At 38.2% G+C, this 121,896-nt stretch overlaps 3 long non-coding RNA genes across 7 annotated transcripts; all 3 read right to left on the reverse strand.

Annotated features, from left to right (window-relative positions):
* Positions 1–23,071: 23,071 nt before the first annotated feature.
* LOC147648368 (uncharacterized) lies at positions 23,072–26,515 on the reverse strand. Its single transcript, XR_015280099.1, has 3 exons — positions 26,281–26,515; positions 26,024–26,088; positions 23,072–23,107 (listed from the first exon to the last, which is right to left on the reverse strand). It is a non-coding gene; the product is annotated as an uncharacterized LOC147648368 (long non-coding RNA).
* A 15,336-nt stretch (positions 26,516–41,851) lies between these two features.
* Positions 41,852–48,848, reverse strand: LOC147648369 (uncharacterized). Its single transcript, XR_015280105.1, has 2 exons — positions 45,593–48,848; positions 41,852–45,477 (listed from the first exon to the last, which is right to left on the reverse strand). It is a non-coding gene; the product is annotated as an uncharacterized LOC147648369 (long non-coding RNA).
* Positions 48,849–62,337: 13,489 nt separating this feature from the next.
* Positions 62,338–117,763, reverse strand: LOC111941764 (uncharacterized). 5 transcript variants are annotated; one of them, XR_015280101.1, is made up of 9 exons: positions 117,664–117,763; positions 116,470–116,573; positions 89,452–89,545; positions 89,165–89,352; positions 85,662–85,727; positions 85,003–85,073; positions 83,144–83,419; positions 69,800–70,034; positions 62,338–66,452 (listed from the first exon to the last, which is right to left on the reverse strand). It is a non-coding gene; the product is annotated as an uncharacterized LOC111941764 (long non-coding RNA). The 5 variants fall into 5 exon arrangements; XR_015280100.1 differs by having other exon boundaries at positions 85,658–85,727; XR_015280102.1 differs by lacking the exon at positions 89,165–89,352 and having other exon boundaries at positions 85,658–85,727.
* Positions 117,764–121,896: the final 4,133 nt, after the last annotated feature.

Here is a 121,896-nt window from a genome sequence, read left to right on the forward strand (position 1 = left end):
ACTAACAAAATCAGAGCAGGATAATGAGACTTGAAATAAAATTAAAAACCCACCCCTACCTCCTTCTTGGGCTCTACCTCCTCCCTCCATTGGCACAGAGAACCTAGGAATAGGGGTCAGTTCATCACGCATTTCTGCCCCTGCTCAGGAAGAAGAGTCTTTTCCTCACTCCAGCATGGGGTCTCTCCCACAGGAGACAATTCTCCATTAAATTCTCCAGTGTGAGTCCACAGAAACAGTTCTCCACAAACTGCTCCAGTGTGAGTCCCCTACAGGGTCACAGGTCCTGCCAGGAGATCTGTTCCAGTCTGGGCTCCTCTTTCCACAGCTCTGCAGGTCCCTGCCAGGAGCCTGTTCCAGCACTGGCACCAGCCCCTGGGCCTCCCAAGAGGTCACAGCCTCCTCTCAGGCATCCACCTGCTCCAGCCTGGGGCTCCTCCATGGGCTGTGGGTGAATCTCTGCATCCCCACGGACCTCCATGGCTGCAGGGCACAGCTGCTTCAGCAGGGGCTGCACCAGGGGCTGCAGGGGAATCTCAGCTCCAGTGCCTGGAGCACCTCCTGTCTCTCCTTCTGCACTGACCTGCCTGTCTGCAGGGCTGTTCCTCTCACATATTCTCACTTCACTCTTGTCTGTCCACAATGATATCTATGCAAAAATTTTTCATCCTTAACTATGTTATCACAGAAATACTAACACAATTTCTGATTGCCTTGGCCTTGTCCAGCAGCAGGTCTGTCCTGGAGCTGGCTAGCATTGGCTGTGCCAGACACAGAGGCAGCTTCTGGCAGCTTCCCACAGAAGACACCCCTTTAGCCCCTGCTATCAAAACCTGGTGGCACAAACCCAATACAGGAAAAACAGGTGAAAAGCTAGATGTCCTTTCCCTGCTCTTTGCTGCTTCAAAGAGAAAATAAATAGGTAAATAAACTATACACCTCAAATATCAGTACCCAAAGTACAGGTAACCCAGTGTGAAGACAAAAATTAACAAGCATAAACTTAAGACCTACATCTAACTGTCAGGTTATTCTAGATGCTCAGTGAAGGACTCTATAGAAAGAGTTTCTTCTCCATGGATATAATATATTAAAATTAATTTTCAAGACATCAGTATATTCATATCAAAAAACACAACTTTGCAAAGATGTTTTCACCTTAGGCAAATTGCATTAATTACTGCTAGTGACTCAGGTGTCCTATACATATAGACCTTATTTTGCTAGTAAAATCTAGCACATTGATAGTTCAAGTAAATATTTGTATGTCTCTGCAGAGCATGTTCTGACCATTCTTCCTCAGTTAGATATCCATATGAACGCTGGGTAGTGCATGTGGTTCAGGCATCCAACTGCGTGAACATCCTTGCCACCGACAGAAACAGAATTTACTCAGGCAGAAAAAGTGCTGCAGGGAAAAATTTTTCATGGGAATCATATCTTCACTCTCAAATTTGAGCTGTGGCAGTAAAATTTATTCAGTTAGAGATTCTTCATACTGGAGAGCCTTCCTTAACCATAATAACTTGCCTAGAGGATTATGGACCTCCATAATAATTCACTGCACCAAAACTCTCCAGTGATAGATAACTTTTGACTTTCTGTTCCAGGTAGATACATATTTCAAACACAAAGTGGGGAAGAATGCCAAAACAGCAAAGTGGCCCATGCTAAAGTACCCTTGAAGACAATGGTAAGCCTGAGAATGTATTGCCACAGCAGAGGCTTTTCTGTATAAAAAACACATCTATTTCTTTTCAGGATAAATTACAAGGTATGCCAAGACCATTTGTAGACTACTGTGGTCTAGTGATCTCAGATTTCCTCCACAGGTTAGGTCTGTTAGTAATTTTAACTCATTATAAGCTAAGCAACCATGAAATTACTTCAATGGATAAACGGTTCAAGAGCTGTGGTTATTGCTCCATGGACAGCTTTCCAACGGATCTACTGGTCTTGAGCAAAGCAGTGTTCTCTCCTGGCCAATACCTTGTGTCTCGGTGTTTCTGAAAACAGAAGCTTTTCATTAGCAGCTCGATCCCACTCCATCACAGTAACGCATCATGCTGCTCCTGGTAGGAATTTGCATAATTTTTTTAAGTTCTGACTGAGCAGCAAGAAAGTTTCTCCTCCAACTGCAGCTACGTAGCATGTAACAACACATGCATGGCAGGTGGCAAATCCACATTTCTTAGGATATGCAAAAAACCTTCCCCAAAGGCAGAAATTTTCTGCTGTGTATAGAAAATCGTGGTTAGATTTGTACTGTCACTTCCAAATCTCTACACTAAAGTGAAACGTAGCTGTTCATGCCCATTTAGGAACACTCTCATCATGTCTAAATGTAGAAACTGAAGTGATCACCTTAGATAAAACTAGTAATAAATAATTGGCTTAAAATAATTATGTAAAAGATGCTACAAAACTAGAGAAAGAGAAGCATTCGTTCAAAAGCAGGTTTTTGCAGAGCTGCACACAAGAATACACAGAGTGCCCTGCAGCTTCACAGGCTTAATAATATCTGCCATTTGTAAAGGATAACTATTTTACATTATGACCACTAAAGACCTCCTAACAGCAAAATTTACAGGCTGAATAATCAGTGTGTTAATTTCAATTACCTTTTCCACATGAGACTTTTGTGTTACCAAGAAAAATGTTCATTCTTAGAGGATGAGTAGATAATTTGACAGGAATGACAGGATATAAAGAAACAGCTTCTTTTTTTTTTTTTTTGTCAGAATGACATTTTACTGAGCAGGAGGTTAGAGAACATTAATTATTCGCTTAATTGTTTTGAAAAGACAAGCATTAAAAGTAGGACCTTTCATTGACACTTTGCTGCAGTGGTACATTAATTATTGCTGAATTGCAATGGGTCTTCTGTGGGAACACCAGACATTTTCATTAATGCCAGAAAAGTTTACCATGGTCACAAATTTCATAGCAAATGCCTAATACTAAATTAAAGAACTATTTGGCTCTTGGTTTGATATGTCCAGAAATCGAAATAGAATTTTTCTCTGTGAAATATTTTTTGCATTTAAAAATTAGTATTTCTCACAGTCCAAGAAGCTGGCAGAATTTAATTAAAGAAACATACTGAAAAAAGAGAAATAGAGAACTTTGATACAGCAGAAGAGGTCTTTTTTCTGTCAGTTATTTTTCTTCTAAGTTTTCACAACAGCTTTTGCAAAATTCAGTTGTTCAGTCCAGGAAAGTCACGGAACAATTCTTGAATAAAAAAATATCCTGCCGGAGATCACACTGCATTGATTCAACCTGAAGGCAAGGGTGCTGAAAAGTAAAACATGACAATGTGAGATGCAAAGAGATAATGTGGCAAAGGTGTGTCCATTCCTGTAGCAAACTTATTTGGGGTTTGATCCTGGTTTTATCCTTCCGACATTATTTAGCTCTTTCTGCTCTTAATCAGCCACATCGGACTTGCCAGATTGCCAGAATAAAGAGGTTGCTCTGTCATTGTTGCTGGGGAAATGAAGTGTCTACAAATAATGCAGAACCTTCTTTAGGAAAATCTTCTCAAAAAAAAAAATAGTCTGGGAAAATCTTGGTATCAATGTAAACATTGATGAAACATTTTAATTTCTCAGTTTTTTAAGCTTGTGAAGGGTCCTGAAAGTATGACACAATTCACCAATGTCCTCTCCTGCTCATTAGCATGCTTTCTCTAAGGCCTACTGTTTGCATCCTAATGTAGCAATAAGGATAATCTCTCCCCTTAGAGAATACTCATCCAGTTGGAAGAAGAGATTTTGGGGTGTACCCTTAAAGCACAGAGGACACATTACTCACCTCTAAATACAGTATCAGCTATTTGGTCTGGTGCTTCTAAACAACACCCACAACAGGGCAGGCAGTCTTCACAAGGACTTAGGCCAGTAAAAACTCTAGTCTCAAGTCAGCAACTCCCTTCATGGTATTTAGTCAGGGACTTGTTTCACAAACAGGTGTTCGGCAGGATGAGTTTGGATGGGCTACTCTAGAGTGCTGGCCAAAAGGAAGAAAAAAAAATCACAGGAGTAACCACAGCACCTTCTGAACTCCTGAAACAATTGCACACTTTAATTTTGCATTTCTCATACCTTACAAATCTCTTCAGAGGACATGTATTCCACCCGCATTTTTATTCTGTTAAGCTTTCAGATGCTTTCCTTACAGCATGATTTTCTTTTTCCCCAGACAGCAGTACCACACTGCAAAGCCATGTCAAAGTGGACAACTCTGCAGAGAGCAGATCGTCCCCATAGAGACACTGAAGTGCTCTTAATGCCTGCTTTGAAAACCTCCTTTTGAAGCACAGTTTTTCTCTTTGGCAAACACATTTTCTTCTCCAAGGCATAGCACAGAAACCAGGATGAGTAGCCCATCTAAACAGTCTTCGAATGTTAATGAATTTTATTTGAATGAATTATTAATGAACAATTACATGTCTTGACACAGTAATGAAGAATATTTGTGCTGAGATTCCAACTTATCACAACCTGAAGAAGAACAGCAGAAGGTAACCCATGATGTCTGTGAGCAGCTTAGCCCTTGATTGGGCTTCTTTGTACTGCAGAGCAGCTGTGGCACAAGAGGAGGTTGGCAGAGGTGCCTGGGACAGAGTAACAAGGCTCCGCAGCAACGAGGCTGCCAGATCACATTCTTCCAGACAGCTGACCTCCCTCTCTACTCCAAAATAGCCACAAATTCTCTATTTCTGTATGCAGAGAACCAATTCTTAAATCACATCTTAAGGCTCTAATTTACAAGTGACATAATCTGAATTCCACTTCAGCTGTGAATCAACCAATATTTTCCTGAATGTTCCACTTGTATGTAAATGGCCCTCAGGTAAAAGGGCAGATTATTTTTAATTCTCCCCAGAATTAAAGAAATTGGCCCTTATCCATGTTTATTGCTACACATGGTCTAGTTTTCTTCTAGATAAATGCCTACTAAAAAGCAAAAAGGCATTTTTCAGTAGATGTCTGTTCCCTTTGTTTCCAGAGAAGAGAAATTTAGCTACATAGTTTTTTGCACAAACCCTTTCTGTGACCGAGAAATCAACAGCAGTCATTTATATGTCAATAGATCAAAGCTGCTGTTGGCACTGACATCAATAATTTCTTGGGTACAATCAACATAATGCATCAAGGTTATATAGTTGGTATCCAAACTTTAATCCTTGAGGGTCCAAAAGTTCATAATTTAACCAGAAAGTCTGCCACACAAATACCAGCCTATCACTTCAGTCTCAAGTAATGCCTAACTATTCTCTTGTTCTTTGCTACTTCTCTCATTTTCCTTAATTTTTTTCTTTCAAAGTGGCTACTGAAAACCCAAGCAGAGCTGCCTCTGCTGCCATAAGAAGGCTTTCTTATTTCTAGTGCAAAACCTCAGGGAACTATGTAAATTTTTTATTATTATTTCCATTCCTGTGTTAAGAATGTAGCATAACAGTAACCTTCACTGACAAGTAGAATGTCTTTTTGTAGGATAAAATTTTGGAGTGGACGATCAAAAATACTCATTTAACTTTTATTTCGGTTTTCTAAATATAGGAGTGCAACTGCTTTCAAGATGTCCTCAACATATTCAAAAAATAATTTATGACTCATTAAAAGACATAGATATCGATATAGATATAGATACAGATAGATGTGAAATACATTCTCAGCTGTCAGCATGTTAAACTGGAAAAATCCCATCATGGGAAAAGAAAGCATGGGATAAGGAATCATGAAAAAAAAAAGAAAGACTAAACTCTGTCTAGTCAGTCTTCTTAAACTGAGAGAGCAAGCCTGACCCTAGAAGAGACACAAAAGCAATGGAACAACACAGCTAGAGAAATGATGGCATTAAAAGTCCCCCAAGTCCGTTCAGAATTTTGGCCATCTGTAATGGCCAAAAAACCCCAAAGAATAATGAGGTAACTCTGAGAAGTAGTTATCCCCTGGCTTGTGCTATTCTGCCAGTATCAATGATTTGTTAGAGTCGCCACCAAGGAACATATGCACGTTTTATCCATTTTCTTTCAGCTTTATAAGCCATATGTTATTCCTCAAATAAACAAATTGTTATAGTTAAACTAAGGCATCTAGACACAGCACTAGCTAGCTGTACACAGACATCTCAGCACTGGCTTTGAGGATGATTAAGCCATGAAATCCTTCTCTCAGGAAGGACAGATTGTGAGATTTGACCTTCCTTTTTGCTTTTCCATTACTGTAAGTACTGACTGGATTTAGGCTAAGGAATAAACTGGGTTACAAAGAGGAGAGATATCATTCCCCAGATAACTACTTCTGCAGCAACTGGTTTATGAAAAAGGTTTCAATGAAGTGAGAATTTCTCCCTTTGAAGCAAGTAGAAGCAGCCATTATGGTTACTGCTGTTATCACACGGATCACTTTACCTTTAGTGAATATGGCTGCCCACAGATTTCTCCAATCTTAATAATCCAGAACAATTGCTGGCTGACCAGCATATTGCAGGTGGTCATGGATGTGCAATGCCCTCCTGTCCTGCTTACCTGCTACTCTCACTCTGTCCTAATGGCACTGCTTCTAGCACACATCAGGCCCTAGAACAGCCTGGGTTAGTCAAAATCAGAGCAAAATCTGAGCTGAATGATCATGTGTCTAACCTAGTATTACTGTTTACTTGTTTTGCAGATTCAGCTAAAATGTGCTTTGCAAGTCAGCACAGCTGTGCATTTTACACACCTAGTGCACAGTGCTGAAATATCTTGCATCAGCTTTATGCTAGCAGCATTACCATATATACCTACATAGCACAGTCATTATTGAAACACAAAAGCATTATCATTTCCCAAAGCGACTTTCTCCCACACATTTAAAAGAAAAGTACAGTTTTGCATTTTTTACTGGCTGCTTGCTTAATCTTTCCAAGTGTTTATCCAGACACACCCATTTGTTACCTCACCTTTAAACCACCTCACAGCTCTCACACTAGTCAACAAACACTTCTTCACAGATTATAAATGCTCTGAAATAGATGTCACTTTGAGATTGATACTCTGTTGCCATGGCTAGGAGACGTAGAAAAGCTTCAAGCATTTCCAGACATAATATGACATAATATGAGCCTTGTTGTATGCAATCAGAAATGTTTCTTTATAATTGTGTCACAAGCAAAATCTTCCTCTGGCTGTTTTAGGTAAATTTATTGTTAATTTTTTATTTACATAAGTAGTTTTAGTTTACTTATAATTATATGTGGGAGTCAGTTTTATAAATAATCCCTCTTTCAATTAGTATCAAGATCTAAATTTCCTACTAAAGTAATTTAGAGTGATTTTGTGGTCTGTCCCAGTAAATAACCAACATGCAGCCCTTCTAACTTTAATGTTAGTCAAAATGCCAGGGCATGGGGTAGTTTCTACAAAAGAGACTTCTGAGTGTTTGCTTTTTTCCTCTCTAAATAAACCCAGTAAATCCCCAGATATAAGAGTTGTTGGAGCAAGGCAAAAGTGAGAAGGATCTCCTAAATAATACTAAGTCTATCAAGCTTGAATTTTGCATCACTTCTGCTGCAGAGCTATACTTATGTCTTTAAAAGGACTAAACAGGAATCAAAATGTGGCTTTCTCTCAGTACCCAGAGAAAGTTCAGCCTGGGGCAGTCCTAAAATTTCACACTGGAAGCAGCGAACTAGAAATCTAATCTTAAAACAATACTTTAATTAACTGGACATGCAAGGGACAGAGAAAAAATTAATTATTAAGGCTGGATACATGACAGCATCCAATTTATTATCTTAGGCATGAAGACTGAACTGGCCCCAGCTAGTCAGACCATGGTGCTAGTAATGTCAAGGTTGTGATTTTGATCATTGTATGGGCCATACACTTAAGAGTCAGAATCAATGATCCATTTGGGTCACTGCTATCTCAGAATATTCTGTGATTCCATGACTCACTGACACTGTGTAGAATGAGCTGGAGCTCAGGTCTGGCCCAAGCACCAAAGGAGACATAGACTCTAATGGTGAGAAGAAAAATGAAACTGGGCCTGGTTCAAAACCTTTACTTTCTTCAAAGCTCCCTAACTCACATATCAGGCTCAGTAACTAACATATTGTTTGTCTGCTGTCTCTGTGGTAAAGCATTCTCTGCAGGAACTGTAGGATGAATGAATTCCGTCCCAGGACAGGAGTCATGCAAATATGTCTGCAAGTCACTGGACATAGAAGTGCTTTAGAGGAGAAAGTAAGAGAACAAATCAGCTGGTTTAAACTCTGAAGCCTCTCTTGGTGCATAAAGATGGTCAGCAGGCCTCTTGGCAAAGCCAGTTTTGAGGAGTGTTCAGCTCTTGGAGGCTGCCCAGGGCTTAAGGTGGTGTCAGATGGTCCATACTGTCTAGTGAGCACTTGCAGAACAATTTCTAAGCAACATCAGGAGAGCTGAGTTTTTTTCAACTGCCCCCAAATGTCAGATAAAAAAATCAGTATCTTTCTTAGCACTTTTCTTTACACTTCTGATTCCAGAAACAAAAACTTTTGTGTCCTATATTGAGTCTGACTGAGGTAAAGTTCACAGCCCTCACAGTGCTGTGCTTTGCATTGGTAGCTGGCAGGGTGCTGATAACACACCAGTGCTTTGGCTACTGCCGAGCAGTCCTGTCCCTCTGACATTCTGCCACCCCAAGGGGCTGGGAGGGGATAGGATCTTGGGAGGGGACACAAAGCTGACCCAAATTAGTCAAAGGGATATTCCACACCATATGATATCAGCACATATAAAGAGAGAGAGAGAGAGAGAGAGGAGGAAGGGGTGGGCATCCTTGAGTTCTCAATGTTTGCCTTCCAAAGGAACCAGGATGTGTTCTGAAGCCCCGCTTCCCAGGAATTATCTGAACATCGCTGCCGATGGGAAGTAAGAGATTGACTTTTTTTTTTCCTCTTTAGCTCATGCCCACACAGATCTCTGTTTATTGCTTTCTTTTTAGGGGTGGAATATGTTGGCTTGGCACAGCCTGCTTTTTGGTAGGGGGAGCCTACCATGGCAGTGGTTTCTGTGAGCAGCTGCTAGAAGCTTCCACCATGTCCATCAGAGCCAATGGCTGATGGCTCTGAAGATGGACATGCCAAAACTGGGCCAATTAGAGACGTTGGTAATGCTTCTGTGATAACATATTTAAGAAGAAAATTAAAACGGAGTGGGGCACATGCAGCGTTTTTCTTCCAGTCAGAGAAGAGGAGGTGAGAACATGTGAGATACCAAGGTCAGTGGAGCAGGAGGGGCTCCAGGCACTGGAGCTGAGGTTCCCCTGCAGCCCCTGGTGCGGCCCATGGTGAAGCAGCTGTGCCCTGCAGCCCCTGGGGATCCACGGGGGATGCAGAGATCCACCCACAGCCCATGGGGAGGTGTCCATGCCGGAGCAGGTGGATGCCTGGAGGAGGCTGTGGTCCAGTGGGAGACCTGGAGGAGAGAGGGCCCTGCTTCCAGGCTGGAGCAGCCTGTCCTTGGAGGGTGGCACCCTGTGAGAAGAGAGACATGTCACAGCAATTTTGGGAGACTGCTGCTAGTGAGATTTGGAGCCACACGAGAGAAGTCACAGAGAACTGTCTCCTGTGGGAAGGGACCCCATGGCCTCACAGGGCAAGGACTCCTCTCCCAGAGCAGTGGAAGGAAACCTGAGGTGATGAACTGACCAAAACACCATGCTCTGCCTCCCTGAGCTGTGGGTGGGAAGGAGGGAGGGGCTGGGGGGAAAAAAGAGTGGTTTTAAGGGCTTATTTTATTTCTCATTATCCTCCGATAATTCTGTTAGGGATAAATTCACTTTGCAACTTTAAGTTTAGCCTGTTTTGGCCTTGGAGTGTCTCAGTCCTTATCTCAACTCAAGAACCCTTCATTAATTGTTTTTCTCTCCTCTGCTCAGCTTGGCAGGGGAGAGTAAGTGAGTAAATGACTTTTGTGGGTGCCTGGCATTTGACCAGTGTCAAGCCAGAACAGCTACAAATCTAATCTCTACAGTAACCTGCGGAAACTTTAAGTCATCAAACTCACCAAACCATTTATCTTGCCTCTTTGCCAGTTAGCATGCTGGAAACATGATTCAATTCCCATCAAAGTTAGTAGGAAGACTTCACAGTTGGCTCTCATGCTATTTAACAATAGTTCTATAATTTCAGGATTGGATTCCTAGCATTTCATGCTTATCAGCAGTACCTTGCTAACAGAAGAAATAACCGTCCTTCTTGTTGTGAAAGCTACTGCCCATTATAAGTTACTGAAAGTAGCCTTGAAAATCAGCTAAAGCACACATGCAAGCTCTTTTGGCCAAGTTAAAAAATGCTTTTCCTTTAGACATCTTTCTCTTACACTTGAAAGAATCAGAAAATTTGTCCAGACATAAATATATAGGAAAGGAACCCTTAAACGTTTGGCTTGGGGAAACTAGTTCAGTTAAAAAATACCAAGAAAATGTATCAAATGGGTGCAGAATAGAAAGGGCTGAAATCCCTCTGATGTATGGAAGTGTAGTTATGTAGGAGACAGGCATTTTGTAGGCTGAGTTTCTCTCAGAGAGCAGTGTTAGCTGCTATATTTAAAGAAGTATAATACTGACAATGAAAATGGATTTACATGTAGCTGCACTTCAGAAACCACTAAGGACACATACAAGGAGGGCAATACAGTACCGTGAATGTGTGTGCCAAGATTTTTTAAAAAATAAAAAATAAAAAATTGAAAAATCACATACAGTGAGCTTTAAAAACTGAGTTTGCCTAAGTTCATTACATAACCAGCTAATACAACTGTATGCCACAAACTGAGATCTAATGTTGTAGAATCCTGTTTACTCAGGGCTTGGATCTAATGAATTCTTGCTGCCTCCATGTGCTCATGGCTTGCTAATCATCCTCTCCACAGGCAGAGGAAAGCTATCCCTTTTCTGGATAAATCTAACAAATCCCCTGTGGGATGCTTTTTACCACTATTTTAACAAAGTCTCTTTAATGTGACAGATGCAACTTGAAGCTTCTTTCATGTTGGTGTTTTAGTTTCCTGTTCCACAATCTAATAGGTGGAAATTTGATGAAATAAGCTGAGAAGCACAAACTGAATCTTTGAACCTACAGTGATGAACAGTTTCAAAGCTTTTCACAAAGCACACACCTGGGGTATGAGATTAAGATCTTCTTTTGTAGTTCATTCCTACTTCCATACATCAATTCCTCCTAATCATGCAGTATGTACATGAAATGTAACTTGCTGAGTCCTGTTAAAGCAGATATGAATAACATAAAGAGTCTTTTAAAGGACAGAGAAAATGTAGTCCAAAGGCAAGTGTGAAAAATCCATGTAGCACATGGCAGGTTCATTGGGGAACTAAATCAGAAAATTATCAAGCATTCTTTTTAATTTATCACAGGTGGGAAAAAAGGCTTTATTCTTTTGCACAAACATTTGGAAGAATACTCAAACCAAGGTTCTTTATTGAAAGAGTAGAGATGCAGCAGGCCCACTCCTACTCAAGCATGAATAGCTCTAAAAACAGACCTCCATAAATCATTCCTGTTGCTTGACAAAAATGTATTCCTGTCCTGGAAATTGATGCAAAAATCCAATTGATTTCTTTCTGTGAGAAGGAAAGAAGTGTGAGTTTTCATTTTCCCCATGGAAAGGAAAAACAGTTGGTTAACTTCAGATGTCAGCAGATTTAATGGGAAATGAACAATATATGCTGTAAGAACATATCAGATTGCAACTTCTTTTAAGCAGATCTGAAGTCTTCAGAAGATTAGTGTTTGCTATATTCTTGTATGACTGGAAAAACCACTGGACATAGCTTGTGAAAGCTAACAGTGTTTTATTAATGAAATAGCAAAGTAAAATTTGTTCTTCTCAGCAGGTGAAGACAAAGAATAAGTACTTCCAGGAAGACTGAGAATTTTGTACAGACTCAAGAACACATCCAAACAAATTCCAAAATAAGGATGACCAATTCACAGAATCATGGAATCATGAGATAACAGCCTAAAGACTAAAATTCTAGTGGTGATAAACCTGGAGATGAACAATAGGAACTGTTTTCTATATAGGAACTGTTTTCTATAGGCTTTTAGTGAAATAACTCAGGCATTCTATAACCACATACCTGTCTAATAAAATGCTGTCATTGCTGGCTACAGATCAGAAATCTTGTACTTAACTTACAAGTCCTCAGGATTGAGGATGGCCAGTCTTCTTCCAGCAAGTTTGCTGTTTTATTTTACTTTCCTCATACAGTACAGCCATGACATTAGGCAAGCAGAAGTAATAAATCCTTATTTTCAATAAAATATGAAATTTCTGGCTCTAGGAATATACTTATATACATATATATATATGTGTGTGTATATATATATATATATATATATATATATATATATATATATATATACACACACATATGCAGGACAGCAAATCTGCATGAGCCCCTTGCTTACTTTTTCCTGTGACAATATCAGACATCCTGGCTTTTAGGCAATGCTGTCTCCAGCAAGAAAAGACAATGCCAAAGGCTCTGAATTTGGCAGGAGTCAGTGTTAGATTGATAGCCTCACTCAGCAGTATTAGTCTTCACTTTTCAAAGTATCCAAGGCTTTTCTTACTCTTCTCCTTCTCCTTTAAGAACCCTCTCTGCACCTCTTCCACCTAAATCTCGCATCATCACAGCAATGGTAAAGTTGTGTACACATAATTGACAATACTTTTGTGTGCCTGACTTTTCTCTTTGGAACAAAATACTTCCCTGATCTAAAAAGACACTTACAATTATGTTTAGGAAACTAAATTGTGTTTATGTATTTCTTGAATTCTGTTTTAATAGTAACATAACTTCTAAGTCTGAAACATCAAGATTAACTTACAGGTTGCCATGACAACACATTCCCCAGACAGATTCAGTTAAGTATAGGGGAGAACTCAGGAGAACAAAGAACAATCTGTAGATAATTCCCTTAATTCCAAACCAAAACAACCTGTTCCTGGATTATTTTGCCTGCATAGTCCTGAATTTAGTAGCAGTTAAACCACTCAGTTGAGTTACATCAGCTTCCACTTCTATTGTTTATTACATAGCACCTTTATTTGCAAGCCCAAACACAGCACCACAGCCTAATTTTGCCTGTTCTTTGGACTTCCCTATTTTTCCATCTGGCATATTCTATATTTGTTATAGTACACTATCATTAAACTTCTGTGGGAAGCGGGTTCTAGGTTATACCCTGTAAAAAAACAGTTTCACCTTTATTTTAATTGGACAATAACATGTAGAGTGAATATGCCCTGCAAATGTGCTGATAACTTAATGGGGTTTTCAGCCAATCATTGTGGACTATACACAATGTGTGTGTAATAGGTAGAGTAGTGAGTAGAGAAAAAGAAGCAGAAGCTGTGTGTTCTATATTCCATTTAAATTATGTTAGATAACTGATATTTAAATAGAAGCAGTTTTAGTATAAAAGAGTCCTCAGCAGCTTGCTGAAGCATTGATTGGAAGTCTAGCAGATTCACACGAAATACACTGCTACAGCAAATGATGGCATACATGCTGTCTTACAGATCTAGATCCACCTTCTTTACAGTATATGCACAAGACAAACACTTAACCTTTTCTCTTTGCTGATTAAGTTGCAGTGTTTGAACTGTTACTTTCCAGGGCAATTATACTTGTCATGAGGACAATCAGGCCATGAACTTAATTATATCTTATTATTTAGGTTTTTCCCTCCTATATCGCCTTCCTGGTTTTCCTGAACACAAGATTCTCAAAATACCAGGCAAAACCATGGAAGTAGAAGCAAAGCAAATAAACAAGTTTGGAGGAAACTGTAGAATACAATGCTGATTATTAAATTACATTTTTACTAATTATTGTATTTATTACAATATATAATATATATGACAATATATAATAATATATATGATAATATATAAGTTAATACAAATTACATTGTCTTATTTATTTAATTATTATTAAACACATTGATTATTAAAATTTTCCTTGTGCCCAGCAGAAACCACACCAACAGTGTTAACTAAGAAGTAATCTTTTGTCCTACCAGGCCATACACATCCCCAAAACTTGGGGATGGTTTTTTGCTCTCTTCTTCACAAATTCTAATCCTAAACAGGGGCAATTAAAAAAGTACCCAGGAAAGAATGCAGGAGAGTATCCAGGAGACTGTTATAATCCATCACTCCACTACTACTTCTTTTTGATTTTTATACAGAACTGAGAGCTGCCAGGGACCAGCGGATTCATTTCTAGAAGGCCTTTTGTCCAATATCTGCACAACCTGGAACTGTCATTAACCAACAAGATTGCTCTCCTGTGTTTCAGCATATTTAGAGTATAGATAGCACACAACATAATTTTTTCCCTCAGAGGCCATGCTGGAATGCACTGGACATGCACTTCTATTGCTTGCTTATTGTCATCTAAATGTTTTGTCCTTAACTTGCCTAAATGTTGAAATATTATTAATATCTGTATGAAGCCCAAAATTACTTTTATGTGTAGATATATCAGTTTAGTGAAGTAATGATCTGAATACATGTAATTTGTGTTTAACGTGTTTTCAGAATTTACTAACAAAGTCAGAGCGACATATTCAAGCTACAGAATCCAATTTAACATTGTAGACATGTCATCTTTTATAAAGTTGTCAAACAATAGCTATCAAATAGCTAACCAAGTTCACTATCCTCTCTGATAGGCTCTTTAAATGCTTGATTATTCTGCTAGAGATTTGCTTCTTATTTTAATATTGAAATTGTCAAATTTCAGCTTCTAGCCACTGAATCCCATTATTCCTTTGTTTTATAAGCTCCCTAATATCCCTTTTCTGCATTACTACAAGTCAACTCTCAGTTTCCTTTGATAATAAGAATTAACTGAGCTTCTCAGGCCTGTTTTCCTGTCTTAGACCTATAATAGTTCAGTTAAAACTTCACACTATAATCCTTCTCTTTAGTCATCCTAATTTTGGATTTTCATCTCTGCTCTCTTCTTCAGCCTCAGATGTATGTCAAAGACAGGGCTAGGGCACCTCTCCTATGAAAAAAGGCTGCAAGAGAAGGGGTTGTTCAGCCTGGAGACAGAAGGCTCCAGGAGGACCCAAAGCAGTTTTCTAGTGCTTAAGGAGCCCATAAGAAAGATGGAAAGGGACTTTTTACAAAACCAGGACAGACAGCAAGTAAGATATCTCTCTTATGGAAGAATCCAAGGGAAGCTCATCCTCTTGATGAGTCTGCAGTTCTTTCTAGTATGTTTGTCATCACCTTTAAACGATCAGCAGCTGACTACTTTGAACAAAATCCCCACCTAGGACAGCTGTATTCCCTAATAGCAGAAAATTGCTTCTCAGCAGAGGAGCATCATTCATCACATTTCCTCTATAAAACTGGCAACTAAAGATGTGCTTTCATACATATAACCTGATCCTCAGACTAAATGTACTGCACATTTTTCAAATGCTCAATTCATGTGCCCTCCTCTAAGGAGTCTCCTATGCACATTTTTATTGTGAAGTATTCAACTTTTAAATTTTTCCTTCCAAATTACTGGGGGGTTTATTTTAACAATTCTATTTGCCTTTGAACATAAGCTGTTTCTAACAACTGGATGTATTGTTCTGTAAACTGGTGGCCTTTTCAGTTTCAACTATACCACAGTGAAAGGATAGCTAACAGAACTTGTTTGAGACATGCATTTCTGTTCAGCCAAATTCTGCACTTACTAAAGTCCTAAACTAAGCTTAGATATCTAGCTAAATTGTTAATAGAAAGAAGTAATAAATCTAAGTAAGCAAGACTGCATGAGAGAACACAGCTCACAGCTGACAGAGATTTCACACAATGAAGAAGCAAGCTACATATATTTCAGTCAGCTAGAATTTATAGAGGCCTTTGCTTTTTGTTCATGAAGATTTGAGACCATGGAATTTCACTCAAGGTTGTTGAACTTCCACATCACTACAAAATACTGTTAGTTTATCCACTAGGTGATCTAAATTTCCTTTTCTCATTTTAGCACGAACGGAGTTTTAACACAGATCAGAAATTTGGCAGGTATGCACCAGCCCTGGCATACTTTAAAAATACTTCTTGCACTTTATCAACACATGGTGTTTTCAGACACTACTTCAACAAAGATAGTCATGACTTAAGAGAGGAATGCACTACATATTGTGTTCACAAATGGTAGTAAGAGGCAGCTATAAAACTGCAAACAAGACTTCCTCTGGAATTTTTTTTAGAAACTGAAGTTTAGCAAAATTGAAGGAAGGAGCTGGTCTTCCAAACGCCAAGGCACAGCTTAAAAGAAGCTGGGAAAAAATGCTTTGACTACATACCTTTAAAATACTGTTTTGAAAAAAAAAAAAGGTATAGCCAGACATTACACATAAAATTATTACGTAATAATTCCCAGAAACAGAAAGCTGTTCTGGAACACAGCAGTTCAAAAACATAATGAATAATGATGAAGAGCTGAACATACACTCACACTACAAAAATCAAACAACACCAACTTCTCAAAAATCTGTATACTAGCTATATTTATACTGTAAACCACATGTGAAATGTGTATGGTCTGTGAAAGTCACAGCCATCTTAAATCAAGTTCTATCACTTTCATTTCATTCTTTGGTGTTAGTAATTCCACAGAAAGATTTACGTGGCGGAAATCTTGTTTTTGTAGGACTTAATTATTATTTTTGCGCAAAGAAATGGAACAGGCTTTTAAAAATTGTTTTAAGACACTCCTGAACATGGTCTCCCCATCAGCCTTTATTACACAATCTGAGTTCTGAGAAGATTTAGTTAAAGAGCATTGGCATAAAAGAGAACTTTGTTCTCATTTATATCAGTCTCCAGTAGGCAGCCTAATCCAGATGGTATAAATACAAATGAAATAATAGAATAAAGTGAGCAGAGCACAAAATTTATGGGGTGGAGAGAAAGGGGTTGGGGATGGGGGGAAATCACAGTATCAGTTCATTCTATTGAATATGATACTAATGGTATTCAGGATAAACTTATAACAGTGATAAACTTATGACAGTGGGGCATAAAAGTAGCCTGTGATTATTTGAAACAGCTACATGCTTCCTTGTTTTTCTTTGCTGACTGTTAATGGTGGGGAGTACAACATATAATAGTACATATTGTACTTGTACAATTGTACAATTGTATTGTACTTGTATGTATTGTACATAGTACAACACATAATGTATTGGGCATACATTAACCTATGTCTTATTTTACGATTGCAGTTCCGGGGTTCTAGTGTACAGGAGGAAAAGTAACCCAGTGGTTTGGTGGATTCCAGAGGGAGAGGTTCAGTTGAATACCTATACCAATACCAACATCACAATGAAATACACGCATAAAGCAGAAAACATGCAACCCCATACAATAACATACACTCCAATCCTGAACCTTACAACACCATCCAAGACAGTACCATGCCTATACTCATGGAATACATACCCCATGAGTCACTGCACACAGAATGAAACACCTTGCAGTCCAATAAATAACAGGCAATGCCATTCACACAACACAATTGCATACGCACCATACAGACACAAAATGCAGTGCAACACATGGTATGTGCAATATAATACAACCGCATACCACGCATTACAATGCAATATGTGCAGCACATACATACAAATAGTATCATGCCATACAATACAAATACTGAGAATTCCAAATGCAGTACAAAATACCACCCAATCCATTAGGATATGACACACAGAAGACGAAGAAACTGAGACAATAAATACCACAGAACGCACAGTCCAATATGAAATACAACCTATTAGCATACATACTGTGTGGGATATATTTGATGTATTTTAAAAAATTAAAGTATTTTATTGCATATTGCAATATTGCATGATTTGCATGGAATTTGTTTTATGCAGCCCTGAAAGCTAGAATATTAAATGTCTGTATAGCAATCAGAAAGTACAAAAACATAATAATGATCCTACACAAGAAATACAAAGATGGTAAAATGTCAGGAAAATAATAGATTCTAAAATACAAAAGAAATGTTCTGAATGTCAAGTCTGAACCTCTCCTGATACAATTTTGAACCATTTCCACACTGTGTTACTGGGAAGACTCAGGAAAGTACAGATCTGTTAGTCTAACCTCAGTGCCTGGAAAAATTATAAAGATTGTACTGTGTGCTTCTAGCAGACAGAAAATTCAATCATCAGGCACAGTCAGCATGAGTTCACAAAGGAAAAGCCCTTTCTCACTAATCTGGGATAAGGCCATCTGCCTTGTGGGTAAAGGGACAGGGGTGGACATGGCATTTCTAGATTTTTGTAATTCCTTTGATAGTGCTCCTTACAGCATCTTTCTGGATGAGTTGCCCATCTGTGAGATGATCATGTGCAAGTTATGCTAGACGAGGTGCTGGCCTATGACATTTGGAAGCACGTCCTTACCAAGAGTGTATGGTCAAAAACTGAACATTCATCCTGGTGAGGTGGTTGATACCCCATGCTGGAGAGTACCTTAAAAAGAGGCATTTGGACAATGCCCTTCACAATGACCCTTAACTTTTGATCAACCCCAGGCACATATTCTCTTGAACTGTATGTATTTTACAGTGTTTCATATTCTATTTTGTGCAACAGTTTATTTGGTATTGTAATGCATGTTGTCTCAATTTGTCTTCTATTTTGTATTATGCTGCATGTTGGATGTGCTGTATGGTATTGTTTATATCACATTGTACAGTGTTGACTACACATTGATTGGATGTGACTTATGGATACATGTATTGTATTGGGTTTTTTTTTTCATACTGCATTCTGTTTTTCCTGTTGTGTTGAATGTACTGTATTTTTACATATTTTCCACTGTATTTTGCATATAGTGTTGTAGATCCTTTTGCATTGTGTACAGTAATCCTGTGTCATATAACATTTGTTGTATGATTTCTTTCACTCTATTCTATGTTTTTTATTTATTATATAGCTTATACTGTACTGTCATTGGTATTGTACTGTAGTATTGTTCAGTGTTTTGTATTGTAGCACACCCCCCATCACAGCCCTGGCACCATGCAGCATCACACACAGCAGGGTCACACATGCAGCACCTCTTGGGAACCACCACTGCTCAGCACAGGCGACCAGCTGGCTGGTCCTGCTTCTGTTCCAGATCTATGCAACAGCACATTGCTAGTGTCCAACACCCTCTGCCCCTGTCAACTCCAACAAAAACCTTTCCATGGTGGGTGTGGGTGTTTGTGTGTGTCTGTGTCTGTGTGTGTCTGTGTGTATGGAAAGCTTTCCAGTTATGTTATTTGTAAAGTACTGTGTTTTGGGATGCCTTGTATTCAGTATTGTAAAGACCGGCATTTCCTCTATGGTACAGTATCATAAAATCATAGGATGGTTTGAGTTGGAAGGGACCTTAAAGATCATGTATTTCCAAACACCCTGCTGTGGGCTTTCACTAGGCCAGGTTGATCAAAGCCCTGTCTAACCCAGCCTTGAACACTGCAAGGAATGGGGCATCCACAGCTACTCTAGAAAACTGCTGCCAGTGCCTCTCTGACCTCACAGTAAAGAATTTCTTCCTAATACCTCCTGTAAACTGACTCTCATTTTAAAACCATCCCACCTCATCCTATTACTTCATGCCCTTGAAAGAAGTCCCTCTCTGTTTTCCTTCAGGTACTGGAATGCTGCACTTAGGTCACACCAAATCCTCCTTTCCAGGCTGAGAAACCCCAGTTTCTCAACCCTTCCTCACAGGAGAGGTGCTCCATCCCTCTCATCAAGGTAGTGGCTTCCTCCGCCTCACTCCAACAGCTCCATGTCCTTCCTGTGCTGGTACCCCAGTGCTGGATGCAGGGTTCCAGGTGGGCTCTCACCAGAGCAGAGCAGAGGGACAGAATCCCCTCCCTCCCCTGCTGCCCACGCTGCTCTGGATGCAGCCCAGGACACGTTTGGCTCTCTGGGCTGGGAGTGCCCATGGCTGGGTCATGTCCAGCCTCTCACCCACCAGCACCCCCAGGGCCTTCTCACAGGGCTGCTTTTGACCTGCTCATCCCCAGCCTGTGCTGATACCAGGGTTTGCCCTGACCCAGATGCAGGCCCTTGAACCTGGTCTTGTCAAATATAGTATTTTTAGTACTTGTTGTCCAGTACACACTGCATGCATCATGGGTATTAATTTTGTTGCTGATGTTACATGTATTGCATTGTGTTCCATATATTTTAATGCACTGTGTTCTATATTTTTTTATTGTTTTTTGTACTGTGTTATACTTTGGGTTGTATTGAACACCTTACTGTGCATCCCATGTGTGCAGAATTATATGTACTGTACTGTATGTTGTGTTTCATGGTATGTAACAGTATCCATTCTATTGTATAAACATACCACTTTATCCATTCTATGATGTTTACTGATCACTCATTCAGGGCTGTTCATATAGTTTTGTGTATGGTTCTGTTTTCTTTTGATATATGTAGTTATTATATTTTAGGATTGTACTCTAGGTATTATATTTAATATATTGTGCTTGTTGTATTCTATAGTTTGTGTTGCTTGCTTGCTATTACCTGTATTGTATTCTATGGTATGTGTAGCGACACAGAGAGGGATTTGAACAGGTCAGAAACAAGGTCCAAGCATGAGGATTGAGGAAAGCATTTTATTTCCAGGCAAATTTCTTATAACTAGTTATGTCTTAAACCGAGTCCTGATTCAAAATGAAGGTATCTATTTAATATACTATTTAATATTTAATATTTATAAATACTTAGTATTAAGTATTTAATTGGCTGTATAATTTAACTTTCAATCCAAGAAAGCTTTTCACTTTTCATTCCAGGGTAATAGCAGCAGTTTTTAACCTCCACTAGACAGCTGGCCAGCACTTCCAATGGACATCAAAAGCAAAGCACAACACTCATTCCTGCAACTTACTCAAAATTATAACAAAACTAAGGGAGAACAGCCTCAGGAAGGTACTCCTACACTGTCAGTACTTATTACCCAGGCTGTCCTAGGCTTTCACTGCTTGCTCAGTGAAAAGTTCTACCTTACTAGAAAGTTTTTGCATAAATCAGTAAGGAGGGACCCATCTGCAGACCAGTTCCAGGAATACCAGCACAGCACAGGTTGACACTAAATGTATCAAAATAAATAAATGTCTGAATTGTATCCCAGCTGAATGCTGTGAAGGAAGATCAGAAGTCAGTTGTTTCTTTTAATCCATTCTTTGGTATAAGTAGTGATGAACTGAATTTTGCTTTAATATCAGCCGTCTGTGTCACATATATTCTAACCTGATTAAATATAATTGACTTGGGTCCTGATTTGATTATTTTATCTCCAGAGTTATTTATGCAACTGAAGTAAATTTCATATTTGATTCAGTTAAAGTTAATAAAAGATGTACAACAACATAAAAGGCTTAATATTTTGCAAATTTAAAGACATAACCTTGATATGCCATAACACTAATATTTAATACTCTACTATTTGTTATTGTTCCATTCCATTGAATGGCAGGATTTAAAGTATCACTAGCTATTTTAATTTTCTTCTGTAAAACAAAATGTCAGTGGATTGAAAATATTAAGAAGTATTTTATCTCAGAAGGTTTTTTTTACAGAAGTCTTTTATTCATCTTTTCCAAGACAGCCTCTTCTACAAAAGAAAACCACACAGACTCATCACTCTGAAGTGGTCAGTCCAATGAGCAACTCTGGCACCAGAGATAACTTATTCTCTGGTGCATTCTTTGCAAACATCATTAGTATTTGTGGGTTTCAGCATCACAAGAAATATATTGTGGTGTTTATCAGAATGTTAGGAGTAAGTAGACAATTCAGCTTGCCAAATTTTACCATACTGAATTTTGACATGTAAATCCATAGCTGATGTGCCTACCATAATACAGAGATTTGACTCTGTTAAACTGAGCTATTGAAACCACTTTTTCTTTTTTTTTTTTAAATTGATGAGTAATTTAGAGAGCTGAAAAAAAATTTCTACATAATTCAAGTAATCTGGCTGGCACCATTTTGATAGTTATATTCATCTGAGACCATCTCAACACTTGGATGCCTATTCAGTAGTTTTGAGAGTTGTGTCACATGCTGGCCAATCTCAAGTAGAAGTGAACATATAAGAACACTAGAAGCTGTAGTGTGTGAAACTTCATTTGTCTAGCTTTAGGGCTGATTACATCTCTAATAAGATTCAAAAGCAGGTTTTGGGAAGATCTCTAGCTAGGTTCCTACTGCATGCCCCACCAAAGATTTTAAAACTTGGTCTGTTAGCAAAGCTTACCTTGTAGATGTACTACAACTGACTGAATTTACTCAGCCAGACCAGATTTTAACTGTGAGCCAGTTTTAGATACTAAAACCAGACAGAACAAAATTGCTGACAGCTAACACATAAGCATATGCTTTCCATTCATGTGAACAGGTGACAGCTGATTCTGTACCTGGTATCAGAAATGCAAATTCAGGAACTTTAATGCAATTTTAATGGATGCCTTTGAACAATCAGAAAATTCTATTTTACATTGAATTTAATTATATCTCTTCTCAGATAGGGTTGGGAGTTTGCAGTTAGACAGCAAAGCATGAGAATGAGCAAGAGCTGCACCAGGAGGAATTTGTCTGCGGTATCTTTGGCTGAGAATCACGCATGGCAAAAAAGAAGTGAGTGATCAGTACAGCTTAATTGCTCTCAATACATAGAATCTTCCTAGCCAGATGATAGTTGTTGAACTTCTGAACCTGTCTCTCATTTATCAACAGGCAAAGAGTCAAGCACCAATTTTTCTGGATTATGTCTCAGTTTAGATACTTCACTCACCAAAGAAGATATGACAGCAGCTGCTAGCTAGCTATTAACAAGAGCAAGTCTGGGCCTACTTCTCTGCTACACTGAAAGCAGTAGAGATAAAAAGAGTAAATGCTAAAATAAATCAGCTCTTGGAAGAAAATGAATGAAAGCAATACATGCCACACCAACTCTTCTCACCAATATGGAAGTCCTTGGGCCCAACCATTCATCTGTGTCCTCCTGAAAGAAACAGGAGCGAACAGATACTAGAGCAACAGAGTACAGTGGGGGTGCAGCACTTAACCAGAGAGCCTAACAGGACTCTGTTTCTCACTCATGTCAGAGAAGTCATGAGAAAAGTTTAGATTTCCTCATCCATTTGTGCCAGCCACCTGCAGAGCACCAGAGAAGACACTTTCACCCTTCTCTTTTGTGCCCAGCTGCTTGTGTAACATGTAAGTAGCCCCACATAGGCTGTATATTGTTCCCACATCCAATTATAGTCCCATATTGGTATCAATGTCATCTCAGTTTTCAATTGTAAACTCAGATTAGCCGAAGTCCTCTATCTTGATGCTTGTCATTTGATTGGGATGACTGAAGAAATACATTCCATTATACTAAAAAGGAGCTTTGTGAGTGAAAGCCTGTTAGAATCAGAATTAAACTTCATTAATAAGATCCAATATAGGAAGGTAGCTGTGTTGTGAAACAAACAATTTCCCCTTTCCTCAACTCAGAAAGAAAAATCAGCTGAAAATTGTCTCTGCCGTCTACTGAAATTGGAAATGCTGAAGTTCCTACATAAGGAAATACGAATAACAGACCTCACAAACTCTCCTGATTAAAGCTTGTGTAAAGTGCCCGTTCCACCCAGTCTCCCTGCTGTGCAGGTATTACTAATGTCTGAATCACCAAAATCCTGTTGGAGAAGGGACAAAATGAGTGATCTGCTACTGGATTGTGTAAGGGTACACTGTCTGCCTCTGGGCATAGAAAGGGCATAGCTTGCAGGAGGGAGAAGGCAAAAATGTTCATAACTGCTCTTCACTGCAAGCAAAAATAATCTCTTGTGTTTTACAAGAAATTGGCAAGCAATAGAGGATGGACCCAAGGAATTAAATGACTGCACTTCCATGGGGAAGGTCCCAGGGCCTCATTACCCAAAGGAAGAAGCTCTTAATAAAGAATGTGTACTTGGATGATGTTCTAGAGACAGAGTCCAGAAATATTTACTTCAGTTCCAACTTTTTTGGACACTCTCAAGAAAGACAATAGCATATGATATTAGCCAACATGAAAACTATTACAATAAAGGAAAAAGTGCTGCAGAAATGTGACAGTCATGCAAATTACTTAAGAATAGGAAAGATGAATAGGCTACAAGCTAGCTGAGAGAAACAGCACTAATGAAGTTTTACCCATGATGTCTGGCTTTCCCTTGAGATTTAATTTCAGCAAAAGCCCAAAAACAACAGCACGACCAGCATCAGTAATTAAATGTTATATATTTAAGACACTCAGATTTCTTTAACAATTTCAAAGTTCCCTGCACTTTCACAGCCTGACTTCAAGCCTCATCAAGCTTACAGCAGATTTCAATTTCTATGAAATTGCTAGTAGAAATGTACTGCCCAGACTTCTTCCAGCTGAGCTTCCAGCTGAGCCTGGTACCCAGCTGAGAGTCAGGGTGTCTCTGCATCCAAAAGGGAGTGATGCTTCTCCCCAAGGCATGAACAAGGGAGAGGGATGTAGATGAAATGCTGAGTGCCAGGAGGAACTGCATCCAGGCATTCATGACCGTCAGGCATTGGAGAGCAGCTTGCCAGCACTGGGAGTGGGAGTAAACATCCCTGGAACTGCAGAGTGTGAACCATTGCCTCTGGCAATAGGTTCTTGCCAACCCTCTTCACTGTGAGGCAAGTTTACCTGGGAGCCAAACTACACCCTGCCCTCTGTCTGGTTCCTTCTCATAATCAGAGGAGCTTTAACAGTGCTCAGAGATGTTCACACCAAGGTATCACAACTGTGCAGCAAAAATTAAAAGACATGCAAAGAGTGAAAGCATGTGGGTTTTTGCCCCTCATGTTGTTTCTAGCACAGGCTCTATTAGCTTGCCACCTGAGGTTTTTGCTCCGTTACCAAGCACTGGAGCCAGACCACAGCACAGATTCCATCCTCCTCATGATGGTAAGGGATAAAGAGAAGCAGGAGAAGTTCTCAGACACTTAGTCCTTTCTAAATATAGAGTCCATTTCCCAAGGGAAATGAAAGGCAAATAAAAACAATAGTCAAAGCTCATGAAACAAGTTCTTGATTTGCCATACAGCTCATATTTTCATGCGCTCCTACTCATGTGTGCTTTGGGAGGCAATACCAAGCAGAGGACTAGAAACCAAAGGCAAGGGCTGAACAGTACCTGATGGACTAAGGCTAGCAGAAAAAAAAACCTTTCTAGAAAAGGTTTAGCATGTTCACTTCTACTTTCAGAGGAATTCTGTCAGAGAAGGATTCATATCATATTTATAAATAACCCCAGATTCTGCTTTCCATTTGTCCTGAACAGCACAGACCACCCCCAAGACAAAATTTTTCTGTGTTTAACTATTACTTGGGAGCCAAATTCTGAAATCTTAACTCATACTATCTCTCAGATTTACTTTTAGGCATGAGCAACACCTACAGTTTAGAGCAGCCAACTTCCTGCATTAGAGTATTTATATTCCTGTAAAAATATTCCTTTCCTATAAGAAAGAAAGAGGGAGAGGAACAGAGAGAGAGAGAGAGAGAAAGAAAGAAAGAAAGAAAGATTAATTTTCTTCGATGAAGACAGAAAAAAGGTGAAAGATTAGAAGAGCCTGTGCTAATGATAAAGGCTGAAAAGGTAAATTAGAGCTCCAAACACTGACTAGGTTCCCTGTGCAACTCTGGTTTAGGTTAGGAGACAAGAGGATTTTGCTGCACTCTGAAGGTGACAGAGGCTCCTGAAAGGGAACTAGTTTTTCATAAAGTAAAGAGATTTGCTAACTAACAGAAGTTGCCCAGTCCAGACAGAAAACATCATTTCCTGAACTGCCGTCTCAAAGAACAAATCTGGCACAAGAAGTTTCCACTGCTTTTCTCTGGAGACTTGTCCACAACTTCACTGAACTGTACCTTGAATTCTTTCTCACAGAAGCCAACTGGAAGTGGTGCTTAGCTGAGGAACAGTGTTCAGAAGCCTGAGTTCAGATAAAGGATGAAGCAAACTGGTGTCAAAATTGTAGGCTTTGACCAGGACATGGTGTTAGACTAAACATATTAAAAGCAGAGTAAGAGCACCAGGACCACATCACTAAAAGAATTAATGTAAGGAATAACTCCTTTCTTTCTAAAAATATCCAAATATTTGTATCACAAAACTTTAAACTGACTTTGTGACTCAGGCTGGCATCACACAAATGGTGCCCTAAGACATACAAAGGAAGGACTGATAATATTATACTGCTGACATTTATGATTCTGTTTTAACAATGTCCACCAAAACAAAACAAAGCAGAACCCTTAGGCAAAACAGAATGTAGAGCTTGTGTTAAATAAATGTATAAACATATCACGTGGGGCTACACATGCTCTGGCAAACAGCACAGGCCAAGGAAATGCCCAGCATTTGTGAAGCAGCACAGCTGTAAAGGATTATGGCACTGTGTTACAGGGTATGCAACACCACCACGTGGACAAAGGCAATGGCAACAACACTCACTGTGAGGTCAGAGGAACTTTTCCAGCAGCCTGCAAGCAAATCAATTCATGAAAGTCCAACTGACTGCAGGAAGCTGTGGAAATGTCATGCCAGAAATACTGGTAATAGTACTAAGGAGGAGCTACGGAAATAGCAGTGAAAGCTAGAGCCAAGCTACATGAAACTAAGGATATGAATTGAAAAAAACATAAACCCAAGTACATTGCAATCTGTTCTAACACCCTCTGGACACACGCTAGTAGTTGGAAAGCTGTTCATATGATTTTTCAAACCATACATGTTTTTGTTTATTACTGCTCTTTGCTTGAGAAGGAGTAGGTATTTGACCTTCTCAAAAGGTGCCACAGGAAACAGGTGGCACCAGGTTTGTGTTGAGGGGGTGAGGGCAGATGGGGTGTGCTGTGTTACAATGAGCTATCCAGCTGAACCCTGTATGGTGAATAAAAACCTCTCTGGCTCCAGGTGGTTATTGAAAAACATACAGCTCTCTTCAGCCATGCCTGAGGAGTGCAAAGGAAACACAAAAGAAATACAGGGTGCTACTCCTAATTAATGAAGGAGACAGAGAATGTATTCATAGGGATGAATCTGGATTTCCCTGAAGATTCAAACAACCTCTGCAGGCCAACCCAGTTCTCGCAAAAACATTTATGTTCCATCTCTGGTGATCCACACAAACAGCAGTGGTTACCTTCAGGGTAATAAACTCAGGGAATAACTCAGATATGCTACCAAGGTATTCTTGCATTTAGGAACTAGGAAGAGGAATATGAAGGACCTCTTTCACCTGCAGGTAAGACAGATTGCTATCCTAGCTGCAATACATCTAGGAGAATCACAGTGTAAAACTGAAAATTTCATAGGCCACCTGGATTTCAGCTTTTGCAATTCACAGTTTCCATGTCCACTGCTTTAAAAAAATAATTAAGAAAGCCATAAAAGAGATAGAACTACCTAACTGATATTTTCCTGTTCAAACTATTTCCTAATAATTATATAGGAATAACGTTTTCTTCTTTGCCTATTAAGTGATTAATTTTCTAGAGATGCTTTATGCATTAGTGTGTCACAATTATCCCTGCATTTGTTGTTGTCCAACAACCATTTTAACTTACAGGGGAATAGTCAATCCCCCTTTTCCCTCTTCCCCATATTAGCAAGTTTCCATTTTCCACTTAGAAATATTTTTGAAGTAGCAGCCATAAAAGAAACAAAACAACTGGTACCTTTTAAACTTAAAATGTCCAGCTAATACAATATTCTCCGGAGTGCTTCAGTTCTGTGGTTTTGAATGCCTTTCACATAGCAGAGATTAGTTACTGGACAGCGACTCACCAAGACACTTGGCTACAATGTGTTGGATTTTGTAATGGGAAGGGGGGAAGAACACATAATGTGAACTCTTTTGCTTTTTTCTTTGGCTTTATGCAATGACCCTCATTCTACAACATTTCACATATTCTGGTGTCTTTAAATGGGAGAACTATATCTTATGCTGAATCATCACAGTCAGGTATCAAAACTTTGTGGGATGAGCTTAAAAATGAACAATTTTCTGTAAAATAAGTTATGCAAAGAAGGTCATACCTGAAGAGCTAATGGCTCTCTATGTCCATTGCATACACCCAGACACACACACAAAATGTTCACCCTCTTGGCTCATACATAGAATTCTCTGTGAGGGGGATAACTGTAGGGAAATGAGGGATGCTCACAATCTCTGTGCCACACAGATGCTCCAAAAGATCACACTCGATATTGGCCTGTTTTTGGCACTGGTGAGACAGGCGCCTCCTCACTTCCTGTCTGTCCAGCTCTCACTGTAGTCATTTACACATAAGCCAAGGCTGCACAGAGAGGTAAGGCGTGTTTAGCCCTTGCACTAGGACATGTTTTCAATTCTTCATTTTTGCACACATTTCTTGTGGGCCTCCAGCAGTGCCAAGTGTGGGGAAAGCACAGGTAGTAATCAATAACTGCTCTACATGAAAATAAACTTGTTCTTTTCAGTCCCACTTAGCAACAGCACAGAATGACACTGCTGCAAGCTTTCTCCCTTCCAGTGACCCTCTGATTTGCTAGGGACAAAGAGAATTTATGCCTTAATTTTTCTATATTTAAGGTTCCTATATAAACAGTAAAGAAGCAGCCCCCAAGAAATTTTTCCCTTTCCATTGTATTTATCTAAGAAATAAAAAACTGCCAGTGCAACACCACCATTTCTCCAGAGAAGAAATTAACTGCCCAGGGTTACTTCAGTTAATAGTAGCAAAGCAGAACCCCATCTTTAATTCAGTCAGGAAATCTGATGAAGGAAGACTTGCAAGGGCTGTCTCCTACCCCACCAATATCCATTTAATGTACACATATGTGCACATTTGTATTATTCATGGCTTTCTGGTGTTTTTAAGTGATTTTTCTTTGGTCTGAAGACAAATTTTTCCTTCTGCATATAAAATTCCCCAGCAGAGCTGTTATGACTAAGATCATGGGTTAAAATCTGTGGCCCATGCAAATATGCAAATAGTTTACAATCCACTTACATGTAAAGATTCCCAGTGGAGCGTTTCCCTGTCAGAGGCAAATATCTGAACAACACGAGAGACCTACATTTATGTCTGTTTCCTCTTGCTTTAAGGGATGTTAGGCAACTTGAAGAAAATAGGAAGAGGCAATCATGAGTCTCCACTAACACAGGACCCTTTGAGGACCATTTGTTATTTGCTCTAAGGACCACAGAAGCTGAGACCTAGAAAGCCAGGCTTGGTCTGTGATACAACTAGTCAAAAATTTGCCAATAAAATTGAGGTTTTAGAGGCTTTTTGAAACAAAACAAAACTGGTTTGGGCATTTTTTATTAATTTGTAGTGCCCAGAAGAAGAGCTTCACAGTAGATATACAACAGGCACATCAATCCATATGTGTCTGTCCAAATTATTTATTTTTTTGCTAGGTTACTTTGTTCTGCAGAGCTGCTGTAACATGGAAATAGGGCTTTACTGCTGCTTGTCATCCACTTGCAGACACAGGGTGGTAAATGCATCCTGGCAGGCAAACCAAGCAGCAGGCTGCATGAACAGAACCGAAGTATACACTTACTATAAAGTACAAACTTGATCCAAAATGCCCGTTAGCATAAAGCCAAGATAAAGCCTAAAGTTCCCTTCAGTCTTGGCAAAGACTTGAAAGCTGATGAGTAGTCCTACAATTTAAAGCATTTGCATTCCTGTTCCAATGTCCCTGGCTCAGGGCAGATGACAGAGCCAGAAGTCACAATGAGCTGAGGATTGTCAAAAAAAATGGAAAGACAGAATTTCTACATGAATCGTCTCAGGGAAGTGGCAGTGCCTGAAGCTCCAGACTTTACCAAGGTTACTGTGGAACCAGGAATCATTAAATGTACTAAATGACTGTCTTTACAGATGCAAGCTGCTGACAAAACACAGAAATTCGTCAAGCTCTTGTAAGACTTATATCTGGGTAAACATCTCTTGAAGAGGCGTAAGCTCAAGTGTTTATCCTTGAAACTACAGCATGCCCTGGAATAAATTGCACATGTAATGGGGCCACTGTCTTCAACTTTCAGCATCAATGTTTAACCTGCTCTGCAGGTACAGCAGAAGACATAAAGCAGTGCTGACATAAAAGCCCTCAGAACCAGTGAGCCTTTACTTATTTAACAGTTTTTACACCCTGAGAGAGCTTAGGTCTACACTGAATAAGTGACTGCATCTTAAAGACCTATCTTCAATGAATAGGTGTCAGTTCAAGATCTATTGTTAATTAATACCAATTACAGACATGTCCCTCTCCTTGGTCTACTTTAGAAAAAAATCTGGCTGTTGAAGAAACACAGCACCCCGTGCCCAGCAGCTTAGAAAAATGACCGCAAATATTTTAAGAGACTGTGTCCAGAGCACACACATTACTGCAGAAGACATCAGTGCAGCACAGTGCTTGGGAAGAAACAGCTAAAGCCATCTTCATGGAAAAAGATTCATAGTGCAATTTGTGGTTGGGCAGACACTTTGCATATGGCCTAGGACAAGATGACATATATTCACAGAGGACTTTCTCAAGGATTAAGATCAGAGTTCAAAATTTCTCAAACTTCCAGCTATACAAGGTGGTCCTTAATTTATTATTTTCTTACAATTTCTTACTTGAACTTACATAAACCCTCAGAAATTAGCAAGCATATTAAATAAGTATTAGATATTAACTGAGCAAATTATGAACTTCAAATTACCTGGAAGCGTGATACAATGTTCTTATTCTTATAATGTCCAGATTTGTGCTACTTTGCACTCTGTGCTTTTAATGGTTTATATAAGATCCAGTTCTTCCCATTACGAACCTTGTGCTGAAATCCCTTGCTGCAGTGCCCCCCAAAAAAGGAATGTTGGCAAATTAAGTAAAATGAAATATTGATTTTATTACTTTGCCACAAACCAAGTCATCTGACATGGGCCAAATCTAGGCTCCAGGAAGGCAATTGGTCTACTATACAGTAATTACTGAGGGGCATCAAACAGGCCCACCACCTACTTTGATACCAAAGGGTGGGGCAGGCTGTCTAGTCCTATGAAAGGGAGGATATTTCTGTCTCCTGAGAGCAGCAGACTCATTATACAGAGCTGATCATCTGCTTGCTCATCCTAAAACACCTGTGATGGGTGGCTGTCTCTGTTGGGTTCCCAGCTGGCTCTGCACCACAAGGAAGTCTAGAGGTGGATCAAAGCAGGGCACACTTTGCAGCTGCACTCTCTAACACATAGGCACTTCTGCTAGAAAGCACACATTAAAAACCAAAACCAAACATAATTGGCTTCATTGTAGGGATTCCTCAGTGCTAGCAAATGCTATCATAGACTAAAGTGAAAAAGAGATTTAAAAAGAAAGTTGTTAAACTCATCACACTATTGTAAGCAAAAATAAGCATCTCCAAGTACTACCTGCTTGAAGCCCATAACTGACTGGAGATGGCAGGTTTATTTAATTACAGAGTTCTTTCCATACTGTGCTTGTGATCCTTTTCTCATTGATTTTGGTGGGCATTCTTCTATTAAATGTAGGGGTACAAGAGCAGGTGACTGAAGAGAAAACTGCTTGAGATATGGAATGCTGGTTTAGCACAGTAGTAAATAACTCCTGTAGTGTAAAGGAGTTACTGTTTCCTTTAAGTTTGACGGTTGTTCAGATTTTTGCACAGGCTTGTACTTTTTTAATATTCACTTCTCTTATCTCTGAGAGCTTTACTGAAAAGTAAATTTTAATAGTCAAATGAGAGACTTTAAAAAAAAAAAAAAAAAATACATTCCAAAACTGACAGATCTGCAGATTTCTAACAGCATGTTCCTGGTTAATGAAGTAGGAAATGACAAATGACTAGCCATGACTGTGCTGGATATACTTTTGCCTTTGACCTTGAGAAGGACTTTTCCAGCTATAGCAGTAAAGTAGGGGCCTCTTACATGTGGCACAGAGCAACACACTCCACAGAGAAGGGGCTGTCTTTTCTACTGAAGCTAATGTAACTCATACACGAGTGAAATTATTTTTCCATACCAACAATGGCTAAATGGATCTTGCAGATCTATTTTGAAAACTGACTCCTCCAAGATCTGATTGCAAATAATGAATGCCCCCAACAATAAGGTTGTAATGTCAGTTTAAGCACAAGCAAAGATGACTTGGATAGCCAAATAGACTCCAAGTAAAATACACCACAGATCTCCCTCCTTCTCTTGTGCCTATTCAGTGTGGCATTTTCCTTTCACCTCCTTGGAAAGTCTGGCTTAAAAGGAGTAGGAGGTATTTTACCTGTGTGGCCTCTATACCTCAAAGACAGAAAATGTGTGGGAAAGAGGAGATGAACTCCCCATCTTGATAGTCAGGGCTTTGAGATTTGGAGGTTTTAGTCATTTTCTGAAAGTTGCAGCTGGGGTGGCTGACTGAGACTGGCAGCATGAGCAGGTTCACAAAGGAATCTGTCATGGCTCTGTAAGTCCATAAAGAGGTGTTACAGGAAACAGACAGGGATGTAACTTTTCACATCCCTAACTGAACAACAGTGGATGGCTGGGGAAGATGAAGGCAAGGAAGCATGGAAAGAGGTAAGACTTCCACACTTCAAGGAGCCACAGACAGTGTTCTGATTAATCACCTCCTGCCTCCTTATAGAAGAGCACAGTGAAAGGTGCAAATAACAGTTCCAGTGAGAGTGGCAGTGGTGCTGTCTTAGGAGTGGGGTAAATAAACGTAAATGAGAGACACACACTGTGCTCCTGCCCCAGAAACACACTATTCCATCCAAGACTGGGTCCTTGCTGAAGGGGATCATGCACATATCCCCCAACTGTGTCCTCAGGGATGCAGAGGCAGGCCAGACAAAAACAGGGGTATAAATTCCCCTCACCATGAAGAAGCCAGAATTTTGGTTTTCAGTGCTATTCCTTTAGCAATTCTTTTCAGTGGCAGATGTTCTAGGATATAATGAAAGAGGTCCACTGCTTGCATCTCCATCTGCTTGCGTCACCATCTTACATGTACTAAAAGAAGGCCTGGGGAGGGCATTCTGCAGCTGCAAAACCAAATTTTTTGCACAGGAGGGAAGGCTGGTATCAGAAACAGAAAAATCCACTTTGCCTGATCTATTGGCATGCCTTGAAGTAACTCAAGGCATCTGCTGTGAAGTCTTGGTGAGTGTATTCAGAGGATAAGAAGAACTCATATAGTTTTTGAATAATTTGTCAAAAACCTGCCAGGAAAATTTCAGACATATTTTTGAATTTTTCATCCCTTTTGACTTTCCTACAAACCACATTAAGAATACATACAGTCTTCCCCTTAGGTGCCATAGATGGATGTTTAAACCCTTTAACTATTACTGGCCTGAGGAAGTTTACAGCTACAGTACTTCTGTCCATATAGGAGCCCAGATCTAATTTCCTGGTACACAACTGACAGTCCTGGACAGCACAATTGCAGACAAGTTAATTAGATTGGCTCTCATCCATTGTTTCATGAGATAATTTTGACCAGCAATAGATTCTATAAAAGCTGTAAAAATCTGCCTAAAAGTTCCTTTTTCTATGGTGAACACTCAGTGCTTGTACACTGCCCATGGATAGAAGTGGCACAGGATTAGAGAAGGTTCAAATATAGCAGCTCAATCACACCTGAATTTGTTGACACTGGAATACATAAATTTGATTCATTGACCCCCAGGAATAATGGCCACTTCCTAGTATTTTTTTACCTTGTCACTCTGGGTGATTAATCACATTCAGGACTTTATTCAAACTGCTCCTTTAAAATTCACTTAATTCTGTTAAAAAATGGGAGAAAAACATACTCATCTCCCTTGCCTTGACATGTTTGGGCACATATGTGGAACATGACAGGGATGTTAGATGACAAACAAAAATAAAGAAATTCAAGTTCTAAAGTAATTTTTTCTGGTTTCACAGCCATGACTTTCCCTCTGTTAAATGTGATTGTGTATTTCACAGTGAAGGAGAGGCTCCTATCATTTCTAGGGCTGTACTTTTCATCTATATCTAAGAGAAACCAAACTGCACATAATGTGCACATTCATACAATCAGACCACAGTCCAATTTCATTGCTCAGAAATTCTGGGTGCTTATCCATCTGCATGTCTTTCCTTCCAGGCCTATGCAGAGATACTTGAGGCATGTCACAATCATAGATGTCTCCTTTGCATTGACACTGGCAACTTTCAATGAAGGGTACTCTTAAAACACAGGAACAAGATTTGATTTTGACAATATGCCAGTAAGTCCAGTTAGAGCCTTTATGTCATTAGTCTGGGGTTTTTTGTTGTTGTTTCTATATTTACCCCCTTCTAAAAGTAATTATTTTCTTGACTTTTATTACTGGTATGTCTCTAAAGTGTCCTGCAGTCCCCAAAACCATAAGCCATAAATTAGCAAGTTAATCTCAATGGCTATTTCTAAAGACACCAAGGTATGCAAAGAAATTGAGATGACAAAGAGAGCTTCTCTTTGAGCTCTTAGATTAATGGAGATTTACATAAGATTCCTTACAGCAAGAAAAGTTCACCAAGCTTTAGCCAGTCAATGACCTCTAGTAGGAAGATAGTACATTATCTTACCACTCAGTATCTATGATGACAACTACATGCCCTACCAAAAGAAATGTTATGTTGCAATGGTGCTCAGAAGTGCTAAAGCATAGCATAGACCAAGAAGATACTGTCTGTCACAGTGTGTTTTTACTGCTTCCTAACACTTCTAATTCTCTTGGCTGTTGACTTAGTATCTCCAAAAATATGTGGTCCCATAAAATGCCTTTTTTACCATAATACAACAGTGATTTCTGAACACTGACCGTGGTCACCTTTGTTTTGTAGGAAAGCTCCACTGTACTATGGTGGCTGAACAAGTTCAACTCAGAGGAGTGAAAGTTCTGTTTCATCTCTCTCATACATAATTCTCTACTAAAGTTACTATTAACTGCAACAAGTCCAGCACTGATCAGTACTACTGCAGTCACTATGCCACATCATGCCTTCTTTCACAAGTAAACAACCAGCAAGGTTAAATTTTCATTTAGCAATTTCAACTTAATTTTTTCGCACTACTTCTAATGTTTTGTCTCTCAATGAATACCAAACATTTGGAGGAGTTGTAAAACATACTTGAATAAATCAGGATTTATTTGGTCACTTTCTAAAAGATAAGATTATTTTCCTAGTTCAGGAAAAAGATAAATTAAAAAGTTTAGATATTTATATTTAAATAATGTAAATTGGACCATTTAATGGTAATAGCTACAGACACTTGTTGGGATGTTAAAGAATTATCTTTCTTTCATGATGCTACTAAATTGTTGCCCCTCTTATGCATAAATGAAGTTTGCACAGCCAACAGTTTAAATTAAAATGCACCATTTTTAAACCCATAGATGATATAAGGTTAGCTTTCTTTAGGAGGACATTCTATAGAACAACACAGATAAGCTGCATAAAGCATTTCTGCCAAAAAGATGGGATTTTTTCCCATAAACTTAAAAATACTTTTAATTCCTGAAAAAGCCTGTCTACTCTTAAAACAGAATTTTTTGTATTTCCACACACACCACCAACAGCTTGTGAAGCAGTAATTTGAGCTCCTCCCTTTACCAGTTTGTTTCACCCTTCAGCTCCTAGGTCTCTCCAGGACCTAGAAAAGTGAGTCACACTTTGTAGTACCAATTCATCTACACAGTCTGTCAAAAATGAGACCCATTCACATCTGGTAATTTTGTCTTAGTTTCCTTAATGTAAATATATGCCAGTGAATTGACTGAGGCTGTCAAAAAATTTCGTAAGGGTCACCACTTGAATCAGATAGTCACCATGTCACTGATGAGATTATAGATTTAAAATAGGTAACTGATTATTACAGCTCCCCATGACTACCCAGTCCCAAACAAGCCCACAACTAGCACTCAAGAAATTTTTTACCTAAGTATCTTAAAAATTAGTCTCAGTCAGCTCTTCACTGATTCAACTTCCTATAATATTTTGAAGAAGATATGGGTATAAATTAATTCAGGCATTGCAGTCAAACTAAACACTGAGTGGTATCAGCACACATACAAAACAACATTGAAGCATCTATAAGTTATCAAGTCAGTATTTTATACTAGTTCACAGAATATCAGGGAACTTCTCTCATTTGCAGACATTTTTTTCTGGCATGAAAACAACCAGAATGTAGGCCAGAAGCACATCCTCTAGAAAGATCTTAACATTATAGAAATCTACAGATTACAGTGCAAGGAAAATAGTATTAAAATGCAGTAGCTTTCCCCTTTACTTCTAGTATTTCCAAATAAATAAGAAGGCCATGGAAAAGTCTAGTACCCTTTATTTGTATGATAGCAACTGGATTGCCAATCAAGCACCAGATATTCACCTGTAATGAAGATGCAAGATGTACTGCTGTATTTTACAAAATGTGTTTCTCTCTATCTTTCCCAGACAGCACACACAGCTCTTTAATGAAGTATTGTGGGTAGAACAGAGACACATCTGCTTTTATAACATCAAATTTGGCTTCCTGTTTAAGCTTTCTTATACTTTTCTGGAGAATCTTTTCATCCATAATGAAGCTGTGTGTATTTTGCTGCACTGTGTCAAGAGAAAATTACTTAGACCAAACAAGTTTATACTAATGAGCCACAGAAGGCAAATACAACAGCATCAGTTATTTCATGAAAAAGAGTAATTCTGCCTTCTCATGTCTGCAGGCAGAGAGATGTGAAGTAGTAATCCCTAGAGAACATTAAAATTTTATTTCTGATATTTAAAAAAATCTTCAAAGATTGTACCATAAGGGAGGACATAATTGTACAGAAAATGACCCACATATCCGTATTTCAATATGGGGGGTAGTTCAGCCCCAATATATATGGGATTTTCTGACTTCTCAGTAAAGAAAAGAAAAGGCTGTAGTGTTACTTATTTTGTCATCATTCTTTTACATTTCTGCCTTCTGTACCCTCAGGTAAGTTCCTCCTCCTTGCAATTCTCCCTCATCAACTTCAAAGCTGGAAATAAAAATATAAGAAAATTGCTGTCACTAACAACTAGAACATACCAAAGATGACAAAAGAGAACCCTAAATCAAAAGAAAAACATGTGAGTGCAGCAGAAAGAGCAAGCACTGTGTGTTGGTACGAAGCTTTAACAAAGGGATCAGGAAGTCCCAGTACAGTGGCCTGCTCCAGACAGAAGGCAAGCTCACTTGTGCTCTGAACATCTCTCATGTCTACCACAATCAGATGTCTGTCTTGTAATATCCTGCGAAATCTGAGTTCTTCAAATAGTTGAGACTAGGGAGACACAGCTACTCATTAGAGACTAGACCTAGTCCCAAGCATAATGGTGCAGGCTGTTTTTTTGGTCAAGACCACTAAAATAATAAATCTCTCTCACACTGGGAGGGTTTGAGTTTTTCCTAGAGAAAGGTTATTTTCTAGAAAACAAGGTGTACAGTAATTTCCCAGTTCTTGCTTGAATCTTCTCTTTTACAGGATACTTTACCTAAAAACAACCTATGTCTATAAATTGGAAATTGGCATGGTCCCATGGGCAATGCCAGATGAGATGCTGGCACTGGAAGAAAATCACTGTTCAGATGAATGATTCACTCAGGTTGTATATAGTATCTTGACAGTAGTGGCTAATAAGCAGCAAAGGAGTATATTAGGAATTGAATGCTATATCCATGAAAGCAAATAATCTCATCTCCTTTTAACATATGTTGGGTCAGATGCAAATGCACTCTACATCAGTGAGGGTTTGTTGTGTGTTAAAGGTCATGCAGATTTCTACCCTATAGAAATTAAAATGGGCATTATTAATGTGGTACAGACATTAGTTAGATGGTTGGCACAAAAAATGTGTTTGGGAGAGAGCCTCTGAAAGCACTCACGAAAACTGTGGAACCACTACCAGAAGATTGTCTATCAAATTAGACCACTGTTTGCAATATAATGGCTTGTTTGCAATATAATTACCAGATACTTATCAAAAAGAGAATTAGCCAGCCAAAATCTAATCCTAGACAGAAAAAAGTGTAAAGTGTATCGAGTGTAAAGCATTCTTCAGGAGTTTATTAACTATTCACCGCTATTCACTGGAAGGCGTTCTTTTCTAATCAAGTTCTTATTTGGAAAATCTCACCATCTGAATAGGTCTACATCCAAGATCAAGGCTTTACCTTTGCTAAAGGCAATGGAATAGCTGTTAAATGAAATCTAAAATGCAAAAAAAAAATCCTTTTTCTTATTATTCTAAGCTAGATTTAATCTTTCTTGTTCAAAGTGATTTGAAATAACCTACTGAAAAGCAAATAAAAGGCATACTCAAAAGCAAACAGAAGGTTCCATCTCTAAGGAGATAAAAACTATCTTGATAAAATTCTTGTTTGTCATAATCCATTTATAGCATCTTATATACTGAGGAAATATATATTAAGTATTTGTAGGTCTTTTAAATATATTTTAGGGCTGCTGCCTTTAGCTCTCAATCTGCCTTTCAGAAATACAGATTAATTTGCAATATTCCTTGCTCCATCTCAAAATTCGCATTTTCCTGTGGCTCACACATAAGTGTATTAGTATCAGGTCATTATCACTCCTCACTAGCAGTTTAACTATGGAGCTGTGGAAAAAGAAAGAAACTACTGAACTAATCATTACATCACTGTAGTGGTTTAACTGGTGAAACCACCACAATCAGGGATAGAAAATCATCACAGAAGTTTACTCCAGAAGCCCTAGTCATAATTGTACAGACATATTCAAAGTAATGGAGCTGCATGGATGTCACTTTGAAGGATGTTTCATCTCCCAACATACCTGTGCAAGTTACATAAAGTGACTCTATCACCCAGTATTAGAGCAAAGCAAGTCCATTCACATCAACACAACAAAGCACAGTGTGGTGTCAAAGTACCTCTCTCTAAACAATTAACCCAACCATTTCAGCCTTCTTGGCTGAGTCTTGACTATAAAAGCTACCAAGGACAAAGAAAGCATTTGGCTATATTCAAAGAAAGTGACTAGGTAGGACAGTAAAAAATAAGTAACAGCCCTTATCTTTTCACCTACATAGCAAATCACAGAGATGAGGTTTTCTAGACAGAGCAATATTTGCTGAGATCTGAAACAAATAATCACGTAGGTTAGCTTGGAGACAGTGAGAGTGTCATTTTAATTTGTACCAAGACAAAAAATCAACAAAATGCACCAGATCAGGTGACAAGAAGACAAACACACAAAAGAGATACAGACAGGGATGATGGATCCTAGGTGAATAAAACAAAATAGAACAAGGAAATAAATGGGCTTAGACAACTACAGCAAAAGCAGTTGCACATTTTAACTTCACTATGACAATCTGGTCATAAGCCAAGGACAGCCACTCTCACCCTCTGAACAGCCAAAACTGGTATGACTATATACTGAACATGTTATTTTTCCCATTCTTACAAGACTCAGCACCAGTTCAGCTATATATATTTGCCATGTAGCTGGTTGTAGAAATGCCATGAACAAGTTCTGAACTGCACATTAACAGGAGACAATAAAATTAAAGAGCACTACTGCTATTACTGGAGAGCCAATTTTGAGCTCTAAGTTTAGCTAGCTTGCAAGATAGCTGGCACGATTAAGCAATAGTTGATACATAATGCAGGATCATAATTCTGGCATCCATTAATCAAAGGCCTTATGGCCTTAATTTAAAATTCCTTAAAATCAGTAAGATAAAAGAAAAATATCAAAATATAAAACAAGCAAAAAAATAGACTAGAAAAAACCTTAGTGAAGTTGAATCAGCTTTGATTTACTAGTTGACTTTTTTGATTTGGGTTTGGTCCGTAACGTCTGGGCATGTGTTTTGAAGAATCAAAGACAATGCTGTGTGAAGGACCATAAAGACCTCAGGATCAAGTGCAAGGATGTCAGATCACCAGCCTTACACAGCACCCTGCCACAGCCATCTCTTTACCATATTGCATCTCCTTGCCTTTCTTACAAAGCTGAACTGCAGGGAAGTGATAGGAACTAGTCAGGAAATAACATTCTCCCCTAACCAGAGCCCAGAGCAGTAAAGGCAGTTTTGGAAGCAGAACAAATTGCCACTCTACACAGGTTTTTGGAATATTCCCCTTCCACTTATCTCCAGGCTCACTGCTCTAGTGCAGTCTCTGTGCTGTCATGATGCTGTGCTCATTGATCTTGGATAAGCCCGCTAGTGAGACCAGACTGCAAGTTTGGTATGGAAACAATTGGGAATCTTACCCCTAAACCCAGACCTCTTTTAAACTTTTTCCTGCAGTGCAGGTGAGCTTATTTTGCATAAGTGTCTGTTGTTTAAGCTAAAGATAAACTCGGTGAGCAAATGCTGACATGCAGAAAGTAGTATTTAACACTTGAAAGGACATTAGGAAGAGTAAATTAGACTGGGAGAGGTCAGACCAATGCATAAGAATTACAGGTAATCCTGTAAGGAATTACAAGGAAATTTACTCATGCAAAATTTTGGTGATGGCAGAAATTACAAGTCCCACTGATAACACACAAATGTATTAGTTTCCTTTTTCTAATTCACATAACCATCTCCTGCCTCCAAGAAACCTGGATATAACTTGGCTTATAAGGACTGAGTAGTAATGCACTTAAGAATCCTTAACTGCTGAAATCCCTGCACTTGACAGGCAGGATAATCTCAGCTGAAACATCCCTCTATTACAGCATGTACAGAAAAAACACATTTCCAGCAAAAAAGCATGTGCATAACTTTTTTTTTCCCCTTTTTTTGTCAAATAAAAAATTGAGGAAAGTATAGTAAATTAAAACAAGCATAATCTGGCAGATATCAAACAGGCTTTTTAAATGCAATTTGGGATTTTTTTTCTTTTTTACAAAAACTGCATTGTTTTGATTTAGAAACTAAAATGAAAGATTTATTTCACTTAGAAAAGTGGCACAAAAAATCAGCAAAGACCAGATGAATTCTTGAAATCTTTAGATATTGTCACATCCATCTCTTGTCAGTGTAGTCTCTGATAAGACATGTTTCTATTATACATGCAATACCGAAGCGTGTAATTTCACCTTCTTACTTTCACCCACACAGCACCACACAGCTGCTGAAGTCCCTTAACAGTTAAGGTATGGCCAAAAACGTTTATTGACACCCATTTAAAGAAAAAAAAAAGTACGTGCTACCATTCCTACCCTGAATTTGGAGTTAAAGCTGTGATTTTTGACAAATTGCATAAGCACCCTGTAGTGACTTTATAATCCCATTAGGAAAAGGTCTGTCTGTGGAATGGGTTAATATATCCATTTCTTTGTCAGGCACAGCTAACAAAATGCTTCATCAGAAGTGGTTAAGCAAACTCTCCAGCAGAATATCCAGACACTGGGTTTCAGGATACTTCTCTCATGGAAGATATCCTACTTACCACACATTGCATAATGACAAAATAGAAGTATTTAATGAACCATAAGATATTATCAAATTATATCATTAGTGTCTACATGTGGATTCAATTGCAGCATAAGCTCTGTCAGTAGAAGTCAGCTGTCACACAAGAAGTAGTATCAGTGTAGCTACAGCATGTCCTCACTTGGTCAAGGGAAAACAAAAGAGAAGACCAGACAAATTGAAAGGTTTAAATAATGGGCAGGAAAAGGCTTTTAGAGAAGGTATGACATTTATTTTTAAGCAGATAGGTTTAAGCAGTATCTGAATCTAAAGAAACTAAATTATCCTCCACAGTTATTCAAATTAATTTGAGTTATATCCAGTGGTTAGTTATAGACAGCAAGTCCTGTAGAACTAATGCATAGACTTATGTATAAAGTCAGAAAATTACTTTGCTATCTGAACTATTTCTTGATTATGTGTGTACTTTCCATTTCCAATTTAATTATACTCCATTTTTTTCTAGCAGCATTTTTGTTGTTCAGCAGCAGTGGCCAGAAAATACAAACCAGATATGGCTCACAGAAAGAAGCAGCTCCATCTCTTAGTAAAACATGGATTGTGGGGGTGGAGATATTTAAGAATTTTCTTTTTAATTAATTTTACATCCAAACTTCCAGGGGCATGGCAGAGCATCTGGTAATAAAAATTGAATTCAAGAACTGAATGCAGAAAACTGGCAAAGTGTTCTCTTTGAGAACATGAAAGCTGTGGAGAAAATTAATTTATAATTGCATTTGAATGCACATAAAATTTGTTGATTAAATTCAAGAATAGAACTTGATAGTTAGAAGACAAAACCCTGGAGTTTAACCTCAAATACAAAATAACATTACAATCTGTACACAGGATACAACAATACAGCAATAACAGTTTTTTACTGTTTTTTTTTTTTCTACAGCAGTCACTCTTATTTATGTAAAAATATGTAAGCACGATGAATCAGCAGCATTTAACGGCACAGAGTTCAGATCTACAGAGCTTCACTTTGAAGAACAAAAAATATTCAGTTTTGAGATGCAAAAGTTCAACAGCAACATCAAATTCTATAGCCCTCCAGACAAAGTCAAGCGTATTTTTAGAAGATTTCTGAAGCAGTGAAGAATTAAAATAACTTTCAGCACCCAGTTTGAACTTAGTACAATTTATTTTGAGACATAAAAATAAAATAAAAAATAATGCTTTTAAGGGTCTAAATATAGAATGCTTACTCCAGATGGAATATCAGCATGAAAAAAACAATAGCTTGTATAAGCCTTCAAGGACAAAACAAAACAAAACAAAACAAAACAAACAAAATAATCCTGGGAGTTTGTTATTGACTTTCAGTAATTTATTTTTTTTTTATACATTGACCAAGAAGCAAATAGGTCCACACAGAGACTTACACCAAAGGAGATATATTTGCCAGAATTCAGTTTTTCTCATTTCAGCCCGTTTTGATACTTAGACCATTTTAAGGTTCATTCAGTCAATTAAAATACACTGAAATCAAATATCAGCTCTTAAAACCAAATGAGAAAATGTCTATGCTGACTTGCTGAGTTTTCTCCTCTAGTTTAAGATTATGCATTTAATGAAATTAGCTTAAATATGTGTATCCCTACACTGATGTCTTCCTCTCTCTTTTGCTTTTTATAGTGATGGAGCATACCAGCTTGGTTTGTATATTTGTCTAAAATTCTCAAAACATATTCCTTTAAAAACAAATTATTTTTACAGTAAGTATAGTGTAATTTTCTGTAATTCTGTTGGCTTGGAGATCAGGTAGATTTTTCTAAGAAGTAAATTAATGAGAAAAAGTCCAACTTTTTTCTCATTCTGGATGACTGCATTTTGCAATCATCCAAAATGCAGAAAAATGCAGCAGCAGCACCTTCAAGTGAGCCCTTCCAGTCGCTGGACTTTTAACTTGACAAAGAAGCAGTTGTCCTCTATGTAATTAAATCTTCTGGATTGAAACCATAACTATAGAGACACTCAGCTGTGATATTTGATGGTGAAGAAGGAAATGTAAAGGAGCCTCATGCACTACTTCTGTTTCCTCCATCACAGCAACTCCAGGCAGCAAAGATCAGCACTTGGAGGAAGCTAGGGGGAGCTGGCTGATATTGTCCAGGGCTGATGCTTATTCAGAAAAACTACAGACAACTACCACATGAGGCCAGAGTGAAGTCACACCAATATACTCCTTTAGGCTGTGTCCAGTGAATTAAGAAAACACTTCATCCAGAAAACACTTCATCCTGGTTCCTGCCTTCAAGGATCCCTGTGGCTCCTTCATGGTTGCATCAGGATCATTCCAAGGACACAAAAGGGCAACAAGTAGGTTTGCTATGAAAGCACAGCAGCAGACCCAGCTTTTATGAGCATGTCTTTAAAAGATAACAGGTCAAATAAAATTTTCAGTGAAATAGGTGCTTAATTCAAAGGCTTAGGGAAATAATCATAGAAGGGTGAGGAAACTGTGAAAATCTGACAAGAAGGACAAGAAGGAGCTCTTTAAAACACAATGGTATTTGCCCAAAGGCCAGTGGCAGGGAGGTGCTGAGTGCCATAGCCCCTAACAACTTCTAACATTTCATTCTGGAATGAAAAGGTCACATTCGGATTTGGATCAGACATAAGAATTTAAACCCTCACTGTCTACTGTTGGAGCCTGATAATGTCCTCTTCACCAACATTTCATTTCCGTATTATTTTGAATAGTAAAAGCAAAAGTCTGAAATAAACTGTAAAAAACAAAGGAAGTAAAAAACAAGGGTGTGCTAACTTAACACTGCATGGTTAATGCATTTCTTTTTCCAGTACTATATATCATTTCAAGCTATACAACAAAAGTCACCGAGTAATAAAACAAGTTATAATAGATTGCTAAGCACCACAGGAACTAGAACATAAGCTAACTGGAGCAGCAAAGTAGGGTATGAAATTCTAAAACACATTTACTTGCCCTCTGACTAGACAGACATAAGATGTGCTTTTGATGTTTAACATTATTATTACCATAAAGGGTTCAAACATTTGAATGTTCTCCTCTTCTTATTCTTTTACAATAAATTAACAAAGATCTGGGGAAAATAAAACAGGAAAAGAAAAACCTATTTTTCAATCTGTTTTTGGGACTTGTCTTCCACTTTTAATTATTCTCTTCATTTCCATAGAACTTAGCTTTGTCCTCAAACAACAGAAAATACAATCAGCAGAAAGCAGTGCCATTAGAGACCTGATCTTCCCTCCAGCCTCATTTACCTTCACTGATGCCATGATTCCCACTTGGTAAACTACTGAGGTACATGCCTAACTTACTCCTCTGAGTATCTCTGTTTTGACATACTGACATACTTTGGGGTATGATATCTGTTAGTGTATTACCTAAGCAGAGCCTAGAAGGCTTTGTCCAAAACAAGCTCCAAGAGCCAAAACCATGAAAATTAGGTGCAATTTCCATAACAGGAGACCTCTTAAGTCAGGAGTAAACAAAGTGCAGTAGAAGAAACACTTCATTCAGTTGTTTCTGATTCTGCTGGCAGGAAAAAAAATGAAAGATTGCATGCAAAATTCAATGACTCTCTGTGGAAAATATCACATAAAGCAAACCTTGCTTGATGTTAGACGTGCAACAAACATAAGAATATACTATCCTATCTCTCACAATTTTAAGGAACTCATCAGTAGTTTGGAGGAAGTTTTCAAAATTCATTTTGTTCAGAATTTTGCTTACCTTATGTATTTTCAATATTACTGTTCACCCCTCTTTACTGACATACATTTTCATTACTTCAAAGCAAGCACTATAAACAGTTCAGCAGATCCTCGGGACTTACATCAGCAATCTTAAGGAAAGAAGAATGACAAGAAGAGGAGGCATATGGGTCAGGAGAAGAAAATTTTTCCAAATTAGTATTTCTCTAACTTCCCACCATTTGCTTCATCCACAGCTCCACTTACCTACATTTTGAACAGTGGTGATTCTTATGCACATGATTATTCTCTACCTAGTAAAGCCCTTCTTCTTTCTTCTTTTTTCCTTTTTCTATTTTTTTTTTCTTTCTTTTTGTCTCAATTTCTTCCTTTATTGAAACAAAATAAAAGGAAGGATATAAGAAAGAAGCAGAAGCACACACATCCAGCTAAAGACACTTTTCAGAAAATTGAGGGCAATATGCTGGCTGCACCTTACGTAGTGTCAGTCGTAAAAACTTCAAAAGCACAGAGTCTTCTCCAGAATGAAAGGATAAGGAGGTACAAAAAGGTCAGTATTAACTATCTTTTTTTTGTGCTATTTATGGGCACATAGAAATGCTTTAAATATAGGGCTTTGCCATACACTTCAGGATAATTGAAAAAGTGAGTTTTTGCCAAAACACAGTGAAATTGTTGAACATAAGGCAATGTATTTTGGGAAAGAATTCTTTAAAAAAGATAAAAGTAATACCATGAAGTTAGATTCCTCTCATGTCCTGGTTTTCTCCTGTGATGCTCTGAGCATTCTCCACTTCAGGAGTACCAGTGAACGGTAAATACATATAAATACATAAATTAAAAATGGAACTACTAGAGCAGTCTGTGATTTGGTTTCAAACAGCAAAATCTTTCGATGCAGAAAGAAAAAGGATCTGTAGCCTTTCAAGTACTTGACAATGTAAAATTCAATTATCAAAATTATATGTCATTCAGAAATTAAACTACATTTTGCTATTTTTATAGACTACAAGAAAATAAGTCCTCTGTTTGAGTTCAGTTGACACACTTCATAACAAATTAATGAATCTTCTTTATTCATACCTAAAAGCTTCTCCCTTTTTTCACTGTTACTATGTAGAACCTGAATCCCCCACCACATATAAAGCTGGCATAGCCCTCTCTGACATCTATCCCAGCAGGGAGCGCAAAGGTTCTGGCTAAGTCAAGCTGTGCTACCTTGCAGCATGCTCAGCTAGATGACATGGTCTGCCTGGCACTAGGGCAGCACTACAGTATCTCTTCATTGTGAGACTGAAAATACCCTCCTCACACAGCTATCACATGCAAAAAGTGTCCAGGCATACCTTGTCGTGTAACACCTCCCCTTGTTGTATAAGCCTCCTCTGTATTTAAAAAGATCTTGCACAGAATTCTGGCAGTGGGTTTTATGGAAGCTTGAGACTCACTGCAGAATTCTGTAACTCATACCAGGTCCTTAAAAGTCCCACAAAATGCCTGTGTCTGTTTTTAAACCTGGTCACTGTTGCCCTCTCCAGAGAAGATGCACAGCTTCTGGCTTGCTTGAAGACTCTGGAACAGGGGTAGCAGGACTGAAAGCAACTAACCCAGTCTGTTAATGTTTTCTCCTTTGCTCAGAAACACCTGGAACAATAACACCAGCTGGACAAATACAAGAGCTTCACCATAATGTCATTGTGGAAAGCCAGCCCACAAAGAGATAAATACTCTAGATAAATACAGAGACCAAGAATCTCAGAAGAATGTCAAATTAGGAGATTAAAGGAAAGAAAAGCTGGAAAGGAGGCATAACCACTGATATTTTCTGCTGTTAAATTCAAAATCAAGATGAGTTTTATCCTAATTTAAACTTGATAGAAAGTAAACACCCCCAGAATATAATTCTGTATGGGTACCATACTGGGGGACATCAATTGCTATTTTAACCTGTCAGGCAACAAAGATGAGAACTTCTGAATTTGCTCCCATGAAAAAGTTAGATGTTGAAAGCCGAGAAAGTATCTTGCACAAGAGAAGGAAAACAGCTGGGGAAAAATCCGGGGGAACAGTATTTGCTTCATGAAAATAACCTTTGACTTCCCTAACAAACATGAAGTGCAGGAAAAACAGTGTGGCAAAGCCACAGAACTCGATTCCAACATCGATTTTGAATGCGTTTTTGTGTTTTCAAAGATTGCTTACCATACTGATACAAATTTGACATAGTGATGGATGGCTACAGAGGCAAGTAGTCAAGTGAAGTATGGTGGTTAGAAAAAGTGGCTTGAGCCTCTTTTCTCTTAGGTTCTGCTAGTGACTTTTCAGGTGATACTGGGTATAAATCATTTAGCCTCTCAGTGTTTCATGTTCTTTGTCAATGAACTGAAGACAAATTTTATATGAAAAGTACAAGAGCTTAACATCACTATCATCAATTTTCAGCCTTAACAGCTTTGAAAGCCATAGATGCTGGACAGTAAGTTCAAGTATAACTCAGAACAGCAGAATTTCAATATGCTATGCAAGACACTTAGATATTTGTCAGAAGGGCTTTAATGTTAAGACAATGATAAAGATGCATAGCACACTCCTATGGTACTGCCAAATGATGCTTTGGTCATTTTCAAAGTCAGGATAAAATAAATACAGTATTTTTTTTTTTAAATTACAACATTTTAAAATCAAAACAATTGCAATGCTACACTTTACCTTACTTTCTTAAGCACCATAAGAAGCAGATTGGTACATTTTCTCCTGAGAATTGGGAGGTTTTGGTCACAGATTAATACTTAAAATTAATTAATCTCATTTTCACAACTAATTTAAATATTAGCTATATTCAAATCCTCGGCTAGCAAATGCAGCAGCACAAAGTATAGGTATTTATTTTTTTTAAATTAAACAAATTATCTGCTGGCCATGAAACTCATGTCCCTGTGTTTCTAACTCCAGTATAATACTCAATGAGAGAATTTAAAGAAAACTTATGGGCTTTGGATAAGGCTTTGCACTTGTGGAAAACAAACACTAAGTTTGCCCGCTCTAAGTACAATCAGACTTGTGCTAGCTACAACTGCAACAGAGCAAAGAGCAAAAGGATTGCAGTCAGTGTCAATTAAATCAAAAGTGATTGATTAAAGGCTAAAACAATTAGAAAAACTGTGCAGTAGACTTGAAAGGAAAGTAGCCCCTCTACCAGCATAATCTTCAGCTCCTGAATTTCTTCACACATGCAAATTGCTTCTTGATTATAAATGAAGCTTTTCATCTATAGGGATAAATGAACATTATAGCCAGATTTACTTTCTGTGGTTCTAAGATTTTTTTTCTCTGAAGTATCCCAAAATTTGCTTTTATATGCAACTTAGAATAAAGGAAAAGTGTGGTGGGGAAAAAAGCTTGAAGGAAACAGAAAAAATTGAAAGGTCTGCAGAGAGAAGAGTATTGATCTCGCTTCCAGTGCAGCCATGGAAAAACTTCTCCTATTCCCTCTTTAAAATTGGATCAAGCCCAAGGACTGACTGAAACTAAAAGAATGTTCCTATCTGAAGTACTTTCATGGTAAACAGAACCAGCTTTATCATCCAAACCACCTCTCAACCATGTCTAGGACCTCTGAATTCCAATGACTGAATAGTTCACCACATCAGAGGATTACTAACATTTAAAACATTTAACATTTAAAAAAATCATGTTTTCTCCCTGGCATACCAGGAGCCACCTTATTTCCCATGGGAAGTAAGGAAGCACTTCACCCAAATCATGCCTGTTGCCAATCCCAGAGATTCAGTTTGCCTTCTGACAGGGACTTAATCTGTCCTGATAAAATGGGAAGGCACTCAGAAGACATTCTGGACACTGTCTAAAATTATGGTCATTTTCTTTTATTGTTAATGTACGCAATAATCCCTAAATACATTTTTAAATTTGAAGGCTGTATTGAATTTGTCAGGCCCTGAGCACATGTTTACTACTAAGTGCTTGCTAATCCACTTTACTTTGAGTCCCTCAGTAGCAACTAACACAACTCAGGCTGAGATTTACATGTACTCTTTATTTCTATGGCTTTTTTGAGCAAATTCTTCATGGTTTTTAAAAAGCAGCCATATGACACCAGAGCAACATAATGGCTATGTGTTACGTGCTGGTCACGGATTGGGAGACAGAAACCACCACTCGAGTCCTCTTGATCATCAGACAAAACAGCTGCTTTTATTGTTCGGAACCTACTTGCATAGTCGGTTCAAAACTCCCAGGTCTAGAGAATTCATTGGTTGAGGTTTCAGTACCACTCAGCTCCTTGACCAGTGATATACCTGCTTTTTGGATTGAACATGACTGGCTGAAGTTCCTGACTGGGTCTGAATCCAGATCATCTGTGCCCCATCCAGGGACTTCTTTTACTTCTAAGCTGGTTAAATCTGGGAGTCTGATATGGTCAAATTTATTTGGCAGCTATAAGCTAGCTGTCATGGCGACAGCTATGCACGCCCAAGCAGTAGGAAAATATTTCTTATGTCATCTCAGTCCCTCCACTGATTTCCAGGCCTATGAATATGCAGAAGCTGTGACACGTATTACAGCTACTAGCACTGTTAACAGTGGAGTTAGGATTATCTGAGCAGGATTGTATTACAAAGAATAAATAGAAGACTACAAACAATAATTCCACCATCCCTCTTTCCTAATGTGGCATTCTGACATTTTTCCCAGTGTATTCTCACTGATTCTCACTGTAGCATTGCATGTTTGTGCTTTATCTCAATGAAGTAATAATGTTGCCTATAGTAAGCATAGGTATTTATTTTCTGTAAAGAAAAGAATGGATGACATGACTCTTTCTTTAAAAAGATCTGACTACATTAACTCAGGAATTTGAAAACCTACATATATACTGATATACCCAACTTTTCACTGAAAACTCATTATGACATCACTAGTTAAATATTTGGACTTTTAGTTTGGCATTACAGATGTCCAAGCAGTGTTTAAATAACAATTCTGAGACAGAAAAATTATCCTAAGTAAAAATAGCTGTAGTGGTACTTTTTTGTCTGCACCCAAACTTGAATATTTCTAGCTCTAAACTAACCTCCTTAAAATGCATATTATGTTTTACTAGGTTTTGAAAAATTCCACCTACTGAGTAATGCCTAAAGCTCATGCAGCACCTCATCAGTTGAATTCTTTTCTGACACAAATGCTGAGCAGGTCCACAAAACCACCGGACAACAAATCACTTCTTACTTCATTTTGGTTTTTAGTGTAGGCTTAGGGTAATGTTCATTATTCCATTATACACAGTATATTTATATTGTGCTGTATATTTCTTTTACTGTTTGTTCTTCCTCTTTATAGAGTTTATAACTTTGTTTATTTACAAGAACATATAAAAAAAACCTAATATGATTTCCTTTTAATCCTATTTTCTAATGCTTCAGAAGAGCATGAAAAAAATGAGAAGACATCTGAGACACCAGCTCTGTCTCACAACAGTACACAAAGCAATCTGGAAAATTCCGGTGTACAATAAATATGTTTCACACAATTGAACATTTGCGTTTTCTCAAAAGGAAAGGAAATGATCAGCTTACAACTTGGTTTTCCCTCTTGTATTTTCTTTCCGAAACCAAATGACAATGCTGGGTGGCAGAGGTCTTTCTTGAAGAACAGGGTTTTGCCATATATGTATTAATAAAGGTATCCACTCCTTACAGAGGTTTCCTATACACATACCCAATCCCTGATGATACTGAATGCTACAGGACTTAGCTTCATTGTGTTGGCTCAGACAGATAGGAAACAGCAGAATCAACCCTGAACCTCTTTCTGACATCACTCTTAGAACAATACAGGAGACACAGAGAAAGTATGAAGTCAGAAAAGAGTAAGAAGAGGACCTTTACATTTTTGACCACTGATATGAATTATTTTCCTTTAAATATTGAGACTGCAGAAAAAAACTGAAGAAAGTGTAAAGAAAGACCAGTTCTGCTTTACAGAAGTAGAGCTGTGGACATAGGCAAAGGAAATAAGAGACTTTTCATTTCCTGGCCTTCCTAGCATTAGGAAGTATCATATTACACAGATCACAACAAGGTTCATCCAGAAAGTTAATTCTGGTGTGGGTAAAATACCTTTATTTTTTAAAAGAACAAATAATAGCAGCAGGGGGCATTGAGCTAAAGCAGAAAATAAGAGCTTGCCTTGCCGTGCCCTGCCTTGCCTTGCCAGCGTTATCCCAGGGCTACAGCACAAGATCCACAGCAGCAGTACAGAAAGACTTCAAACACCCTTGGAATCCAAATTGAGCCCTCTTGCTTCATCTTCTTTTAAATCCATGAGTAAATAGAAAAGTATACAAAACATCCAGAGATTCCTGCATAAAGAAACACAAAACTCAACAGAAGCAGGACTTGATTGTTGTGATTCCAGCTCAGGATATTTTGTGATTCTTTAAAATGGACTTGCAGCTGAAATAGAAAATTGAGTGAGGAAAGAACCAAGACAGCCCCAGGACTCTGAACATTTCTTCATTGACCACGCAGGCACAATCTCTGAACAGGGGCAGTGCAAGGAAGTATAAAACCAGAACAGGTTTTGTGTGCTTTCCTCTGCTGGCAGCCAATCTGAGAGGTTTACAGTGGACAGCAAGGAACTGTACCACATATGTATACTACAGCAAAAACAGAAGATCCCACAGCATAGGGCAGATTTCTTGTGGGGCTACACCTCGTGGTCTTCCTCTGTTCCCCTCAAATCTATTTGCCACATGGGTCCAGACTTTAAAACAGACACCATCACATCTGAAAGATGTTTCATTTCAGTTTGAAGGTAGCTTGTAGAAAGGGTGTATTTTCCTAGACTTGAGGGAGTATGTCCATCTTAGGAAGCAATTAACTGATACTTTGATTCACACTATCCCTGACTGATTTTCAGAATAAATACCAGTGGAGCCTGCATTCCTATCGCTGCAGAACACAGTGCTGAAGATCAGGAATAACACATGCAGCAATGCTAAGGAGAGGGAACTATATATGTAATCCAAATCATATAGATCCTATAAGGCTCCAGCTTTTAAAACAAATACTGAGGAGGTTAAGAACACCCATCTTCTCAAACTCAGTTTATTTTAATCCTGCTGGAGTTAATATTTTTGCTCTACAGCTTACTAAGCGTACCATTTCAAACCGCTCATCCAAACACTCTCATGGATTTCCTGACCTCCGTGAATTGTCCAAAGGAGTCCTTCCTGTGAATTCTCAGCTGCTTGCTGCTGTGCAGGCTCCTGCAAAGCCTAAGAACTGGACAGGTAACATTACTGCAATCAAAGAGGAAGTAATCTCCCTTGCTAACAGTGCGCTGCCATAGTGCTCTCAACAACGAAGTACTTGGAAGAATGCTAGAACAATCTGGTTTCTTTCCTGTCAAAAAGGCTTTCTAAATCTAGGCATCATTCGAGGATGACATTCTGAGACTTGCCTGCATTAAGAGCAAATTTTCTCTCTGCATTACTCCTTTTCCAAAATGTGAGTTCTGTCCCAGACTGTTGGCAAGCATTTTCTAGAGCTGAGGCCTAGGTGACTTACTCAGGGATATACAGAAAAGTACCACAGAGCACTGCCAGTTTTTTAACCCCTAGGATAGACCTGTTCTGCTTCAACATCAGGAAACAATTCTTTTACTAACACAAAGAATTTGCCATTTTAAACAGGAAGAAAACTTATTCTCGCTTTATTCTCAGATCCACAACAGTTTACCAATGAATATTTATTATACTACCATTTTGCTGTATGACAACAGCTGGCAACACACCTCTTTTAAGAACTGCTGTACATTGCTTTGAGGCAAGAAGTTCTGCCTGAAGGTCTTTCAAGGCTTTGTTTAAAAAAATTAAAAGGCAGTTCTACCACTAAAATTTCACAAGAATTAAGAGCCAAAAATTTATTTCAGTAAACAAATAAGTAATTCCAAGAAAGAGGAGAGCTCAAAATTACCATGCTTTTTATCTACTGCCTTACATTTACACAGCAGCCTACAGGGACCCACTTTGCAAGACATAACTTACTTTCTTGCCATCTCGTCTCATTTTCTTCTGATGTGAATTTTTTCTCTGCCTGGGGAGTGTTCAGCACTCCGCAAAAGGCTCTGCAACATCTGCTGTGATTCTTTATAATTACATTTACTTGTGCTGATATTTTAGATCTAACTCTTTAGGTTTGGACTGAAAGCTGGAGGTCAGTTCTTGCCATTTTTAATTATTTCCTTTCATGAAAGATAAAGGAAGACATGTCCCTCTGATTTTATCATTACTGACAAATCTTTCCTCAGCCCTTTCTTTGTTCTTAATATTTTGCACATTCTTAAATGATCCTGAATTGTTTGTGCTGGCAGACTTGCACAAACACACACACAAACCCCCACACAGACACCTCAGAGATAAGATCTCTCTGAATCTTAGCTTCAGACATTTTAAACTACACTTCACAGGCTTTGCTTTTAATATTTAATTCGCCTGGAAATCATTAATGTCCTAAACCAAGAATTTTTACTGGTTAAAGTAATAAGTGTTCTAAGTTTCTGCTGTAAAAATGTCTAGACAAAAGTCCTGGGTGATAAATCACACAGAAGAAGGTCTCTGTTTGTTTTAAATTACCATTGTATGTGTTTCTTATGCTTCACCAAGTATGACTTTTAACTTATTACGAAATATCCCCCAAAAACTACACATTTAGAATTATTTAGCTATGATTATATAATACATCTTAATTCACTGGAAAGTGCTCAGCTGGGAAATATTCTTACATAATGCATGTAATAGAAACCCTAAGTGAACAGCATGGACTATGACTGAACAGTAGTGGTAATTCTGGTTGGAGATGAAGTCAGATGATCCAGCCATGCTGAAATTGCCTAACTCACCTTTGTGCCACCATGCACCTGTCTGGGAGCTGCTGTGGGAGCTATGTCTACATACAGTTTACAGGGACTGAAGACAGCGTGGAGAATAGCTGGATATAGAAAAGGGATAAAGGATTTGGGAGTGCCACAACACATATGAGCACCAACATAAACCCAGAGATACTGAGATGGGTATATGAAAGCAAGGCAGGTTGCTACACGCAAGCCCTTGAACAAATGGTCAAAGAAAAATGACAGTCTGTATTTACATGTTTTTGATGTGATCAGATAATAATTAGGATGAGTTTCAGCTCAGAATTCAAGTCCTTGGTACTTCAAGGCTTTGGTACTAAATTTATATTTGGTACAAATGTACATGGTCCATAGTTACATATTTAATGTACATTTCTGTTTTCAAACACTGTACCAGTGCCCATACAACTGAAAGGCCAGAGCTCAAGCAACAGATTCCTGTTTTAAAACAGCAGGCCATTTTCAGGTGTTTTGATGCATTTAAGAACGCATTGAGCTGCACAGGCTATTCAGCTGACACCACAGAAGAGCTCCTTAATGTGCTCAGGTGTGCCCAGCCCTCAAAGGGTACCATCACCAAGGCATCTAATGATCCTCCAAAGAAGAAGCAGAGGCTGCAAACAAATGTGATTTGATGAGCAAACAACTGGTTTTGACAGGGAACCACTGAAGGAGCAGCACAAGCACTATGTAAACATGCTGGGATTTACCCACCACCAGGTAAGAGCCCTGCTGTGTGCCAACCGTAACATTCATTAAAGATGGAAAGAAAAAGGATATGACAAAGGACATCGTTGGGCAGATTAAATTATCCAGAGGCAAATAATAGAGTTGACTGCCTATGATGCCTGTAACTACCAGCTGACATCCATGATGTGCATATCCACAGCTAACACTACACTATCTGTTTAGGTTGAGATGCATTTGAGAGAGAGGAAATGTCCAAGTTGCCCAAAAGCTCATCTTCATTAACTCAATGTAACCATCCCGACTTTGAAATTGCTGACTATTCTCCCAGTGTTACTGATGACATGATTAGTGATCTAAGGGCAAGTGTCACAGTGCATGGATCTCATGGGGATAACAGAGACATATATAATGGCAAGAGATGGTATTTATGATACACATAGGACCATTAATTTCCAGTGATCTTTCAAAAAACCCCAGTTGTTTTGACAGTAAGTATCTCAGAGTTTTCCTCTCCTTTCCTGCGGAAGTAGGCATTTGAAAACTTTTTTGCAGACTGACTACTTTCTCTTGGATTAGTTAAACACTTTATTGAACATTTGACTTTTCACAGTCAACTTGTCAGATGATACTAATTTTTCTTTTAAATCATTTACATATAACCAAGATTAAAAATATTTTGTATTTTAAAAATTGCAAAGAAAGATAAAGTAGAAACAGTGTTGGATCTGCTACTAATTTTATACCAATAATTTAATACAAATAATTTAACCACTGAGGAATTACAAAGGAACCCAGTCAAGGTTAAGAGGAAATACAAAGCTCAGTTTGACATTTCATGTCTGACTGATGTGTTAATCCTATACAGTAACTATTCCATAACCTTTCTTAAAAATTCGACTTTCCTTGGAATTTTTAAATACAGTTTAAATACCTTTTAAAATTATATTTCTCTTTGAAAAGTGTCATCATTTAGGAATGGTACTCCCCAGTTTAGTTCTCCCACTGAGATTTTTCAAACCACACTGCTAATCTCTCTTGCCTCCTTCTACCGCTTCAATTCCCACCCTGGCACAGGTGGCCAGAAAGGAGAATTGGAGGAACAAAAGGTGAAGATCATGACATGAGATAAGAACAATTTGCTGGAAACAGCAATGGGATATGACAATGAATAGTAACAGCAATAATATTAATAACAAAAGTATACAAAAAGAGATAATTACATACAAAAATGCTCACTGCAGATCCTAGTACAACAAACAGGAAATGGAATCAGGACACATGTCTGAAAGATAAATGTTTTTCAATTTCCTTAGTGTGGGGCAAGGAGAAGAGCTGTAGACTTTATTAAACTGAACTTACCATCACCTTTCCTATCACCTGAAGAGCACCACAGAGTTCATGAAAAAGTAATATGGGGGTCAGGAAGAATTATAAATTGACTTATGTGTAATATACTGGGAACATTACAGCGCATTTGCAGAATCCATTCAGTACCTTTGGGAAAAAAGAGAAATAAAGCTTTGGGGAGGACTATTTTCCTGGTATATTCTATTTTCTATCTATTCTGCAATTCAAAAGGCAACCTGAAAAGGAAGTAAATAAAAACATGAGGACTTCAAAAATTTTACCTTAAAATGTGGTCAATGTTAATTTTGTATCACACAATCTTGTATAAAAGATTGCCTTCTGAAAATACAATTTTCTCATTTAAAAATATAAAATACAGGTAAACATTGAATATTCTCGTTGCTAAATATTACTAACATAAAGCTTAGACATGTCTTATGTAAAATCCACGTGAAAAACAAAGCTGCAAAAAACTCCCTTCTGTGAATCTGAATTCACAATCATCTTTAAAGTTAACAAGGCATAACAACCATATGTGTTGTTTTGCACCTTCTACCACATTTTATCTTTGCACATTTTATGCGCTATTTTATGCCCACAGTGAATACTCTCAATTTAGTACTAGTTTCCAAAAATGTGGCTGGTTCTCACCAGTGATCCAGTCTGGGCCTTCTCTTTTTCCACCCGAGCACTTGCAAAGCTTGCTAAGCAGCAGCTCTCATGAGCTGTGATGGCAGTCACCCATACCTGAGGGACACTTCTGTTCACTGCTCGCTCACATGGGCTGCTGGCTGGCTTCTGCACAGGGACAGGGATAATTCCTCAAAAGGTGGCACCTCGCCATACTAGACTCCTGTTTTAATCTTCAGACTGACTGAGGCTACTGATATGATCTAGACACACAATAAATAGCCTAAATACAGAGACACATGGTGTACTGCTATTAAATTTTTGAAGGCAGAACTGACCTTTTACTCCCACAGCATTTAACTCTTAATTAGCTCTGTGCCTATTTTTAAAACTTACCTTTACTCTCCTGAAGGTATCTGGCAAAAGGTTTTGAGACTTCAAACTATTTTTTGAAGGATATATAATCATTGCAAAGAGATCATGCTTTGTAGTGACATCACTTCTACTGGATGTGTCAGAAGTGTAAAATGAAGTGCATGTTTTATTTCTGTACTTGGTCATTTGATGTGAGGTCTAATGATGTAGCAAGCAACTAATTAAATGCTTTATAATTGCTAAGCTATAAAGGAAACCATAACAAATAAACTATACAGGACATTAAGCATTAATTCATGTAGTGTTATCTGCTAAGGATCTGCTTAAAGATCCTAAATTATTCTGAGACTGCTACCCACTGCTGCATTCTTTCCTTTCAAACTTCACCCCATCTTGATCGTTGCTTGTCATCCTCAGCTGCTATTTTCTATTCTGTGATACAATGTCACCAGCTCCTTGTCCTTTTCACATGGTTCTAAGAATTGTAGCTTCTTTCTGACGGTCATCCTTGGCCAAACTGCTAGGCTACCTCCTAGTGGGAGCAGAAAGTGAGCTGACTGAGCACTGACCAGATCCTCCTGAGTTGCACAATGATTTGTAGTTTGAGAAAAACGTTAATGAAAAAGAAGGCAATCAAAAATAATTCATAATTTTCAGTAATTCAGCTAATTTTAATTAGAATTACTTTTTGTTTCATTTTGGGATTCAGTAAGAGACTGTGCGTTCTTGAAAAATTAAAATATTTCTTTATCTTTCTGTAAAATATGGACTTTTTTTTGTAATGAGAGCATCAGGACAAAGGAGAAACTAACTCCTCCTAAGATTCAGGAACATAAACAGAAACTACTGCAGAACACTGTGGTAATACTACAGTTCCTGCATTTCTGTGCCCACATATGGGCAGGTACATGGCATTAAACACAGTTCAGATGAGAAAAAATTAAGCTTATTAGATATTCATTAAGGTCATCTTCTTAGACAATCTATGGCATGGACTAATACACCTAGAGACAAACTCAATTTGCTTCCAGCACAGAAGAAGGCTCTGCCACTTTTGGGTGGGCACAAAGTAGGACAATGTTTCTGCCTCAAGGACTTGGCAATATGAAGCTCTTTTTGGAGCTGTGGATATTATGTCTTAGCTCCTGCCAAGCTTCTGTACAGCTTCTACAAAAAGATCATTTCTTACATAAAGTACAGCTAAAGTTAATATTGGTATTTGATGCACATTCTGTCAGACTCATTGTAATGTCAGGCAAGAATCAGACAAATCAGAAGCTGAGAAACAAGGTAAAGTCACAGAGAATCTAAGAGATTAAAGAGAAGGATAGTAACAAGAACTGCTCTTTGAAATAATTAGATTTATTTTCTTCTTATATAATTTTCTTTGGGGTTTTCTACCTTAGTTATATATTCAGGGTAAGTAGGCTTTTAAAGATAGGAAAAGAGCTCATGTTGAAATAAATTTTTTTTGAAGTGCTACATTGTACTGTTATACTGGTTTTTAGTGCTTTGTGTGCAACAGTTTCCAAAGATTGTTTCAAGTAGCTTTATATTCATGGGTAAACTATGAATAAACAAATAAATAAATAAATATATTTTATCACTAGGCTTAAAATGCCAAATATCCTAACATGTATCCCCTGTCCCTCAATTCCGTCTTCTAAAGTGCACCTGCTCACACACCAAAGTTTCAGAACAATACAAATCCAAATTTCAGCCTGCAAGTAGAGAGTGGAAAATCTGTGCCCTTCTAATACAGTCTGATATTTTATATTTATTCAAGGTATTTTCAAACAATATGCTCTGTGTGATCAGCCTCATGTGTTTTCCCAAAGACAACATGAAAGAGGCATGGAGGAAGCATACACGTTCTGTGTCCCGTGGCTGATCTGACTAAAATATAAATACACAACACACATGATCTATATGCCATTGGTGATACTTGTTGATATGTTTCTTCCACAAACATGATTCCTAGTATCAGGGAAATCATTTAGTCTTCAACCACTTTTACATCCAAGTTGTGATCTCCAAAATCTGTCCATTCATAGCAATCTGTAACCAATTCTCTATTCCCATTTTCATCAATCTTCCCTTAATGCTGAAGAAAACTGAAGCTAGAAATAATGTGGCACTTTTTTCTGCAGTTCACAGGTAAGGAAAAATGGCTCTGGCATGGATTCTCTGAGGCTACTCCTTAAAATGCAAACATACAGATTATAGCAATCAGCATTTCTTTAGAACTTAGCTTCTGAGGTCCTTTAATTCATCAGAGAGAACTGAAGGAGAGCATTCTTCTCAGGTTTAAAGTCAAAATCATCTATTTTTTTCCATAAACCATCTACGTTCTCATAATTTAGACTCTGAAACTAAGAGCAGACTATGCTCTGCAGAAGATTGTATTTCAGCTTAATGTTATTAATATTAAACTATTTCCCATATGTCATCAGTAACACCTGACTATAAGTCCTACTATTGTCTGGTTTACCCATTCCCTGGCTGATGCTCTGCAAGGCTTTTCCCGTGGTGGGCTCTTCATATCTTCCAAGCACAGATCCACCCCTCATCTTAAATCAGCCCCTCTGATCTGAGAACTGAGTTAAAGGATGATAATTTAAGACTACTCTTAAGTAGTCTTACTTAAATTTAAGACTACTTTTTTTTCACAAAGAAAACCTCGGTTGTTTTTATAATGTTTATCATGTTTTAACACAAACTAAGCCTTTGAAGAAAAGATTCTGTATTTAGACACATTTCCGTACAATAGCATCATGCTCTTGCTTGCTCAGAGAAGGCTGCAACATATCAAGCTCTTACACAACCATAATTTCACCAGCAAAATTTATCATTTTTCGTCAGACTTTTTGTTACCACAGTCCACTACTTTTTTTCTCCTTCTTCCCATTCTTTTTTAAAATAAATATTATTTATGTTAAAACACATCTTAAAAATTCTACTACACCCCTCTGCTACTCAGTAATCTAACTAGGATGAGATTTGAGGATTTCTTTTAATTCCTGTATGTCATAATTATTACAGAGAAAGAGAGAAGACATTGGCTATACCTTGAGTTACAGTGGCTGCAGCTACAGGTTATCTATAAAAAATGAAATTGTTGTTCATTTTCTGAAATCCTCTGGTCAACTTTTTTCCAAAAGCCTCCTAAAATCTTGCTGTGATCTTTTCATGGTGAGGAAACACCATGTATTACATTAGTTTGAAAAAATTAACAGAAGAAAAATGGTTATACATGTAAGTGAAGCTTCTCTAAAGTTTAACTTGGCAGTGGCCCTCTGAAACTGCAAAATGCCCACATTCCAACAGTAGTGTTGCAAAGGGCCCCAGCAGTCATCTTTAGGATGTTGCCTCTTTAAGGGGGGGCAAAAAATTTTAAGAAAGGAAAATGTTACTATGCTTTATTCTGTTAATTTTTTTGTATTATTTTATTTTAGAACATGTTTTACTCTTCCTGAATAAGTAGCAATGCTAGAAGACTTACACTTCTGCTCCCAGAAAAGTGAGAACAGAGGCATTCATACAGTAGAACTTTTATATATCCTATTAGTGATGGAAAAATGTAAAAATAAGTCATGATGATGTATCTGTGTGGGCATGGCTCAGTTATGGAGAAGAATTCTAAGTTTATTAGTTGCCAGGAAAAGCAATCTGCTTCCACATACATGGTTCTCCTTCTTTGCATTTTGTCTCGCTGACAGTAAGGAAAAGTAAAAAATAGAAAAGTAAGAAGTAAGTAAGTAAGTAAGTAAAAAAACCCAAACATAAGGGTACTATTTGCCATGGCCATTAAAGTTATTTCATAAAGTTATATTTAACTCATTTTTCAGGCTTTGCCACCTGGGGCTTATATTCTGCTTGCTGAGCTGCTTTCTCTGCTGTGTAGAATGTCCTGACAGCAAGATGAAAGAGCATAAGCCCTAGTGCATTTGGAAATCATCTCGTGTAGCAGAATATGCTTTCAACTCCATGGAACAGCTTTCTCAACAGCTGGTCAGAAGACTACTACTGGGCAAGCCTTCCTGCTTTTCAAGCATGAAACAAAAATTCTAATGCACATTAAGGGCAAAGAAGACCTGCATCCTTATGGGTCAGGAAATTAGGAGAAGCATCACCTGCTGGTCAAGTGAGAGACCCTTCAAGATCACATCAGGAGTGCTGTGTCCAGTTCTGACCTCCCCAGTACAAGAGGAAGATGGACATAGCGAAGCAAGTGTCCAGTGCAGGGCCACTCAGATGGCTGCAGAACAGAGTATCTCTAATGTAAGGACAGGCTGAGAGAGCTGGGGCAGCTCAGACGGGAAAAGAGAAGGATCCAGGGTATCTTTTCAAAGTGCATTGAGTCTGGGGCACAAGTCTTATGAGAAGCAGCTGAGGGAGCTAGGATTGTTTAGGAGAAAAAGAGACTCAGGGGAGGTATTGCACAACTCCCTCTGCATAACTCCCTGAGAAAAGGTTGTCACCAGATGGGGATTGGTCTCTTCACCCAGGTAACAAGTGACAGGACAATGGGAAATGGCCTCAAGTTGCACCAGAGTAGTTTGAAACTGGATATTAGGAAAAATTTCTTTGCCAGAAGGGTTGTCAAACCCTAGAACAGGCTATCCAGGGAAGTGGTTGAGTCACTACGCCTGACAGCGTTTAAAAGATGCGTAGATGGGCCACTGATGAACGTGGTTTAGTGGTAGACTTAATGATGGACTTAGAGGACCTCTCAAGGACCTTTCCAACTTAAACTTTTCTATAATTCTGCTGGAGGGAGGGAATGGAGTAGTTTATTAAACTGTTAATAGACAGGAGAATCATGCTCCAGAATGAACTACCACATGAGCTACACTGCCTCCCAGTTACAAGCAGATAACCAATGCTCTGTGAGTTATGCAGGTCTCTTCATAGAAAAAGCAGAAGCACTTCTGGAGTGCTTCCCTGCTCCTCACAATCCCTCACACACACACTGCCATGGTGCCAGACTGCCTCTGAGGATGACACTTCTCTGCTTGTTTTTTTTTTTTTTTTGTTTTTTTTTGTTTTTTTTTTTTTGTTATTTATTGAAAAATATCCTAGGATGTGGTGGAGTCCCATTCACCGCAGGCTTTCAAGATGCAATTGGACAGGGTGCTGTGTAATCTCATCTGGGCTTTCTCACCCATGAAAGGTTGGATCAGATGATCTTTTGAGGGTTATATTATGATTCAAGAAATCATGATCACAACTAAATCTGTTGTCAATCATTTTTGTGATTGAGACCAAGGATGCAACATGACATTTAGAATAAATTCCAAGGCTTTAGGTAACACCATATACCTACAGTTGAAGTGACGAAATAACAGATACTGCAGATAACTGAAATAACTGTACGGATCTAAACTTTGTAAAAATCAGTATAAATACAATACCAATGAAAATAAATTGGGAGGGGGGAAGGTATTATTGGAAAGCAAGAATATTAAATCTATTTAGATTAAATTTAGCAAGAAAAAGTTAATCCAACAGCACAGTCTTGACATTTGGGGCTGGATAGCAGAAACCTATGATCTCAAAACAAGAACCTGTGCCCAAGGCATCCTTTGGGATAGTAAATACATAAGCCTCATGTAACAAAGAGGAGAAAAGAGGGACCATTCACGTTCTCTGCTATATACTGCATCTTTAAAATGGCCCAGCATTTAGAGTGAATGCTCTAGTCTGTCTTAGGTCACTATCAAGTTAAATGCATATTCTCCAATAGTCATGATACACTTCTTCTTCAGGGTTACTGTAAAGAAATTTAGCATTGGCCAGTAAGCTTGCAGCATGGCTGTCAAACAATTTTAAAAGCTGCTGCCAATCAAGGGCCAGAAATACCTCAAGGAAAAGTATATGGCAGGTGTTTGGGATCCTTTGGCCCCAGAGAAAGAGACATTAAGAGACTATAGGGGACTGGGTATTGATAGAAGGAGAAGCTGAAAATTATCCAAGAAAAAGAAATCAAAAAATTCAGATCCCAAATTCTGCTGTTAGGCACCTACATCCATCTCTTAGGTTTTACTGAAATATTCAAAATTGAAGCTCCATTCCCAGCAGAAAACTTCAATTGTATGGTTCCTGCAAAATTATGGCCAATCTATATTTATTTATTTCACTTCCAGAAAAAAATTAAGTTTAGATATCAAAAGCACCTTTAACTCTGCCATCTAATCAGATGCTTGCCATTGTTTCTTCATTTTGGTGACATCATCTTTTAAAGATAAATTGATTAAAAGGCATTGGAGATAAATACCAAATCATCAATCAAATGAGATTGCCTCCACCATCTTTTCCTTCTGTCACCTACTATGCTCCAGATACTTTAATATGCTTCAAATGAAAAAAAAGTAAACCCAACAACAATAAAATAAAAAAAGATAACCCAACCCCCCCAAAAAACCCCACCACTTTTATAGTAGTTAACTTTTCAGGGATAACATAAGACACAAAAATATACATCTTCAATCTATGCTGTTGATGGTAGAAAATGGAACAGAGCCAGCTCCTCAAAAAAACACACTAAACAGAAAATGCATTTACAAATTAAATGTCTTCAGAAGGGAATCTTTACACATTTTACACATAATAGAAAATACTTTCTTGAAAATTTATGCTGTGAAGATTAGGATGGCACCTGTCAGGCATACTATTAGTACAGAAATTGAAAAACAGATTTCATACAGAGTATGCACAAGTAGCTGAATAAAGGATATTGTTGTTTTAGGAGGCAGCTGTTAAGAAAAAAGAAGACAGTAGGGACCAACAACTAAACACTAAAAAAAGAAATAGCCTGATGTCCAAGTACTCACAGCTGCATCTTATATTTTCATATAAAATTAAAATACTGACAAAAAGCACAGGGAAGATTATGAAAGCTTACATATTTGGGAAAAAAACCACAAAAAAACAAACAAACAAGCAGGTAGAGAGGAAAGAAAAGAGCTAAAATGATGTCTACTTAACTCCCTATTATTAACCAGGCACAGATAGAACTGTACACCACTGTGGACTGTATAATGAACAGCAATGTAAAAATATATGTTGAGGTGATTTGGGGATCAGTGACTTCAGAGAAATTCTGAAGAGTGTTTCTCAGGAACTAATAGAACCTTTTAAATCTTTCTGTCAACTTTTTTATAGTTGTGCTGTCTCCAATGAATATATAAATACATGCAATAAAATGTGGACATCTGACAAGAATAAAGAATATATTCAAACAGTAAAAGGTAAAAATAATAGCCCAATGCAGGAGCTGAGCATCACTACATAAGGCAGACATAGTTTCTGGGCTGAAAACTTTTGATCAGAGGGGTTAATCCTTTCTTCACAGGAAGGATGAAAGCAGACTCAACTTCCTTTTCTATTTGATTTTAATTGATCATGTTTGTTGAACTCATTCCTTTTGGGGACAATATCCTATGTCATTCTTCTAAAAGACATAGAAATGAGTTCAAGAGAAAGTAATCACAATTTTGTCAGTGATGGGAAGAAATCAGTATACTCCTCTAACTTACTACCTTTTTCAAGCAAAAAAATTTAATCAACTCAACTGCAAGCTGCAGATGCAGATGTAATAAAATCATCGCAAGATTCAACCATCACGGTTCACCTTTCTTACTCACAACATCTTCTTTTTATATAAGAAGATGAAGGCATGCTGCAAGATACACAGCTGAGTGAAAAGCAAGCTGCAGCCGAGACAAGCTTAGCAAAAGCTCCAGCAGCTCCTGGTGGCTTCGGGAGGGATAACTATCAGCAGCTGACAACAAAGATTTTGCTGGGTATTTCATCTGTGGTAATACAGAAAGCCCAGACAGCAAATCTAATTTGAAATTTGGTCAACACATTTTGAGGTACAGAATGGAGAGCACAAGCATAGGGCTTGGACTGGGGCTTTCATACCAGATCCTGCACATAACTGCACCCACACCCAGCTGATACTCTCATCACATTTGGTGTTGCATTGAAGCAATTTAAAATCATGATTTAAAAATTCTGAATTATCTTCTAGTCATTTTCAAATGCATGAAAAATACCTCAGACTACTGTAGGAGCGGTTTGGAGTCTTCTATTGCTGTGGTAGTATCTATTGTCTGCTATGTCAGATGGGACTTCCAGAGGTAAAGACTCAAGTTTTGAATTGTCTAATGAGTTCCCAAATAATATGCCTATTTTCATGGAAAGTCGTTCAAACAAGCAGAGACAAAAAAAAAACCAAACAAACAAAAAAAAAAAAAAAAACCAAACAAAAAAAAAACCCCAAACAAAAAACCCAAAAAAACCAACCAACAAAAAACCAAAATGAAACAGCACTGAAAATATGTTTTCCATAGATGTAGGAAGAAAAGACAGTGGTGCTGCACAATGCGTAGCAAATGCTTTTTCAAGAAGATGAAAGGCAATGTGTTTAAAAAACAGGTTCAGGAAGCCATTGGCTTCCATGTGAATATCTTGGAAGCACACCCTTGCATACAAAATCTGACCAGAAATTACAGAGAAAGGCTGATTTACTGAGAACTTCAGCAAGTAATGCAGGGTAGCTGAATAGGGAATAGACTTTTCCCTCAAAATTCTTCACAATCCAAGACAGGTTGTTTCTTGGGCTAACCATGGCAGAACCAAACATCATGCCTGAGTGATTTCTCCCAGAATCAGTGAGTTTTCAGTCTTTCTCAATTACAGAAAACCAATTTGAACAATAAAGTATAAAGAATTCAAAGTAGATGCATTTGAACTTATAACTGGTAACCAAAATTCAGACACCACCACTTTGCAAAACTATGATTTTCAAATAGGTGATTCAAATCAGCCTGGTATACTCCAGCTTTCACAGTCCACCATAAGAGGAGTCTCTGATCAGTGTAAAAAAAATATTTGAATTAGTCTAAATTGGAGTTTACTTACTTTTAGTGTTGATTTTTACAGTTTCTGTTTTCCAAGGAAAATATTTCTTTTCAACCCCGTAAACCCTGCTCATACAGTCAGCACTTGTGGGAGGTCTCATCATGGCCAAGTATGTGCCATGTAGCCGACATTCATACAAGCAGTAAATCTCACCAGGATTTTAGGAGCGAGATCTTTACATCGTCTTCAGCCCCTGAGCTTTCTGTATTTAGACAAAAGAAACAAAAAACCAAAGGCTCAGCCTCTACAAAGAAGCTGGGAACGTTTTTGCTCAAACTGTCTAGCACTCCAGTCAGGCAAAGCAGGATTTTTCGTGAGTCATAGTGATGCAAGCTGTAACTGAACAAGTAATCTGAAAGACATCGTTACTAATAACAAAAAGTAAATACTATAAAATGAAGTTTTCCATGGCTTAGTCACAAAATATCACAATATTTCAAGTTAAAATACAACTGAGCAACAGAAAACACTTTCACATTGTAATCTACAGAGTCACAAATAGGTGTAGAAATGCACACAGAAGACATAGTGTTCTAATCCATTCATTAGAAATACCGAACCACTTCTGTAAAGTCAAAAACCTCCTTTCTTCTAAAGCTGGAGTATCTTTCCTCCAAATATGTTTCCTGACAGAACCAATGGGAAGAAGGCAAAAGCAAGTGAACATATACAAGTAAACCAAAATTTACAAAATTTCTTAATATTTATGTTCTAAAATAAGGTGAACAAAAAACCAGCTGCCTCAAGCACCCTATGCTAGAACTCAGCAGTATTAACTCCCAGATTCATGTAATTACTGCTTATTATTCTTATTATTCTATATTCTATAATATCTTATTATATTCTGGTCCTCTTATGTGAAAAATCTCATGGCCTGGTGAAATGCTTTGTTCATAACCTTAAAGGTTTCTTTTTATTTTAATTTGAAATTTTCATTGTGGACCTACTTCAGCCCTTTTTACTACAGACTTGCTTATGGCTCATCTGTGCTTTTGACAGAACTGATGAAATCAGACTTTCAGCTGAATATAAGGACTATCAGTGTTCAGCTTTTCTCACTTTCCCTCAAGTTTGTCTTTCATACTTCTGAAGTTTACTCTTTTTATTTGATTTTCTGTGTTTGCACACACTATTTGGGTTGTGGATAATCTTTTTTCTCACACATTTTTGGCATTTCCTGCTGGTAGATCTACATAAAGAATCATCATTTAATTTTTAAGACAGTGGTCCAAGATAAACCCTAACTCCTCATGTTCTCAGCCTACCATTCTGATTTGCTTACAAGGTGCTTAGTGCTTTATGTTGTGCATTTAGTATTCTTTCTGCTATGACAAATCTATGCTTTATTGTGTTCTGGAATTAGCTGTCAGTGCAATAGGACTGTAATTGTGTCTAACCCCACAGTCAAGGCAAATTGCAAAGCAATTTCAAGTATTGCACCCTAAGCCTCGACTTGTCATCACTGCTGTTCTTGTCATTGTTTTCCTTTTCCCTTCATTGGTAAGCTTGTTGTTATTGTAATTCAAGATTTGTATGGCTCTCTAAGGCCCTCCATCCATACCCCTAACCTCAAGAACTCTAAATGCACAAACAAATGTGGAAACAAAACTAGAGTCGTCATCAAACAGAAAAATAAAAAGCTAAGAAATCGAATCCTAACTCTATCTTTGATTTTTTCTAAACTCTATGTTAAGCTCTCACATTTTTTTCTGTTCCCTGATCCTTAAAGGTCTAAAAGGTGGCTTAAAGTCCTCTTGGAGTTGAGTGGATTAACATTTTTAAAATTTATTTCTTCCGTTGTTCTTTTTCACAAACTGTATGCAACCAAATCTATTCATTATTCAGAATGATTCACAGATTCCTTCAGTGACTAATTCTTAACCGGCCCATAAATCTCAAATACTGAAAGAATAGTATTGGAAGCAAATATGCTTTCTAAAACCCTTTGCAAGTTGGTTAGCTCTATAAGCCAATCAATAAGAAAAGACAAAAGAATCTCAAATTTTATAGAATTTTTTGGTGGAGAGTAAGATCAGAATGCTAAGGTTTTTGTGACATGACTGAGTAATTAGTGTATTATTACAATTCACTGCTTATGTGGTCCTCCTTTGCCAGACAGCCTCTACCCTAAAGCAAGGTGTAAAATATTTTTGGTGAAATTTCTGACTGAGAATTATAAACACATGACACTTAATCTTGAAGTGAAATAACTGAAAATGAAAACTACACATATTCCATATCAGACACCATAATTTCTTTATTCTACTCAGCACTACTAAAATTAAAGTCCAATGCCCAGTTATATATACTGCACTTCAAAAAAATCATGTGCATCAAATTGGAGACAATCCAGAGTAGAGAAAAAGGAATGATGAGGTATCTGCAAAACACAAGCAATTAAGTAAGACTGCAGTAATTGTGTTTGTTTAGTCTAAAGTTGAAAAGATTACATGAGCCAGGGGTGCAGAGGGGTGGAGAAGGACAAGGCTTGAGAGAAAATGATGAGAGTCTTTAAATATTTAAGAGGCTTCTTCAAATGGGAAAGAAAAAAGTAATATACACTCTTGTCTTTGGTGACAACAAAAAAAAAAAAAAAAGCTTGTGGTATAATAAGAGAAACTGAACTTAAACTTCATGAAAAAGAATTTATAAAGTTTAAAATAAGGAAGTACTATGATAGATTATCAAAAGGATAGAATTTCTATCTGAAAAACTAAAGCTTTTGAAAGAACAAATTAAACAAATTAAACCTGTCTAGAGTAAATGAACTTTTCTAGTTCCTTATAGCCTTCTTTTGTGTCACCATGATCATCTGTGCTACACAGATAATCTCTTGTGGCCTCACAAACTGACTTCACTACAGTTCTGTGCCTGTATTTGATGTCATTTTTTGCAATTATTTAGCTATTTATTAAGCCCTTATGTGAATTACATTTAAAAACTCATTAAAATGTAATAAAATAAATGCAAGATATATTTCTGAAGAAAAACAGAGCATCAGCTAATTAAGTCCATGTTAAGACATTTACTTTTATTTCCTTTGCCCATATAGTTATCATAAATTGCATGCTATACTATCAGTCTGCAATGAGATTTGTATTAAGTTACATGTCTCAGTGTCATTTGACATGTGAATGTATAAAACATAGACTCTGACATATTAGCCCCCTCAAAAGCTCATGCCTCAGTAAATATTTCATCATAAATTAATTCCAAATCCACTCCCCTCCCTCCAGAAAAAAAAAATAACAACAAACTTTGTATGGAAAAAAACACCTTTCTGACATTTTTAATGCATACCTCTTTCCTGAGACAGATTATTATTTACTCCCGTATCAAGAAAATTTGCAGCAGTATTCTTCATATCCAGTGTCATGTCATGACAAACTTCAAGGAATAGAGGAAACATTACTGACTTGCAAAATTGTCATGACAGCCACCAAACACAAATCTTTTATCTGTTCCTGAACAGGGACATGCTGAATGGAAAATAATGAAAAGAAATCTCAAGCATGCGATAAATCTTTTACAGTGTGTCAATTAAGTCACCTTGGCAAAAACTGAAGAGATCAGAGCTCTATTCCTGATTCTGACAACAATCAAACTGTCTCGATCGATATCCTTCACAGCACTGCTCTTCTTCTTGTATTTCATTAATGCAGATTACATAAATCCATTGGAATACTTCTTCTGCAGGTATGTCAAGTTACAATTCAGTTTTGACTTCAGCCATGCAATGCATTAAGGCCATTGAATAATTAATTTTTAAGGTATATAGAGATCCCTGTGAAGATATATAGGCAGAGATCAGTGGATACCAAAAATTAACAGTATTAACTATTCTTTAAATAAAAAACAACAGGAAAACATCAACACAGCTAATCTGCATGACAAGCAGAAATAAAAAAAAATATTCATTACTGTTCACAATAACCACAAGAACCTACAGGAATTCTGGATTAAATATTGATAATTCTTTTCTACAGGCAAACAGAGTGATAACTATTTTTCAGAAGATGGTAATGGATCAATATTTATTTTGCAGATACTCATTATGCTAATCTGTTTACCATCATATTAATTGAGTAATAGATATTTTATCAGCCATAAATGAATGCACGATTTAGTAACACCCAGTATATATGATACTTACTATATTTAATTTAAAACTTGCTTCTTTTGCAAAGTTACTTAGAAAAAAAAAAAAAGGAGAAAAAAGGAAAAATCAAAGAACGCAACTGACAGCAACTTTTGCCCGTGATTCACCTCCTGTTAGGGAGGAACAACAGGAGCAGTCATCGGGATAGACAGAACAGCTGCTTATGGGTCTGACAGACTCTGAATAAACCTCCCACTGAAACTGGGAGTTGCTCAAACTTATAAACACAAGGAATTCCCTGTTAAAGCTTACACTCCTGTGCTGCTAGTAATCACATGAAATTGTCTCAACAAAACACAGCCCGTGACACAGAACAACAAGCAATCTTTGATGTCCTTACTTTTGTTTGTACACTCATCTTAATTCTGAAGTGGAGCACCACTTATTCTATAGTTTCTATGGCTAAGAAACTGAACAGGTTTAGAGGATCCACTGCATATTTCCCTTTGGAGCCTCCCACTTCAATCTGGTCTGTTGGCTTCAGGGCATACAGAAAGATGTTTGCTGTTCTTTGAATAACAATTTTGACCATCACAAGAAGAGTCAATAGAAATTAGATCATCATCTTTCACAGCTGTGGGCTTAGAGCAAATACTGCTTTTCAGCCATCCCTATGCTTTCTTATCTTCAAGCAGACAAATAAAGTCAGAACTGATAAAATAAGAATAGCTGGCTTCCTGCTACAGCCACTAACTTATGAAGATCATACAAACCCAAAGTATTCACAAGATGACAAAGAAACAATTGGGGTGTTTTTTTCTGGAGGAAGAAAACTATACTTTAAAAAGTTACACTAATATATTCTTATATTTTTTTTAAAAAATAATTTTACATCTTTTAGAAAAGTTATTTATTTTCAGTGCTTACTTTAAAGTAAGCATTTAATTTCATTTTCTATATTCAGACTGGGGAAGCAATTACATAAAGAGCCTTGGAGTTGGGTCAATGAGACTGAAAAATTCCTCCCAGGCTGGAGGAAGTAAGGGTTGCATTTTGAGTTATCTCATTCAATTCACAGCATATTTTTCATTCTAGCCAGTGTAAAAGCAAACAAACTATAGGTGTTTTGTGATGAATTCCTAACACATTATTTTTCTATCTCCTTTAATACATCTTTTTTTTCCTCTAGTTCTGCAGCTAAGTTACAGCTTCTATAAATACTTATTAGTCAGGACAGGAGCTACCCCCACTCACTCTAGGTGGTTTCAATACAACTAAGTGTCACTCATTAAGAGGTCAGAAGGTTTGTATCTGGGTAATCTTAGAGGTAGAGGTAGTAGATCCTAAACACTTCATTTCTTCTCTATTCATATAATGTGTTTTTATAATACTGTAGGTCTTATGAACATTAAAAGTTACATGGGTTCTGTTGTAGCTTCAAGGCATAGAAAAGTGATTAGCATTTTCTCTCCATGTAACAGCCCTAATTGTGACTTTTACTGTAACTAATATGATTGTTATTCTATTTATTTCCATTAGCACTGCTTCTAATTATTATTTGTTACTGCTTCTAAAACTACTATTATCTGACCACAGTTGTCAGATAAATCATCCAAAAAGTGCTTGTTAAGGAAGGCAGAGGAAACAGAATTTTACTCTGGACCCTACAGAATTTGGGAGTCCCCTTGGAGATTTTGATTTAGTATCTGTACAACAGAATCTTCTCACCTCTGCATACCTCTGCAAGACACTCACCTTGAGTCTTCATAAAGCATGTTCCCCATTGTGCAGCATGGAAGAGGAAAAGAAGTTTCCTTGCTAATCTAAACAGTGGAGGAAATGTCCACAGCTACATGAAGCATAAACAACTAAGTGACCTTTCCTGCTTGAAAGTTTGCTGCTGTGAGTACCTGCAACTCCGAAAATATAGCCAGAATGTCTGGCTATAGAATTAACTAAAAGCAGATAAGGAAACAAGAGCCAGCAGGAGACACTGAGAACCTTCTGCTGGGTGACAGAGACATCCACGATCTGACATATTCCTGCCTTAAGCAGCTAAGACTGCAAGTAAGCCAGCATGGAGAAATGTTACATTTTGACACAGCATAGTTCTTCAGATTTCATCTCAACCCTGCTGTGCAACTGAGATCTGTAATGTGGGCTGCATGGATACACTTCATCTAAAGGAGAACAGCACACTTGTGAATAGAGAGTTTAACCCAGGAATCCCATATCCATGGGCTATTTCCATTATCTCTGTGTATGTTCTGTAATCTGTTGCTTATCAATATCTTCATCAAACTTACCCTACCTTAAAAACAAACACCAAAATGTACTCATCAGAAGTAAACACATGCTGGTACCTTTGAATTTAAACTGTAAGCCAAGAACTAAATATGAATATTAAGAATCAGTTTCCTCTATGTCATCAAGTTGTCCATTGAGAATACTTTGTGAACAATTCAACAACCCTAGTATTAAAACTCTCTAATAGATTATGCTTCACTTGTCGATTTTTTCAGCTACTCATCACAGAGGTACCTAACTACACATTTCTTTGGACCATTTCATTTAACAACTTAGCTGTCCTCAGCTGACTTTTAAATTACTCATGGAGCTCCTTCTGTGTTTCTATCTTTGGCCTTAGTTTACAAGAAAATGAAATCAGAATTATCTGTTCTAATTGCAGAAAATGTAATATTTCTCTTGCAAGCATTAGTATTTCTGCATTATAACTAGCAAAAAGCACACAGGACATAGGACAAGATGAGAAGATATTTGAAAAGTCTCAAAAATCTGCAATGTTGTGTTTTCATTTGCCTCACTAAACCATCTGAGCCAACACAGAGATATTTTAATGGATATTAAGAGGAATCAGGTCTCACACATACCACTAGGTTTTATCTTGCCTAGTATTCAGGCCTAGGTTTAAAGCCTAATCAACATCAGGATCTGTGTTTGGCTTCAGCAGAATCAAAATTTTACAATGGTACTTTGAAGTTTTGTAGTTAAACTTGTGGTTTAGCACTGTGAAAATCCGAGCTCTGTTCTGCCCAGCTCAGCTCAATCCCTGTCTGAGCTCCAGCAAGCCCTTGAGCTGCCCTCCTCCTTGGCACACTGCCTGGTTCAAGACAGAGTCTGCCTTGTTTGTTCACTACAAATTCCTGAAGCCCAAGACTCTCACTGTGTGTTTTCTATCACAAGGGGACCCTGATGTTGGTTGAAGCCTCATAAATCTAAAAAAATGCACATACTCCTGAGCAGTGAAACCTTACAGACATGCTGTCCTTGTAAGGTATTAGCTTAGAGTCATAACTGGAAAAAGCCATCTCTCTGAGTTTAGGCAGAAGTAGAAACATAGTGTAAAAGTGACTATGCAACCAGAGATGTGAATCCTTCAATTCAACTAAAATTAGGAAGGAGGCTTACCTCTCAAGTTCCCAGTTTAGAATACTTCTATTTTAAAATGCAATATTTCAGTACTATTGTTAGCTAAGAAAAGAACCACACTGCTGTCTTTTAAATATCACTTGAAGTGTGTGTTACTAACTTGGAAAAAAAAAGGGAAAATGGAAAAATTAAAAGAAAGCCCAGAGGTCTTCATTTTATAGTTAAGGTTAAGTGTAGGTGTAGGAGGAGGAAAAGCTGTAGCCTCATTAATTATGTTTTTAAGTATCCATATGTGATTACAGCAACATATCCTGAAGACCTTATTAAAAAAAAAACATTCTCTGCTTTTAGTCTGTCTCAGATTTAGAACAATTTCTTCTACAGCTGATAAAGCCATAGTTTCAGGTTATGAAGAATTAAATTAATCCAAGAAGAGAACATGTCTAAATTCTTATTGTTGGAATTAATTAAAATTGTAAAGTAAAGAAGGAAGTTGATAGTAAAAGTAATTCCTTGGAGCTAGCATTCCAAGTCAGACTTTTATACTTCACTAAGTAGGCCAGTAAAAACTTTCTGATACACTTAAAGAAAAATATACTGTCTGAAAGTTGAAAGACTAGCAAAGGGAAAAATAACCACAATACAGCAGGAAGTAAATCCTCAACTTTTGTGGATCATCTGCAAATCTCTTCAGTACTGCTATGTCCACTACAAAACTGGAGGAAATGTCTAAGAAAGGTTAATCAACTCAGCCAAGGTTGAGAAGATGCACAAATAAGACTTTATGGCATCTGTCTGTCAGCTCATCTACACATTTGATGTTATATCACCTGAGTTGAAAAATCACCTGAGACAGAAAACAGCAAAGTTATTGAGAAGCATTTCAAAGCAGCCTTCACATAGCCTTAGGTGTCTTGAGAATGCCATGGCAAGAACCTTAAACACTTTAATTTGTATCCAAGAAGATAGACTTGTGACAATAATGACAAAAATTTAGATGGTTACTGTTCAGGTCAAATGAAAAAATTAGCTCAAGCACATGATGTTCAGCCCAGTTTTACTCTCAGGGCTATTAATTCTTTAACCTTTCCTTGACAGCTAGCCTGCAGAAGCACAGGACAAATAAATGACTCTATCATGCATTTGTGGGCTTGTTACTACAGTATCTCAAACACACAGGTGAGAAAAGAACCTCACAGATAAAATAACTCTAATTTTCAACATTGCAGAAACACGGGATGCTGAATGAGTCATTTCTAGGAAATCAAACCCAGAATATCTGGCACCATAAATAGCAGCTCAGGAGAAGCTCACATACCATCAAGCATTTTTCACTGGTGGCCTCAATCCTGACTAAAATCTTTGAACAGAACAGGGCCATAACTGAAAAGGGATATATTCCTCAGCGAGGCAATACGGATTAATCTATAGGAAACTCTAAAAAGATGAAGTATATGAAAAGTCTAACAAGAGTTGGAATTAGATTAAATTTGTGGCAAACTGTTCTTTGATGTGACAGGATCATCAGTAAGGAATTCTGACATCAGGGATCTGTATGCTGCTGACTGAAAGAAATGATGATTGGAATAGCTGAACTGTAAATGGAAGAAAAATCCAAATGCTGGAAAAAAATCTAAGACCAGACCCATCATGGAGTTGCTATCTGAGAGTTCCTTGGGCTGAGGTTCAAAGGACTTCTCTTTATTGCATAAGGGCCTGATAAGCTTCTGATGAACATGACAAAAGCCACCCAGGCAACAAAATAGCCAAGGAGGCATCTATGAACTGTGACCATGACTGTTATTGCACAGTTATATGGTGGCAATAAATCATTGCGTCAATGTAGTCATTGGTTAATTTAGTACCTAATTTGCAGCTGCATTTCAAAACTCAGCTTGACTTACATCCTTGGGTAGTTTGTGGTCTTTGCATAAAGAAAAATACATTGAAATTCTTTTGTTTACAAAGCATAAAGAATTAAATATTTGGTTTTGGCTTTACAATGTCATATGCTGACAGTCTGAATATAGAAATTTCTGGACATATTTCCCAACTCTCCAACAGCTATGGAAAGAGGTTCAGGTCTTTTTCAGCTACCATTTTTTCACATCATTCCAAAGACCATTCTCTCTGACACAACAGAACTGTAAATGTAATTCCTAATGGCGAAGAATTGAAAAGGTTAGAGAATATTTGCAAATCTAAATTTTAAGCTCAATTAAATGAATTGGTTCATTGGGCTTTATCACTAACAAACACCTAAATACAAATTTGCTTGTGGAGGCAAACAAATTTAAAAGGCAATAAAAAGAAATAAGAGGAGAAATAAAAACTTATGACTGCACATTAAACACCTTCCTCCCAGACAAAAACAAGGATGGAAATTACCCTGCAGTTCTTTGCACAGTTTGACTGGCCCTAATTTTTATTTAGTCAGTTTATGCTTAAGCCATAGTAGCTCCTTCCAACTTATATAGCAGTATGCCTGAAATACTAAGAATGCCATTTCCTCTTGCTACACCAAGTTGCAACAGAAATTTTGGTAGGATTATATCAAGATGCCTTAGAAAGTCAATGGCTTACCAAGTGAACTCACAAAATGCCTTCTCCACCTGCCTACACACATGGATTAATTTTGATTTGCTTTGCTGTTCCTATTTTCTTGCACATGCATAGAGACTACATTAAAATGTAATCCGGCCTTTCTCATTGCAAACCGTTTAAAGAAGCAAACTTCTGAGGTGAAAGGAAAAAAAAGAACTTGAGAATTGTTGAGACCCCCTTTAAAACTATTAAAATTGTTTCAGAATTTAATTTCCAAGTTATTGAGAAAGGTATGAAAAGAAAACAAAGTTACAAAACTATGCCCAAGTCAATTTGCTAATTTATGATATATCTAGTCTTTGTTTCTCTCTGTGTCACCTAGTTATATAAATTAATACAGGCAGATGTGACTTTATGGTCATTTTCTACTCAGATAAGATAAACCCCTTATTAGAAACAAAACATTTTCACCATCCATTTATCATAAAAGAGTGGGGGAAGGAGTAGAGTGAATTCTAACAGTGAAGGAACACCAAATCTGGGTGCACTGGGCGCACTGGCACAGGAGGTGCTCGAGCCTGACTGTGCCCTCTGATCTGGACAGCACAAGCAGGAGCTATTCACCCTCTCAATCTCCTAATAGTAAGGCATATGTCATGTCCAGCACATGTCCATGTGTGTTTCAGAAGTCTGATTGAAAATTCAGTAACTTGAGGAGAAACCTCCCTAGGAAGTCTGAAGTGTCAGAGTGAGAAACATCAAACTAAAAGATGATTGCATTTCTCCTGAATTTGCACCCAGTGGTACTGTTTGTACACAGATAATGAAGCTTTCAGAGGCACCTTCAGGAAGAAGCCCAGGATTCAAAAGTGTCTGCTTTGACTTTCCAGTTTCCTTCCAGAGGTCAAAGTCAGGACCATTCATGAAGACTTGGGCAAACACAGAAGAATACCTCTTAAAGGACAATCTTTCCAAAACTACATGTGCCTTTCAGAAAGCTTATATAGTTTCAGCTTCAATGCCTTGAGAAACAACTCAGATACCCCTCAAGACTACACAGAAATGTTAGTTATACAAACACCTGGCCAGATTATTCTGTGTGAAACTGGAGTGAAGGCAAAAAAGAGAATAATTGAATTGCTTGTCTGCTAACAGGAAAAGAAATGCTAGGCTACAATGGGAAGAGGAGGCTGGATAGTGATAGCTTTATGTTTTCATGAGAGGAACAAAAGCAGAACAGAACAAGCCTTCTGGCCTCTGAGCTTCTGAGTGTTTCCCAGGGTACAGAGATCTCACTGAGGAAAGAACAGGTGAAATAGAGCCCACAGGACAGAGAACCAGTGAAAGAAAGTCATTTAATTGTTGCCCTGAAAACTCAGCTTCTGAGCTTGCTAACATAGTTTTCTAAGGACTTTCCCAGGACAGTAACTGTAAACATAAATATGTGTACATTCTTTCTGTTACACGTCTTGTGATGGACATCTCTCATGGCCAGTGGGTGGGAAAGTGTTATCCTGACCACCCAATCCCTGGCCATGGTCAGAAACCTATAAATCCTGGGAGGAAAAATAAACTCTGCTCTTCCTTTCACCACACCTCGACCTGTGTCTGTGTGATCTATTCATCTTCAGCAGCAACATTTAATTTATTAAAAAAATCTGCAGATCTACTATTTAATCTTAAAACAAATAATTTTGAAATGCAATAGGAGAAATCAGCAAAAAAAATGGTCATTTAAATTGAATTCATCTACCAAAACAGTGTGAGAGCCATGAAAAATGACATGGGTCAGAAAACTCTGCAGGAGTCTGACAAACTGCCACGATGAACGGGAATTGAACTTCATCTCTTGATTCCAAATACATGATCCATCACAATCCTGTCTGTCATCCAGAAAGGTCAAGAGTCTCTGTTCAGTTGTTAATTTTCTACCCCTCTTGGCTTCTAACAGGAGTTACTTAAATTGATGCTGTGTTTACCCAGGCACAAATGATAACCATCAAAATATCTTCGTTCTGATAGGCACATGTATGTGGTATGGAAGGCTAATTTGCTGGAAGTAAAGCTGTATATAAAAGCTAACATTTAATAAAGTTCTCTTAGCTACTCACAGACTATTAATACTTTGTGAGCTTCAAGGAAAGTGCAATCAAAAAATTAACAAAATGGGCTCAACTCAGGAAGGAACAAAGCGCTCATAATGCAAAAACTAAGTAAGTTGTCGTAAGATATAAAAAAAACCTTTTCTGAGCCTAAGTGTCCCAGCTGATTGCATTTGTGTATTAAAGAGCTTTATACAGTGAATTGGGTTTTTGTGGCAAACTTTTTGTAGCAGGGGGGGCTAAAAATTTCTATGAGAAGCTTCTAGAAGGTCCCCCTGTGTCCAAGACAGATCCATCATTGGCCAAGGTCAAACCCATCAATGATGGTGGCAATGCCTCTGGAATAATGTACTTAAGAAGGGGGAAAAAAACCTGTGTGGCAGAAGACACAGCCAGAGAATGGAGGAGTGAGTACACACAACAGCAAGAGCCCTGCAAACACCAAGGTCAGTGAGAAAGAGGGGCAGGAGGTGCTGGAGCAGATGTTTCCCCTGGTGCAGACCATGGTGAAGCAGCTGTGCCCCTGCAGCCTGTGTGGTTCCACAGTGGAGCAGAGGAGGTCCCACGGAGGACCCCACTCTGGAGAAGGCAAATGCACCTGAAGGAGACTGTGACCCTGTGGGAAACCTGTGCTGGAGCAGGCTCTTGGCAGGACCTGTGGAGAGGGGAAAAGGTTTGATGGCAGAATTTGTGATCCTGTGGGGGACCCTCTTCAGAGCAGCCTGTTCTGGAAGGAAGGGATTCACGCTGTGTAAGGAATTGATGCTGGAGCAATTTGTGAAGAACTGCAGCCTGTGGGAAAGACTCACACTGAGAAGTCTGTGGAGGACTGTCTCCTGTGGAAGGGATCCCACACTGGAGCAAGGGAAGAGTATGAGGAATCCTTCCCCTGAGGAGGGAAGAGCGGAGAGACTATGTGTGATGAACTAACTACAACCCCCATTGCCTGTCCCCTTGTGTCAAGGTAGAGAAAATCATGAATGAAGATGGAAAATCATGAATGAAGATGAACCTGGGAAGAAGGAAAGGGTGAGGGAAAGGTGTTTTAAGTTTTGGATTGTACCTCTTACTATCCTCTAATTTGACTGGAAATAAAATAAACAAATTCTCCAAGTTCAGGCTGTTTTGCTCCTGATGGTAATCAGTGAGTGATGTTTATCTCAATCCACAAGCCTTTGGTCATATTTTCTCTACCTTGTCCATCCAAGGAACAGAGGGATAGAATGGCTTTGGTGAGCACCTGGTGACCAGCCCAGGTTCAACCCGACAAAATAATGACAAAATAATGTTAAAACAGACAGCTTACTATTATTTTAAATAAACAAATCAGCTGCTGGACAGCAGCAGGTAGCTCAGACAACTGAGTAATTATGGAATTTTAAGTTTATAAAATCATTTATGTTCCAGAGGGTCTCCAAACACTTGGAGAACATTTTGTTCATTACAAGAACTCCAAGGAAACCTTATACACCCTTCATAATTAGCAACAAAGAAAAGAGATCATAAGCAATTTCCGTGTGTTTTGTAAATATTGGCATGTTTAGTTCTAAATGGCTTTAGTTGCACAGCTGTAAATTTAGTAAATGCATCTTAATCATGAAATACATAATGAGTAAAACCACTTAATTAGTATATCTCCCTCAGAAATTATTTACCTAATGAGATGTAATTGCAGTGAATGCTGTTTAATTGGAACACAATTAGCATATATTCCACACCATGGTACTTACTCATTACCAAGGACATTCTGTGGTGGTTAACCAGGTGTTAAAATCACTGCAAAATTTTAACTTTCCACCAACTGATAACACAAATCGCCAAAAATGACAGTTTATGTGAACAGAATGCAATTTCTGTTACTGCATTTCTATTCAAATATAGTATTTTCTGTCAGCTTTTTCCCTATTTCTAAAATCAGACATTTAAAAACTGAATGCTAGGAAGTATTTGTAATTTCTTCCATTTGGGCAAACACTCTGAATTCCTACAAGCAATTACAGAACTTATTCACACAGTCATAAAAATTGCACATGCAAACGGAACTTGGGTCCCAAGTCTTCACAGATGATTATTCTCAAAATATCTTATAACCAAAAAAGCCATTTAATTTGGACTCCAGGATATCTAATTAGATTTCCCAACTACCAAAATAAAAATGTACCCCAAACTAGATGTAAATCTGAGGGAAAAAAAGAAAAAAGATTGGCAGGCATATTGCCTTTCCCTCTCTCTGCCTGCAGCTGCTCTACGATGAGCTGACAGCTGAGCAGTGCCACTGTTCATTTGAGGACTGTGACAGGAGACAAGGTGATGGGATCACCAGTTCACCCAGTAAGAGGGCAGAGGCAAACCAGGCAAACACAATCCTGAACTAACAGGGCACTCACTGACAGCTGGAGGTGACATGTTTCCTCATGAACCAGTAGTAGTTCAAAGATGCACTGCCTCCAAAATGCATTTTGAATTCACATTTATTCATTTAGAGATAGATTCTTAGCCCATTTCTATGTTTTTACCAGTGGAATAAATGCTCAAGAAACTGCACTGGATGAACTGCTGAGATGAACCCAAACTTGCCTACTCTCTCTGCTACACTACATGGTGACCCCAAAATAGTTTTCCAACAGCTAAATAGACCTGGTAAGAGCTCAAATGACCCTTATCTAGCACTGGGACCCATATGGCTGTCTATGTCATGCAACGACTGCACTGTAAGCAGTCACTGGGGCCTCTTAAGGCAAAAATCCTCTCTCACATGGTCATGACACTGAAACTCACATGGTGTCTAGCACCAGGTTGCTCTGAGAACCACTGAGGTGCATATGGGCCACTACAACACTTCAGCTTATTACTGAACAGTGAGAACAAACAAGACAGCATGGAAAAACCTTGACATATGAATTCTAACTTCACCAAGTTACATGTTTTGACAAGGAGCATCAAGGACAAAGGATGGCATATTGCCTGATAGACCCTGCACAGGGCTATTTCACAACTAGAGCAGGCAGTACATCTGTGAGCACACAGAGCCATCCCCACTGCCCTAGTCTCACAAAGCTCTTCCTTCACTGTTCAAAAGTAAGGATAATAGGTCCATGGGATGTCAGCATCATACCTTCAGTGCTCCTCAGACCACCCTATCCACCTCATGAACAAACACATGAAATTCACACCTATGGCACACTGTCCTTTCAGTGGTCCCAGCCAATACTACTGAGCATGCAGGCAGCTGCTCTCCTGTGAGATGGCTTCTTGGGGCCAAGGGCTGGCTTGCACTGCACCCTCTAGATGAAAGCAGGCAGAGAGGGATGAAAGGAGGCACAGGCTTGGCACTGCCATTGCATACAGAATCTCTGTCATCCATTTCATAAACACCACCATATGCCAGGAACAGAGCCAGATTTCCTAATTTAATTTGTGGCTGAAGCAGAAGTCCCCCATCCTTGTCCAGGGACATCTTCAAAGTGCTCACATAGCAGTCAAGTGAGACTGCTGTAACAAATATGTCTGTAGGAAGGAGACAAAAGTTCCCTTTATCTTCAGAATAATTCGAGTCATGTTCTCTCCTGGATCAAGATGTTCTGAATGCACATGGTAATTGCTCACTATATCTAGGATGGGCTTTGTCACAGAGGGAATTATGCACTTCACTCATAACAGAGAACCAACAATATACTTAACTGATATAAAACTGTGAGTTTACAAAGTCCAATGGTAAATGCAACAGTGGCTTAATGAGAAGGCATACTCAACTATTTACTATATAGAAAACAGGGTCAGACAAAACTCTTATTGAGAGCTCACAGCCTTATGTATGAGAAAAGACCACACCAGCAGTTACTGCACCTATATTTAAATATTTTAAGAAGCCAGATCTCACATTACTTCAGCTCTATACAAACAAAAACTGAGGGCTGACTCATGATGTTAAAAGCACTCCTTTGCCCATTGGGGTTGCTCTGTACCACTAGGAAGAACAGCTGCCTGGACAGATGGCCTTCAGATGATTACTTTAGGGCCCAAACTGGACTACATACTAAGACAGAAGACACTCTTTTCTGACCATTTCTACATGATGGCAAGACTCTAGAGTATCTTTGCTCACAGCCCCCACAAATGGGAAAATAAAATTTAATTCTGTCATGCATATTAAGAGCAAAATATTTTTCTGGCACAAGTTAGGGTATATTGTGTTTATATGTGTTTTGCCTCTTGAAAAGGTGGGAGTGCTGGGGTAGGTTTCCACATCTCCCCACTCTTGCTACAAAGTTCTGGTAAATTCGTAGCATAAATCAGCCTGGCCCTCACAGATAGGCCAAAAGCAGGTGGTTTGGGTTGAAACAAGTATTAGACATATTTTGCCGAATTCCTCGGGGATAGATACTATCTATTTATCTATTAATGTGCAATGTGCCATAGGGTGTAAATGAATACCATTCAGGGTATGGGTATACGTAAGATGCATTCTACTGAGCTAGCCCTTTGGGATGACCTAACAGATCTGCATGAATGTAGATGTTAAAGCTGCAAATCCAAAGATTTTCTGCATCCCTTAAACCTTGAAGCCCATTACAACCACAACATCCAACAGACCTTACAGGTCCTTTATTTTCATGCAATCTACATTACCATGTGTTAAGTAGATAGCTTTTACTAGCAACTGATAACATTGAACAGATGAGAAGCATTATGTAAAAGCCCATCAAAGTACAAAAGAGGCACAGTAAAGAGGTAGTAAACATGTATTTGAATGATTACCATTGTTCTCTGTCTTTTGTGCAGTTTTAAGTATCCATAGCAGTCACACAAAGGATTAATGGCTTTAGCTCTTTTATATCCTGATGTTCATGTGTCTGGGATCTTCAGAGTGACTCTGCCTTCCCTTCTCCAATGACATCCTCCACAGAAATTAGTTTGGGTATCCTTTCTGATTTGCCACAAAAAACATATAAGAAATCTCAGACTGGGGAAAATTTCAGACATGTTTATATTTCTGGACTGAAAGCTTTCCAAGAGTGCCTAGGAGCACGGTTCCTGGAGAATGAGGGGGGAAAAAATGGAAAATGGAGAGAAAGAGAACAAGTGCATTATACAACACTCATAATCTCATCCTACTGTGCTGTCTGCTTGCTTATCAGCAGCAAGTTTGTCAAGCAAGGAAAGTGCACATTAAGAAAATCTTGCTAAAATAACAACTTGATTTCGCATTTCAGCTCTCACAGGCAAGGAAAACGACAGCTACTGGTATTAACAGAGTAAAAGGCACACACAGCCATTTGCTCTTTGGAGATACTTGTAGTCAACAGGATTGCAACAGGATTGGCAAAGTTCTACAAAGAAAAAAAAACCCAAAAACAACTCCATTGATTTAGTACAAATCTCCCAATATCCAATATTTGCTTTAATAAGACCATAGCAGTATATCTGAAGTAATACATTCTCTTTCAATGGCTTTCCTGAAGAGAAAGTAACATAAACCACTTGAAGCAGGCAGAAATATTGGAGAATTTTGTGTTAAATGCAGATTTTGTTGGCTCCACAATGTGTAAGTAAAAGTCTGAGCACAACACTCAGAGTTGTTCTGCTGTGAGTTTTTTCATTCTTCTTGCAGTAATACTGATGCTTACAGAATTGCCAGCCTTGTTAGTATTTGACATACATGACTGAACCTCCTGACAGGAGGCAAGGTGCTAGAACAAAAATATTAGGAATGCTTACTCACTGAGTATCAGAAAACATTGATGTTACACATTGCAATATTCCAGAAATTCATTAAACAGTTTATCATGAACTCAGGTAGATGTTCTGTGGTTTTTAGGATTGGTTCATGAAATTTCATCCTTCAAAGTTATGATGTGGATTTGGGTTTCTAATGAAATTAAAAATATACAGATTTTGCCTCATTTGAGTCTATGATCTCAGCTGTATGAATCTGATGTGCTTTGGAGTACATTCTGTGTTTAAATGCAAAAAAAATTCTGTGTTTAAGGCAAAACAAAGGCCTAGTAAAAGAAGACTGCAATATACTGTGGTCTTACTAAAATATCATGATAGATGAGCAGAATTAAAAAAGAAAACAAACTAAAAGTAGGGTTACAGACCTTATATTACCTCAAATTACTATTTTCTCCTCAATATGTAGAAAAGCAGTTCTAGCTAGAAGCCTCCAAAACCAAGACAGTCATGTAAGTCATGTCTACATCACACCAAGCTTAGACAACAGTGAGTGAAAACCACACTGGCTTCAGGAGCTGATACAGGATAGCTGCTGCAGCACATTTTATTACACAAGCTGCAAGAGCCATTAGCTTGGGCACAGTGCCATGGTAACACATGAATAGGAACAAGGTTTTACATGCAATACATTATATGCTTTCAGGAACAAGGCACTATACTCAAACAGTGCTGTGCTGCACTTTGTGATCCTCATGCACATTTGAAATCTTTATACCTTTATACACAACAAAGGAGTTTGTTCCTAGGGGAAAAAAAAAAAAGCCTAAAAAAAAAAAACAAAACCAAGGTAGGCTTCAGATAGTTCACTGGATGTTTTTATTGGAAAATATTGTTTTGGAATAGATGGAACAATGTTTCACAAAGTTGCAATTGTACATTACCCTGAGGAAAAGATGCTCTCATTTTCCATATCCATCCAAGATTTTGTTCTCTCATGGATTCAGTAAAGAAACTGTTGCAAAGAAAATACAAATCATTTTGGGAGATAAGACACACTTAAAAGTTAAAGCAAGCAGAAGGGGCAGTCAACTACCTGCTGAGCCATCTGAGTTTCAGAGATAAAAGCCAGTACTCAGCTAGGCTTTTTTCACAAAGCAGCACTGATCCCTCAGCATGCTCATTCTTAAAAAAAATCTGGTAGCAACAAGGATCTCAGCTTCCAACAGAAATGGAAGCAATATCAAGCAAAGGGAGCTCTAATAAGGGTCCATGAATTTCGGAATTTTTGTTAGATATGCATTAGCAAATGGAGGTTTACTCAGAAGGTGTATGAAGGAACATTCTCTTGTGCCTCCTGTGGTGTGTGTGTGGTAAGACACCGATGTAAGCGTAATTTGTTCTTTATGGCTCTAGAGCTTGCTGTCTTTGCAGTTCAAGAAAAGTAAATAAGTGTTACATATACATATGTGCATATACATGTGAATGTACATATACACATTTATAAACTGATGTACCTATGTAAATACATATATTAAAGGATTTAATACACGAACACAGTCCTGAAGATAGAAAACTTCATGCCTGTAGTGTGCATACCTACATGTAACTCTTCATAGGAATATACTGTTCAGCTGGTTACGTTTCCAAATTTCAAGTCTGTGGACCTCTGTAAAAAATATATGTGCAAGTTTAAAAAATATTCCAGTGTCCTTTTTTATTTTAATTAAATGTAATTTGGAGGTAAAGTCTTTGCACAAGTGAAAGAAAAAGATCACCGTATGTCTCTCACTCTTTATATAGTAGATTCAATTTTCAAAGCTCATGGAAACTATATATACTTGTCTCTTTTATTTAATCAAATGTGAAGTATTTTCCACTACCTGTATAGCAGGACAAAATTTCAAAAATTCATATCAGTCATGGGTGATGTAAAACACAGCCCCAAAGAAGAAATGGATCTTCAATATGCAAAAATATTGATTTCTGTTATGAAGTTGTGTTGAAGAGCTAGAAATAAATTTTGAAATTATGATTTTGTTCAGTCGGAAAGCAGAACAACCTTCAGGTCTATTGGAGGACTTCAGAGCCCTCTCCTCCCAGGAATCTCCATAGGAGCCAAAGTATCTGCTACTAGTCACAGAAATGGAAAATGCTCCCATTACTAATTCACATTAGCATACAACTGCCATAAGGAATCTGCCACTTATCATACAGAATATGCAACGTAGGAAAGTATCAGATAGTGTGTGTAGATTTCAGTGGTTGACCACAAAGTTATACAGTTTTGTTTCATTATTCATTCACACTGTTACCAGTAACTGGGCTGATTACTCTCCCATTCTTCTTCTTGGTTAATTTTTAACATGATCCTACAGAATAAGTATTGTGCAGTTCCATAGGCCAGTGGTTTCTGAAGAATGAGCATTGTACTAACCCAACAGGTGTTCAAACATTTCCTCATCTGACCAAAACACAACATGCCCTAGAGCCCAGAAAGGAATTTGAACCCCATTTGGGTTTAATCTAACCCTTCACAGACCTGAGATTCATCTCTGCTTAAAGCAAAATGGGAGTTTTTAGTATATTCATATAGCCACTTTAATTGCTGCAGTGGTAAATTCTCAGCTTGCTGTCAAGGGACCAGAGGACTCCAGTAGAAGTCTGGGTGATTTCAAGAACAAAGGATGTCAACCATTCAGTACTTCAGCTTGTCAATAAGGCTGCTATATATGCTTTAAAAAAATGCAGACTAAAATTTATAATCAAATTTATACTCAAATTACTTCTTCCTATGGACATGTTTATCTAAAAGCAGCCTATCTGAAATGACCCAGTTTGTAACATTACATCACCGCAGCCCCACTGGAACACAGGCCAACATTGTGCCCTCTGGCAAAGAAGGCTAATGGAATCCTGGGCTGCATGAAGAGAAGAGTTGCCAGCAGGCTGTGGGGCAGGTAATCGTGCCCCTCCATTCAGCACCAGTGAAGCCACACTTGGAACCCTGTGCCCAGCTGTGGGATTATTAGCACAAGAGGGACACGGAGCTCCCGGAGAGAGTGCAGTAAACAGTCACTAAGATGATGAAGGAACTGGAATATGTCTCCTTTGAACGAAGACTGAGAGACCTGAGATTGTTCAAGCTGTAGAAGAAAAAGCTCACAGAAATCTCGATATTGCACATACTCCTGAGGGCACTAACAAGGCATTGCCTCTTTCGTGGTTCCCTGTGACAGAACCAGAGGCAATAGGCCCAAACTGAAAGACTGGAGCAGTGGGAAATGCTTTTTTACTGGGAAGGTGACAGAGCACTGGCAAAGATTGCCCAGAGATGTGTGGAGTCTCCATCCTTGAGACTTGAGCAGCATTGGAACAGGGAAGCTGAACCAGATGAACTCCTGAGGTTCCAGATGAACTCACTTCCAACCCCAGCCCCACCATGATTTTGTATTTTGTTCAGGGAAAATAGCAAAAGGAATCACATGAAACGTTTCAGTTGAGGGAAAAAATCAGAAGTAAATCTTAGGATTATTAAAAATAGCATCACACTTGTCAGAGTTCTCAGCATGCTGACTGGAAAGAGGCACAAAATTGCAATAATATTTTACCAGAAATGGCAATATAAATTGAGATGAAATTGTTATCCAGTTCTATTTCTCATACTATCTATGAGAAAAAATAGAACTAGTACATGGTACATAGGTGAGTAGAAAAGTCTGCTTCCTCTGCACTATTTATCATGCTGTTCTGTATGTTCTGTACCATGTTTCTGAACTATATTCACAAATTGTATATAGGTAAGGCCATACAGTCTAATGACCTATCAATACCACTTAGACCCAAATCACAGGATTCCTGAAAAAAAGACAAAGTTACAGAAGCTGTACTTGTTCATTTGACATTGCCACATGCTTCTGAACATTAGTTCTCTTAATAGAATGGCTATATCTTGATAGTTTTTGGTGGCTTCAAATAATTTCAATTTAATAAATTAATAAGAACCTCAGGATATGCCAAAGACAAAATATCCATAAATCTGTACTTGCTTACTGCAAAACATATAAAAATGGTCTGTGTCAACAATCTCATGACAATGCTATTATCTACTAGCGTTCAAAAGACAGAAATTCAACCAAAATGTAAGAGATATGAAGGAAACTGCAACTTGTTATTTCATTTCTAATAATTCAGTATTGTCAAATATCTTTCCTACCTGTCTGCATGCACCATACCGCCTTAAACCACAAAAATAGTAAATTTAAAAAGTCAACCTCTGACTTTTTGATCTGTCTCTTAGGATAAACACATAGGCTGCTTTGGAAATAAGGTCATAATTCAATTGGAGACTTCAAACATTTTCTGCAATTCAAACACAACAAGTGAAATTATGATGCCAAGAGGTTAAATTCCAGTTCTGTTTAGATAAATCTGGATCTCTCCAAAATAGCATCTGTCAAAATATTACAAGATACGTAAATTATAACACTGACAGAAAGAATCCATGAAAGAAAATCAGGAAGCTGTAAAGATAAAGTATAAAAAATGGAAACAGAGAATATGCAAGTAAACCTCAACTGATTTAAAAGAGGTGGGGGGGGGGGGGGGAGCAGGAATGAGAGAGGAAAGAGATATTTAAAGTAATGGACTGACATTACTACAGAAAAAACAGAACTAGGGCCACTTTGTTGGTTTTAAAGCAAGATAAGCACCCTGACCCGCTTCAGCACAGGTGGCTATCCCAGCCACGCAGTCCATATCTCACTTCATCAATGTGATGGATGGTGAAAATGGCGATTTATTGCAGGGAAACATAGCATTTTATAGCCTGGGGTCACTGTGTTACTCTCATCTACATACGTCACACCTGGGTGCTATTGGCTAATTGCAAGAGAACTTACTATCTTGGTAGAGAGGGGGACTGCTAACTTTCTGTTACATCCCGAATTCTTCCGCAGCACCAGGCCCTAACTACAACACCACTTTCACTGTGCATTAGCTAATTCCTAATCTAATGTCTCAAAGAAGGCTGATACTGGAGAGAAAAACAGGCTCTGCAAACCAAAACCAAACACTCCAACTTGTTCTCCTGCATACTGTACTCACATTTGGCTGAGAGATGCAGGGTTGCAGTCCAGTATCTACATTTTCATCAGATTCCAAAAGGTATTCTGCCTGACTTTCATAGGCATTCTCACAGAGTACATGGTATCTGTTCAGTATTAATGATCAAGGGAACAAACTGTCTTTCACCAGTGAATGTAAAGGTTTCCATTCTTCTGTTTAGGTCAGTGCTGGAGACAAAACAGTACACTGGCTAACTGCATGACAACTAAGGACAGATCCCATTGTAAAACAGACCAGTCAAATACAAAGCTATGCCTATTTCTCACCTGTGTTACGTAAGTTTTCAGAGACACTCAACTTCTCATCTTGACGTATAGGAAGGAGGAAATCCAATGAGACCACAAACATTTGAGCATGTGCCTGTAAGTCCAACAGAGCACAAAAAAATGTAACTGTATTTGATAGCAAACAGGAGAGAAATTCAGAGATGCAAATCCAGAAGAGAGCTCTGGAAGCACATTCCCAAATGCACTCCCAGACACTCAAAACTCTTCTAAGTCCAGACAGTCCACCACTGCTGCAGCCTAGAAACACTTAGACTTATACAGGTGTTACAGGCTGTAAACACAGATATATATGCTCTGTGCTGATTGCCATCAGCATATGTTCTTGAGGAAAAGGAAGACCTAAAAGCAGCCATGATGCCTCAAGACAGGACAATTCAGAACACCTCATAGAATAAACTATCTTAAGAATATTCTTAATGCAGGGAAAAATAAAGTGAACTTTCATAAATCTGTAAAAATTACTTACCTCCATATTGTTTGTCATAGCATATGTGATATGGACAAGTCATAATCAAAACTGCAAAAATACCACACATTTCTCCCATAAATACCTTGCAGAAATTCTGTACCACTTGGGCACTGCACTGGTGTTCCCCACTAAACACCACAAGACTTTTCTGTGGGAAATATTTAAAGCCCAAATCCCCAAAAACACACCAAAAACAGTCACTGCACTTAGTAGGATGCCAATATACATGGAAATAGTTGTCCATGACCTGCATATCAGTTACTTCTAAGTCCCAGGTAGCATTTTTTTTCAGTAAGGGTTTTAAGACCAATTCATCTTTCAGTTAAAATATTTCAGACATGAGCATTTCAAAATCTTTAACAGCAGGAATAAAGTAAACTTACAGTAAACTTGTAAAGTAACATAAGATAATATAATAACACAGAGACAAAGGATATAGAGACAAAGATGAACTATGCTATTAAGTAGTCTCATGTTGCTGGGAGTAAATGAAATGTCTAAATTTACATAGAAGCTTAGAAGACACCTACTACTCCTTAGCAGCCAGGATAAAATTTTGGTGACAAATTTCATTATGCTCATCCATCCACAGCGGTCTGGCTTAAAATTTTAAGTCTCAGTCCTCTGTTGCACACACAGCTGAACACAATAAATTCCATGGGAAGACAATCCACATCAGAATAACTAGAGGTGGAAACACGTAAAGAAGAGGTATGGGGTTTGAACAGAGAAAAGTGAATTCTTGAATGAATCAAATGAACTGAACACTAAACCAGTGAGCAGCACTTTTAGCAGGAAGGAGGCCCTTTTGGTCTGTGCCAGTGCTACCACAGCAGCAGTCTCTGCTTTCCCTTATGATTCTTCTGCAAATAACTCATTCTGTCATATTCTCATTGTGCTTTTAGAAACAGAGGAACTGGCAGCTCTTGAGTGTACAATCTTTGTGTGCTGTCCTGGCTTCCATTTCATTCATTCATTCATTCATTCATTCATTCATTCATTCATTCATTCATTCATGTGTACAGGATTAAAATACATTGCATTCCGTATGTTTGTCAATAGTCACATATTTTTATCAGATGTCTTCTACAAACTACAAGCTCTCCTCCTTCTCTTTCTCCAGAAAGATTCATATTCCCAGCATGGATTTCTGAGTGCATGCCACAGACATTTCTTACTGCTCATTTGAGCACAGTGGAATGTCAGTATTTGGGTGGTCCCTTTGCCAGTGCAGACTCCTTGCAATCTCTGGGTGGTCAACTCAGTGCCAGATTTCTCACCTGTGGTGAAAATACTGATTTTCTTCAGGGAAACAGAGAGCACAGTAAGTCATATAAAGGATGCCACTGGGAAGAATTTTTGTAAAAATTGAGATCCTATAAAATACTTTTTCTTAATATGCAAATCTCCTAGGCACACCTCCAAGATGATTTTCCACTGCTTTCCTAAGTACCTTTTTTCCACCTACAAACAACAGCAACAAAAAATTTGATTTTCTGTCCCAGAGGCAAATCCAGTACAGTTGCATTTCCCTCATAGTGGAGGACTTAAAAAAATCCCCAAATTCTAGTGTGCAAACCTGGCCTCAGCAAATGGGTCAGTGGGCTACAGTCTCCTCCTGCCAGGCCCAGCCAGAGATGACTTTCAGCACAGCTGCTGAGCTGGCTTTCCTTGTGGATACATTCTTTTTCTCCAGTTGTGTTTACTTCTTCTTAAACCTGACACAACTGGACAATAGTACTGCCTTTATCTTGTATCAGGTTCCCAGAAACTAGAAGGCATATTTGGGCAGTGTTGAGTTCTGGTGGTCACAGATTCTTAATGCAGTTTGCCATAGTGGGCAAAGCTCTTCAGTGGTCTTTACAGTGTTTAAGACAAATTATGGTTTTTAAGGCTCTTACACTATGGAGAAGCAGCACAGATATTCCTAGTTTCATGGCGAGATATGCAGACAGCCCTCATACCATGCCCAGTGAAGCACCCCAGACAAAATTTTCCTAGCGCTGGAATGAGCTGGTTTACTGCCTTGTGGAAATTCGGTAGTCTGAAGGTTGTGAGGACATCAGAAGTAAAGTGCAGCACAAGAAAACTTACGGCCTGTAGAGGATGATTAGGACAGGGAACATTTCAACAACTTAGACATACACAAGTCCATGGGAACTGACAGGGTGCACCAAGTGGTGTGGAGGGAACTGGACAATGCCACTACCCCAGTCATCACAGCAACAAGAGAGGGTGCTCCTAAGCACTGAAAGAAAGCAAGCTATTATCAATCCTATTTACAAGAGGAAGAAGGAGGATCTGGAGAACTACATGATTATCAGCTTCGCAGTTTCTCCTGGGAAGACGATGGACTAAACAATTCAAATATATAAAGGACAAGAAGGTTATTTGGAGCAGTCAGCACAGATTTATGAAGGTGAATCATTCTTGAACAATCTTATAGCCGTCTATGATGAAATAAGCAGTCTGATACATGGAGAAACAGGAGAATGAGAAAGGTTGCTTTATCTTAACTTTAAGCAATTCACACTGTCTCACATCACACCTTCCCAGATAAACTGATGAAGTACAGACTAAGTAAGTGGCAAACAAAGTGGACTGAAAACTGACAGAACTGACAGGCTCAGAGAGCTGTGGTGTCACAAAAGCAGCTGAAGGCCAGCTGCCCACAGTGTACTCCAGGCATTGATACAGGGACCAGCATGCTTAAAATCATCATTAAAGAATGATGATCAACTCTCTGAATGAGCTCTCAGAGAGTTTTTAGGTGATGGAAAACTACAAGAAACAATTAACATACCTGATATGTGCTGCCATCCAGAGGAACTTTACAAGCTGGAGTAAAGGGTAAACAGAAACCTCATGAAATGCAGCAAAGGGAAATTTAAAGTCCTGTCCCTGAACAGAAATAACTGCAGGCACAGTATCTGCTGGGGGCAGCTAGTGAGCTGGTAAGTAGCTTTGTGAGAAGAATCTTAGTCCTAGAGGACAAGCTGAAAATGAGCAATGCAATGCATCTTTATGGCAAAGACAGGCAGCAATTTCCTGGGCTGCACTAGGAAAAAACTTTGCTAGCAGGTCAAGAAAATAGTCCCTCCTTTTTTCAAGAACTGGTAAGATACTTCTATAGTTCTGGGTGCAGATCTGGGCACTCAAGTATAAGAGACGTGGAAATACTAGAGACAGTCCACTGCAGGACCACAGAAACCTCAAAAGACTGGACTATCTTTCACAGAAGGTGAGGCTGAAGGAGCTGGGTCTTCTATAGCATGGTGAAGATGAAGCTCAGAAAGATCTTGTGCATTTGTAAAAATAGTTGATAGAAGGATGTAAAGATGATAAATCCAAAATCTTCTATGCAGTGTCCTGTAACAGGATGAGAAGCAATGAGAACAATCCGAAACACAGGAAATTCCCTGTAGGTGCAACAAACCCCCCCTTTGTTATTATAGGGGTGATCAAATGCTGTCAGAGGTTGCCCAGAGATGATGTGGAATCTCCATCCTTGACGATATCCCAGATTCAGCTAGAGATGGCTGGGGCAACTTGCCTCAGTTGACCTTTTCCTCATGCTGGAGGATTGTCATGGGCAATCTCCAGAGGTGCCTTCCAACCTCGGTGACTCTGCATTTTACACTGTTCTACACTTCTTTCCTCTATAAAGGATAGGACTCACACATGCTCAAACCAGGTGACAGTCAAAAAGGTAGGGAGTGGAGGAGAAAGGGAGTGGCAGGATAGCTCCTGCATTACCAGTCTCTTAAACAAAACAGTGTCAGGCTGGAAGTCCAAAAGCAGCAGAGATTCTGTTAGACCAGAACTTCTCTGCCTTTTTCTAAGTCTAGCCTTAAGGTGACATGGTAAACAAATATGACAATACATTCTTTTTATACAGCTGAATAGCTCAAAGTTATTTTCACATGTGAATGAATATTTTCTTTCACACTGCACAATGGATCCTGATTATCTGCTTTCCTTATGGTTACAAAGTCACTTTTATTACTGAAAATATACTGAAATATATTGAAAGTGTATCTAAAAGGTTGCCCTATCCAATCTAAAAGGTTGCCCTATCCAGTCAGGGCTTCTCACACATTCTTCTCTCTAAAAGCTAAGCCCTTTCCCTTTGAAAAGCAAAATCCTATTACAGAATAATGCAAGATTACAAAAATAATTAGTCCCAAAAATTTAAAAAATATCAGGTGCGCATTTTTCAATGTTTCTGCAGGTCCAAAATTATGGTCAACTTTTACTTACTAGTAATTAGATTCTACTTGAGAACTTCCTCATAGTTTTATGCCTAATTCAGTGCAGGGCTAAAAAACTGAAAAGAGTATTTGGTAAGGGCTCATGGTCAGCATGGCAAGAGACAGGATGAACTTCTGTATCTCTGAATTGTTCTTAAAACATGAAAAGAGAGCTCTTGGTCCTACAACTGAAAGGAATATTAAGAAGCTCAGAAAATAATTTCTTGACAATGTTAGGTAAGATGCAGAGATGTTTCTAGGGTCATGCAGACCTGAGGAATTAAAGGCAGTTCATGTTGATATGAGACAGGGAAAAAAAGAACACAGGTTTTTCCAGCAGGCAACAGACAGATCTAGCATTATTTTTTCTCTATTTTTCTGTTTCTCAATGATAGTATATTTCTGAGTGACCCTTCATGAATTATAAGTGACACCCATTTCAAGTTATTCTGTATGCATAATTCTCTTAAGCCATCTTAGTTTAAGAGGTTCTTCACTGTCTTAAGCATTTCACACACCGATGCAATCCTATTTTATATGTGCATAAAATTACTCAACGCATGAACATTCACCATATAGTGTCTAAGTAGGTAGAAGGCTTCCCAGACATCTTGACCTGGGTATCTCTCTGAAGCTGTAGCATGTGTTTTATTACAGAAAAAACTACTAAATTTAGAAGCCACACTTGGAGTATTTTTCTGGAACAATCTACATTTTATGAAACAAAAATGAAGTTTCGTACTTGACTCATTATCAGCTCTCAGACTGATTAGGTAAACAGTGAAGGACTAAGCTTTTCTGTTGTTAAGATTAACTTGAAAATACAAATATATATATACACAATTACTTACTGGAAAAAGCTTATTGAGACAGAGCAGATAAAATAAATGTATTTCGGAGAAACAAAGTATTCAAGACACAACTAGCATCCCACAAGAGCGCAGCTCTTCAGAATAAATTGATCTTTACATAAATTCAGCTCAAGTGCCAAAAGCAATATCCACCTGTATTTTAAACCTAACATATTTTTGTATCCCACGATGAAGCCATAATTCCTTTTTGTCATTAACTTAAAATCTCAATACTTAATACACCAGGAGAAAGTTCTGCAAAACCTACTCCCACACCTGACATTTAAGCTACAGTTTAAATGTAAATCTATTCCCACCTCTCTAGACTGTGTGTAAGCAAGGAATGATTTAATCTTTTCTCACATTCATTGCTTTCCTAAGCCTACCTCACATCAACTATTACATTACACACAAAATCTTCATATGCTGTATTCATAATATACCAAACAAGAAACACAATTCAAAACATCTGTTTATGCAACAGCTGGTCCATACCAGAGACTTATACCTACCTCCCAAAAATGTCTAGGACTGTCCATAAATAATATCGTGGAGATAATAACTGCAATCCCAAAGTGCTACCACAGGTTTTATCTGCAGTCCTGAAGGACTCTGTTACCTCAGATATTCACTTTGCAGATCTCAACTCCCTTCGTAAAGCAGTGTTGGAGGAGGGTGTGGTTGGTTTTTTTTCTATTCACTTTTACAGCTTTGGAGGCAGCTGCTAAACTTGCCTAACAGAAATTTCCATATAGCTTCCAGTTACAGAGAATTATGCAGGAAGAATGAGCAGATGAGAACCTCTATAGACATATAAGAGCAGCCAGACATTCACAAGCCCTGGTCCTCATGAGGATGATACACCCAGATATCTGCTGGAGAGAAAATACAGAAGGGTATAAGTAAACCAGAAAGTCCCTGGAATGCAGTGATGATAATTTCCATGTCCAAGTGATAGAAAAGCCAACAAGGAGACCTTGTTCTGGACCTTGTTCTCACCACCAAGGAGGGGCTGGTGGGGGTAATGTGAAGCCCAAATGCAGCCTTGGCTGAAGTGACCATTTACCCATGGAGTTTAAGATCCTTAGGGAAGCAAGGAGGACACACAGCAAGCTCACTAACCTTGAGCTCAAGAAAGCAGATGTTGACCTCTTCAGTGATCTCCTTGGTAGACTACCATGGAATAATTCTCTTCTCCTGGAGAGAAGAGGGGACTAAGAAAGCCAGTTGATATTCAAGGACCACCTCCTCCAAGCTCAAGAGTAATGCATCCTGAAAACAGAAAGCCAGGCAAAAACTCTGGGAGGCATAGATAGATGAATAAGAAGATCCTGGAAAATCTCAAAGACAAAATGGAAGGACACAGAGAGTAGAAGCAAGGACAGGTAGCCTGGGGGTAGTAGAGAGAGATTGTCTGAGGAGCCAGGGATCAGCTTAGTTAAATCTGGCCACAGGCATAAATGGCAACAAGACATGATTCTACAGACACATCCATGATAAAAGGAAGGCATGGGGAAATGTGGGCCTCTCCAGAGAAAAATGAGAGACCTGATTATTCAGGGTTTGGATAAGGCTGCAGTATTCAAAGACCTTTTTTCCTCAGTCTCCACTGGTGAGTACTTCATGTACTACTTCCTACCCATCAGTAGGGAAGGTGATGTTTGTTATAAATTCTCATCAGGCCGTTCAAAAACACCAGACCATGTGATAGAGAACTCTTATGCTTTTATTATATAGTCATCTTAACTCTGGCAAGTAGTCCACTGTTTATCCTCAAAAGTGTTGGTCAACAAGCCTGTAACTTCTACAACACATTTCCACAAGCTTCCAGTTCCTACAACGAACTCCAATACAGAGTTGAATATGATACGTGCACTTTGCCCAGACAAAGCAAGGTAGGAGTGAATAAGGACATAGGAGAGAGAAAGAGAAGTAACAAGTTCACCAGTTTGTAGTTCCACATTGATCCTGCTCCACGGATAGTCTGGATCTGGGATAGCAAGACAAAGAGAAAAAGAGGGAAAAGGGGTGCAGGAAGGACCAAATTTTTATAAATAGCCTGGTGCATGCCTCTTATGCAAACTAAATTTTTTGTGCCAGTTTGTATGCTCATGAGCATCCAGACCTCTAGGAGATGAGTCAGGATGGGCATGCCTAGGTGGAAAGGGAAGATGGCTTAGAAGAGGGCTGTCCCACCTCCACAGGATCTTTCTTCCAATCACAACTTTCACAACAGTCAGAATGTCTGAGACAAAACATGAGCCTGCTCCTCATATTTAGCCACACCAAGCTGCAGAAGGCAAAGGTAGGACTGGGAGAACGAAAAGAGAAGATCTGATTCAAGACCTCATCCAAGAGGTCTGAAGGTGCAAAAATCCATGGGACTTGAGAAGAAGCCTTCATCGATCCTGATGGAACTACCAGAAGAAGAGGCTAAGCCACCATCCATCCTATTTATGAAGTAGTGACAGTCTGGTGAGGATACCGCAGACTGGAAAAGGAGAAACATAAACACTCATTTTTAAAAAGGGAACAAAAAGACCCAGGTAACTAAGACCAGCCAGGCTCACTTCTGTGCCCAGTAAGATCAAGGTGCAGATCCTCCTGGACACTCTGCTAAGGCATATGGAAAATAAGGAGTGACAATTAAAATGGCTTCATTAATTCACAGATTTGGTGGCTTTCTATGACAGGGTAACAGCATTGGTGCATGAGGGAAGAGTGACTGACATTTGCAAAGCATTTGACACTGTTCCACACAACATCCTTGTCTTTTGGGATTTGAGAGATTGACCACTCAGTGAATAAGGAATTGGCTGGATGGTCACGCACAAAGAGCTCAATGTGTAAGTGGAGACCAGTGGCGAGTGGTGTCCCCAGGGCTTGGCATGGAGACCAGCACTAACAGGGACATGGACAGCAGGAGTGAGGGCACCCCTCAGCAAGTTTGCTGATGACACCAGGCTGTGTGGGGCAGTCAACATGCTGGAGGGAAGGGATGCCATCCAGAGGGACCTAGACAGGCTGGAAAGGTGGTCCCTGTGGGAATGTCATGAAGCTCAACAAGGCCAAGTGCAGGGTCCTGTACCTGGGTCACAGCAATTCCAAACACAAATACAGTCTGGGTGGAGAATGAATTGAGAGCAGGAGGAGAAGGACTTGGGGGCATTGGGAAATGAAATGTGACCAGCAGGTTGAGGGAGGTGATTCTCCCTCTCTACTCCTCTTTCATGAGACCCCACTTGGACAACTGCATCCAGTTCTGGGGCCCCCAGCGTAAGAAAGATGTCAACACTCCTGTGGAGTGAGTCCACAGGAGGCCACAAAGATAATCAGAGGGCTGGAGCACCTCCTCTATGAAATATATGGGTTGGTCAGCCTGGGGAAGAGAAGGCTCTGAGAAGATCTTACAGCAGCATTGAAGAAACCAAAGGGGCCAACAAAAGAGTTGGAGAGGGGCTTTCTACAATGGCATGTAATGACAGGACAAGGTGGAATGGCTTTGAACCCACAGAGGATAGGTTTCAGAATAGGTATTATGAAGAAATTATTTACTATGGTGTTGGTAAGACACTGGAACAGGTTTCTAAGAGATGCTGTGAATACCCTGTTCCTGAAAGTGCTCAAAGTCAGGTTGGATGGTGTTTTGAGCGTTGGAATTAGATGACTTTTAAGGTCTCTTCTAATCCAAACCATTCTATGACTCTGATATTCTAATATACATCCCGATTAGCCCTTTTTGTGAATTCTGAAAACATTCCCATTCATGTTTTTTCATCTGCTGTCCTGTAAAACTTTTATTAGGAACAGAGGCATTTTATAAATTATAACACTAATTTTATTTATATCTTATCTATAACTTATCTGAACTGTAATCTAGAAGGAATAACATTTTTTTTCATGTATTAACAAAAATAAAGCATATTTAAGATATGACATGTCTAAATTGCAAGAAAATGCAAAAACTGAATAAGCTATACACCAAATTATACTGTTGTTATTTCTTGTAGCATACACATCACCACCATCAAATGCAAGGAAATATAAATTGGAACAGATTATCTCTATCTTGAGAGCCCTCAAGGGTATCTGTAACCCTTTAAATCACAATGACTGAAAACATTAGAGGCTCAGGTCCATGCACTTTGTTATTTGAATACAGGGTAAAAATTTTGCTCATTACATGAAGAGCACCTTACAAAGACTAAATATTAAGTTTTGGAGCATCCTGGTTAAAACTTCTATTATTCCTTCATATGGTACTCTCAGTACTTCTGAAATCAGCCTAATTTCCTTGATCTGCATCCTATAACAAAATGGGGAGATTTCAGGTGAAAAAATGTTGCTGTTAATACAGTCAAATTATCTCCTCACTGGACAGCAGATTTTAAGCTATAAAACCTCATTAGGTTTTATACCTATAATACACCTCTAATAGTAAAACACTTATTCAGAAAGCAGATGAGGTATTCTCTCATTCTTCAAAAGGATGTTAGGACCTAAAGCAATCATGCTGCAAGTATGCAATCAGTGCCTCAGCATCTTAAAGTAGATAAGAATCATAGGAAGAAGCCAAGAGCAAGTCCTGAGAAACATCCTTAAAAAATGTTGATGTCTCTATCTAGTATTCCCCAAGGTGCTAATAGTACATGCTATTTAAAGCAAAATGAGAAAACAAGACTGCAGGGTTCTCCATCTGTTTTGGATATCCAGCTGTGAAACTGGTGCAGGATGGAGGTTCATGCTGAATGTTCCTCATGCTTGGAGGAACAAGCTGAATGTGAAACAGATGATGTGAAGCACAGGATGGATGTTTGGTGGGTGTGTCAGGTCAGGAGCTTCAGCTGCCAGCCCCACCTGCTGATACTGCCCCAACAGCTCATACCTCAGCCTCCAAGCAACATCAGCCCAAGGCTCTGCAGAGCCATAGCAACTGGAGCAAAGCCAGCATCCTGTAACACTCTGCTCTATGAGTGCAGCACTTCCAGAGCTGACTCACAGGTCATTCATCTGTCTTTGCTGGAGCTGGTCAGATGAGGATGGGGAGATCTGGCACCTGTAACTAACCTGCTCAGAACTGCACACTTTATGCATTGCAGCCAAAGAAGATTATCTGGAGCTCCAACAATGGCTCAGATTTCTGGCTCCAGATCATGGCAAAAGCCACACAAGCACTCACAAAAATATATAAAGATATTCAGAACCATCAGCATGTACATATAAACATCTTAAAAGGGTTCTGCAAAACAATGTCTCCATGTGAACAAATCTGATTCAAGCACATTATTTAAGAAAGGTGTGAGAGGATGATCAAAGAATATTCTAATATCAGATAGCCAGAAAACACTCCAGTTAGGTAGAACAGAACTAGTTATAATCTAAAAATGCTGAAAATTAGCAGGACTTGGGATGGGATGAAATGCAAAAAGAAGGCCAAAATGGAAAAAAAAACCCAAACCTATAAAGATGTACCTGACTTTTTCTCTCTTTTATGTACTTAAATACAGTTAGTCAATTACACTTATACTCACTTTGGTGTTTAAGTAATATAACACGGCCTTAATGCAACTGTGACTCTCAAAACTTTACATCATCATGTTTAATAGCTCAAGAACTGAATACAAATTTTCTCACTGAGGAAAATTATTTTGAAGGTAATTTGGATTTCCTAGTCTGACCACGCACATGCAGCTGGCAATGATCTTTGACACCTTTTCATTGCAAAGATGGCCTTAGCGATATCTTACCAGGGTTTTCTATTGAACATTAATTTTTCAATGGTATCTAGAGAGAAATGAGGAAGTATGTATAGCCTCCTATAAATATTTCATCTTTTCCCAACCTTCTAATTCACCCACTCTATGAATGAAAAAGAACATCATAAGCTGCCATTTTTGGCTGAAGGAGAGGATGTTTTTGAGAAAAAGTACCTGCTCATTAAGTAAATAAGTAAATAAGTAAATCCACCTTCCATAGAGAGATTACTGAACGCTGTTGTTTAATATCTATGATACTCCAGCATATGCTCAAACAAGGAATTTACATGCCCCACACCAAAATCTGCTTTGCTGTGGTTCTTTTCCAACTCTGCTAACACACATGTGTCTGCTGCTGCTGAGCTGAAGTTTCTGGCATAACATAAAATCCAGCCTACATTATTCTTTTATTATGCAGTACATCAACAATGTTACATTAACTTTCAGAAGTTGACTACTTGAGCTGGAGTCACAAAAAATATTTTGAAGGAGCCTTTGCTTGTATTTGCTAAGCTGCAACGGAGTTTCAAAATACACTGTAATTACTTCTTTTCTTCCTCCAGCCACCTGGACCTTTGTTTTACCAGGCAAAACCAAACATATGCTGCACTTAAGCTCATTCTCTGTGCAGCTAAATACAGAGGGCTTGGGTAGAGCTGCTGCTGCTACCTCTACATTCAGGAGAAGATCAAGGTGGATAAGAACATAGTCTCCCTCAGAAGCAAAAGCTGCCTTTCCTATCCTCCTCAGCAGCATCAGAAGCAGGAAGCCCAGTTTCTGAGCTCTCAGATGGCCATTTGTCCCAGATACTTGTTTTGATACAGCTTGTTGTTTGGTCTTCATTTCTTGGTTTGGCCAGATTCACACTGGCATTGTTGAGAAGCCTATAAAGAGTCCAGAAAGGTCAAAGTGGAATAAAAGAAAGAACAGGACAGACATATGGCTGCAGCTCATTAAGGGAGCAAGGCTTTATTGAGTGCCCTGAATGCTGCTTGTAGAGGACAGAAAGACAGAAGAAGGCAATGGTATTTGCCACTCAATACCATTTTAATTTTTCAAACCAGCTGCCCTCTCTTGCAGGTATTAATGTTGTCTGTGTTCACTAAGTATATGTCCAGCAAGAAGAGTAAGTACAAGGTGACTCACGTGAGCAATGTCTGCAGTCTCTGAAGGTTCCATGAAGATATTCAGGCTTTAATGATATTAATGTGACTATTTGTCAGATGAAACCTAAACTGAGATAGGTTTGAAATTTGATGCAGCAGCGCCTCAGCATTTAGAGAAAAATTATAACAGCAAGGGTTAGGTAAAAACTGCCAATACCTTTGCATTCCCAAAACAGTATCTTTTAAGAACCTCTTTCATCATGACACATTTTTAAAAGGTAAATAGATTTACAGTATCTTTGTAAAGTATAAAAGATACTTTCTCTTTACCAAAACCTCTCAATTCTTATAACAGCAGTTTGTTTCATTAGTGCAATGTATTCCCATAGCAGAAGGAATACTTTGCCAAGGCAAACATGCTCATGATCACATTATTCAAAACCTGAAAGGAACATTCTGCCTAAGATCAAGATTCAGACCAGCACAAGGCTACTCCATCTGCACAGATAATTACAAGCTGTGCAAAATTTGCACATGGTAGCTGTCAGAGGACTTACACCAGGAATGCACATGGGCAGACATTTTTGTTAGGGCTTACTTGGGCATTCTCTCTACAGAGCAAGTTCTTAATGAAACACTATAAAAATAGCAAAAGAAAAACGATTACTTCTTATCCTATTAAACCCTTTCCCCAAACTGCTATTATCATTACATTATTCTTTTATGTTCCACTGATACTTTTTCAATTCCAAAACACTTTAGAAGATTAACAAAATCTCTGCCCAAGGAAAAATCATGTACTCCCAAAACATTTCAGGAAAAGTCCAAAAATAAATAATAACAAAAGATAGCAAAAATCAAGAAGGAAGAGTACAATTTTCCAAAGAAATGTCTTGCTGATTTACAACTGCATAGAGATTAATACAAATCTTGGAAAAAAACATGGGGATGTTCTGATCACAGAAAAGTATTTGAAAACCACTAGGATAAAAAAATGTATCCAACAGTGGTAAACTGGTTGTTTCCTTTATCAGATCAGACCAAAAGCACCACAATATCTGCAGCAGTGGTTAACTACTGATAGAAACTCTTTGCCTTCATCTGCTTTTGCAGCACTAAGCTACATAAAGTTTGCAAGCTCTGCTACATGTTTACTTAAGTACCTGAGCATGGCTTAGGTCACTTGATCTGAGTTGATCTCACCACCACTAAGCAGCACTTCACATACTCCTGACAGCAAATTGGTCCAACCTGCTCCAAGAGCCATCTGGAGGGATTTTCATAAATTGCATGCCCAATCACGTGTCAGAACATGAAAGAATAAATAAGTCTTCATTTTTTTGCTGGATTTCTTTCAAATCATTTGAAGTGCACTTACTCATGTCGTAAATAATAATGCCAAAACAATCAAACTGCCTAACAACAGCCTGTGAATCTTTCTAACAATACTCATTAAACTTTTTGTAGCTGTATCAGAGATTTTGCTCTTCTGTGACAAAAGGCAGGATCTCTATTAAGGCATTATTTGTTTAGAGGTTCTGTAAAATTTCATTTTATAACTGTAACCTTTTATAGTCTTCAATACAGACTATATACACTACAGCTGCAGTTTATTCATATTGATTGTGGCATGCAAGGGGGAGAACTGAAATCAGGATGCTCTCTATAGCTTCACTATTAGAGATCTAAGAAGAGGGCAAAAAAAGCGCAACTGTGATTTTAAAACCTCCCCAGTACCAAATACTGGATGGAATTAAGAACTACCACAGCACCTTGGAAAACATACTCCATTCAGGTTTTCTCTTCATAGGAACAGCAAAGTTACACCTAATAAAAACCTGAACCTCTTTGTGCCCATTTTCCTAGTCAAATTGTCTGAAGTAATTCTATTCATGGCCTTCTGGGGGAGAAAATCCATTCATTTGTTTAAGGTTCCTCATGTTAGTGAAGAGAAGTAGGTCTTAATGGGAAGATTCCCTGGTGATTGCTTCCCTTCTTTTTCATAGATGAACAATCCCTGTGCCCAAACATTACACCAGCAATTACAAGCCTTGTAGGTAAGAAAATGGTATTAGGAGAGTATTTAACCAATGTTAACTTCTGGGTGCATTTGGCAGCTAGGCAATGGAAGGGAGAGTGAACAAATTAATCCTCCACAGAAGAATGTCCCACAGGAGACAGCAGTGCTGATATTCCCCTTCTAGTTAACAGAGAAGCATGCTGGAGTTCCATTCATCAAAACCAGGAAACTCTGGTCAGCACACAAGTTTTTATTCAGTAACAGCAGTGGAAAGAAACTTTAGCTTCATAAAGTTGCTGCAGAAATATGATCCTATTTCAGTTTTGTAGCAATTCAAAAGTCAGAGTTATTTTTCTGAAAGTTTAGTCCCATGTTGTGCAGGATCTTCTCGAATGATGATGTTGCTTCATCTGTGATCCAAATAAGCCAGCTTTCCTTTCTGCAGGAGTACTCTTACGACTGCCGTGTACAGGACCATATTCTTCCTTCCTCTGCTGTTCTGGACCTGTGTTACATCAGTCACCGTCTTTCTTTGCTCTCTCTTAAGGCCTTCCTTTCTTGTTCACTACTTAAAAATCTGACACTTTGTGGACTTCTTCTTAAGTCCTTTCCAGGAAAAAAAAAAACCTGCTATATTCAGTTTACAGGAAGCAGATACTGATTTGAAGCTATTTCCAGCAGTAAAGTATTTTTATAATAAGTTTCTTTTTATACCTTCAGGATCTTGCATTGAAAAGAGATCTCTGAGACAGCTCTGCATTCTAAATCATTCAAAACCAAACACATGCTGGCCTGATCAGCTACTTCACTCACATCCATAAAGGCAACTTACTCCTACTTATGTATCATCACGATCACAGCACACTGTTGTGTCGTTAGCAGCATAAATTTCAAGGAGCACAAGTTCACAAATACCAGCAGCAGTTCTATTCCAGTGGCTACCAAGAGAGTGCTAGAGATGCTTTTGATGACAAATCTTGCCAGAATCCTCAGAATTCTACTGTTATTTTGTATAAAGTCTTGAGAGCTATTTCTAGGAGGTTACTGAATTTCTTGTCACAGAGGGAGTATCACTGCCTTGAAAAATCGTTAATAGTTGTGGTCAGAAATTACTTTTGTTCTTGAACCAATACTATTTCAGACACTCAAACAACTTCATATTTTCTGCTTCATTTCTCAAGTTCACACTTTAACACTCTATAACATCTGCTTTGGAAATGTGTGAAATAACCGATATGAAAGCACTCTTAGCTGAAAATTTTAAAGGAATATTATTTTAAAAATAGTCCAGATGGGGAACAATGAGTAAGTTGTTGCTTTAAGTTCATCTCCAGCTCATAGGCTCCCTGGAATCCAAGTCACATATCTTACCTGAAAGATAGGGGAGGGATATTTAAAACTGCCTTCCAGCTCCTGTTTCTTACACATTCACTGATATCAGGGGTGGGTTTTTCTCATGTTTGGTACAGTGGCTGATTCGACCTCTCTCCTTGATACAACCACACTTGCAGGAATGGATATCAGACTCTTATGCTCCACAGCCGTGTGATAAATGTAGTCAGTAAGCACAGGGATGCTTTGCAAGAGAACAGAGGATGGTGAGAAAGAGAAAAGGGAAGGGTAGAAACAAATAGGTCCTAATTTAGTTTGGTAATAGAGGGTGCATCAGAAAGAGTGGGGGGGCTGTTGAGAATTGAAAATAGGTTGGGACTGGTATGAGAAAACTGGGACAGTACAGTTCTGTGCCTGACAAATATTTTCTTCTCAAGTCACAGATTCTCAAATTTTGCCATACACAAAGTCAGCGACGACTCAGTTTTTCCTCTGATTGTCCATTGAACTTCAGTTGCATTCTGCATTAAAATTCGATGGTGAATGAGTAATTTCAAAGGAAGGACACAGAAGAAAATCTCTTTGATGAGCTAGTCAACATAGTGCCTCAAGAGTCAAGTTATACAAAATGTGAAACTTCAGACAATGCTGCAAAAAGTCTTTCCCCATTTTTTAATTTCAAGATTACAAGAAAGTAGGATTCCACTTACCTTTTCATTCAAAATTTCCACAATTTGATGAGAAAGGTGAAAGAAACCCTCATGTGTTAGTTACCCCGCATGAGAAAGTGTACCTCATTGCTGTATAAATGCAAAAGGCACATAGCCTTTCCCATTCCAACATTACCCCACTCAAGAAATACAGCTGTTTAAAAAGTAACTCTCTGGTTGTTTTGACCACCTTGTTTCAGAGTAAACTATGTGAGCTGAAAAAATAGAACAGATAGTAATGTTCCTGTAAGACTTTCAAATTACAGCATTACAGCAATTGTAATATGCAAGTTGGACATGATAATTTGTTCTGACCAGGAATTCTATACACATAATGACTCTCACAATGTCTTTCTCTGCAAGAAGTCTATTCTTGGGCATACACATGAAGGATGGATTGATGAGCCTTCCCTATTTTATAATAAACTATCAAAACACTTGAAAATATTGTCCATCAAGAACAAGGACAAAGCCATATTTTCTTCTCCTACACAGTATATTACATTATATCTTCCAGAGCTGGAGTCTGTTTCCCCACAGCAGACCTCATGGTGTTGTGCTTTGCATTGGTAGCTAGAAAGGTATTGATAACACATCAATGGTTTGGCTACTTAATCTCCTGAAACAGTAAAATGGCAAAAGCTTACTTAGATTCACAGGTGGATCTTTTTGTTTTCAGTGGAAAACCTGCTGGGCAAAATTTAGCCCCTTCATTTTCTAACTCATTACAGTAATCATCCCTATATACTAAATTCCTAAAACATCCCCAACTGGACTGTGAAGGTGCAATGCTTCATATAATGTTTCTATTATCACAGCATGATGAGGAAACCACTGTGAATTATAATTATACTTATTTTACAATTAAGGAATAATCATAAAAATGTATTATCTGCACTATTATGAGGCTTTCTGAGGAGAAAGAATAGGCTTGACTCATTGTATTTCATTCAGAGACAAGTATTCTTCTGAATCATTTTAATTTTAAAGTTTAGTTTTATTGATTGCATGTAGAACAGTTGTGTTTGTCAGAATTATGCTCTATGGCTAGTATTATCATAGAACTTAAAAGGCTAAATTATTTTACACTGCTCAAGGATCATGCTCTTTTAAGTTTCCCAGTAAAACTATTTATTAAAAGAAATCTAGTTCATAACTATAAGTTCAGAAAAGGAAAACATTTAATGCTATTCAAAAGCTGGATTATACATACATCTTTATTGGAAGAAAGCTCTCCATCACATAATTTATTTGCAAAGGGAAAAGAGTACTGTTGGTGATGCAATTTAGAATCTCACAAATTTGTTCAGTGTTCGCAATTTTGCCCTACAGGTAGCTTTTCCACAATGACATATTTTGTATCAAAAGTAGTTGTGGTTTGATATTTATCTGTACAAATCAATCAGTCAATGCTCTCCACACAGTTACCATACTAAACCTTGTTCTAGAAAATAGTATCTAGAAAAACCAGCATGTATGCGCTTGTTTGTCTAACATATATAAAAAGACTATTATGAACACCAACAAGAGAAAGTCATATTTTGTAACAAAGATTACATTAGAAACCTGGATTTCACTCATGTGACATATTACGTTTTAGTGCAAAGGAAAACTTACAGTACTTCAAAGAACAATGAGTGGTACTCATTCTAAAATATATGTTAAATGCCTTAAGTTATCATTATCCTTTATATCTCTTCGCTTACATTCAGCTGACCTTTATCCCTCCAGAAACAAGCACCTAAAGGCAAAGTCCAAGTCCATGTCTCTTGTGGCAGACCTTAAAAAAATGACTAAAATTAATAATTAGATACAGTCAAATATTAAATATTCCTTGAGGTATCTGCATGGCCTATAGTTCCACTGCCCAAGTCTACACTGATTCAGTGATCTCAGCATTAAAGTAGTATTAAAATATTACTCCAAAGACAGTCAAAGGTTGCCACACATCATGAGATAACTCAAGATAAACCTCAGCAAGATTAGTTTTCTATCTGCCAAAGTAGCATAGCAATGAAAAAACTCCTAAAATTAAGGCAAAAAGACATCATTAGCTACCAGACAGATGTTGGTTTACAGTCACTATTACAACTCTCTTTCCATAATTAGTTAAAATTAGCTAAATTAGCTATAAAGTGCTCACAAGCACAAGCGAGATCCAGTAGTATGCCATTCACATGTTCTATTTTTTCTTGAACCCATTCTGTTTTTATCATTTTAAATCCTAAATATTCATGACAGGCACAACAGGCCCATCCATACACTCCATGTAGTCCACTCACTCACTGCACTGAGTCTTTAGCAGTCCTTAAAGACAAACCAGAAATTTCTCTGGTGAGATATAGTGAGCTAAAGAAACCTGTTAGGAAACTCCCAAGTTCTCTCCACCATTTTGGGATGTCTTTTCCTTTTGCCCAGTCTCTTCTTGGTATGACTTTGTGTCTTAGTACAAGGCACACTACAGTTCTCTATTGAGAACAAGTTTTCGTATGTCCATTGGCATGAAAAAATTACTTCATGTCACCATCACAGTGGTAAATGACATGCCAAATAAAGGACATTTGAGATGGGATCTCTTTCCTGGATGATTTTTTTTTAGTCATGCTGGTATGGCCTCTCATCTTGCTGAAGAAGCCAGTCATTTCCTACTCACCTGTTTCTCCAGCTCCAAAAATTATGTCCTTCGCTTATGAATACAAAGACAATTTTACAATCTCTCAAACCCTTCGGTCTTACTCCCCCTACAGTGTCATGAGTCATTCCAGTTCCTAAAGCCTGAATATCAAAACTACAAAGCCCTAGTAAAAATGTGGTGAAGACTGCAACCTAGGAGAGGTAGAGATGAACAGCCTGGGGATAGGTATTGAATGCCTCCTGTGGACAGCATCTTACCCCACAGAAACACGTACCCTTCACATGACAAACTTTAAGGGAACAAGTGCCTCACTCTCCTTGTTTCCAATATCCAGCCCATGGTTTCTTTGTGAGTATTCTTAGCCACACTACCAATCGCTGTAAATTCAGACATTAAGAGAAATAAGCCACAGAAGGGCACAGATTTGCAGGTCTACATCATCTCATCTAGTATAAGGAATGGGTTGCTATTATGTACATAGACAATAAATGCAGTTTCAGTTGGTATTCACAGCAATATATGTGATTTATGACTAAAAGGAGGAGGAGAGTGCTTAAACCTCTGAAAGTTGATTAGGATGCTTTCCACTTTGTCTAAATCACACTGTTCACCAGTCAGATGCTATAACAGAAGATGCAAAGGCAACCAGAATGTGAAGTTCACCTGGAAACAAACATCATGCTATGTACACTATAGCAGTTCAAAAACTGTCTCGTACATCCACGCAGCAAGAGTAGAGCTGACTCTGGAGGACATAAACATTTGTTTTCCATAAGAACCTAAGATCCAAGCCTGGATCCATGATGTGTTGAATGTCCTTTGAGCCCTTCACTACACGAAAAACACTGAGGTGCTGAAACAAATCCAGAGAAGTGCAACAGAGCTGGTAAAGGATCTGGAGCACAAGTCAGCTGAGAGAGTTTGTGGGTGTTCATTCTTGAGAAAAGGAGACACAGAGGAGACCTTTCCCCTCTCTACCAGTACCTGAGAGGAGGTCACAGTGATATGGGGGTCATTCTCTTCTCATCAGAAGAAGGAGATGACAGAACGAGAGAAAAAAGCCTCAAAAAGCACCAGGAAAGTTTACACTGAAAAATTTCTTCACAGAAAGGATTGGCAAGCATCTGATGCTCAAAGACCAGTAATGGAGAAAAGGCTTTTTCCTGGAGTCCATCTGGTTTCTATATGTCTAAAAAGATTAAAAATGTGCAAGCAGAAGAGAGGCAATCCTTTCCCTACAATAATGGGAGCTAGAGAGCATGCTGAACTCTCAGACATGAGAAAGCACCTGTCACCCCCATACAAGTAGTCACTTCTGATTTGGAGCTCTTCTTCATGCAACACCTTACTATTTCCAGGTCTCTAATATCTGATAGCGCCTAGAAAACAAAGCAGTACCTTAACAAACATGACCCCCAGCAGCTTTTGGAAGACAGGTGGATCTTGACCAAAATCCCAGATGAAAGCACCCACAAGATCTGCAGAAGTTCTGATGTAACTAAATACATTGCTATGCTCTACAGAAGCAGGGAAACCTGAGCTATGAATAAAATCAGTAGGAAAATTTGGAATGTAACAGATGATGCATACACATTTCTGTCTATTACTAAGAAAAAGAACTACCTATTATTTTTAAATTACACTTCAATGGGAGAGATTCTAGCACTGATCCACAAGCCCCTCTTAACTTCCAGCCTTACATTAGACTTCAGTAGGTAAGTTACTGCCACCCAAAAGCAAGAGTACAAAACAGAATTTAAAAATTTAAAGTTTTAATTAATGTAACATTTAAAGACATTTTAGGTTACTGTATCAATTGTATTCACCATCAACTGCTGGGGTTTGATTCCAGCTCAATATAAGAACACTCCACTATAGAGGTTATAACAAAGGGACTTAGCTTACTAAAATAAGAATCAGTGAAAGTTTTGCATTTTACTACTAGCACTGTATTCACTATCATATAAGGGATTCTCTCAGCAGGGAGAACTTCCTGCTTTCCAAATTGTAAGACTAAAAATTCAGTATATGTAGGCCCAAGGAAAGACAATGTTTAGAGAATAAATGCAGCTGGAAAAGGTATTAGGATATTATTGTCTTTGGCTATGAAAAAACCCAGAGTCAATGAGATCAAAGGCAGCCTAAATCAAAGGCATTACAGTGACTCAAAATGTCATCCCCCATATGACATTATCTAGAGTCATATCGAAATGTAGAGCCTTCCAACAGGGTATTTTTAACCTATTACATATACTTCTGTAGCACATCAACATATCTAAAGAAAGACAACCAGTTTATTCTACAGAGCCCTCTCAGTATGCTTGAAAGAGTATTGTCCTTTCCTATTTCACCACAGCTTTAGTCCCTAGAAGTTAACAATCCTCGAGACAGACACATGCCTCTCAGGCATATGCATGCTGGCAACTTTCTCCTTACACCTGCCCAAACAAAAGAGAAGCGTTTTCAGGCAAAGAGACACCTAGATTGTACAGCATTTGCTAAAGGCCCTTAAAGGACTTCTGATTTACAGGATGACGTAATCAACCCAAGAGTAAAGCAGACTCCGTAGTTCATGCGTCTTTCCCACTTTTATATCTAGCTGAAGCAGCAGATGTTGCCACTACCCGCTCCAGCAGACACACTTTTTCTTGGAAGACAAGGAGAGATAAGGGGCTTTCCGCAGACTAGATAAACATGCAACTTTTAAGCACAGTAAAGCTTAAGCTAATTAGAGAGTTCTAAAGAACACAGCTGCTTGTTTACCATTAGTATGCTTTAAGATCGTTAAAAATAAAGTTATTTTTTATAAAGATGCAGACCAGCATCTTCTCTGCAGTTGCAAAAAGTAAAAAACATACAGTAGAGAAAATTAAACTGTTCCATAGCCATCTATCAGTAGATCTATTCTGTCTGTAAAATTGTTTTTGAGATATTTAGATCCCTCCTTGAAAACAAAGAAATTGTCTTTCAATCCCCAAAGATGACTCATTTTGGAAAGTGAGGACCAGAAAATATCAGCTGAAACCCAAAACCCATGTTGAGCAAGAACATTAACACTAGATTAGAAATGTTAATGCCATTGGGAACTTTTAACTTTGGGAACTTGCTAAAGTTAGTGCTTCCAGGTGCACAGATCTTGCCTTGGCTCTTTTTCACAGTTTCCTCTTTCATTAAAAATAATGTATTTCTATGTCACTGTGTTTATACATGGAGATTTATAAAGTACAGGAGTACACAGACCTAACCTTTAACAAAACAAAACTGAGCACAGGATTTATAGCATCTACTTTCTATATTACTGGTTTCAAATCACAGTAAATAAATGCATTCACACAAAGTCAAATTGGAAAAAGCGGCAGCTTATCACATTGCTTTTTATTTTTACCATGCAAAATGAGGAAGACTGTCCAACACACAGGAAGCTGACACAAAGCCAGTCCTGGCAGCAAACACAGGACCAGACCACCATCCCTGCAAGAGGGAAGCAAAATTTACCAGCTTGCACACACACTATCATTTCTTCCCATAATAATAATTTATTGATATAACAATTTGCAGCAAGAAGTTCCTGCACCACCAGAAACTTCTGGCTTCTGCAGCAGTAGTTTGCAGCACTGGATTGTGTTAAAACCTGCAGTGCCTACATTTAAACTGGCTTAGCTTCTGCCTAAAGACGAGGCACTACAATGACTCCATGATTTTGTGTCTCTAAGACACATTCTACATTTTCTATGTGGTTATGGTTACCTTTCAGTTGCAGATTACGACTCGGTAAGTTCACGGTTGGAAGGTCTAAAAGCAAATGAGTCAATGGAAAACCTGCTACTCACTGCAAGCAGTTAAATGAATGCACAAAGCATATAAAGGCCAGACTCAAAAGAATAACTTTACTATATAGTTTAGATACTAGTGGTAATGTCCCCAGGGACAACAAGATCTTGGAATTTTAGAAATGCATGTGTTTAACTTCCTTCATTTAAAAAATTTTAGAAGAGTGTTTAACTTCCTTCATTTAAGGGAGGAAAAGCTGATCTTGAACAAATGTAACCGGTTTCAGGATCTTGCCTAAAGCTGCTTCAACAGTTTGGCTACTGCACTTAAATGCATCCAAAGCCTCACTTCATTGCTGCTTCTTTTACAATTCTTGAATGAAAAAGTCTACCTGATCAGAAATTATGCTATCCCAATTCATAGCCATTAATTTGTTTCTTAACCTATCGCAGAATCAAAATACAAAGACATAAGTCTGCTATGTAGGTGGTAAAATAACTCTAAGAAACAATTAACCCCCCCAACTTTTAGAACCTGACACTTTGTAGTTTAATTTGATGACCTTAGGGCTCTTTATTATGTGGAATAGGGAATATTCACGTCTTTTTGTAGTAATTCCTTACTTTACTGGCCTCTATCTTATCCCTACCAGGTTTTTACTTTCTTCATGTACAGAAGCAACTCTCTGCCTTTGTTCATCATTGTTGATTTTATTTCTGAGTTGTTCAAAGGTTCCCTTTTGTCTCAACAGCAGTTTTCATGATAGGGAATCATAATGAAATTACATATTGATATGGTGGGTTTTTGTGGTGCTCTCAACAAGAAAGTAGAGAAGAATAGTCTATTCTATTTTTTTAAAACACTGCTAAACAACACACAAAGACTGTGATACAAGTTCAGGAGAAAAATCATCACTTAAAAAACATAAGGAAAAGAGGGTTCAGAAGGTAAATGTCTTGCTTAACACAAGCAAGAGTAATTATGAAGATCTGCAATATGCCTGAAGAGACATTACATTCTGTAGGTCAAAATGTCTTATTCAAGCTTTTAGGCTAGATTTGCAAGGGGAATTTAGTTCATACATAGCTGGTGCCCAGTTTCTTTTATGTTATTTTATGTCATATATAGGTAGAATTTATAGCCTAAAAAATTATTTTTATTGAAATCAATACATTGATTCAATCTGCTCCTTAAATGCATTGGATGTGCCAGGAATTAGGCTCTAATCCGACTCAGAAAGAAATTTTAAAGGTCTAACCATAGACTAGAGAGAGGTATTGTCTTTTGTTTGGGATTAATGACTGCTAATCCATGTGTCCGGGACAATTTTTACAGTCTCTTTCCTCTTCCAGGAATTCACTGCTGCAAAATGTTGTGGATAGTTGGGGCATATTAAAATCCAAAATGTAATTTGACAAATACATTGGGAGAAAAGCTTAAGTGGAGGCAAAATCTCAAATTCATGCTTCTTCTGGGCCAGAAAGGCTATGCTGGAAAAATATATTGAGGAAATATCACTACAGTTCTCTCTGCCTTTATGTTTTCACAAGCATTGACCACCTTCAGAGGCAGAACACACTGAATAACAGACTATTCCAATACTTGAAACTATAAATATATCCTGAAAAGTTTTTATGGTCTTCTTGGCTGAAGAAATGGCACTAGAAAAGAAAAATCCCAAGGAAGACAGAAAAAAGATGACCTTACAGACTTGGTTCTCAGATGTGTTCAGGATACCTAGGCAATTTGTTTAGAAAAGTTTAATAATTGCAGTTTCCAAAAAAATTGGACAAGATCAAAAAAAAATGGGCAAGATCATCACATGGAAGACACTGTGTTAGTTTCAGATGGGGTAGAGTTAATTTTCTTCACAGTAGCTAGTATGGGGCTGGCTTGAATTTGTGCTGAACACAGGGTTGATAATGGAGAGATGTTTTTGTTATTGCTGAGCAGGGCTCACACAGAGCCAAGGCCTTTTCTGCTTTTAGCACTGCCACAATGGCAAGAAATCTGGGGGTGCATGGGAGGCTGGGAGGAGACACAGCCAGGATGTTTGACCCCAACTGACCAAAGGGATATTGCAGACCAAATGGCATCATGCTCAGTACATAAAGTAGGGGCAAGAAGGCAGAAGTGGGGAATATTTTGAGTTTGTCTTCCCACGTAATCCTTATTTGTGACAAGACCCTTCTCTCCTGGAGATGGCTGAACACCTGCCTGACATGGGAAGCTTTGAGTTGAATTCCTTTGCTTTGCTTGAATGCGCAGTTTGCAAAACTGTCTTTATCTCAACTCATGAGTTTTCCACATTTTACCCTTCTGATTCTCTCCCCCATCCCAAAGGTGGGGAAGTGAGCAAGCAATTCATTATACTTGGTTCATTAGTGGTTAAACCAAGACATAACCTGAAGAGCTGCCAAAATATTCTAAGAAAACATTTATAGGATTGAAGACCAGAAAAGTGTCATTGAAATCTCAAATGGTCTATTTGCAAATAAAGCAAGCAAACCCAGTCTGGTTCATCTTTAAGTCAGACATTTCAGTACACTGAGGTCAATTGGTTTTATTCATATTTTCTCATAAAAATAATGAGTCATGTACATGTACTAATCTGGACTCGTGAAATATCCTTTCAGTCAGAAAAACATGCACAACACAAAGATCAGAAAAGGGGTTTTTTTTTGTTACTGCTCTTTTCTGTTTGATGTTTGCTAGGCATCTGGAATTCACACTAATTTGCTTTAACACCTGCAGAAGTTGTTTTATTAGCTATCTAAAAGCACTGAACTATTGAGTCTCTTACTTGAAGTGTCCTCCAGTGCAGCTCACTGGCTGCAGACTAATTAGTATGTATGCCGGCACATCAGCAGTATGGACGAGGAGGGCACACTGACCTGAGTTGCAAGCCAGCACCACCATACAGACGTGTCCAGAGAAACAAAGCTCAGATCACCTACCCCTCATAAAATCAACACCCTTTTGTCTCTGCCTGCAAATAGTCTGCCTATTCTGTAAGGCAGACAGAACAGGTAACAAGCATCCTATTCTTACTCATTTTGCATTTCTGACAACACACAGGAGTCAGTAATCACACAATTCATTACTGAGACAGAATAGCTCAACAGAAAACAGGCAGAGCCACTGCAGTTCTCTCCCTGCCAAATTCCCTCTGTGGGAAAGGTAAACTTCTTACATATTCCCTGTCTCCTGCTGAATATGGTCCCCAAGGAAGTTGTGGAGCATTGGGTTGAATTCATATTCTCCTAGATAAATTATAATGGATCTTATAATAGTTCTAGGAACAACTCGCAGAGTTGTATAAATTACTGTGACTTTTACAGCCTTATTTTTTATAGTTCGATGTCAAGACTAGTAACAATATAGTATATCACTAGAAATAGAAAAACTATAATTAAAATTTGTTGGTGACTATTTGTCCACAAATGTAGCTATTGTGTACAGGGAAGTATTAGCTCCATCACAGGTTGCATTGCTGCACCTACATGTAACAAAAACACTCACTTCAAACAGCTGAGGGCACGATGGCCAAGATTTTTCCATGTGTCAAACGAAATTAGAATTTTCTTTCACGCAATATGCTTTTAAAAAGGCTTGTCTTCATTCAGAAATCATCTCCAAGAAGCTACAAAAATATTAAGAATCTAGCTTGATTTAGCACATTTCTTTTCTATTGAATATTAGCTTTATTACTGCAGCTGAAAACTGAGACACTTTTCATTTATATGTGGTTTGACCCCATCTTGCATCAGGCAAACTAATGATCTAGAAAAAATTCTGACAGGCAAGACATAACCTCAAGATGTACAGTACATTACATTATTGCTCCCTAAGGCTAAAAAGGAAAAAAGGCTAAGTGACACATTCTTCCACACTGCCAAATGAAAGCTAAAATGTTCACAACGACTGAGCTATCCAAAGAAATCTGCACTTTAGATCTACCCAGAAGTTCCCAGAGGTCTTTGGAAAATAAAATTATCTTTTTCTTTTTTATGCATAAGGGTTTCTGAGGTAAAATTACTCTGACATTTAAAACTTCAAACCAAAAAGGCATTTGTCTCGTTTTAAGTGCAACTTACCCCTGATTCAGGAAATACACATTTAGTTGGATCAGGACCTGCATATGGATGCCAAAGTCAGTTCTCCTCAATGGAAAGCAGAGTTCACTAGTTTTTCCAGATCTCTGAAGGAAAAAATCAATGAAAGTAAATAAGGTAAAGAATTACCCAGTTGCAGTCCCTATGACTGATCTTGCATCGAAATATTTTACAAAGGATTATGATTTCAATCTAACCGAAACACTAGCACTACTTTACCAGTCATCATCTAGTTAAATAGTGACTGAGTCTCTAAGAAGCACCCAGGTATTCATTATGGCAATGTGTACAGACAGACATCACCCTCTTGCACTGCACACTGTACAAATGTATGAAGAGAGATAGGCCCCACTAACATGGAGTTAAGTCCTAATGACTGTGGCTGGAGATGGTGCACAAAAAGGATGGTGCAAATCAAAACCCATAGAAAACCAAAGGAGACTATTAGGTTAATTCTAATTTACCCAACCACATGCCCTGATCCATTAGACAACAGTGTCCCTGTCCTGACTCTTCTCAGCTGAAAGTTTTCACTTCTTTATGAAAAAAAAACAAGGAACCAGGAAATTGATGTAATTCTTCTCCCTTCCCTTCTGATATGACCCAAAAGATAATTCACTTAATTACAGAGTAACACTGAATATACAAAATATACAGCAAAACCAAAAAATGAGTCTGTAAGGAATCCACAGCCTATGAGTAGCCCAACCATTCACAGTGAATCTAGCATTATGAAAACATTGTAGACTAAAAATAAGCTTGTCCAAGTGCTGTACAGAGGTACTTGGACAAACTCAGGAACTGGGCCCATGGAAACCTCACGAGGTTTAACAAGACAAAGTGCAAGGTGCTGCACATGGGTCATGGCAACCCCTGGTACCAACACATGCTGGGGCAAAGCAGGCCATGGAGAGAAGCCTTGGGGGCTGGACATGACCCAGCTATGGGCACTCTCAGCCCAGAGAGCCAAACATGTCCTGGGCTGCATCCAAAGTAGTGTGGGCAGCAGGGGAGGGAGGAGATCCTGCCCCTCTGCTCTTCTCTGCTCTGCTCTGCTCTGCTCAGACCCCACCTGAAGCCCTGCATCAAACCCTGGGGACCCAGCATAGGAAGGACATGGAACTGCTGGAGTGAGTCCAGAGAAGGAACACCAAGTTGATCAAAAGGATGAAGTACCTTTCCTATGAGGACAGGCCGAGAGAACTGGGATTGTCCACTTGTGAAAAGAAAAAGCTTCAGGATAATCTAATTGCAGCCTTTCAGCACCTGAAAGGAACTTACAAGAAAGATAGAAAGACTGTTTACAAGGACATTTAGTGACAGGACAAGGGGTGATGGCTTCCAACTGAAAGAGCTTAGGTTTAGATTAGGTACTAGTAAAAAATTCTTTACTATGAGGGTGGTGACACACTAGAACAGGTTGCACAGAGAAGCTGTAGATGTCCCATCTCTGGAACTGTTCAAAGCCAGGCTGGATGGAGTTCTGAGCAAGCTTGTTTAGTGAAAGGTGTCCATGGCTGGGTGATTGGAACCGTATGGTCTTTAATGTCCCTTCCAACCCAATCCATTTCATGATTCTATGAAATCTTTTCATGAGCAACTAGAGAACAGATGAAAAATGGGTTATAATTTATCATCTTGACATTGTTTTACCAATAACATATTATCTAGTGAGTCTTAATGCTCCTATCTTACTCCAGTATTTGTAGTTTTTAAAGAAATAGGAAATTACATGGGCTTGTATAACATGTACTATTTATTGTCTATACCTCAGACAAAGGTATCAGTATGGTACTGCAAGTCTTAAGCATTTTAAATCCTGGAAGTTCCCTCTAGGCCCATCTTCTGACCTTCTCTGCTGCACTGGCCCTGTGTGGTTAAGATGTTGCAGAAAGCAAGCAGGGTATATACATATATATATGTGTGTGTGTGTATGTGTATGTGTATATACATGTATGTTAGTGATGGCAATAGCAAAATATTTTACCCAGTCACCTCCTAGTTCATTGTGCAATGGAAGCAACATAGTTACTAGCACAAGAAAAAGGACAAGGCACAAAAAGAGGCAGGTAATATTTGTGACAGTTCAGATTGGCAACAGGTTTAAATTGCTCTGGACTTGTATCTTAGCTGTACCAGCACAACTGAGGTAGCTGGCACATGACATGGGGCATATGAACTGTTGATTCTGGCTAAAATCAAATTTCCTAGCTGCACCTCTAGAGTCTGTGGTTTTCTCAAAGGAACACAGAAAGTCTGAGTCAAACTTCGAATTACCATCTCAGTGCCTAGACACCAGCTCATTAGAGCTTTTTTTACAGAACAAAAACAAAACAAACAAAAAACCCAACCAAAACCAAATCAACAAACAAACAGAAAACACAACCCCCAAACTACTTAACTTTCTTCTGCATGATTGTTCTTCTTAAAAGACTCATCAGTGCTAGTCCAGGCACTAAGTTACACACAGAAAATAAGTGAAATATGGATGCAGCTGATCCACAGAGAAATGAGGGTTAATGTAACACATACTGTGATGTCTTGGAAAACACGTGGGAGAAACATATAAGACTGTAGGGCGTACAATTAGGAAGCAAATAAAATGCTTACAACAACAGCAGTATTACAAAATGAATTCTCAAGTGCATCAAATCATTTCCCAAATCTTGTCTAATTCACTACTATGTGGAGATACCAAACATCTTTTAGATTTGACTGGGACAGTGTTTTAGCTCTCTTTCAAGTATTCTTCTTCAGGAACATTTAAAACACAAGCAGCAGTTTCATTGGCACCAGTGGTATGAAAGGATCTGTGAGTAAGGCTAGGATGAAAGCTATTTTGGCCTTCACTAATGAAAACAAAGCACAGGAAGTCCTATTACTCTACCACTCCTTAAAAGTCACCATGCCATTTCCCGTGTTGGAACATTATGTCAAAGCAAGCATGAACATCAGTCCTTGCCTGAGTTCCTAACATTTCTGACTGATATTTCTCAAAAATGGGTCATTCCCCTACATATGGCAGGAGGACCACAGAGCCATGTTAGGCACACTGAATAAATGTGAAAGAGTAACACAAACAGTGATTCCTAAGGTGACTGTGTTCTGAGTGAGTATTCCTTTTTCTCTGTGAGAAGACACTGTTGGACATTACATATGCATCTTAAAACCTCCTAATTTGAGTAGGACCAGGTTAATGCTACAAAGAATCACCCCTCAACACAATTACCCAATATCCTCTTACTTTCTTTTGCATAATTCTCTTTCTTAAAACACTAATTTAAATTTTTGTGTTAACTGGATATCATGCAGCTTCTCATGAAACACCAGATTTTCCTAAATTGGAAAAAAGTGGAGCAGTTTCAAACAAAAAATAAATATAAATATATATAAAATTAATCAAAAATCTACACTTACATTTCAGAATTCAGTTTATGCATAAATATAGAAGACACATTCAAATCTTAATAAGATAGTCTATTATTTATGCTTACTTTAGAGTTTCCATTTTAAGAGGATTTCAAGTGATTTTAAATGTCACTGTATGTTAGAACACTACATGCTGTTAAAAAATTTCAGCAATGGAAAAAAAAGAAATTACTTCTGAGTTTGGTCTCCTGATTATGAGCAAAAAGAGTATCTTCATGGAAAATAGGGGTATGAAAAATATAATACAGTCAAACTCTCATTTTTATAGTAAGAATAATGCACAGAAAGGAATATCTGACTGTTCTGATAGAAGAGTCATGGTAACATTTGCAAGATGCATATATAACAAAACTGTTTACTAACTAGGTTATCTATCTATCTATCTATCTGACTGTCTGTCTGTCTCTCCTAACCTCTTACTTCCATTTTACAAATACTGTGTTTAAAGGCACACTACTAATTACAGAACTCAGGTAACAATTACCTCTTGCTTGTAAAAGGATGCAAAATTTTCCATAAAGGAAAACCAGCATGTGAGCACAAATTACTTTGTGTCAGTAGAAGCTGACTCTGTTTCTGGTGTTGTCTTAAGAACACACAGCCTTACAAAGGGAAAGAGCTCAAAGCCAACAAAACAATCATCAGGGCATCAAATCAGTTTAGCACAATAAACCAACAAACACAGTTCTTGCAATTATGCATTGGGAGCCAGGTGGACTCTTCAACAGCTTAACTAACAGAAGGAAACAATACCAAAAAAACGTTTGCAGAATTCTGGTGTATATTGCTCACAGAATTGGATCACAAAACCATTACAGTGGGTTCAGTCCAAACAAATAACCATAGTCTGTGGAGCCCTCAAAGTAACATGTCAGAGGGATGACACCAGTTTTTGTCTAACAGTGAATTTCAGTCTCAGGATGGTAGGAGTACAGCTGAAATACTGATAAACAAATGTTACTCTTATTCCCACAACACCGAAGCTTGTCTAATTATTTTGTTTATTTCCACTTTGAGATTGCACTACATATGAGCAATCAGGAATCAGGTCTGCTTCCTGTGTATTAATTAATTTTCAGGAAATACTGCGAACAAATTTTCATATCAGAACCATACAGTAAACCTGAGTTTTAATGTTTTATTCATCACCTTTGCCTACTGCTTTCACTTGTGTCTGTAGAAAAGCACCTGTCATGGTCTATCATACAGATAGAAAGAATTTTCCCTCAATTATGGAACTCTTTCATTTCTGACAGAATAAAAAGGGAATACATTTCATCCTCAGACTAGAAAATGCAGTTCCCATTAGTCTTACTGGAATAGCTCAGTCACCATCTCTCTTCTTATTATCACTTGACTTCATTTACAGAAACGTGGTTTCAGAATGTTGCTGTTAAAACAATGATAACACAGGCAGATACAGGGTGACCTTAGAAAGAGAGCAAGTTGCAGTACACCTTCTCTATGGCATGATGCAGCATTGTCCAAAATGTAACCAAACACACTGAGAAAGGATGTTAAAATTACTTGAAAGCACTTTGCAACCTTCTGATTATCTGCTATTCGCAGGGATTAACAAGGACTTCCATAAATTAAACAGTCCTTGATTTACTCTTTCTTTTCCTACTTTTTTTCAGTGACTATATCCCTGAAGAGATAGCCAAAAACAACTCATCTCTATCAGACTGGCAAATTTTATCACTGACACATGTCAGCAGTAGTAGGCAGGTTGAGAACTGAAGCAATGACTAACTATTCCCTCTAATGCTCAGATATATTGGGAAACAGTATAGAGAAGCCTATATGAATATATTTTTTACATATACCTAACCAAAATCTTTCAGTTAAACTCAATATTCTGGCCGATATCTTTAAAATACACCCAAGTAATTCCAATTATATAAACAGAAATTAGTAGTGAAGCAAGTAATACTACATTATACACCTAGTTTTCACAGTAATACCTGATACTTTGGTAGT

Source organism: Cyanistes caeruleus, chromosome Z, assembly GCF_971803275.1.
Source record: "Cyanistes caeruleus chromosome Z, bCyaCae1.hap1.1, whole genome shotgun sequence".
Classification (NCBI taxonomy): Eukaryota; Metazoa; Chordata; class Aves; order Passeriformes; family Paridae; genus Cyanistes; species Cyanistes caeruleus.